The sequence below is a fragment of the Genypterus blacodes genome, unplaced genomic scaffold (genome assembly GCF_046128005.1).
Source record: "Genypterus blacodes isolate CSIRO-AG114 ecotype Tasmania unplaced genomic scaffold, CSIRO-AGI_Gbla_v1 ptg000040l_1, whole genome shotgun sequence".
Classification (NCBI taxonomy): Eukaryota; Metazoa; Chordata; class Actinopteri; order Ophidiiformes; family Ophidiidae; genus Genypterus; species Genypterus blacodes.
Genome location: NW_027466853.1, coordinates 3,059,873 through 3,204,051, shown reverse-complemented (window position 1 = coordinate 3,204,051; position 144,179 = coordinate 3,059,873). Strand labels below are relative to the sequence as shown.

At 43.7% G+C, this 144,179-nt stretch overlaps 5 protein-coding genes and 3 pseudogenes across 6 annotated transcripts; 4 read left to right on the top strand and 4 right to left on the bottom strand.

Annotated features, from left to right (window-relative positions):
- Positions 1-50,207: 50,207 nt before the first annotated feature.
- Positions 50,208-52,000, bottom strand: LOC142999054 (oxysterol-binding protein-related protein 3-like; annotated as a pseudogene).
- A 3-nt stretch (positions 52,001-52,003) lies between these two features.
- On the bottom strand, positions 52,004-59,581 carry LOC142999053 (oxysterol-binding protein-related protein 3-like; annotated as a pseudogene).
- Positions 59,582-72,475: 12,894 nt separating this feature from the next.
- LOC142999052 (uncharacterized) lies at positions 72,476-76,528 on the top strand (annotated as a pseudogene).
- A 2,154-nt stretch (positions 76,529-78,682) lies between these two features.
- pde11al (phosphodiesterase 11a, like) lies at positions 78,683-94,694 on the top strand. Its single transcript, XM_076148441.1, has 21 exons — positions 78,683-79,441; positions 79,675-79,833; positions 81,354-81,443; positions 81,651-81,791; positions 82,072-82,136; positions 82,271-82,391; positions 82,602-82,677; positions 82,886-82,953; positions 83,044-83,136; positions 83,411-83,461; positions 83,598-83,744; positions 83,831-83,938; positions 89,150-89,259; positions 89,372-89,462; positions 90,476-90,576; positions 90,730-90,807; positions 90,905-90,968; positions 91,843-91,917; positions 92,059-92,142; positions 92,251-92,383; positions 94,681-94,694. Exons 1-21 carry the CDS (start codon positions 78,683-78,685, stop codon positions 94,692-94,694), a joined length of 2,628 nt encoding a protein of 875 aa, XP_076004556.1.
- Positions 94,695-104,083: 9,389 nt separating this feature from the next.
- cbx3b (chromobox homolog 3b) lies at positions 104,084-108,012 on the top strand. Of its 2 annotated transcripts, none has more exons than XM_076148586.1 (5): positions 104,084-104,215; positions 104,980-105,120; positions 105,228-105,369; positions 105,951-106,114; positions 106,472-108,012. In XM_076148586.1, exons 2-5 carry the CDS (start codon positions 104,981-104,983, stop codon positions 106,590-106,592), a joined length of 567 nt encoding a protein of 188 aa, XP_076004701.1. In that variant the 5' UTR covers positions 104,084-104,215; position 104,980; the 3' UTR covers positions 106,593-108,012. The 2 variants fall into 2 exon arrangements, with proteins under 2 accessions (XP_076004701.1, XP_076004700.1); XM_076148585.1 differs by having other exon boundaries at positions 104,160-104,219.
- A 573-nt stretch (positions 108,013-108,585) lies between these two features.
- snx10b (sorting nexin 10b) lies at positions 108,586-110,056 on the top strand. Its single transcript, XM_076148509.1, has 5 exons — positions 108,586-108,707; positions 108,807-108,907; positions 109,005-109,106; positions 109,188-109,406; positions 109,515-110,056. The coding sequence occupies exons 1-5, from the start codon at positions 108,615-108,617 to the stop codon at positions 109,645-109,647; spliced, it is 648 nt and encodes a 215-aa protein (XP_076004624.1). The 5' UTR covers positions 108,586-108,614; the 3' UTR covers positions 109,648-110,056.
- Positions 110,057-120,008: 9,952 nt separating this feature from the next.
- Positions 120,009-128,532, bottom strand: skap2 (src kinase associated phosphoprotein 2). The gene is made up of 13 exons (XM_076148584.1): positions 128,385-128,532; positions 128,037-128,142; positions 127,927-127,952; positions 127,720-127,818; positions 126,303-126,383; positions 126,135-126,218; positions 125,934-126,058; positions 125,570-125,633; positions 125,275-125,379; positions 125,049-125,120; positions 124,262-124,374; positions 120,319-120,422; positions 120,009-120,199 (listed from the first exon to the last, which is right to left on the bottom strand). The coding sequence occupies exons 1-12, from the start codon at positions 128,422-128,424 to the stop codon at positions 120,330-120,332; spliced, it is 1,008 nt and encodes a 335-aa protein (XP_076004699.1). The 5' UTR covers positions 128,425-128,532; the 3' UTR covers positions 120,009-120,199; positions 120,319-120,329.
- Positions 128,533-132,927: 4,395 nt separating this feature from the next.
- On the bottom strand, positions 132,928-134,708 carry hoxa2b (homeobox A2b). Its single transcript, XM_076148540.1, is given in 5 exon segments — positions 132,928-133,543; positions 133,545-133,645; positions 133,648-133,707; positions 134,195-134,363; positions 134,365-134,708. Coding segments are annotated over 5 exon segments (1,026 nt in total). The 5' UTR covers positions 134,572-134,708; the 3' UTR covers positions 132,928-133,054.
- Positions 134,709-144,179: the final 9,471 nt, after the last annotated feature.

The window sequence follows — 144,179 nt, the reverse complement described above, 5'->3', positions numbered from 1 at the left end:
TTTGAAACTGGAGAAAACTTGAAAAGCCCATATCTGTGACAAGGAAGGAGATAAGAGCTTAAATTTCAGACGCAGCATCCAGGCAGAAATGCCATCAATTTGTGTGAATTTGGGGCAAATTGGGGAATATTGAACATTTTTGAAAAACGTTGACCCGCGGGTCATCGATTCCTGAAACTAGAGCAAACTTGAAAAGCCCATATCTGTGACAAGGAAGGAGATAGAGAGCTCAAATTTCAGACCCAGCATCCAAGCAGAAATGGCATCGATTTGTGTGAATTTGGGGCAAATTGGGGAATATTGAAAATTTTTGAAAAACGTTGACCGGCAGGTCATCGAATTTGTAACTGGAGAAAACTTGAAAAGCCCATATCTGTGACAAGGAAGGAGATAGAGACCTAAAATTTCAGACGCAGCATCCAGGCAAGGATGGCATCAATTTGTGTGAATTTGGGGCAAATTGGGGAATATTGAAAATTTTCGAAAAAGGTTGACCCGCGCGGTCATTGATTCTTGAAACTAGAGAAAACTTGAAAAGCCCATATCTGTGACAAGGAAGGATGTAGAGAGCTAAAATTTCAGACGCAGCATCCAGGCAGAAATGCTACTAATTTGTGTGAATTTGGGGCATATTGGGGAATATTGAAAATTTGGGAAAAACTTTGACCCGCGGGTCATTGATTTTTGAAACTGGAGAAAAACTTGAAAAGCCCATATCTGTGACAAGGAAGGAGATAGAGAGCTAACATTTCAGACGCAGCATCCAGGCAGGAATGGCATCAATTTGTGTGAATTTGGGGCAAATTGGGGAATATTGAAAATTTGGTAAAAACGTTGACCCGTGGGTCATTGATTTTTGAAACTGGAGAAAACTTGAAAAGCCCATATCTGTGACAAGGAAGGAGATAAGAGCTTAAATTTCAGACGCAGCATCCAGGCAGAAATGCCATCAATTTGTGTGAATTTGGGGCAAATTGGGGAATATTGAAAATTTTTGAAAAATGTTGACCCGCAGGTCATCGATTCCTGAAACTAAACAAACTTGAAAAGCCCATATCTGTGACAAGGAAGGAGATAGAGAGCTCAAATTTCAGACCCAGCATCCAAGCAGAAATGGCATCGATTTGTGTGAATTTGGGGCAAATTGGGGAATATTGAAAATTTTTGAAAAACGTTGACCGGCAGGTCATCGAATTTGTAACTGGAGAAAACTTGAAAAGCCCATATCTGTGACAAGGAAGGAGATAGAGAGCTAATATTTCAGACGCAGCATCCAGGCAAGGATGGCATCAATTTGTGTGAATTTGGGGCAAATTGGGGAATATTGAAAATTTTCGAAAAACTGTGACCTGCGCGGTCATTGATTCTTGAAACTGGAGAAAACTTGAAAAGCCCATATCTGTGACAAGGAATGATGTAGAGAGCTAAAATTTCAGACGCAGCATCCAGGCAGAAATGCTACTAATTTGTGTGAATTTGGGGCATATTGGGGAATATTGAAAATTTGGGAAAAACGTTGACCCACGGGTCATTGATTTTTGAAACTGGAGAAAAACTTGAAAAGCCCATATCTGTGACAAGGAAGGAGATAGAGAGCTAACATTTCAGACCCAGCATCCAAGCAGGAATGGCATCAATTTGTGTGAATTTGGGGCAAATTGGGGAATATTGCAAATTTTCGGAAAAAACGTTGAGCCGCGGGTCATCGATTCTTTAATCTAGTGAAAACTTGAAAAGTCCATATCTTTGACAAGAAAGGAGATAGAGAGCTAAAATTTCAGACGCAGCACCCAGTTAAAACTCGCATCAATTTGTGTGAATTTGGGGCAAATTGGGGAATACTGAAAATTTTCGAATAACGTTGACCCGCGGGTCATTGATTTTTGAAACTGGAGAAAACTTGAAAAGCCCATATCTGTGACAAGGAAGGAGATAGAGAGCTCAAATTTCAGACCCAGCATCCAAGCAGAAATGGCATCAATTTGTGTGAATTTGGGGCAAATTGGGGAATATTGAAAATTTTTGAAAAACGTTGACCGGCAGGTCATCAAATTTGTAACTGGAGAAAACTTGAAAAGCCCATATCTGTGACAAGGAAGGAGATAGAGAGCTAATATTTCAGACGCAGCATCCAGGCAAGGATGGCATCAATTTGTGTGAATTTGGGGCAAATTGGGGAATATTGAAAATTTTCGAAAAACTGTGACCTGCGCGGTCATTGATTCTTGAAACTGGAGAAAACTTGAAAAGCCCATATCTGTGACAAGGAAGGATGTAGAGAGCTAAAATTTCAGACGCAGCATCCAGGCAGAAATGCTACTAATTTGTGTGAATTTGGGGCATATTGGGGAATATTGAAAATTTGGGAAAAACGTTGACCCACGGGTCATCGATTCCTGAAACTGGAGAAAAACTTGAAAAGCCCATATCTGTGACAAGGAAGGAGATAGAGAGCTAACATTTCAGACGCAGCATCCAGGCAGGAATGGCATCAATTTGTGTGAATTTGGGGCATATTGGGGAATATTGAAAATTTTCGAAAAACGTTGACCTGCGGGTCATCGATTTTTGTAACTTGAGAATGCTTGAAAAGCCCATATCTGTGACAAGGAAGGAGATAGAGAGCTAACATTTCAGACGCAGCATCCAGGCAGAAACCATCAATTTGTGTGAATTTGGGGCAAATTGGGGAATATTGAAAATTTGGTAAAAACGTTGACCCGTGGGTCATTGATTTTTGAAACTGGAGAAAAACTGGAAAAGCCCATATCTGTGACAAGGAAGGAGATAGAGAGCTAACATTTCAGATGCAGCATCCAGGCAGAAACCATCAATTTGTGTGAATTTGGGGCAAATTGGGGAATATTGAACATTTTTGAAAAACGTTGACCGGCAGGTCATCGAATTTGTAACTGGAGAAAACCTGAAAAGCCCATATCTGTGACAAGGAAGGAGATAGAGACCTAAAATTTCAGACGCAGTATCCAGGCAAGGATGGCATCAATTTGTGTGAATTTGGGGCAAATTGGGGAATATTGAAAAGTTTCGAAAAACGTTGACCCGCGGGTCATCGATTTTTGAAACTGGAGAAAACTTGAAAAGCCCATATCTGTGACAAGGAAGGAGAAAGAGAGCTCAAATTTCAGACGCAGCATCCAGACAGGAATGGCATCAATTTGTGTAAATTAGGGGCAAATTGGGGAATATTGAAACTTTTGGAAAAACGTTGACCCGCAGGTCATCGATTCTTTAATCTAGAGAAAAATTGAAAAGCCCATATCTTGGACAATGAAGGAGATACAGAGCTAAAATTTCAGACCCAGCATCCAAGCAGAAATGGCATCAATTTGTGTGAATTTTGGGCAAATTGGGGAATACTGAAAATTTTTGAAAAACGTTGACCCGCGGGGTCATTGATTCTTGAAACTAGAGAAAACTTGAAAAGCCCATATCTTGGACAAGGAAGGAGATAGAGAGCTTAAATTTCAGACGCAGCATCCAGACAGGAATGGCATCAATTTGTGTGAATTTGGGGCAAATTGGGGAATATTGAAACTTTTCTAAAAACGTTGACCTGCGTGTCATCGATTCTTGAAACTGGAGAAAACTTGAAAAGCCCATATCTGTGACAAGGAAGGAGATAGAGAGCTAACATTTCAGACGCAGCATCCATTCAGAAACCATCAATTTGTGTGAATTTCGGGCAAATTGGGGAATATTGAACATTTTTGAAAAACGTTGACCCGCGTGTCATCGATTCTTGAAACTAGAGAAAACTTGAAAAGCCCATATCTTGGACAAGGAAGGAGATAGAGAGCTAAAATTTCAGACGCAGCATCCAGACAGGAATGGCATCAATTTGTGTGAATTAGGGGCAAATTGGGGAATATTGAAAATTTTGGAAAAACGTTGACCCGCAGGTCATCGATTCTTTAATCTAGAGAAAACTTGAAAAGCCCATATCTTGGACAATGAAGGAGATACAGAGCTAAAATTTCAGACCCAGCATCCAAGCAGAAATGGCATCAATTTGTGTGAATTTTGGGCAAATTGGGGAATATTGAAAATTTTCGGAAAACGTTGAGCCGCGGGTCATCGATTCTTTAATCTAGTGAAAACTTGAAAAGTCCATATCTTTGACAAGAAAGGAGATAGAGAGCTAAAATTTCAGACGCAGCACCCAGTTAAAACTCGCATCAATTTGTGTGAATTTGGGGCAAATTGGGGAATACTGAAAATTTTCGAATAACGTTGACCCGCGGGTCATTGATTTTTGAAACTGGAGAAAACTTGAAAAGCCCATATCTGTGACAAGGAAGGAGATAGAGAGCTTAAATTTCAGACGCAGCATCCATGCAGGAATGGCATCAATTTGTGTGAATTTGGGGCAAATTGGGGAATATTGCAAATTTTCGGAAAATGTTGACCGGCAGGTCATCGATTCCTGAAACTAGAGCAAACTTGAAAAGCCCATATCTGTGACAAGGAAGGAGATAGAGAGCTCAAATTTCAGACCAAGCAGAAATGGCATCGATTTGTGTGAATTTGGGGCAAATTGGGGAATATTGAACATTTTTGAAAAACGTTGACCGGCAGGTCATCGAATTTGTAACTGGAGAAAACCTGAAAAGCCCATATCTGTGACAAGGAAGGAGATAGAGACCTAAAATTTCAGACGCAGCATCCAGGCAAGGAATGGCATCAATTTGCGTGAATTTGGGGCAAATTGGGAAATATTGAAAATTTTCGAAAAACGTTGACCCGCGGGGTCATTTATTCTTGAAACTAGAGAAAACTTGAAAAGCCCATATCTTGGACAAGGAAGGAGATAGAGAGCTTAAATTTCAGACGCAGCATCCAGGCAGAAATGCCATCAATGTGTGTAAATTTAAGGCAAATTGGGGAATATTGAAAATTCTCGAAAAATGTTAGACCGCGGGTCATTCATTTTTGAAACTGGAGAAAACTTGAAAAGCCCATATCTGTGACAAGGAAGGAAATAGAGAGCTAAAATTTCAGACGCATCATCCAGGCAGGAATGGCATCAATTTGTGTGAATTTTGGGCATATTGGGGAATATTGAAAATTTTCTAAAAACGTTGACCCACAGGTCATCGATTTTTGAAACTGGAGAAAACTTGAAAAGCCCATATCTGTGACAAGGAAGGAGATAGAGAGCAAAAATTTCAGACCCAGCATCCAAGCAGAAATGGCATCAATTTGTGTGAATTTGGGGCAAATTGGGGAATATTGAAAATTTTCGAAAAACGTTGACCCGCGGGTCATCGATTTTTGAAACTAGAGAAAACTTGAAAAGCCCATATCTGTGACAAGGAAGGAGATAGAGAGCTAAAATTTCAGACGCAGCATCCAGGCAGGAATGGCATCAATTTGTGTGAATTTGGGGCAAATGAAGGAATATTGAAAATTTTGGAAAAACGTTTACCCACGGGTAATCGATTCTTTAATCTAGAATCGATTAGAACCACCTGGCGGGGGTTCTGTCCGTAGAAGTATGTGAGCCTCCTTTTAGGTCCTTCAACTGTTGACTTATGCATTCCAGGTCGTGCAAGTGTATTGTTGCGGTTCAGGTTCAAGGCTAAATTCATATTTTGAGTTGGGAAAGAAGTAAAAAATGCAATCATGGACCTTCTGTAAAACTGACAAGACAATAGTATGTTATACCTTTGCAAATACCTCAGCCACACAGGAACATGAAAATATGAGAAATAATAAACAAGACACTTATCTTTGTGTGTGTAAACAAAGATAAGTGATAATTGTCTTCACCTTACCATACATCACCAGAATATGATTTCATACCTGACTGAAAAGCATCCTGCTTGGAATCTTTCTGACTTGAATTGGACGTAAAAGGTCTGTCATGTTGTCTTCCTTCACATAAACCGGGCCTACCACAGCTAATAAGATTTTCGGTAAGTTTGTTTTGCATCTCTGTAGGAAGACTGGGTACAGTTGCCAGGATCATTGTGCGCATATCCTCTCTAAATGTAGGGCTTACTCTACAGAGAGGACTGATGAAGAGCATTTAAACTTGAGCCCCATACATTGTAGTCAGGCAAGGGATAGTAGTCCAGTAGTCTCAATTGATCAATACAGAAGTATTGCTTCTCCATAAACTCAACACAATGAACACCTTGGTCAACAAGGTATACAGATTGACATTTTTTTGTGATAAAATAGACAACAGAAGCCCTGTGAATGACAATCAAATGGATTTTTCCAAATATCAGCCCTTCCTCATGTTTGCCAATCACAACAAACATGTTCTTTCGATACAGGGTGCCGTTCGCTGTTGCCACATGGGTAATGAAAGTGTCCTGACTCAAAATTGTAATGTGCAACTGATTGTACAATTTCTTTATTGATCACTAGTATAGAGTGGCAACCCCTTTTCAGCAATAACATCAGGTGGGAAGAAGTTGCCAGCACTTAGAAAAGATTGGAGAAGCTGATGTCTTTCGGCAAGGGTGGAACACAGGTTTTCAAAGTTGTGCAATTTTCTTGCACATTGTCTTAAATAGGTGTGTTTGCTTTCAAATCTGAGCGTCCACAACCAAATAAGTGGACCAAAGCAGACAATTAGCTCTGGTTAGTGTATGAGATAATGATGTTTGGGCTTGACCTTGTTGTGTGGAAAAGCTTGTACTCTAAAATTCAGATATTCTTCGATTAGAACCTGCAAAAGGGCACCTGACCAGAGGAAATTACTGGTGCACAAATCAGGTCAACAATTTCCCTAAGTTGCAACACTAGCTGCCATACCTCATTGTCAGGGTTTTGAATTTGATCTCCAATCAACAATGGTAGCAGTCGAAGGAAAACCCAGTTCTGAACAGGATGCCCACTTAGCTTTCCCCTACCTGGGTTTACTTCACATGGCTTGTCCTTTGCATCATTCCCTATATTTGAACTGGTTGATACGCCAATTTAGATGAATTTAAGTAAAGTGTTTCTTCGATACAAGATGATGTATGTACAAAGCTAGATAAAAGGAGACAACACCTTTGAAGAGATCATGGCCAAGGCAAGGTGGTAACCCAGGATGACAGACATGAAAGAAATCAAGTTTATTATAACAGAGGGTCAAACTTGACACCTACGTTGGCAATGGTATCAAAATCCATATTCTCTAAGTCATGTTTGTTTGGCTGCTTTGACCTAGTTACACCCTTAGACAATGGGTCATACTGAAAAGTGGGCCAATCAATTTCGCAATATCTGAAAAAAATGGGGACCACGCACGCATGCACGCATGCACGCACGCACAAGGGCATGTGTACCCACATATATGCACAAACACACGGACACCACATACAAACTATGTGAAGTAGTCTCTCCTTGTGTAAAATTAAGAGAGTGGAGGGAAGACAGTACAGAGAGGAAATCCTCTGTTTAAAGGCCAAGCTGTGCATGCCATTCTCTCTCTCTCTCTCTCTCTCTCTCTCTCTCTCTCTCTCTCTCTCTCTCTCTCTCTCTTTCCTCTTGTTCTTTCTTGCTAACTCGTCGTTCTTCTTCCGTGCCAGCCGGTGGCTCACGTTCACAATCTGTGCACCGGAGATAATATGGCATGGACCTCTTCTTTTCTTCCTGTGCTGGGATGAGAGCAGGGATGGGTAAGACGTCACTTCAATTGGACAAACACAGCAGCTGCACAGTTTCCAAACATTTCTAAGGAACATGTAAAACGTCTCAAAAGCTGCTACAGGACGATGAAGGTCAGGTGCTCAAGTGAATTTTTATCAAAATGAATAGTGCATGTCAGAATCATGTGTGTGAGTGTGTGTGTGTGTGTGTGTGTGTGTGTGTGTGTGCATGTTTATGTGAGTGTGTATGTGTTTGTGCAAGTGTGTCTGTGTGTGTATTTGTGTGTGAGCGTGTGCTTGGCTGTACAGTAGCCCCTTGCAGACCCAGCATTTCTTCAAGAACTCAGGGTTTTGTGTGTGTGTGTGTTCATTTTTGTGAAAAGCCTGTATCTTGGTCAATGATGGAGCTAGAGCGCCAGAATACAAACACAGCATCTAAACATCGAACAAAAAGTTCGGAAATTGTGTTTGATAGATTACTGCTCTGTTGAAACAATTCTTGTTGGTAATACATTTTATACCATTGGAAAGCCTGTTTAGTTCCCTTTTAAATTGGTGCCCCATTTGTAAGGAACATGCATTTGTGGGATGGGCAGCACAGCTGAATAACAACCAGCACAGCACAGCACACAACCAGCACAGCTTGTGCTCATGAAAAATGTGCCAAATCTTCTCTGCCAATGCCAAACAGCTTAATCTGCTGTTGCTATGACTCTTGTTTGGTGTTGTTTGGTGGTGACGTGTCTAAAAGCTCCAGAATTAGGAGTGCTATTGTAGTGTCTGTAAAGTTCCATATTAGGTGTCGTTTTGTTGAAGGTGTAGGAGAAGAGACCTCTGAGTCAAATTTAGAGGTCCATAGACAATGGGGTCAAGGTTTAGGGCTCCATATAGAATGGGCTACAGTGCACCTACTCCTGCACCAAGTCGACAAATACAGTGAGCGTTTCTCACATAATGGTGCGCTAGTTCGTTTGTTGAGGCTGTTGTGTGTTTGCTGTCTGGTTGCACCATGAAGGATCAGTTGTGTGGGTGAGCCTTGTTGTGTTGATGGTGTAGTGACTCTCCATTCTAAATTTCTAAATTGGGGTTTTTATTGCATTGTAAATACGCAAAGTGGGGGGGTATAATAGAGAAAATAGAAAAGGAAAAAAGAAGTAAGAATTAAATAAAGACTTGAAGGAAAAGTGTGGAATAGTCTAAATTAGTAACGATAAGGTGAGCTAAATAACATCATGCAAGATCAATGAAGACTGGGCCCTCATCTTCTTAAAAAGTAAAACGTGTTTTGGTCACTGCATGAAAATTGACTTCGAAAAATAAAATAAAGAAGATATGAGTAAAGAATAAAAGTGTTAAAAAAGCATTAAAAGAGAAAAAAGAGAATAAAAGTTAAAAGAGAAAGCTGCAAATTCGAACAAAAACCCTTACCAGTGAGGAGTAAACTGGCCGAGGTGGTTGGAAGCATGACAAAGAGTGTTTATACGGATCATATAGCCCATCAAGTGGAGCTACATAGGAAAAAGGAACATGACCAGAAAGAGCAGGACCAAGAAACCCTCAGAAAACTCAATCAAGTACAACTGGTGGGTAACAAGAAGGAGAAGAAGCAGGCTCTTGTTATGCAGAATCAGTCTCCGCTAAATCAACCATTACAACAACTGCAACCGGACCAAGTTCAGTTTCAATCATCCCAGCCATCATCGGTGGTTCCAGTTGTTTCCTGCCCACAGCCTGTTTTTAGTCAAGCGCAGACCTGGAGAGGAAGAGGTCGAGGAGATTAAGGAAGAGGAAGAGGAGGAAGATTTGATCCATATTTTCAACAGTCTTCAGAAGTATGCTATAATTGTGGACAGTGTGGCCACTTTGCCTGTGAGTGCAACAGGTCAGGAGGAAACTTCAGAGGAAACCCCAGTGGAAACGTCAGAGGAGGATTCAGGGGCCAACCAAGGCCATCCGGGGGACCGGTGAACCCATGTAGGGGCCCGGAACCAGGATTTTAGAGGTGCCCAGAAGACTCGAAAGGGGGATGTCAGCTGGTAGTATCAGGGCCGGAGAGAGATCCAACAATAGAGGTGAAAGTAAATAATCGACCATTAGAAGTTATGGCTGATAGCGGAGCTGCCTTTACCTGTATTCGGCCTGAAGATATTATACATCTCCCCATGTCTGGTCAATTGATTCGGACAATCGGGTTTGAGGGAGTGAAACAGCTGATTCCTCTCACGAAAACAATTGAGCTTTGCTATTAAAACCGGAAGACTACAATACCCATACTGGTATCAGAACATACACCTATTGCACTTTTGGGAAGAGATGCTTTGTGTAGGTTGAATTGTACAATAAAGTGTACACCGGACGGCCGTCTGGTGGAAGTGCCAAACGATGTTGTTGAACAATTTTTGATGACAGCGGAAACTGAAGCGTCTTCAGTATGTTGGATTGGAAATCTTAATTCAGAGTTTTTGGAACTAGGTAAGTTGTGGGAGAAGTTCATTGTAACAAACATGCAGAGTGAGGGAATGATGCACAGGAAGTGGCGGAGTTATAACACGCCCACTAGTAGGACCTGGGTCAAACTAAGATGGCGGCTTCACTTCTAGCTTAGCCTGCAAGGTAACATGTGGCTGTGTTTTATCACCACAGGGGGTTTGTCACCCAGGAGTTGCAGAGAGAGAGCGAGAGAGAGAGAGAGAGAGAGAGAGAAAGAGAGAGAGATAGAGAGAGAGAGAGAGAGTGAAATCATGCAGCATGCAGGAATCAGTGCCTGAAAGCACAGTTAGAATACTTAAAGAACATAATAGCAAAAATATTCAACAAAGATAATACAGTATTGCATACAGTGTATTTATCTACTTAGATCTAAATCTGACTTAATCTAAACTGCCCAAACATCAAAGCCTTAGTTTAACAGAATCACGTCCGTTCTGTGATTCTCTGTAGAGCATCTACACTGAGTCGATGGTTTGTCCGTTTTAGTGAGCTTTGCTCCAAGTCTTCAGTTCTGGGCTTGAAGAAGTTGGAAAGTTGTCTTCGTGGTGTAGGAGGAAAAGGGGCAAAGTGAATCGCTGCTTGGCCCAGTTGAGTCACGGTCAGATACTTTTGAAAGCAAACGGGGGTGCCTTTGAGCTTGTGGGTTCTGAATTGGATAATTCAGGGGCAGATTCTTGAGTTTCTTACTCTTCCTTGTTGCTTGGTTGGGCTAAAGAGGGTTCTGGGTTCACTGGATTGGAGCATCCAGGGCAAGTTCTTAGGTCTCCTTCCTCCCTTGAGTTGGTACAGGGAGCCTTTCTGGAGAGGAGCCGTTTCTGTAGAGCGTTTCTGGGGAAGGGCTTCTGGGGAAGGGTTGTGTGGAAGGGAATTCTTGGTGGACCTGCTGGGCTTTTATACTGCAAATGACCTCACAGGCAAGAGTTAACATTCTGGCCAATGTTGTGGTAGCTGATTCTCTGACATCTTCACATCATTGGTGAAAAGGGGGTTGATCAACTACAACACTAGGTTGTCTCCTTGTTTTGTGGACAAAAGGGTGCATGTCTAAGCCATGTGGCGCAGGATTTTAAACTGTATTTAGGCTGAACATTTTTCAAGTCTTAGAACTGGTATTTGCCCCTACAGCCTGAAGCTTGTCCAACTAAGCGGAAGGTTAGTTAAGGTAGTCAGTTGCCAAGTTTTTGTGTAGAGAGGTCATAAGCAGGTGGGGACTTCCAGATCGGATATCCTCAGACAATGGGAAAGAGTTTGTAGATAAGACTGTGAAATAAATTTTTCGGCGGATTTGGACCGTCAATTGAAGCGCAAAGTAAAGTCATTTATTGCGTTTTCAGTTGCAATTGATGAAAGCAAGGACATTACAGATGTTGCGCAACTGGCCATATTCATCCGCGGAGTTGATCACACTTTGACTGTCACCAAGGAGTTTGTGGAGTTGGTGCCAATGATGGATACCACAACAGCAGCTGATATTTTCACCGCACTCGTCGGCGCACTGGACAGGGTTGGAGTGGACTGGTCCCGCGCTGTCAGCCTGGCTACAGATGGTGTGCCCTCAATGAGCCGAAAAAAAGCAGGTGTTGTGACAAAGTTCAGAGAGAAAGTGCAGACAGCAAATGGAGGATGTCATTTTTGGACATTTCACTGTATTTTGCATCAGGAGGCTTTGTGTTGCAAGTCATTAAAGATGGATAACGTCATGACGGTGGTCGTCCAAACTGTTAATTACATCCGATCCAGAGGCCTGAATCACCGTCAGTTTGACAGCCTTCGTAGAGAGAAAGACCACAACTATGGCCTGCCTTACCACACTGAGGTAAGATGGTTAAGCCGAGGTGCTGTGCTGAGGCGTTTCTTTGATTTACGAGAGGAAATTGAGCAGTTCATGGAAAAAAGGGCAAACCAGTGTTAGAACTTCAGTCCACAGAATTTATACAGGAACTTGCATTTATGGTGGATGTTACAGAGCACTTGAATAATTTGAACAAAATGCTACAAGGGCGCAACAAAGTTGTCACGCAGTATTATGACAGCATATGTACGTTCAAGTTGAAGCTGTCATTGTGGGAGACACAACTCGCAGGAGGTGATGCAGTTCACTTTCCTTGTCTGAAAGATGTGTGCGCGACTCAACATGCCGCAGACATGAAGCGGTTCAAAGATAAAATAAGGGGACTATTGCGGGAGTTTGAGCAACGCTTTCAGATTTTTGGTGAACTGGACAAAAGTTTTTTGCTCGCCATTCACAGTGAATGCCTCTGATCTGCCCGTCATTATCCAACTTGAAATAATAGACTTGCAGTGTGACTCAAATTTGAAGGGTAAATTTGCTGCAGCTGGCTTGGACACATTTTATCAGTATCTCTTGCCAGGTTACCCCAACTTGACAGCCCTTGCTGCAAAAAATGTTGTGCATGTTTGGAACCACATATCTTTGTGAGCAAGTTTTCTCTGTAATGAGCATCAATGAAACAAAGCTGCGCTCAAGGCTCACGCACAAGCACTTAAATAACATCCTGAAATTGGCTGCCACTCAGGATGTGACGCCTGATATTGATACACTTGTGAAAGCTAAAAGATGCCAAGTTTCAGGAGTAAAATAAACGATGGGTAACCCCACTTAAACTGCCGCATGAGACACTGCATCTGATATAGTTCTGTGAAAATGATTGTCTCCTGTGGAAATCTAAAGAAAGTGACCTGTGGGATTTACTGTAATAATGTCAGTCACTTCAGTTCATATGTTTGGTTTGTTAAAATTGTTCCTGCATTGCACAGCTTTTATTTTTCTATCAATAAATAGTGTAGCCTACAAGGCAGGGAGTAACTCAACCCTCTTGAATAATTTCTACCTCAGTTTGTATGGTTTGTTGAGTTAGCACATGTGCTTGTACTATTTTGGACCAAAGTAAAACAAAGAAAACAATCTGAAGTTTTTTACCGGTCCGGCCCACTTGGAAATAGATTTTTTCTCGATGCATTTGACCCATCAGAAGGCGCTGGATGGTCTGCAAATACTTGGTTGCAGGAGAAATTAGGACCGATGGGAGCAGTGTTGGTTCAAATTTTTGTGGCATTTCTTCTATCGCTGTGTGTGATGTTTTGTTTCTGTACAGTGTAGTTGACCTTTGCGATGGCAATGATATTGAGATGGGTTGGAGTAGTTTAGTGGAATCTTGCGTTGCGATGATGTGAAGATGAAGGAAGGAAGGATCTCCGCTGACACTGTCTTTGCTTGTACAATAAGGTTTTATTATACAAAGTACAGCATCATAACAAGCACCATGGAACGCTTGTGAGAGACTCTGCAGCCGGAATGAGTCGCTCTCGAACTCTGACTTTCTGACGTATTTATACTGTTGATTCTCACTCAAGAAAAGGCCTGTTCAGTGGGTATTGACAAAACACCTGGGACCACTGTAAACACTACGTGGCCATCCTGGGGGTAATAGATCACTTTATAATGGCCCATAAACTGTTATCTGTATACAAGCTGTTTAAGCCCAAGGCTTAAACAGCTGTTAACCTTCTGTGCCATTTACATTCCTTGTCCAGTTTAGACTGGCTTGAGGTCCACTTTTCCTTTGTCCATTGTCAGCTGTAGGCCTTCCCTAGTAGAATGAATATACTTTCTAATTGAGATGCTAGATCACAGCAAATTACACTACATATTTCCCCCCTTCGGGACTCCTTAGAGTCTCGAAAAACAAAAGGGTATAACATACATGCATACAACTATAACAGAGATACCAATTCCTCCTACATGTGTTTCTTGCAGCATAACTTCATCAATTTCATCAATTCTTAAATAATTAATTCTTAATTCTTCTTTATGTAGTGCGAGATCGAAAAACCTGTCAGGCAGCCATCTTTCTTGAAATATCCATCATACAATCTAGACAGGAGAATTCTCTCGCGGCCCCTCTGCCTAGGCGACCACATATAGTACTCCAGACCAATTAAAAGGAAATTTAACAATCTTTGTAAAGTATATCTTAGGCAAATACATATGGAAACCTCAGAAAATAAAATCAAAACAATGTCCAAATTCAGGCTGGTCGACCCGTTGAACCTTCAGATGGACCTTTCCCTGCCTAGTCCCCATTTTCCTAAACATCGAGGAAAAAACAAAAACATCTGAGGTCCCAATATATTTACCCCATAACTGAAAACATCACTCTTCAAACTAGCACCAAGAAAATAATATGCAATTTAAGTATTAATCACGCAATTTCATATAAGACAAAACCTAAAAATATATCACACTGCATTCTCTTCAGCATCGTCGACTCTTCAACGTAGTGTTGATGATGTGTTGAATCTGACCATCTGATAATAGCGTCTGCCAAATGATCGTAATGTAATGTAAATCAAATACAAATGAATACATGTAATTATTTCAGATTATTAGAGTCATTTTTTCCATTTCCCCCCTTTGCTTAATCACCCTGTCGTAGAACTTTAACACTTAAAACAATAACAGAAGTAAATGTTAAAACTATACTAGGATTTAATATTCAAAAATGGATATTCCTCCACCAGTTCACCCTCTATCACCACTTCTTCTTCAGTTTCTTTGTCCGTCATCTGTAATAATGGCATCTGAGAATGATCTCCTGGCATTACAACTCCAACCCATCTCAATATCAAAGCCTTTGCAAAGGTCAATAACAGCGTACAAAAACAAAACATCACACACAATGATATCAAAAATGCCACCAAAATTTGAGCCATCACTGCTCCCATCGGTCCTAACTTCTCCTTCAACCAAGAATTTGCTGACCATCCAGCTCCTTCTGATGGTCCAAACGCATCCCTTATATGCCTCAACGCTTCTATAACACTAGTCACATTATCCGAGTTGTCAGGAATCAAAGTATAACAGGCATCCTCTGTTAAGTTCAAAGCCACACATAGGCCACCCTGTTTGGCCAAGATATAGTCAAAAGCAATATCATGTTTCAGCAACGTCAATATGTGACTCTTTTGAGTATTTGACAAATACTTAAACCCTTTTATGGTTTCCCCAGCAAACCCCTGTAAAGTGTAAGTTAAATGGGAATTATTCATGCCTGGAGTAACCTAGCCCTGAGAGGATAGATTTTAGTTCCGTTGGTACAGCTTTTGGCTGTATGGTAGTTATCGTTGTTTTAAATTCTTTCATTTCTCCAAAAAACTTGGAGCTTCCCACTCTCATTACCATCTGTTATTACTAGAGTTACTATATTAACTCTGAGTCCCAACTCAGACTCTTCACTCACAAATCTTGGATCATGAAAAGAACATCTATAATCACCTTGATCTTCCCACTGAGGCCTATATATGTAAAGACTACAATCTCCTTCAATCTTCAGTCTTCTCTTGTCATTTAGCAACCCATACTTTCTTAATGGAAATGTCTCCTTCAGATCTAGAACTTTACCATGTTTATCTTCCCACTGGATTCTATGTTTCTCTTCACCACTACTTACTCCTGTACACTGGCATGGAAGCTGAGCTAAATCCCCTAAGGACACTTCAACCCTAGCTCTCGTAACGTTCTGGTCTGACCCTTTTCCGAACGGGTCTTGGACTCCTTTGTCCAACTGAGTCTCTGACTTCTCCTGTAGCGGATTCACAGCCCTTTGTAAACTTTGACGCTTCACACTTCTCTGAAACTGGTTCTGATGTTTCAGGGACATGCTGACAGTCGATGTCAACAAACCTTCTTTCCTGTCCTTTGACTGTATAGTCAGTTCTGGCATCATCAACAATGTGCCCAGAATCATTAACACCATCCAAAACATTGATGGTTTCCCCTTTTGGGTTTTGACTCTGAAGATTTTCACGCATCTCTTCTGTTGCATGTTCTCCCACAGATGATACCACGTTGGAGACCCTTTAACCTGAACCGCAGTTCCTGTACTGCGAACAACTTCAAATGGTCCTTCACGGCGTTCGTTATACCACTTCCTTCTAAATACCTTCACGAACACCTTGTCTCCAGTTGCACTGTGTTTCTTCTTTGCTCATCGAGTTTCTCCTGTAGTTCTTCCTTTCTTTGCCTGTCTGAAACATGTGTGGATATTCTTTTATGCAGATTAGCCATATATGTAACATACGCTCGCATCTCATCTTCCAAAAGAGACAAACTTGGACCCTTTCCACTTGTTCGCAAACAAGGTGTTGGCATCCGTCTCCCTGTAAGTAACTCATGAGGTGTCATATGTAAATCACAGCAGTTCACTTGAACATCACACCATTAACGCCAATGGAAGTGCCGCTATCCAATTAAGACCCGTGTGCTGGCAAATATTCCCAATCCGTTTATTCAGCACTCCATTCATTCTTTCACACATCCCTTGGCTTTGCAGATGATAAACTGCACCAAGACACTGTTTAATTTCTAACTTTTTCAAAATCAGATTTACAGTCTTATCCACAAACTCCTTCCCATTATCTGAGGATATCCAATCTGGAAGTCCTCACCTGCTTATGACCTCTCTACACAAAAACTTGGCAACTGACTGAGCGTCCTTCCGCTTGGTTGGGCAAGCTTCAGGCCATCGTGAAAATCTGTCCACGACAACTAGCATTTATCTCTTTCCTTCAACTGGTTTTATCATGTCAACAAAGTCTATAACTAGCTCTCGCATAGGCCCCCTCGGAGTTGGAATGTAACCCGGAGGAACCATCACACCCTTCCGAACATTATTTTTCAGACAAATAGTACATCTGCCTATGACGTAATGAATCTGTTCAAGCAAACATGGTGCCCAAAATCCATATTCCTTTGTGATCTTTCTTCTAACTTCTCCCCTCGCAACATGAGCTAATCCATGTGCTTCCTGAATCATCAGACCTAACATAATAGCACCTCGTAACCGGAGGTGCTATTATCAGCCCCTCATGATTTCTCCAAAGACCCGTAGAATCTTGTGTGGCACCTCGATCTTGCCACAACTGTTTATCCATTGCAGGAGCAGCTTCCTGCATCAAAATTACATCCCTTGCCGTAATTTTGTCTTCCAAATCCACTTCATTAGTAACCAGAAAAACTTTGCCCAATTTGTCTGCACCCGTGACTACTTTTGCAGCTTCATCAGCCGCTTTATTCCCTTGTGTGATTTTTGACGCATTCGCTTTATGTGCTGCACATTAAGCTATTGCTATTTCTCTAGGCTTCATCATAGCATTCAACAACTTCATTATTTGAGCATGACCACAAATCCAGTTCCTTATGCTTTTACTACAGCATAGCCAGCACTCAATTTATCACCCACACGATAACAGGACCCATCAGTCCAATACTCCAGATCTGCTTCACGTAGTGGGAGGGCTTGCAAATCAGATCTAAGCCTCGAGTATTTCTCTGCTTCTTGAACACAATCATGTGGCTCACCATCCTCTGGAGTTGGCAAATTTTCAGCTGGATTTACCGTGACACATCTCGCTAGGGTAACATCTTCCTGCTCTAAAAGCCTATGATAGTCTCTAAGCCTAGGCATGGTCAATGTGTATTTGCCATAGTTCAGGTGATTTCTGGGACTATGGTGGGTAAGAATTGTGACTGGATAACCCATTGTGACTGATGATGCTTTATTATACATTAGAGACACTCCCACCATTGCTCTGTAGCACAGTGGCAGCCCCAACTCTACTTCTGAATAAGCAGTTGAATAATAAGAAATAGGGTGCGGACCTGTTCCCGTACCTGTTGGTTGACAAAGAACTGCACATGCATATTTACCTCCGGTAGAAGTAGACACATACAACAAGAAATTTTTTGAATAATCTGGAAGCGCTAATGCCGGAGCTTCTTGTAATTTCTGTTTGACCGTCTTAAATGCCATAAGGCCATCCTGTGTCCAGGAAAGATTACAATGTAATTGAGCGTTCCCAGTGTCTTTTATCATAGCTCTCAAAGGCCCTGATAAACTAGCATAGTTCTCCACCCATGCTGAAGAATAGCCAGCAATACCAAGAAATGTCAGCATCTCTCTAACGGTTCTGGGCTTTGGAGCCTCGCGAATCGCTTTTATCTGACTATCAGAAATGCTTCTGCGTCCGTGCATTATTGGCAGACCCAAATAAACTACCTTCACCTGACAATACTGCAATTTCTTCTGAGAGGCTTTATGCCCCTTTTCTGCCAGTATCTGTAACAGTTTAATCGAATCCTTGTGACATACTTCTTCACTTGGCGAACAAACGATAATGTCATCCACATATTGTACAACCGTGCTGTTTAGCATCTGATATATCCCTGCCAGATCATCCTTCAATATTTTATTAAAAATGTGAGGACTATGTTTGTACCCTTGTGGCAATCTCTTGTACTCAGGATTGCCCCTTGTATGTGAACCCAAACAGACCTTGACTTTCAATATTAAGGGGAATTCTGAAAAATGCACCACATAAATCTAGCACTGTAAAATGCGTTGCATCTGGAGGAATTTGGGCTAACAAAGTAGCGGATCCGGCACTTCTGCTGGAAAATCAGTCACCACTTCGTTCACCGCTCTCAAATCATGTACCAGGCGATAGGAATTATCTGGCTTCTTCAGAGGCAACAAAGGCGTTTTGCTTTGAGGATTCTGTGTTATGTTCAAAACATCAGCTCTCAACAGTCCTTCAATTTGTGGTTCTATCCCTTGAATTGCCTCTTCTTTCAATGGATACTGGTTCTTCCAAGGAGGTATGGCTCCTGGTCGGAGTACAACTTTCACTGGTTGTACTGGTTTCACTGGTTGTACTGGTTGTACTTCACCAGTTCAATATCGGTACTATGCTGAGCCCACAAGCATTCTGGAACTTGTCGCAGCATCTCCTCTCTCATAGAGTCAGGATCCATTTTAGCGCTGTAAATTGACTCATGTGTCATCTGCACAGTTTGTGGCTGTCCCTGTCCTTGAGCAGAGATCATAATTTTAATGAATCGCTGATCCTCACTCCTCCAGATGGCAAGATTCTCTTTTATCGGTATAAAAACAGCTTCTTCTGCTTCTGTCATAATTTCTCCTATGTGCTTCTGCTCATATTCCTCTGACACCAACAAAGTCACATGTGGCACACTCTTTTCAATATCAAATTCTCCATTCAAATAATCATCTCTGACCACCTTCATGGCTACTCCTTGTGGTCCCAAAATTATGCAACATGAACTGAGTTGAACTTGGTTTGGTTGATGACTCAACCACTTCTCTGAGTTTGATTGAGCATCATTCTTAAAATACTTGAGCGTGCAGTGATACGGATACTCAGGAAGCTTCGTATTATGCATATTTGCTGCGATGAACTTCTCACACAATTTAGCTGGTTCCAAAAATTTTGCGCTAAGATTTCCAATCCAAAATACTGATGAAGCTTCAGTTTCCGCTGTCATCATAAATTGGTCAACAACATCATTTGGCACTTCCACCAGACAGCCGTCCGGTGTAAATTTTAATGTACAATTCAACCTACACAAAGCATCTCTTCCCAAAAGTGCAATAGGTGTATGTTCTGATACCAATATGGGTATTGTAGTCTTCCGGTTCTTATAGCAAAGCTCAATTGGCTTTGTGAGGGGAATCAGCTGTTTCACTCCCTCAAACCCGATTGTCCGAATCAATTGACCAGACATGGGGAGATGTATAGCATCTTCAGGCCAAATACAGGTAAAGGCAGCTCCGCTATCAGCCATCACTTCTAATGGTCGATTATTTACTTTCACCTCTATTGTTGGATCGCTTTCCAGCCCTGATACTACCAGCTGAAATCCTGGTTCCGGGCCCCCATAAGGGTTCACCGGTCCCCCGGATGGCCTTGGTTGGCCCCTGAATCCTCCTCTGAAGTTTCCTCTGAAGTTTCCTCTAAAGTTTCCTCTGAAGTTTCCTCCTGATCTGTTGCACTCACGGGCAAAATGGCCATACTGTCCACAATTATAGCATACTTCTGAAGATTGTTGATCAAATCTTCCTCCTCTTCCTCTTCCCAAATTTCCTCGACCTCTTCCTCTCCAGGTCTGCGCCTGTCTTAAAACAGGCTGTGGGTAGGAAACGACTGGAATCACCGATGATGGCTGAGATGATTGAAACTGAACCTGGTTTGGCTGTAGTTGTGATAATGGTTGATGCGGCGGAGGCTGATTCTGCATAACTACGGCCTGCTTCTTCTCCTTCTTGTTATCCACCAGTTGTACTTGATTGAGTTTCCCTGAGGGTCTCTTGGTCCTGCTCTTTCTGGTCATGTTCTTTTTTCCTATATAGCTCCACTTGATGGGTTATATGGTCTGTATATACACTCTTCGTCATGCTTCCAAGACCAACCACTTCGGCCAGTTTACTCCTCACTGGTAGAGGCAGCCCCTTCTGTATTTTGCCTCGCAAAATTCACTGCTCCATCTGGCTCAAGTCCGGGTCATTTCCTGTGATATTTCTCCACATTTGATGGGCTCTTGACACATAGGCCCTTGGGTTTTCTTCCTGTCCGAGTGGCTCTATAAGAACATTATCAGGATGTACATTTGTTGGAAATGTAACTTTCAATGCTCTCCACACTCGAGCTCTATTTGCAGAAAACAGCTCTGGATCATTCACGGCAGTTCCCACATATCGATTAAGTCCGGTTCTCTGTAGAATCTCTTCCATAGCTGGAACCCCAAGGAGGTTAGCCAGCAGTCTCTTGATATCTCCCATGGCAAATTGTGTTCCTACCATGATCTCATCCATCTTTGAAGTCCAGGGATGTGCTCCATCTTGAAGAGTAGGTAACTTCTCCATTATCTTTGACATATCTGTACTCTGACAAGGATTATACTCCAGCTTCCGTCCTCGGATGATCACTGGGCACATATTCTTGGATGACTTCTCTTTTCTTGAGCACAAAACCACGTTTGATTTTAAGGGACTTTTTTTCTTTTCATTTTTTCTTTTCTCTATTTGTAGCTCTTGTAAGCGGTCTTCCACCTCTTCTTGGCTCTCTGGTCCAGAAGATGTATCCCTTTGTGATAAGTATCGGTCGGCATTTCTTTTGGCCTCTCTTCAAGCCTCTCTTCGAGCCTCTCTTCGAGCCCTACGTTTTTGCTTTTCTGTTTCTGTATTGCATGCCTCAGGAAGAAATCTTCTGGACGTGCAAGGATCTTCTCTCTCTGGTTCATCATCACTGTCTCCATTCTCACTCTTGCTGGAGCCATCGTCTTCTGAGTCTTCTTTTCTCCGTGTCTTATCTCCTCTCCTTTCTGCTTCAGCCAGGCTCCGCCTGACTGCAGAATCATATCCACCCATGGATCCCTCTTGATCACCCTGATCGCTATCATCAGACTCCTTTCTCCTGGTCTTCCGTATACCCTTGGTTTTTCCGTTGAGTCTTTTTCTTGCTTTTGGTACTTGGATATATCTTTATAGTTGTTTCTGCTATTCCCGTTTCTATTATTTGGTCATCATCATCTTGAATATGATATCTACCCTCCTGGCTGAGCATTGGTAGCTGGGGATAGACTTCCTTGATCTTCATCATCTCCTTCTCATAAGGTGGGGGATTCTTGACTGGGTCCATATGTGAGAATGGTGTATTAATTTCCATCATCAGTTTTTTAATTTTTTCTCAATTTTTTCATATTTCTTTCGTGTCGTTGTCGTTCTTCTCCTTTGTAGCTTTAACAGCTTCTCTCCTTCAATTTCAAACAATTTGAGAATGCCAAGCTCTGTTTGTCTCTTCTCTTTACGTTGTTTCCCTTTTTTACCCTTCTTTTGCTCCGCCTTATAGGTTGACACAAGCACCTGCATTGTCTTAATTACATCTGGATTCAGGGTTCCTTCTGCTGGCCATGGTTGATCAATTGCAGGCCAACGCTTCTGCCATTTCTCAGATGTCTTTGCAATGTCTTTCATTAAAGGATTATTCTTCTGTACTAAATCAACCGGAGTAGTTACTTTTGAAATTTTGACGTTCCCTTTTGTCATTTGGATGATGATTAGTGAAACTTTAAACTTCTTAAAACTATTTAGATTACTTCTCTTAATTAATCTATTAATTAGTCAATCTGCCACAGTTTTACCACAGTCAATACAAAAGAGAATGAAAGAGAATTTGCCAACTTCAAAAGACTCCACAACTTTAACTACCACAACACCACATTCACATATAATATTGATTAAACACACTAAAAATCCACCAAATTGTAAGTAAATTCCTCAAATATCATACAATAAAAAGTTCAAACCTCTATTAAGCTCAAAAATCACACAAGGAACCAACGGTCACCAAAATATATTCCAATTTGCAGATCAAAGCAACCCATATACCAACAATAAAACACACATTTGCAACTCTCAACAGAGTTTAACTCAAATAATAACACTCCAATTTATTAACTGGTCAGTCCGTTGCCAAGCTTTTTCTAAATAATTCAGTAGGTATATGTCATAAATACAATCTTTTAAACCAAAATTGAGAGATTTTCTTTTAACATTATATGTGAAAACAAACCAATTATAGTCATAAGTATGTATTAACTATAGAAATATTTTTGGAAAGCAGGTATTTGTTGAAAGAGTTTGTGAATAAAACTATAGACTGGCCTTTATCAGACTGGATTCAGGAGCTGCACACTGTCGTCAGTGATCCTCAATCTGTGTGACGTGCTGGCCAGCCGCCCCCTGGCTATGCTTTCTCCTCCCTTTCTCCCCCTTAGGTCTCACACACCATAGGAGAACAAAGAGAGAAACAGAGTATAATGTTGGTATCCTATACAAGCCTACTAAACATTTTAAATTGCATAATAGTCAATGCAATTTATATTTATTACAAACATCTTTTCTTCTATCATATCCCAAGTTACAATCACATATAATACTCAAATAATATTCCTTAAATCCTCCAATAATATTTTATTAACCACAACTTTATTTTTTTTTGTACTTTTACTTAGTGAGTTGTTTTTCTTTATTCATGCTTATGTGTACAAATGTGCCTATCTCTCCACTTCTCTTCAAAAACACAAAACGTCCAAGATGGCTCGTTTGTTTTAACAAATTAAAAAAGTCTCCTCTGATGGAGAGAAGCTCATGATTTTATCATTAAAAATGTCCAAAGATGGCTCATTTATTTTATCAAATGAACACTGTCCTATATAGGGGCTCATATATATTTAACCAAATTAAAAACCTGTCCTCTTATTAGAGGCTCATTCTTCTATAAAGTAAAAAGTCCCCTTCATTTCTTCTGATTCATCAATAGTTTACACAAATTATCTTTCCCTATATCTATTGCTAAGTCTCCTACTCTTTATCACAACCTATGTATGTCTTTTTAACACAAAATCTCCCATATCAACATTAATCACATAAACAAACAGTTTCTTTCTCACACAGCTAACACACAGAGACACACACGCACCAGAGTGACACACACAGCAGCAGCAGAGACCAGCTCTATTTGCCCCTGAGATCAATCACTTACAGTCAAAACACAAAACACTCTTACAAAACGCATAGCAAATGCAACATCATCCAAAAATACAACCGGTATTTAATCCCAAATTCTCGAGTCTCATCCATACATTTCCCTATAGCATGCTTTATCTGCCGCTCCTGTTATCCTTTATTTACTCAGTTTAATTTGTGCTACCTTTGAAGCTGAAAATATTCAATGAGAGGCTTCTTCAGACACTTGTTCGTCAACAAGTGTTAGATTGGAACTTGCAATTGAATTTCTTTTTACAACCTCCAGTTCCCAGACTGACCTGAAATTGTCCTAGTGAGCTTTCCAGGTTTTATCGGCCCATCTAACATTGCCTCCCAGAGGGCTTTTGTCTAAATCTGCGGCTTTTTCTTTAAATCTTTTTCTCTGTTATCTCCTTATTTCGTTATTAGTTCTTATTCTTTACTTTATTTTTAACCAAAAATGACTATTCCTCAAAGTCAACTTTCACGCAGTGTCTAATCTACACATGTCTTACCGTTAAAGAGACAAGGGCCCAGACTTCCTTAATCTTGCATGATGTTATTTCGCTCACCTTTTCGTTACTAATTTAGACTATCCTACGGTTTTCCTTTAATTCTTTATACTGTATTATCCTTACTACGCTCTCTCTTTTTATTTCTCCTATTTTTTAATTCTATACTAACTCCCCCTTTTGCGCTGTTTACAACGCAAATAATCCCCAATTTGGAACGGAGTCTTACTCTTCCATCAACACATCATAGAACACCCACACATTTAATTCTTTTACGGTGTGACCAGACAGCAAACACAACAGCCTCAACGAACGAGGCAGCGCTCCGTTTAAATGACAGAATGCTCACCCGGTGTTGACTCGGTGTTGGAAGTTGTCGGCGATGCAGCTGATCACAACACGACCGGATTCGTGACGCCAAAACTTTAGTGGAATCTTGCGTTGATGTGAAGATGAAGGAAGGAAGGATCTCCGCTGACACTGTCTTTGCTTGTACAATAAGGTTTTATTATACAAAGTACAGCATCATAACAAGCACCATGGAACGCTTGTGAGAGACTCTGCAGCCGGAATGAGTCGCTCTCGAACTCTGACTTTCTGACGTATTTATACTGTTGATTCTCACTCAAGAAAAGGCCTGTTCAGTGGGTATTGACAAAACACCTGGGACCACTGTAAACACTACGTGGCCATCCTGGGGGTAATAGATCACTTTATAATGGCCCATAAACTGTTATCTGTATACAAACTGTTTAAGCCCAAGGCTTAAACAGCTGTTAACCTTCTGTGCCATTTACATAATATCCATTTTTAATATCTAATCCTATTATAGTTTTAACATTTATTTCTATCATTCCTTGTCTTTAAGTAGTTTTGGAGGAGGGGAAGAGGGTGATATGATTAAAGGGGGGAAATGGAAATTGTGACTCATAATCTGAAAATATACAATGCTGTGAAATTTAAATTGATATTTATTTGCATTTGATGTTTTAATTTGCATCTGTTGTTTTTGCAAAAGATACTGGTTGGTGTTTTTTTATGTCCTTCCAGAAGGACATTGGGGAAAGATGTGCTGAAGGGATTCAGACACTCAAACATGGACAATAAGAATGGACTTAAAGGACTCTGAACAAGGACACTATGATCAAATGTTCAGATTCAACACATCATGGACACTACGAGAGTCGACGCTGCTGAGAGGATGCATTGTGATATATTTTTATGTTTTCTCTTATATGATATTGCATGAGTAATACTTAAATTTCATAGTATTTTCTTTGTGTTAGTTTGAAGAGTGTTTTTTCTGATATGGGGTGAATATATTGGGACCTCAGATGTTTTTTGTTTTTCCTCGATGCTTAGGGATATGGGGACTAGGCAGGGAAAGGTCCATTGGAAGGTACAATGGGTCGACCAGCCTGAATTTGGACATTGTTTTTATTTTATTTTCAGAGGTTTCCATATGTATTTGCCTAAGTTGTATTCTACACAAATTATAAAAGTTCCTCCTTTGAATTGGTCTGAAGTACTATGTGTGGTCTCCTAAGGCAGAGGGGCCGCGAGAGAATTTTCCTGTCTAGATTGTTTGATGGATATTTCAGGAAAGATGGCTGCCGGACAGGTTTTTCGTTCTCACACGCCATAAAGTTGTCATATTGTTAAGGTTATGCTGTAAGAAGCACGTGCAGGAGGAATTGTTATTTCTGTTATAATTGTATGCATGTATGTTACACTATTTTGTTTTTCGAGACTCTGCGCAGTCTCGAAGGGGGGAAATATGTCGTGTCTAAAAGTTCAAATTAGGAGTGCTATTGTAGTATCTAAAAAGTTCCATATTAGGTGTGGTTTTGTGGAAGGTGTAGGAGAAGAGACCTCTGAGTCAAATTTAGAGGTCCATAGACAATGGGGTCACGGTTTAGGGCTCCATATAGAATGGGCTACAGTTGTCTTACTTTGTCTCACAAGAACAAGCATGGTATAAAAAGGTGCAAGACAAGGGGCTCGGGAGAGCTCCATATTGGCTTCGGAACCTCTCACAGGCAATCCATGATGCTTGTTTTGATGCTGTACTTCTGTGTATTAAATCTGTGTTATACAAGCAAGACAGTGTCAGCGGAGACTTCTTCTTCATCTTCACATCATCGCTATCAAATAAACAACAGTGGATTGGATGATTGCAGTCTATCAGTAACAAGGAAGAAACAAGACATACTGGCAATTTTACAATTTATTTATTTAACAAACAGTCAGGAGCCTCAGTAGCGTCTAAGAGAACCATACACAGCCACAAGAGCCTGGCACCTCCTCCTCATGCTGGTCACCAGCCTGGTCTTGGTTTTAAAAGTTTGGTGTTTTTAAGGTTTAAAGGGTTGGTGGTTTAAAAGGTTTCAAGGTTTAAAAGGTTTTAAGACCCACAGAACAGTGACCCACCCTCCCTCTATCGTGGCTCTCAGAGGGACCAGCCTGAAGCCAGCTAAGGTTCATGGGTTCAGGCTTTAAGGTTGGTGGTATTAAGGTTTAAAAGGTTGGTGGTTTTAAAAGGAGGATCCATTGGCATGAGTTTGAAGAAAATTTAAATTTTGGGGAAATTTTGAAGAGGTAAGGGAAAACCCTTATCACATTTGACATTATTTGGACCGGCCATATCTTGGCCTAGGAAACACACAAAAAGCCAGAAATTCATACACAACATCCCCGTGGCACAAGGATTCATTGGTGCAACTTTGGAGCAATTTTGACCGAATTCCAGGCCATGCCTTTAAATGACCATGTCTTGGACAAGGCAGTAGCTAGAGAGCTAACATTCCAAAAAAACAGCCTCTGGGGCGCACAAGGATCCATTGCCATGAGTTTGAAGAAAATTTTAATTTTGGGGGCATTTTGAAGAGGTAAGGGGGCACCCTTATCACATTTGACATTTTTTGGACGGGCCATATCTTGGCCTAGGAAACACACAAAACACCAGAAAATCATTCACAACATCCCCGTGGCACTAGGATTCATTGGTGCAAGTTTGGAGCAATGTTGACCAAATGCTGGGCATTCCTTTAAATGCCCATATCTTGGACAAGGAAGTAGCTAGAGAGCTAAAATTCCAACAAAAAAAACAGCCTCTGGGGTGCACGAGGATCCATTGGGATGAGTTTGAAGAAAATTTAAATTTTTGGAAAGAGTTAAGGGAGCACCCTTATCACATTTGACATTTTTTGACTATGGGGGCCCATTGTTGGGGCGCGAGCACAGGGCTGCCAAAAAAAAAAATCAGTTTTGCACCTTTGTGCCGTGATGGCTGCGAGACACTCAGTTGTTGTAGCGTCAAACAGGCTTTTAGAAATTATTTTGGGATTTTAGAAAAGACAGTGCACTTAGAGGGGAAAATCAACAAAAAAGAGGTTTGGAGATTCACAGACAAAAAAGACGATCATGGCTGATCAGCTGTTCATTCATTCATTCAACCCTATGGCGTCATAGACGCGACGTAGCGGGACCGCGGCAGGTGTGTAATCAGGCGAAATGAAATGGACACGCCTTAGAAAACACTGCGCTGGACGCTGCGAGGAACGCCGGGATATTGTGCGAAATTGTCACATCTACGAACACTTGAGAGGCAGCCGGTAAGAAGCCAGACTTTGGATCCGCGTTCTAAAGAAATGTGACGCTGCGCCTGGACTGTTGTGCAGTGGCGTTTGTTAATTATATTAGGCTGGCCACAACTAAGACCAAAGCCCGAGCAGACTAAGATCAACACTGGAGGCAACTCTGAGAGTTTGCCTTTCCTCCATTCCACCTAGACTAGAAATGATCATGTCTGAGAGGCAGGCCCAAGTGTCTCATTAAGAAGTGGACTTTATAAGGGAGTTGTGACTGTTATTTTTCATTTGTCACTGTTATGAAGTGCAAGTTTTGGCTCTGCCATGCACCTTTCAATCAATTTGCAGATTAGAAGGCTGTATTTTCATTTGCACTTTACTTTTACTTATACAGTTTATTTCGTTTTTTTAGAAATTTCTTTTGAATGTATTTATTTTATCACCCCATAATTTTAATTATCACATTTCCAGTTTTTTTTCATCACTTTTTATGAGTCCCTCCTTTTTGTTGTTAGACATGTTGTACCTGCTGGTTTATGTTTGAAAAATAGAAATACAAATCAAATCAAGAGTAAGATAACCAATTCAGTGTTAATATTTGAATGGGCCCCGGGCCCCTCTGTACTGAAAAGGTCGGGCCCGAGGTCAAAAAGATTAAGAACCCCTGGCCTAGGAAACACAAAAAGCCAGAAATTCATACACAACATCAGTATCAGAATCAGAATCAGAATAGCTTTATTCGCCAGTTATGTATAAACTGAAGAGGAATTTGCTCTGGTTCTTGGTGCGTACATGTAACATATAAAAAGACAACAAGAAACAACGTTTAAAACAACGTATAAGAACAGCAGCTCTGCGAATAATTAAATTAAAAACACACTTAATGAAATGAATTGACTAAATGAATACTGTTGAAGAGTGTTAAGAAACGTGCAGGGGTTTATTGTAATAAATTAACTAAATTGAACACTGTTAAGTAACACTCCGGCGCTGTTTGAGCGGCAGCCAGCAACAGTTCATGCTCTTACTCTTTCTAGCCTTTTAGCTTTTTTTTCTATTAATGTTATATGTTTTTTTGTTACTTATTCAGTTACGTTAGGGTTGACTAGTGATTCCCTAACATCACATCACAATGCTGTGGAAAATCGTTTCCGTTTTCATCATTTTTGGGACACTTCTTCTCAACCGTGTGGCCGTCTTTGCTCAACACTACGGAGAAGTCTTTGTCTACACGCGCAGCCAGCTGGTTTCTCTTCGGCCGACCACGTTAGCACTGGAAAAGCCTGAGATCCCCAAGGAGTTGAGAAGGAAGTACAGGGGACGTAAGGCTGGGGTGAAACATCGACAGAAGAAATGGAGATACAAACCGTGTCTCCCTTCGATCAACATGGGGAACGTGAGGTCGCTGGCTAACAAGACGGACGAGCTAGCGGTCTTGGTGAGGACGCAGCGGGTGTATCGTGAGAGCAGTGTATTGTGTTTCACGGAGACATGACTCCACGAGGACATCCCGGACTCTAACGTGAGTGTCAACGGCTTCCATATTGTTCGGGCGGACAGGATTCACAGAGAGAGCGGCAAGAGAAAAGGTGGTGGGCTTGCTATTTTCATTAACAACAAATGGTGTAATCCTGGTAATGTCACTGTGAAAGAACGGTTGTGTAGCCCTGACATTGAATTGCTCGCTGTGAGTCTTAGGCCGTATCATTTGCCGCGTGAGTTCTCACATGTTGTCCTGTTGTCTGTTTACATTCCTCCTTCGGCGAGCGCGTCGATCGCGAGTGACGTCATCCACTCATCGGTCGCAGCTTCCAAAATCCACACCCGGACGCCTTCATCGCGATATCTGGGGACTTCAACCACGTCTCTTTGGCACTTCCGACGTTCAAGCAGTTTGTGGACTGTCCAACCAGAGACAACAAAACACTGGACCTGCTGTATGCCAATGTTAAGGAGGCATACAGCTCCGTGGCCCTTCCACCACTGGGAAGGTCCGACCATAACCTGGTCCATCTGCAGCCCATGTACAAGCCTCTCGTCCAGCGTCAGCCTGTAACTACAAGGACAGTGAGGAGATGGTCACAGGAGGCTGAAGAGGCGCTGCAGGGCTGTTTTGAGGTTACCGACTAAGACGTGCTTTGTGACTCGCATGGAGAGGACATTGATGATCTTGCGGACTGTGTAACAGGGTACATCAACTTTTGTGTAGACAGTATTGTTCCAACAGAGACTGTACGCTGCTTCCCCAACAACAAACCTTGGGTGACCAGAGACATCATGGCCCTCTTGAATGAGAAGAAGAGAGCCTTCCGGGTCGGGGATAGGGAGGAGATGAAGCGCATCCAGAGGCTGCTGAAGGAGAAGATCCAACAGGGCAAGGACACCTACAGGAGGGGGCTGGAGCGAAAGCTTCAGCAAAACAACCTGAGGGAGGTGTGGAGTGGCATGAAAACCATCACTGGCTACAAGCGGACCGGTAGCCAGTCAACAGAGGGGGACCAGGTCTGGGCCAACGAGTTGAACCTATTCTTCAATAGATTTGATGAGAGGCCCATTAACAACTCCGCCAGCTCGTCAGCCATCGACACCCCTCAACCCTCCAGCCGCGCTGACTCCCCTCCCCCACCATTCCTCCACAACAACACAATACCAGCTATCCTCCCCCTGGCACCACCTCCCCCCACCAATACTGAGACCACTCAGCCCCCATCTCCCCCCACCATCATCAGCCACACCCAGCCTCCCCCCATCAGTATCAGCCACACCCAACCTCCCCCCATCAGTATCAGCCACACCCAGCCTCCCCCTACATCAAACAACACTTCTGTCTCCTCCACCACACAAGGCACACCCTTCTTCACAGCAGAGCAGGTCAGGAAAGAGCTGTGCAGACTCCGCCCCGGTAAGGCTGCAGGTCCCGACGGGTCCAAGGTTCCTGAAAGTATGCGCAGGCCAGCTGTGTGGAGTCCTGCAGTATATCTTCAACCTGAGCCTCAGCTTGGAAAAGGTCCCGGTGCCGTGGAAGACATCCTACCTGGTTCTGACGTGGCAATAGTACGTCAATAGTTCACTTCTAATCAGTCTTCAAGGTTCTGGCTAGTAAAAAACTTGACTTCAGCTATAGTCTAAGAGAAGTTGAGGAAACCAGTCTTCAGATCCAAGTAAAATGTTCATTTGCAGCAATGTACAAATGAAACAAGTGAGAGGATAACCCCGGGGTTGCTCTGGCTTGTGTCTCTTTGTCTTCCCCTTATATACTATTCTGGACCTGGGTTTTCCACGCCCCAGGCCCTTCCCCTTTATCCTAAATTTATAGGTACTTGCCACTATTATGATTACTCGTTTGATCTTAATCGTGTAAAGCAGTCTTGCAAACCCTAAAAACAGTAATGGCATCGCCTTCCTTCCCCTTGGCCCTGATTCGCCTTTCTTGGGACTCTTCCTATTGGTTGGTCTGGGGCTGAGTTTGTTAGTAATCTTCCCATCGCAGTGTTGTTGTGTGCCTACTGGAGTGTGACAGCACAACCTCGAGCTATCCGTCAGCACCCATTCATTCTCACACAACAGGTGCAGCAGGCGTCTACATGACATCAGGCCGGGTGTTCTCAACACATGTAGTTACAACTTCACCCTCTCAGTGCTACCCCACCAGGTGCATGCACTGTGCTCAGAGCAATTATTCTCAACATTCCCCCCTTTGGTCCTGAAAGGACCACCCAATGAATGATAAATGGGAAATACCTTCTGCAATCATGCAAAGTGATGGTGATAAACCTTAAAATACATGCAATGTGACAGTGACTAGTCTAAAATACATACAATGTGAATAATAAAGAAATCAAACACCTTCCGATTCTTCTAATTCCTGACAATGAGGTTCACTGCAGCAGATGACAACTCAGCTGCAAAACACAACCGACTGTCATCCCTTATCCTCCTGGACTAAATCCATGTGAGACTACGCAGTGATCGTCCTTGTCTGGCCTTCCAGCTGAATCTAGCGACATGGAGAGGGAAACATCCTTCCATTACATCTGGCCAAGGTAAAACCCTCTCCAGGTGGCCAGCCAGCATTCATTGTACACATTTCTCATAACAAAAACAAACCAGTCATAAAGAAATAAACAGAAGTAACATAAGTAACCGCAATGGTATATGTGGGCAACATATGACAAAATAACACAATGATATATCTGGGTAACATAAGTGCTCATGCGCTCTATGATTAGTGACCTACTGCTACCGATATATATATATATGTATGCAGGTATATATGGAGCTTTACCCATTCCAAAAAGCATCATCCCATATCCACTGTTGACCAGTTGACTCTGTGGGGCGTTCGGAAAGGAGTAATCCTTTCGGTGCGACTTGTGAGGAGCACTGCCTCTTTAGGATTTGTTTATAGAAGGATTTTCTTTTTGTTTTAACATAGTACAAAAAATATATCTGCCTTGGGGCAGCCATAATATGGGGTTCCTCCCAGCCTGTTCCTACTCCCCTCTCACCACAGGTCAATCTCCTATTACTTTCATGCCTTGGTTGTAGCTTAAACACATCCTGTAAGAAGATAATGCCCTTGATAAACAAGGTAAACCAACCCTGGCACCTATCAATAGGACTGGGTCCTTTTAAAGTCTTATTATTAATCTTGATCATACATTCATCTCCATCTCCGCCATTGACTGTAAGTTTCTTTCTATTCCGCCGCCTTTTCTGCCTCTACGGCAGCATAGAACTCCACCGCTCTCTGGATAAACTCCCCATTGTACGGCGCTAGCCCTTCTCCGTTGGCACAGAGCCGACGCATGGGGCCATGTGGCCTGATGACCTCTGTCACCCTTTTATCTTTGAGGGATATTAAATGCAGCCACTGACGCATTTTGTGTGTTGTGTCAGACCAAATGATTCTGTGACCTCCGTCCACAATGTTTGTTACAACTTTCTTGCTGTAGGCAGCCAGCAGATATCTGGTGTCGTTAGACCCTGGGTACACCGTAAAAGGGCTTCTGCTCTGGTCTGGATACAGGTGTTTCCACAAAAACAAGTAATATATCACAAATACATGGTATGTCAACTTCTGTACAAACAATTGTGGATGAACCGCTGTGATAGGCTGCCTTCGCTCATATCCGGTTAACACTCCAAACCCTTCATCCCAATACTGCATGTCACCCTGCTCCAATATCTGTTGAAACAGTTCGTGCAGGTGCCTTGCCCTGACATCTTTTTGTTTTTGCTCGATGCTGGGTAACGTTTCCCAGGATAGATGTGGCGTGACGGGATCTGATGCTGTTATCCATGGCGCATGCCATTCAGTCTTTACATCAGTAAGGGTTGACACTGTTCCTACCAGGGTGTTAATTACCTTGGGTCCAGGGGCCAGGGATTCAATGTCTGTATGCTCGTTTATGAACTGGATTTTGGGAGTCAAAAAATCACCATAGTCCCATCCTCCTACAGTCCTTCCAGCTAAAACATTTTGGTCACGTAGCATTTTCCATTGCTCCCATCTGCTTATGTACATTACTTCGTAGGGTATATTATCGTCTTCTATTACCATGTCTTCTTCTTCTAATTGGTCATTGCCAAAAACGGCCTGTACAGCTTCATTCAGTATGTCTTGATCTGCCATTGGCTTTATGTTCGTCCACGTCTCCAATCTTGGCCCTGCTCCCGTGCCGGTGGTGGAACACCTCCAATCGTGTTTCCCCTCATTTGGACTTCCAGTCCACTGAGAGCTGCTGTCTGACCTCGCAGCCGCCCTTGACAGAAGTGGATCAGTAAAGCATTGGCACGGCGCAGTTGTGATACTGTATACTGCATCAGGTCATTCTCGTCTTGCAGATGGTTCGCTTGTTCTTGTAATACATGACTCTGCCGTTCGATCTGCCTCAGTCAGCTTCTAGTTGTCTAACCCGCTGACTTTTCCGACGAGCGTATAGAGCCCTTCTGGTGGCGCACAATAATCTTTGTGCTCTGTCAGACAGGCCTGCTTGCAGCTGGGTGAACACATCTTTACTCATACTCAAAATGTCCTCCCGGAGGTCACCTGGGGTGGTAAGCAGGCTGAGCGGGCGTGACACAAACCTAGTTATGTGTCTGAGATCGTCAATCGTGAAATCCGGTAGTTGAGGCGTGAAGTTGGGAAGTTGAGGGGTGGCGTCGGGAGGTGGAGGTGCGGCAGGATGTTGTCGGACCTCGGGCGTTACCCTTGCGGTGCGTAGATTCTGAGTGGGTATCAGCGGGATGCCTCTGCTCGATTGTCCTGGACTTGGTGAGAGGCCTTGATCGTCTGGGTCCTCAGGGCTCTCTGGGCTGAAGCGTTGTTCCGGTTCCATGATGGGCGATGACCATGGATTCGGAGAAGGTCCCATCGATGGTGTCACTGGTGGGGGCATCAGGTACTGGACTCTCCTGGGGTTCTCCAGCACCTGGATGGGAAAATCATGTTGCTCCTCCTGCCACGGACTCACTCCGTCTTGGCCTGGTTGCCTAAGTGAACTATATCTATCTATCTCTGGGTGTGGTGTTCCTGTATATATTGGTGTGTTGTTTGGTCCAGTTGGCCTGTGGCTCTGCCCTGGGTCCATATCTGGAGGTGCCTGCTGGCTGGCATAGAATGCCTCCGCCATTTTTGGGGCACCGTCTGTGATGAAAATATTTACAGTTACTATGTACAGTTTATATGATTATAAACTGCTTATATTTCTAAAACTACTTTATCTACTTTTCTACATACCGTTTGGGAGAGTGGATGGTGATTCACTTTAAGCGTAGCATTTTTCATCGGGCACACCCCCTGCCATCAGTTCAGTGGGCTCATACCCTGTCATGTGTATGTGTTCTACCTGATCGGCGTCTACCTGTATCTGGATTACTGGAAATTGTCCCGTTACTCCTTTAATCATGCAGAGGATTAGGACGCGCAGCAATGGTATAACACACCCAATTATAACTAGTACTATCAGCACTATTCCTCCTAGTGCTATTCCAATTGTCTTCAGCCATTTCAGCCATCCCAATTTTCCCAGCCAATCCCAGAAACCTTTCAACTGTGTATTCCAATTAGAATTTTTAACGTGTTCATGTCGCATGCGTTTCATTTCTGACAGGACCCGCGTCAAATTGCCTTTTGGTCCTGTATGTAACGGGATCAGGGTACAACATTCTTCTCCGATAATATCACAAACGCCTTGGTCTGCAGCCATTCTTGCTTCCAGGATAAATCTGTTCTGTAGGGTCATAATGGATGTAGCATGCAGTTGTTCTCTTATCAGACCTATCCCTACTATAGTGAAGTTGATAAATCTCTGTTGATTATACCATAGGTAATTCACCCATCGGCTATTCCGTGCTATGTACTGGGCATTGTTGATGGGTCCTACAAATGGAACTGATCCTACTGCTCGTCCACTTTTTACCCATTCTGTTCCTATAGCAGTGTGTTCTTCAGGGATCCCGTATGGGACTTGGTCCCAACTAATGTACACTTCATCTGTATTTTTCCAGTCCCAGCCATGCTCCTGACTGTCGTCCATATAGGTTTTGCCATTGGAGTTCTCGGTATCTCTCCTATTTCTGGGATGGTCCTGAGTGTCTTGTTGCGTTATTAAAGATAACTGACCTGTTAACATTAATGGTGCACACATACCTGTCCAATTGGGTGGTAATTTAGACAATAGTGTAGTATTGTGCTCACATATCCAGAAGATATCTCCTAGTGGCTCTGTACCCTGTCCAAAATCTGCCAGGCGGTATTGAGTCATGTAGGAGGAGTTCTGTTCGTAAGTTACACGACCTCCATTGGGTATCACCTGCTTGCATTGAATGCGGGCTTTTGGCCTGGTGGTACATGACTTGGTGGTAGTTGTGGTGTTCCCTGTCTCTATTATCGGATACCATGTTTCCATGCCGCATTGTATCAGTCCTGCTGCATCTGTCATTGCCCCTGTTTTTGCATTAGCGACGTTTTCTAGTTCTCTCCCTCTTACTATGCAGAAAGGAAAAATCAATCCATCTGGTTTGTGAACTACTGGGGGAATTACGTGGTAACATCATATCCTGTATATTGGAGCCGGTGTGGGCAAATTTCATCATCTTTGCTCCATCCCTTTGTTTTCCCTGCCATATGCATTGCACACTGAGCGAAACACCTGCCCTCGTTAAAATATGGGCAGCTTCCTATTGCGCTTCCCGGCAGTATTTTGAACTGTGGAATTCTTTTCGCATTATAGCAGGCAATGCATTCCCGTTTCTCTTTCTTGGCTGCAGCCATTTCCTCCGCTGAGAATCTAAGCCATGTCTGAAACATGTTACTACTCCATTGTGTAGATCGTAGTTTTTCCAGATCCCTCTTGTGTCGTTTGTTTGCTAATTGTATTTTATCTCTTGCTTCCCCTATTGTCATTTCCTGTCCTGTTCCCTGATGTTGCCATGCGATGTTTGTGCATTTTACCTGAATGATCACCATCCCTTCTCCCCGGCATTCTGCGTTGAGCGGATAACCCAGCCATTCCTTCCCTACTGGTTCGGCTGTGGCATAGGCTATTGCCCACACATGTTCATAGATGTCCGCTTTTATATACACTGTTGGTGTGACTACCCCTTTATCCACTATGCCCTTGTTAGTTGCTAACGTAATCATGGCCATGGCACATCCATCTAGTGGGTGCTGAGTGTTTGATTGGTGTGTGTTGGTTAATATAACTTCCCCCCTTGCTAACCCTCCCAAGGTTAGCACTATAAAGGCAAACCAACTAATCTGAATCAGACCAATCGTGGCCCGGCGTTGGCGGGTAGTCTGGAGTCGATGGGCCCACCTCCCCTGTGGGTGAGGCGGGTGGCGGCGACCCGGCAGACGTCTGAATTCCTGATGGCCCTGCTTGCACATCAGGAGCGTCAGCAGTACGTGACACAGCATGGTCCTCAACTGCTTTTTCACCGCTGCCTGTAGGCACTTCCCCTGCTGCAGGATCAGGCGACACCTGTCCATCAGTCGAGCCAGAACTACTAGTAGAACCGCTCGAACTACGTTGTTGACGGTGAGCCCATAGTCTGGCCGACCGTCGCTGTGCGTGAGAGGAGCTTGAGTCACTTGAGCTACTATGGGCAGGGCTAGTGTTAGCGGGCGTGGTCTGGGGGCCGCGTTGCGCGTCCCCTTCAGCATGCTGCCGTGAGTCAGTGGTGCCTAGTTGGTCAGGAAAGTGACCAGGCGGGTCAGGCGGTCGATGGCGGGTGCAGTGATTGCGATGGAACCAAAATGGCTTACCTTCAACTTTCAAAGCAGTGGGCGTAGTGAGCACCACTTTAAAAGGCCCGTCTCTACGAGGCTCGTTCCACTGACGTCTAAAAACCCGTATATACACTTGGTCTCCCACCTGGATGTCACGGACATCTACTGGGATGTGTGTGTCGTCTTTGCTGTTGGCCTCTTTCACCTGTTGAAACACAAGCCTGTGAATTTGAGACAAAGCTTTCAGATAATCGCCCAGCTCTCGTTCCAGCTGCTGCAATGGAGGCCCCTCCGTCGGCCCTCTGTGTTGTGGAAGGGGCATCGGGCGACCTGTAAGCATTTCATGGGGAGTTAGATGTGTTAGTCGGTTAGTTTGGGAGCGCATGGCCATTAAAGCAATTGGTAAAGCATCCACCCACGTGAGCTTATGGTTGCTATCGGCAGCAATCTTAGCGATTTTAGTTTTCAAAACCCCATTTGCTCGTTCCACCGAGCCTTGTGATTGCGGATGGTAGACACAGCCAAATTTCTGTTTGATGCCCAATCTACTGAACATCTCTTTGATTACCCGCGAGATAAAATGTGGTCCACTATCTGATGAGATAGTGTCTGGTATTCCAAACCTGGGGAAAACCTCCATACACAAAAACTTAGCTACTACTCTATGGTCATTTCTAGCTGTCGCACAAGCTTCAACCCACCTACTAAACCGACACACAACCACCAATAGGTATCTTTTTCCCTGTACCCTATCAATCATGTCCACAAAATCCATCATCAGGTGCTTAAACGGACCTTCAGGCACTGGAATATGTGCCAATGGATGAGTAAACATTTTTCTAACATTATACTTTGGACAATGTTGGCATATGGATAGTTCTCTGTCAACCATCGCAGCCATGTATGGTGACCACCATACAGCCTGCAACTTTCTCAACACTTGAACTCTGGAACAGTGGTCAGGTTCATGTACTGTCTTGATTGCAATTACCAATAACGATAAAGGCAACACAAAATGCCCATGGCTACTCCTCCACAACCCATTGTGTGGAGTGGCCGTTCGTGTGGCCCCCCTTTGGAGCCATAACCTTTGTTCTGCTTCAGAAACCCTGTTCTGCGCCTGTATCAATGAAGCCATGTTGGTTATGGGGGCACAATCCTGTTCAAACAGTATGGGCCCCTGAGTGGCCTGTCCCGTTGCCGCTTTTGCTGCAGCATCTGCATGATTATTACCTCTAGCCACCGATGAATCATTCAGCTGATGTGCTGCACATTTGACTATAGCCAATTGGGTGGGAAGCTGCATGGCCTGTATTAATTCTATCACTGCTTGCCCATGCGCCACCGGCGTGCCATCTGCACGAATAAATCCTCGTTATTTCCAAATGCTGGCATTAATATGGCATACGCCATACCCATAGGCACTGTCTGTATAAATGGTGGCACGTTTGCCCGAAGCCAGTTTGCATGCTGCTGTTAAAGCTTTAATTTCTGCCAATTGTGCAGAACACGGTTGGTCGAGGCTCACTGATTGTATTTGGGTAAATGTGTCGTCAATATTGAGCTGAACTATGCCATAGCCAGCTTTTGTTCCTGTGTCTCCTCGTACACAAGATCCATCTACAAACAAAACTATGTCCGACGGAATCGGCTGGTTGTACAGGTTGTCGCGTACTTGCATAAAACTATCTGTTTCTTTAAGGCAGTCATGAGGCTCCCCTTCAGTAGGCAAAACCATTCGTGTTGCTGGATTTATCGTGGTGCATCGCTGTATTGTTAGCTCTGACCCTGACAACAGGACCTCATAGCCTGTTCGCCTGGCCTGGGTTATTACAAAACGTGGGCCGGTAAGCATTGCATGCAGTTGGTGAGACGTATATAGTATTACAGGGTGTCCCATGGTTAACACTGACGCCTTTTTGTAGGCAAATGCAGCCGCCGCTAATCCCTGGTAGCAGGGTGGCAGCCCTTCCTCTACCCTATCTAATTTGGTGCTATAGTACGCTATTGGTTGCTTACCGGTAGGAGACACCTGCATCAATACCGCACATGCATGTCCCTGTCTTTCAGCTATGTACAGGTGAAACGGCTTGCGATAGTCGAGATTGGCTAAAACTGGGGCAGTCTGCATAGCTTTCTTAAGGAGTTGAAACGCTCCTTCTGCTTCCTCAGTCCATTGGAGTTGCGCTGACTGTGGGGTTTGTCCAGCTGCTCGTATCAAAGCTCTCAATGGAGCTGTTTTAATGGCATAGTCACATATCCATGGTCTGCTATATCCTGTCATTCCCAGGAAAGATAACATCTGGCCTACTGTTTGCGGCTTAGGGGCTTGACTTATGGCCATCAGCTGGGAGGGGGCAATATGCCTTCCTTCCTCACTCAACTGTCTGCCCAAATATTCTACAGATGTTTGACAAAACTGTAGTTTACTTTTGCTCACTTTGTGTCCTCCTTCAGCTAAAACTGTTAGGACTGTGAGTGAATCTTTTTCACACTGTTCTTTGCTGCTAGAGCATATCAAAATGTCATCCACATACATTAAGGTGGTAGACTGTATGTCCAGATGGCTGAGATCATTCGCTAAAACTCGGTTAAATATTGACGGGGAGTGAACAAAACCCTGAGGGAGACGTGTATAAGTATACTGTTCCCCCTCATAGGTAAACGCAAATAGGAACTGCGACTGTGGATGAACTGGAACACTGAAGAAGGCAGAGCACAAATCAATCACTGTGTACCACTTTGTTCCTGGAGGTATGTTAGACAGTAAAGTATGTGGGTCTGGAACAACAGGTATTTCTTCTGCAACAACAGCATTAACTGCCCTTAAATCATGCACCAATCTATAGTTATTTCCATTTGGCTTTCGTATTGGAAAAATAGGTGTGTTGCATGCACTGTTAGTTTTCACTAAAACTCCTGCTTCTACCAGTCCTGAGATGATGGGCCTTATCCCTGCAACAGCTTCTTGTTTTAAAGGATACTGTTTTTGCCTCGGTAACCTAACTTCTGGTTTTATGTGAACATATAGGGGCTCCGCTGATTTTACGAGACCTACATCTGTCTTGTGTGCTGACCATACTTGTGGCGGAACTTGCTCCAACAAAGCTTCATGCTCCTTTGCAACCATCATCTGTTTCCTATCATGTCTGGGTAACTGCACCTCTTCTGCTATGGCCTCGTCTGCTTTTGTTATGCTGATCTTGAGGAACTGCCCGTCAGAGGAAATGCAAATGGCTTTACAGTCTGTAGGTGTCCATTCCTGTACTAGTTGTGCCTTCTTCATCATTGGTCCTAAATCATGTGACTCAAAGTTTTCTGCTATCAGCAAGGTGATGTGTGGCGATGATCCCGGTACTTGGAACCATTCTTTTACCTCCTCCGTACCTATCACCTCAGCAGCTACTCCTTGGGGTCCCACAATGATGGCATCATACTGGAGGACTGTCGTATGGTTATTCATTGCTTCAAACCAGCACGTCTCATAGTCATCGTGGTCTTGATCTCCGTCATACAGCATCGTACAATGTAGAGGAAGACTTGGCTCTCGTGCCTTCTCAAACTGATGGATTATCAACGGCTTCCATGTTTCCCATACATGTGATAGAAACGCATCTGGTGAGGTTAGCCTGATCCAAAACACTCGTGCTTCTTTCCTTTGGCCTGTATTTTGTGAAAAGTCTGTCGTTGCCACTTGGGACATCATGGGGCTTGTGTGAGGGCTGACCTTATTTGGGACATCAAAGTATATGCCATTAGGTGAACACATTATTGTGGCATTTAACTGGCACAGTATATCACGCCCTAGTAAATTGATTGGTGTGTCTGCTGAATATAGCATAGGTGCACATACTACTTTGTCTCCTATTTTCATTGGAACCGGTTCAGTCAGGGGTATTATTTGTGTTTTCCCAGAGAAACCAACTGTTCGTATTTTCGATGCCGAAAGGGGAAGTCCGGCTCCATCTCTGCCTATGCATGAGTATGTGGCACCTGTATCTACCATAAATTTATGCTGCCGATTTTGTATTATAACGTCTATGGTAGGTTCACTTTGTGGCTGTTGCGTGAGTACAGGCGTTATCACTTCCCCTTCTTGTTTCTCTGGGCTCCCCTATTGCCACTGGGCTGCAGGTCCCATCCACAGGCCCTGATTTGATGCTCCAGGCCATGGGTTGGTAGGACAGTCTCTCTGTACGTGTCCTGTCACTCCACATCCCCAGCACTGTAGCTGTTGTCGACCTACCGGTGTTGGTGGACCATTTTGGGAGTATTGTGTCTGCTGTTGGTCGTGCAACGTCTGGTCAGGTCCTCGTTGATATCGTGTTGGCGGAGGTCCTCTCCATCTTCCACGCTGGGGTGGTCCTATATTCTGCATTGGCCTCCCTCTTCCGGGCGGCGGATAGTTGCCTTGTCCCCCCGAATTGAGGTGCACATGAATTGGAGGGGCCTGCTGCATGGGTGCGTGGACAGGCTGTTGTCCTGTAGGATAACCTGCTGGGTTAGTGGGGATCATTTGCTGTCCTTGGGCAGGGGCCAGTGTAGTTGTGTACACTGGAGCTTGTGTCACCTGTACTTCCGTTTGTTTTTCTGTAGCCCCCTCAGGCTTGAATTCAGGAGCAGCCACCGTCACTGGCGCCTGGTTTTTCGCCTTTTCACGGTCCTTCTTTTGTTTCGTCAGTTCTCCTATCTGCAGCTGGGTTAGCTTACCAGCCAGCATTCTGTTCTGCTCCTCAGTAGCCCGCTTCTCATTTCTGTAGACATCCACGTAGTGTACGAGGTGTTCAGTGAACACAGGCCAGTCCAATTTCATCAGCCCAACAACTCCGTTCAGCTTATGTTGTATCTCCTTTGGCATGGCATTCTTTACATACAACTTAAACAGAGCCTTTGATGATTCATTCACATTCCATTCACTGCCTGTCTCTGTCTTCCATTTCCGTTGGAACTGATGCAGGAACTGTAGAGGGCTGTCTTCATCCTTCAAGCTTTCCCTTTCTAATTTCGAAGGATCCATTTTAGAAGGATATTTGTCTCTCAAAGTTTTCCATACCTGTCCTCGCACAGCGTTAAAAGGGGTGTGGTCATAATTGTGGCTCTTTGTCAGTCCTACCACCCCTGCTTCTTCAAAGATCTCACATGTTGACCCGTGATCTTCATCAGTAGTGCTTTGATGTCTCCAGCAGCCAGTTTTATCCCGCCCGTGTTGTCTTCAAATGCTGCTATCCATCTATCAGCTCCTTCTGTTAGTGCGGGAAGACGGTTTATTAATCCTGTGATGTCCATAAATCCCCATGGCACATACCTCTCTGTGTTACCTGGTCCTTTTACCAGCAGTGGACCCATGGCATGTCCGTGGCTCCCGTCATCATCTCTTGTTTCACCCTTTGATTGGCATTCTGCTACAGGTGCTTTCCTGTCTGCCCTACTTTGTGGACAGAGTGTTGTTCTCGTGGGCCCTTTGTGTACATAGGGTTTTTTCCTTGTGGTCTGATTGCGCGCATAGGGTATTTTTCCGCTCCTCAGGTCCATTTCCCCTGTTCCAGTGGCTTCTTCCGTTAACTCTACATCCACTGTAAACCGTTGTTCAGTTATTTCGCTTTCCTCTCTGTTATTATAATCATCCAAACCGTCTATGCGACGTGCTTCATTGAACTCACGTTCCCTGTCGAGCTCTTCCCGCAGGAATGATTCGCTTAACTCACGTGTTCTGTTCATCTGATTCACTACTGTTCGCTCCATCTTGTCTATCAATTCCTGTAATTTTTCCGCCTCTTGTGCCGAATCCCCTGCACATCTTATGTCTGGTGACCCCCAGGCTCTGTAGGGTGACTGTTCCCTTTGTACCTGGCGCGTGTCTTGTTCCACCCTTACTTGTCCTGTCCTGCATCTTTCCGCCTCCTTCGTCAGGCTTGTAGCCTCTCTGACCTTCTGCTGTTCCATACGGCTCCATTCTATTAACATGTCCCGATTGCATCTGTCTAAATATTCTTGTGGCCTGTCTCCTGTTTCCGGGATTTGCCTATAGGCTAACTCTTCTGGCAGACTACTCCTTCTAGTGGTCCTATGGTGTATCCCTTGGGGTGTTAGGTATGTTCCTGCCTCTCTATCCCTAGCTCTTCTTGAGGGTGCTCCTCCTCTTGAGCTATCTCTTCCGATTGGCAGCTGTATCTCAGATGTAGCATGACACATGCCACGCGGTATTGGCTCTGGATCTGGTTCTTTACTGGAGTGTATGCCTGCCTTCAGGCTGCTTGCTCCCAACACCTCACTGGACCCGGAATCACTAGAGTCTGAGTTCAGTGACCTGTTGTCTTGCTCTTCTGTTTCTTCATCATACCTTAGTTCCCTTTTTTCCCTGGGGACCTTTCTTTTTCCACCTGAATGTTTTCCTGATTTCATTGTTACCACTAATGTCCCTGTTACTTTACCATCTACTCCGCCAGTCCTTAGTGGGTACTGTCCTGCATGTTCTTTTCCATACGGGGGAGGAGGGGCTGACGCTTCCTGCATTAACATCTGCCTATGTGTACCCTCCATCTTAAAGTACTGCAGAATATCCTTCTGTTCCGCGTTCTTCAGTCTCTCCTTCTGATGTTTTTGGTCGTTTCTTTTATCTTTACGCCTTAGCTCCTCTTCCACATTGTCACAATTTTTTAGATCAAAGGTTCCCTGTACGGGCCACTTATTATGGCCTGCTGTGATCCTGTTCCATCTGCCCATACACTTTTGAATTTTCCTTTTCTGTGTAGGATGACGCAGCATGATAAGCTCAGCGGGTGTCAATTCTTCAGATTGTTTACTCAGCTTGACCCCCATGACCTTGCACTTTGGTCTGTTTACTTTATTTTAAACGCACTCCCTTCTTGTGCCAACTATCCTCCAGCTCCAGCCAATTCCGACTTCACTTTGCTCACCAACTCACCTCTGGGTATTTGTATGTATCCCTACACCACCTTCTATGATGATCTGCCCACTCTACTCTCTCTACTCTGAGTCCGGGGTATTTTGGTCGGTTATCATACAAAATGTCCTGTCCCAATATTATCTTTTGCCATTCAACAAATCCTCTATACTCTGGAAATGGGGAACCTTCTCTGTGTGTTGCGTCCACTGATATACAATCAATCCCACTTACACATGTTATAGCTCCCACGTTTTCTGTGTGTGACTCACTGTTTAGCAGTTGGGTAGGATCTACTCCTTCTTCCCACCACTCTCCGTTTCTCCACCTTTCCCTGTGGTGTTCGTTGGTGCCTACACACACAACTTCAGTGTCCCACAGAGCATTTAAATACTGTAAAGCGGGGTGAGGGGGTGTCTTCGTGAGACGATTACTCTTCCTCAGGTGTTGACATAAATCTTCATATGTTAAAACAAATGCCCACCACGGAGACAGGCTCGCAGCCCTTATTTTAAACCTATACGCGGAGTAACTTTTGCTAAATGGATCAATTTCTAGATTATTACTCATACACTTTTCCAAATATTAAACTACTTGCACACCGTATGCAAGATTGCTATCTAAACTGACCTTCTAAAATCAGAACACAGCGACATTATTCACAATTCCAAACATAGCAACTTATTCAAACTTCATTTCCACTTCTATTTACATTAAAAAATAATATGCATGCATAAATGTAGCGTATACTGTTTATAGTTCTATCCACTTTTTTCTTTCTCCACTACTCCTTCCTTATCCTCTATTTACACATATATACACAAGGCCTTTTAAAACAAAATGCTCTGGCTTCCTGCCAGTTACTACCCCTGGCTCTCTGCCCGGAGAGGGCACGGCGACTTTCTTCAGATTTCTTTTTTCCCTGCTTGTGTCGCCCCAGAGAGGGCACGGCGACAGACGTCTTCAAGCGGTACTTCTACGTTAAATAACTTATTCTCTTATCTGAGTCGCCCCTGAGAGGGCACGGCGACGTTCTTCAGATTTTCTAGCTTCGGTCGCCCCTGAGAGGGCACGGCGACATTGCTTTTTCCCTGCTTGGAGTCGCCCCTGAGAGGGCACGGCGACAGACGTCTTCCAGCGGTACTTTTACTCTTATCTCATACCATCCCTGTGGTATAGATTTTTCCCTTAAATAACTTCACAACAATAAATAATTTTCTACTTAAATTCCATTCACACTCATATTCATACTCCTTCTTACTGATTCTTTTGAGAGTTTCTCTGCATATTTCACGAACGCATAGATCATACCAGCCCCACAGACCAATGACAAACAAAGCCACATACAGATCAAACAATTAAATATCACTCTTTGACATTTATCCATCATCCCATCGTGTCAGAATCAGTCATTCTTAATCTTGGATCTGACGACAGTTTTCAACTCTTATTTGTTAGTCAATACTTATCTTATTAATTCTAAATCTAGGTCTTTTTGGGAGAGGTGACAATACCTTGTGACCGTGGGATCAGACAAAGGCCAGGGACGCCACCCAATAAATTTGGAAAAAGAAAAAAGGAATTGTTTCTCACCTTTCTGGTGGATTTTGGGCCCTTGGGTTGGTCCCACCTCCTCTGACGACCCCATTGGTCCCTCGGCCACACCGTCCCTCCTGGCTGTTAGCTCGCCAAATGACGTGGCAATAGTACGTCAATAGTTCACTTCTAATCAGTCTTCAAGGTTCTGGCTAGTAAAAAACTTGACTTCAGCTATAGTCTAAGAGAAGTTGAGGAAACCAGTCTTCAGATCCAAGTAAAATGTTTATTTGCAGCAATGTACAAATGAAACAAGTGAGAGGATAACCCCGGGGTTGCTCTGGCTTGTGTCTCTTTGTCTTCCCCTTATATACTATTCTGGACCTGGGTTTTCCACGCCCCAGGCCCTTCCCCTTTATCCTAAATTTATAGGTACTTGCCACTATTATGATTACTCGTTTGATCTTAATCGTGTAAAGCAGTCTTGCAAACCCTAAAAACAGTAATGGCATCGCCTTCCTTCCCCTTGGCCCTGATTCGCCTTTCTTGGGACTCTTCCTATTGGTTGGTCTGGGGCTGAGTTTGTTTGTAATCTTCCCATCGCAGTGTTGTTGTGTGCCTACTGGAGTGTGACAGCACAACCTCGAGCTATCCGTCAGCACCCATTCATTCTCACACAACAGGTGCAGCAGGCGTCTACATGACATCAGGCCGGGTGTTCTCAACACATGTAGTTACAACTTCACCCTCTCAGTGCTACCCCACCAGGTGCATGCACTGTGCTCAGAGCAATTATTCTCAACAGTTCCAGTCCCGAAGAAGTCACGTCCCAGCACCCTCAACGACTACAGACCGGTGGCGCTGACGTCCCACCTGATGAAGTCACTGGAGAGACTGGTACTGTCATTTCTTCGGCCCCTGTTCAAACCATCACTTGACCCTCTCCAGTTTGCCTATCAGCCGAAACTGGGAGTACAGGATGCCGTCATCTTCCTGCTTCACCGTGCCTACGCCCATCTGGACAGACCCGGCAGCACTGTGAGAGTCATGTTCTTTGACTTTTCCAGCATTCAACACCGTTTGGCCTGCCCTGCTCGGGAGTAAGCTGTCGGCGATGCAGGTAGACTCTCCCCTGGTTTCCTGGATAGTTGAATATCTGACTGGTCGGCCACAGTTTGTCAGACTGCAGGGATGTGTGTCTGACACTGTGGTGTGCAACATCGGGGCCCCTCAGGGTACAGTCCTATCACCATTCCTGTTCACCCTGTACACATCCGACTTCCAATTCTGCTCGGAGTCCTGCCATCTGCAGAAGTTCTCAGAGGACTCTGCGATAGTAGGCTGCATCACCGAGGGGAAGGATGAGGAGTACAGGGGTGTCATGGACTCCTTCGTCGAGTGGTGTGAGCTGAATCACCTGCAGCTCAACACTGACAAATCCAAGGAGCTGGTGGTGGACATTCCGAAAGAAGAACTCACCCCCCACACCTGTGGCCATCAATGGGGTGACTGTGGACTCTGTGCAGGTATACAAATACCTGGGAGTCCATTTGGACAACAAACTGGACTGGTGTAAGAACGCTGAGGCTGTTTACAAGAAGGGACAGAGTCGACTCTACTTCCTGAGGAGGCTTCGAACCTTCAATGTCTAACACCATGCTGAGGATGTTCTACCAGTCTGTGGTTGCCAGTGCCATCTTCTTCGCGGTCGTGTGCTGGGGCAGTAGGGTGAGGTCAGCTGACGCCAACAGGATCAACAAGATCGTCAGGAAGGCTGGCTCCATCCTGGGGACTGAACTTGATTCGTTGGAGCATGTGTCGGAGAGGAGAATGCTGCGCAAGCCACGGAGAATCATGAACAATGACTCTCACCCTCTCCACCAGATGCTGGCCTCATACAAGAGCACCTTCAGTAACAGACTCATTCCCCCCAGGTGTACTACTGAGTGCCATAGGAAATCCTTTCTTCCTGTGGCCACTGGACTCTGTTTGTACATATCTTGTACTTATTATCTATTTGCATTCTTGCACTTTTTCATTATTGCACTAGTTGGGTGATTTCTGGGTCTTGTTTTTTCATGCTGTACTGTAACTGTTGCACAGTAATTTCCCTCGGGATAATAAAATTTCATCTTATCTTATCTTAAAGTGAACATGCAGTTTATTGTTAAGTCAGTGGAAGACCCGGGCCATGATGAGGCCCACTGCAGAGGGAAAGAAGCTGGATTTGTGGCGTGAGGTTTTGGTCCTGATGGACCTCAGCCTCCTGCCAGAGGGGAGGCTTAAAAACAGTTTGTGTACAGGGTGGGAGGGGTCGGCCAGAATCTTGCCTGCCCGGGAGGCGTACAGGTCCTGGAGGGATGGCAGGTTGCAGCCGATAACCTTCTCTGCACAGCGTATGATACGCTGCCATGTCCATGGCAGTGGCTGCAGTGAACCAGACGGTGATGGAGGAGGTGAGGATTGACGCAATGATGGCAGAGTGGAAGTGCACCATCATTGTCTTTGGCAGGCTGAACTTCTTCAGCTGCCTTCTTCCTCTGCTGGGGCTTTTTGGTGAGGGAGCTGATGTTGAGCTCCCACTTGTGGTCCTGGGATATGATGGATTCCAGGAAACGAAAGGACTCCACAGTGTCAACTGGGGAGTCACACAGAGTGATGGGGGCGGGTGGGGCTGCGTTCAGTTGGAAATCCACAACCATCTCCTTTGTTTTCAGAGCATTAAGCTCCAGAATGTTCTGCCTGCACCAATTCACCAGACGGTCAATCTCCTGCCTGTAGGCGGACTCGTCCCCATCAGAGATGAGTCCAATGAGGGTGGTGTCGTCTGCGAACTTCAGGAGCTGGACTGACTGATGACTGGAGGTGCAGTCATTGGTATATAAGGAGTAGAGCAGAGGGGAAAGAACGCAGCCTTGAGGGGAACCGGTGCTGATGGAGCGTGAATCAGAGACGTGTTTCCTCAGCTTCACGTGCTGCTTCCCATCAGTCAGGAAGTCTGTGGAGTCGGGCACATGGAGCTGGGAGAGCTTGTCCTGCAGCAGTGAGGGGATGATGGTGTTGAAGGCAGAGCTGAAGTCCACAAACAGGATCTGGGGGTAGGTTCCTGCAGAGTCCAGGTGCTGGAGGGTGAAGTGAAGGGCCATGTTGACAGCATCGTCTACAGACCTGTAGAGCTTCTTTCCCTCTGCAGTGGGCCTCATCAACAATGCTTCATAATAAACCCCTGCAAGTTGACTTTACTTAACAGTGTTCAATTTAGCTTAGATCAGTAACTGCCCAGCCACTGATGGCGCGGAAAACATCCCTCCCATTGTGGGTTAGGGTTAGAGATTGAATTGTTATGGGTCTGTATGTAATATATCTTACATTGAGATGACATGGGTTAGAGCAGGGGTGGGCAAACTTTTCAACTCGCGCGCCACAATGGGTTCTAAAATTTGACAGAGGGGCCGAGCCAGTCAAGGATGGATGGAGTGTTTGTGTGAACTAATATAAATGACATGTAAAAGCTATTATATGAAAGTATTTGGCCTTTAAGCAAAGCATGAATATGCAAGCAAAAACTTGTATTCGGAGAAAGGCTTGCTAGCCTTTGCTAATTTGAATGCCAGCAAAAAACTTGCCTTGGTAGTTGAGTCTTGAATCACAGTTTGTCGGTGAAAAAAGTCTGTAAATTTTCCGCCAACCTCTGAGCCGTAGCCGCCCATTCTTGCATTGACTGCTTGCTAGCGTAGTTAGCATGCTTCGTAGCAAAGTGACAGCTGATATTGTTTTGTACTTAAACTGAAAACCGCAACAGTTTCTTGGCATATCAGACATACACCCTTTGATCGGACTTCAGTGAACAAATATTTTGTTGTCCACTCTGTATTTAATACTCGGCACTCACTGTCCACTTTTCTTTTCTTCGATCCGCTCAATTTTACAGAAGGGCTCATAGGGTAAAACAAAAAAGTGAAGGGCATATACACCGCACTCCAACAAAGGTAATTGTCTGTGAAGTGCGCTCTATTGGGGAAACGTAAAACAAACATGTTTCATTAAAATATTTAATTTAATAATAATAAAATTTGGAGTTCGGCAGGCCGTATTAAAAAGCCCAACGGGCCGTATATGGCCCGCGGGCTGTAGTTTGCCCGATTCTGGGTTAGAGTCATCAGGTTAAAATACAATCAAAGTTCGTATCTGATGTAAAAGGAAGTCATAACAAAGGGTCTAGTTTGGACATTTCCATTAGTGTTGTGCACTAGCAGTAGAAAAAATACTCCAGAAAAGAGATCAGAGGTTTTATTAGAGTTCATGATGTGTGTGCAATAGTATTGCAAAAAAAAAATCTAAATCTATCAGCAGATAGACAGCATCAGCATCTGTGACAAAGCAATAGCTTTTTGTAGACGTAAAGGAAAATGTTCATTAAGGATTTAAACAATGTCATCCTTACAGAGCAGTAATTTCTCCACACTTCTGTGATGCACCAGAAGTACATAACACAATGAGTCCCAACAGTAAGGCTTAACACGGGTGCAGAATAAATATTGGATTTGTAGACCTAATCAATGGCATACCAAGGTTAGTTCATCTCACAGGTAGAGAAGGTACATTGTAGGACAGCTAAAGTGAATGGTTGTGTATATATATATATATATATATATATATATATATATATATATATATATATATATATATATATATATATATCTTTATAATGTATTTTATTTTCTCAGTGTAACATAAGGGAAGAATGGTAATGTTCCTATTTATTATCATTCTTATACACTTCCATACACAGTTTACATAAATTAGATGAGCACCCACTATTAAGGAGACCAGTGCTGAATGTGACATACAATACATACAATACAGGCGTTGCCAGAACCAGCCAGAATCACAGTTGCGGCTGCAAGTCAAAGTGTGTGTGCAGGGGTCACCACAGCATGGGACAATCTACGTGGGCAAAGCCCGGGTCCTTCCTCAGCTCCCAGTAAGTGTTGTTGCTAACCCAGGTGTCATCCTTTGACTTGCGGACGAGACAAAATGCCGGAGCCTAATAAATAACCTTTAAACTATGAGAATGTCCAGAAGTAAGACTATTACCTCAGCGTTATGGGTGAAGACATGTTGGCTGTGTAATAACTCATCTTCTGCATGAGAAACTAATAAAGCTGGATATTTAGCTTACCTGAAGAATCTTGGATGATGTATTAAGTTGTTCTCTTTTTGGACCATCCGTCTCTCTCTGCTGTAGTTCAATCCTCCGTTTCTGCTTCCCAGCAGCCTGGAAGTCCCCTTCCTCCAACAGTCTCAGCGAGACACAAAAGAAACTTGACAGTCAGAAATCAAAGATGACCCCCACTTACTAACCCTAACCCATCTTGAGAGGATTTAATGATCTAATTTAAATCTCTTTTACTCTGATGAGACAGTTTGTGTTGGAAGTTTGGAGACTTCAAACATCGAAATTGTGAGATAAGATTTGTTAAAAAAAAATCTGACAGTATGAAAAAAGTGGAGTCATGTCTCATCTGCTTTGATAGTATTGGCAATTCTGGTGCACAAAACCCACTGGCTGACTCGATACATGTTGGTTTAAAAATATTCTCACCTTTGGTTCAAGCATAGCCTGGTGTCTGTTGGTGGTAGCAGCAGTTTTGAGGCAAGGTGCAGGTCATTTAGCTCAATCGCAAATTTAGTGAAGCCTTAGTACTGCTTGTGGTCTACTGGCATTGCACCTGCATTACATACAGACAGCAATCTGGCATTTCAATGAGGACATATTCCTGAGCTTCAATGAATTCCTATCACAAGCTAGTCATACTTGCTTTCCAAATGCAGGTGGCTGAGGGCAGATCAACGCTTCATGCCAGAATGACACCTGGGAAAAGCTCAGGATGCATAATGAGACCTGACCTGACATGTTTCAACTTGCTCTCCTGCACACCTTCAGGAGGTCTTTTACACGGTCACATACTGCACCAATTAACCCTCTCAGCCCGGTGAAAGTTTCCACATCAAATATGTTAAAACATCAAGTGGTATTACAGCTGAAGTATCTCTTTCTTGCATCGACTGTTGGAATACCAATCTTAAGTAGGTGGCATAGAGGTTGGAAAGTAAAATGTAACAAAGGTGATCTTGCACTGGCAGACGTCACTGTTAGAGTTTTTGATTGAGATCTCCCCGTAGTGCTCAATCCAGCGCTGCTCATTCAGGATGTTGTGGATGCAGCAGGTCACCTTATTCCACTCGTAGTGGTCCCCAAACCTGCAGTGACGCAAACAGGCGAGTTGGTTTGTATGTATGTGTCTATTTCACGGGTAAACATAGCAGTAGAAACCCACTCAGGCAGTGTTGGAATATAACAAATAATGTCAAACATATATAAATAAATGCAGTAACTGAGGTTAATATAATTACAGTAACCAAATGGCTGGCTCAATGGTGGAGCAATAAAACCGAGAGCTCCACAGCTTCTCTCTCCAGGAGGGCTAGATAACGCATATCTGCCAAAAGGTGAAGAGTGCAGCTTTGGGTCACTCCATCACCTTATCAAAGCCTCAACATCTGTGGACAGTAAGAAAGAAAGAGGGGGGGTCCTCATTGACGGGAAGTCAGGGGGAGCTTCTTCAGATCAAAGGAGGTTACTGAAGGACTAATTACACTGTACTGTTCTTTAATTTACACAGAGTATTCCACTTTCCCCCACAGACAGCTGTTCATCCCTCAGATTTGAATCTTAGCGCCGCCTCTTTCCGAAGCTGGCTGACCAATAAATAACGGTTAAAACGCATTGTCATCAGTGAATTAGAATATTATGGAACGCCTTGTATTAGCGGGATAAATAGGGATGCACAGGAATATTTGATTGTCCTTCTTTGACGCATGAGAGAGTCGGAAACTAGCGTGCAAAACGAGCAGACTTTATTTTATAATGGCCCAATAGTGTACCTGAGTTGGTCTCTCACTTTGCGTTCCATTGCTGAAGTTGTCAATGGAAATGTTGTCACTGATGTCACTGATGTACGAGACATCTTCTGATACCTGAAAAATTTCAAATCAAACGTAACAGATAAAACATAAGATTTCAAGACTTCATGGCGTCGTATCAGCAGGCACCTGTGGAGACGACTGTGAGGAAGTGGTGACAAATTTGCACCTCAGCTGTATTTTTAGATGAATTAAAACCCATTTTCGCAAAGAGAGGAAGAGGACCTTCAAACGGGGTGTTCACTAGAACAGAAAGTTTCTAAATCACCAAAACCGATTTGCTTAAAGGTTGAACACTGTTACTAAAGTGTTAATGTCTGGCTTTTGTCTACCAGGTTATAAGTCAATTTAGAGCCTTTGGTGGTAATTTGGTTTAAAAGGCAACTGTCTTCATTAACTGTTCTTAACCGTCTGGTCAAGCAGTAGATTTGTTAAGGTTTTGGTGCACCTAAACAAGACAAATTACTGCCATGAACAATAATGATAATTCCATTATGTAGTCATAAACAACTTTGAGAGTTTTTTGCCACAGGCCAGCTAAGAGTTAAGTTAAGTTTACAACAGCTTTAGTGCTGATGCGCTCACCTCATTTTGAGAGGAACTAGCAGACAGCAAAACTTCCTGCGCATCAAAAATTCAGTCGACGACTCTGAAGCTCCGCTCTCATTGGATGCTAGATGCAACAGGGGATGGGATTCATCAATAGAGGGTTGTTTCTAGGAGACACAACGCACACATGCAATAAGTAAGAAGAAGAAAAGGACGGTATTTTCATCGCCAGCAGGGGTAGAAATATCAATCATGATCTGACAGAAACAATAATGACATCATCACAGTGCAGCAACCTTTGATTGTTGTTCAATAAACTGACAGACATTCAAGCATTACAAAATCAGAAGAGGAACCAGAAAGAGGAAAACAACCTCTGAAATAATAAGAGAACTGAGAGGAAACAAAGCATAATCTGCAAAGAGCTTTGCGCAATATCGCCGATTCGGCCTGCTATTGGGCTGCTGCCCTCTTGTTCGTGGGTTCACTCACTCCCTATATAGTAAAATACAACTTGCAAACATGCCAGCAAGCCCAAATGTAAGGAATATCTCACAGAAACACATAAGGTAGTGAGAAAGCTTATTGATGGTTAATATTGGTTTGTTCCCACTGACAGTAATAAAGTTAGTTTTGTCAAAAGTGTTGCACTAATCTCCTAGGAAATTTTTTACTAGATCCGCTCCACAGTGTAGCAAAAAAGATCTGATTAATCATGGAAACAATAATCTGCCTGCTAGTTAGAATTATTGCTCTCTGTGAGACAGCACAAATTCATATTTACTGTGTATGTGAGTGGGATGAAAATAAAGGATGCATGTAAAAATACCGGTGATTGTGGGAAAGGGAGCAGAGTGACTGCATTCCTGCACCCACCTGTATCAGGGCAGTGTGATATATTAGTGTGTGCTCTACGATTTGAGACTCAGTGTGAATCTTGCACAGGCAATCTTTCATCTCAGTTTTCTGGGCTAAAGCCTAGAAAACCAGCATAAAACACCAAACCAGTAATGCAGTAAACATGAAAAAGCCAAAGCGGAAAAGCAGCTCATTATTCACTAATAATGTACTGTATCCTCTCTTTTACTGACCATGTGCTTTATTCCCACTCTCTCCTCTAAGCGACCACGCAGACACTGGGTCACACCCAGAGACCGTGACCCCACTAATCTTATCTATCCTTCTCTCTCCACTCATATTAAGCAGGTGGTGGCAGGAGGGCTGTGGAACTGCCAATCTGCTGTACAGAAGGCTGAGTTTATCTCAGGCTATGCATCCGTGCTCTCCCTTAACTTTCTTGCTTTAACAGAGACTTGGATCACCCCAGAAAACACTGCCACGCCCGCAGCTCTGTCTGATGCATACTCTTTCTCTCACACTCCCAGAGCTGCGAGGCGGGGCGGTGGTACGAGCAAGCTAATTTCCAAAGACTTGACATATTCTCTTTGTTCCCTGTCACAATTCTCTCCCTGCTCCTTTGAATTTCATGCTATCACTCACTCTTCTTGCCTCCTTTGACTTAGCTCTCTCCCCATCTCCTCCTACACACAAGGCTGGCAACCAACTGGACCTTATCTTCACCAGGCACTGTTCTAGTGCCGACCTCTCTGTCACTCCTCTACATCTCTCTGACCACTACCTCATGTCCTACACTTTCTCCCTCTCCTCTCTTCCCACCGACCTCCCCCCACCCGCATGATATCTTCTCATCCCAATCTATGCTCTCTCGCCCCCACGATCTCTCCTCTTCTGTTCTCTCTGCACTCCCTGCCCCTGAATCTTTTTCTCTTATATCCCCTGACACTGCCACTGATCTTCTTCTCTCCACCCTGTCCGCCTCTCTGGACAATCTCTGCCCTCTCATCTCCAGGCCTGCACGCCCAACTCCACTGGTCCCTTGGTTGTCGGACTCAGTGCGTACTCAGAGCTTGAGAGCGGCTGAGCGCTAATGGAGGAATGGCAAACTCCTGGAGGACCTTCATGCCTTCCAATCACTGCTTTCCACTGTTTCCTCCTCTCTCTCTGCTGCTAAAGCTGCCTTCTTCTGCACGAAAAATTCAAACCTCTGCTTCCAACCCCAAAAAAACTCTTTGCAACTTTCTCGTCCCTTCTCCAACCCCCACCCCCTCCTCCCTCCTCCTCCCTCACGATTTCGCCAACTTCTTCGACAAGAAGGTTAACGATATCCGACCTTCCTTCCCTGTCCTGTCTCTACCACCCTCTCCACCTTCTCCCTCCCCACCTCCCTCTCTGTCTGTCCCAATTTTGGCCCCTCTCTGCAAAGGAGGTCCTTCACCTTGTCACATCTAGCCGCCCCACCACCTGCTCCCTTGACCCTGTCCTCTCCCCTCTCCTTCAGTCTGCTGCACCTGATCTTCTTCCCTACCTGACCCACCTCATTAACATGTCTTTGGCTTCTGGCTCTTTCCCCTCTGCTTTCAAGACTGCCCTTCTAAAGAAACCAACTCTTGACCCTTCAGACATCAAGAACTACAGACCGGTATCCCTTCTACCCTTCCTATCTAAAACTCTTGAATGTGCTGTCTTCAATCAACTGTCCCTGTACCGCCACCAGAACAACCTCTTGGACCCCCACCAGTCCGGCTTCAAAGTGGGCCACTCAACTGAGACTGCCCTCCTGGCAGTGACCAAGTCACTCCAAACTGCTAGAGCGAACTCTCCCTTCTCTGTCCTGATTCTCCTGGACCTGTCTGCAGCATTCGACACGGTGAACCACCAGATCCTTCCCTCTACCCTGGAGGGAATGGGTGTCTCGGGCTCTGCACTCTCCATGTTCGCGTCCTCTCCGACAGGTCGCTCCTACCAGGTAACACTGAGAGGTTCTGTTTCGAAGCCACGTAGGCTCACCACTGGGGTTCCGCAAGGTTTGGGCCCTCTTCTTTTCTCCCTCTACACAAGATCTCTTGGTTCTGTTATCCACTCCCATAACTTCTCCTACCACTGATACCCAGCTGATTCTGTCATTTCCCCCTTCTGACACCCAAGTGGAGACGTGCACTGCTGCATGCCTGGCAGACATCTCAGGGTGGATGTCGAAGCACCACCTGAAGCTCAACCTGGACAAGACCGAGATGGTGTTTCTCCCGGGGAAGGGCTGCCCGCACCGAGACCTGGCCATCACCATAGATGACTCCGTGATGACGTCTACTCAGACTGCGAGGAATCTGGGTGTGACCCTCGACGACCAACTGTCGTTCTCGGCAAACATCGCATCAGTGACGCGTTCCTGCAGATTCCTCCTCTACAACATCCGGAGGATTCGTCCCTTCCTCACCAACAAGGCAGCGCAGGTTTTGATCCAGGCTCTTGTCATCTCCCGCATGGACTACTGCAACTCCCTCCTTGCTGGCACCCCGGCTTCCGCCATCAGACCTCTGGAGCTCGTCCAGAAAGCTGCTGCTCGTCTGGTGTTCAACCTCCCCAAGTTCTCCCACACGACTATCCTTCTCCGTCCTCTACACTGGCTCCCTGTAGCTGCTCGCACCCTGTTTAAGACTCTGGTTCTAGCCTACAGGGCAGTGAAAGGAACAGCTCCTTCGTACCTCCAGGCTATGGTCAAGCCCTACACCCCTGCCCGACCACTTCGCTCTGCTGCCTCCAGGCAGCTGGCTGCCCCGTCGCTCAGCAGCCCCTGCGCCCGATCGACACGGTCACGGCTTTTCACTGTTCTGGCACCTCAGTGGTGGAATGATCTCCCGACTGATGTCAGGACAGTTGAGTCGCTGCCCATCTTTCGCCGCAGGCTGAAAACCCATCTCTTCAAGAGACACTACCCGGATCCGCCCTCTTAGGACATCACCTATTTTGGCCTAGCTCTTCTGATGCACTTATTTGTTCTCTAATATGTTTTCTTATTTGTCCTTTCTTCTCATTCATCTTGGTACCTAATTTATTGCACTTCTACTCTAGCTCTAGTTATGCTCTTAGCTGTTGGTTTTGGAAGGAAATGCACTTTCTTGACCTGAAGTTCTTTTAGCTACCTATGTTGAACGCACTTATTGGAAGTCGCTTTGGATAAAACCGTCTGCCAAAGACGATTTAGCGGCTAAATGACCCTAATGTTATGTAATGTAATGTATTATTTTACTTGCTGATGCAAACATCTTTTTAAACAAAAAATGCCTCAGAAATGTGGTCCTGTGTAAGCCGTGTGACCAGAAAAACACAGGGCTTAATTTTATGCATACAAATGAGACTTGAATGTGCTGTGGCCTGCAGACCTCAGTCAAGACACAGCAGGAGGTCAAAACAACACCCATCACCGAGTAAGTGTGAGGCAGAGTAGGTAGAGCGCAAATAATAAGGATCAACTGGCACCGAGGCTAGTCAAAGTCAAATTGTTGGTGCAGAGAGCACGAGGAGATGGCAGAAGTCGCCATGACAATGAATGTGTGTGTGATCAAAGACAGAGGGGGAGAAACGGGCACTGGGCAGAAGGCAGACGCAGTGGAGCATGTCACACCAACAAGTGCTGTGGGCAGCATGCCGAAGAACCTCAGCTTCCTTGAGAAAAGAAGAACGCCTTTACTTTTGTACCTGATCAATGACATTTCTGTGTGTGTGGTGTTTCACTTACCGCTGCCAGTGCGTTCTTCAAACCGACAACCTGTGGGAAGGTGGGAAGACAGGCTTCCTGGTCCATGTATTGTTTTAATCGCTCTCGCTCTGATGTTAGAGAACTCAAGGTTGATTTCAGGGTGTTATGCACTATAAAGAGGAGAGAAAGAGGGGGAGTTAGTCTTGTTCTAATACCACAAAGAATGACTTAAAGATGATATTTAATTACAATAATGTATGAAATGTTGCATGTTTCTCTTCTTCGGTGTTAGGGTTAGGTTAGGGTTAGTTGCTGTTCCATAAAGATCCAGACACTTATCCAGTTTCATAGAAAAAAAAATTAGTTAAGTGTAAAGTTTTCTCATAATGTAGCAACATTTAATGAAAGCTCATTAACAGACACAAAACAAAGAGAAGTCACATTAGATTTATCTATGTTCATTCAACCCTTTTTAATATTTACAAATCCAAAATCTTAGCAACAGCTGGACAAAAAGGTTGAATGTTACCAAAGCACATCCTCAGAATATGAGCATGGACTGTGAGAGGGCAGCAGTAATTAACACTTCCTTTCATTATTCAGCACCACTGACTTACTGAACTGGAGCAGGCTGAGAGTCATCTTCACAAATAAAGTGTCAAAATCGGAATTGTCAACGAAACGGTATTTCAACACATTTGACTCACAGCTGTTGGCAACACGGCAGAACTCCTCCTGCAGCTTGGCCATGTCAAAGCAGGAGTCCTTCCCCGATTCAGCGTCTGCTCTGTCATTGCCCATGGCAGCGGTGGAGAGGTTGGGGTAAGAGGCATGGAGTCGGACCAAGCAAATGGGAACCTACAGTGGCGTAGGAGTGAGACAAGTTTGGAGGGAAATACTAACAGACAAGGAAATATGATCACACTTGACTACGATCACTCTTTCTACCTGCAGAGTTGTATTGACATCTTTGCTAAAGTGCTTCGAACACAATTTTCTTTAGAAGTATCTTCTCCTTCTTGGGGTTGTCAAACGTAGATGCCTGGTGAGTACATTGGCACATGCACTTGGATGACATTTTGTTCACATTTCTTCCAAGGCTTCATCAAAGCAGGAAACATGTTTCACAAGAAGTGGCAGAAAAGATATTGTTCTATAAAGTAACAAGGCTCGAGGGCAAGGAAAAATGTGGATGGAGAGATATGATGAAAAGCAAATGACAGCTACAGTTAAAATGATGAGACAATAAAGACGCTGACCTGCAGGGCTTGGATAGATGGAGCGGAGTAGGTACGATGGAAGACTTCCATGCTCTGAAGCAGCTGGCTGTGCTCGAGCAGCTAGGCCTCACACACTGACAGATCTGTGGAGAGGAGAGAAAGGGGAAGAGAAAACAACTATTGAGCCAAACAGAGCGCTCACCTCTGCCAAGGCCATATAATTCTCTCCAATTAACCCAAACAAGCATGAGGCTATTGAAGAGACTTCAAACATGTTCATGCTTTCGCTCCGTCTCCACTAGATGATGGATTGTATACATTTGTTTAGGGCTGCACTAACAATTAATTTTTAAACGATTGAGCTACAGATAATTTTTTGGATTAGTCGTATAATCTATCGTATAATCTATAGTGTCATTTTCTTTCCTCTGCCTCTTCCACGGAACCTCGTTGCCCCGCTAATCTTCATGGCGTTATGTTCTCCTACATTCACGTCACTCCCATATCCTTCATTACTCTCATAACTTCGCAGTTTTGTTTTAAACTCGCCGAACGTTACATCATTTGTCTGGGTGACGTGCATGACGAATGGCTTGTATAAACCAGGTAGCCCCTTTACTACCATGGCTATCTGAAGCCCATCGCTAATATACTCTACTGCTCTTTTCAATGAAGTGAATATAGTCTCTGCTCGAATAATATAGTCAGTGACCGTTTCATTACTAGCCTTATGGAGTGAGGAAAGTTCACAATACAAACTCACAACACAGGGATTGCCCTTTCCCGCATAGTGATCGTGAAGAATCTCCATTGCTTTTCTTCCGTCGCGTCCCTCATTATCAATGACAAACTTTTGTTGTCTAGACATTGCACTAGCTCTGCATATGCCCCGACATTTATCGCCTCGGCTTTCGCGTAAGCCTCTTCGTCGGCTCGGTCTATCTGGGAGTCTTCCAAGATAACTTCACTGAGGCCGCGTGTCTCCATGTGCGCGAGGAACCTCGTTTCCCAGAGTTCGTAATTTTTCTCATCACCGTCGAATACTGGTCTAAACCCTCTTTGTCCTGCATGACTGGGCCCATAACCTGTAGCTTTTGACATCTCCGCAGCAGTCTATCGTTACAGCAGTCAACAAGACGGTTAGCACACACCCTCTTGGTTAATATTCCCGGGAGAACAAACAGACCGCCACCGTCTGGTAACTTACGAAGACTCTTTATTAGCGCATACACAGCATAAATAGAGCACGTCACAACATAACATAACGCCACTGTGTATGCCACTCAACATGGCTTTGCCACTCATACTATCAGATATGTTTAACAGTATTTATTACGCAAATTAACAATTATTTCCCCCAAATAAATATCAAACTTATCTCATTAATATTTCAATAATTTCTTCAATATTTTTCTCTTGAAAACAAACAAATGTAACAAAGATTTGCAATGCATTATTCCACAACTAGCCACCTTTTGACCGATATCTCCGTTTTACAATCCAACATGTTGCTTATTCAACGTACTCCGCGATGCTTTCACTTTAGACTATGGCTTTAAGTTTTTTGCTGCAGCTTGTTCTCCGTTGGCGTGCATGCTTCCACCTGGCACAGCCATCCAACGTCATTATGACTCGTCTGAGAACTGCCTTTGTACACGCACGCACACACACAAAAGTAGTAATACAGCAAAGGAAACTACTCTATCATGAGTACTGTGTTCCAGATTGTACTAAAACTACACACCTTTCGCACAGAGGCGCTGTCAGACATGCTGGGCGAGGGGAATTGAGGGTAGTAGTAAGGCTTCTTAATCTCTTTCTGCCGATAGAGCCGTTGGTGACGCAGCTTGGACACGCATTCATCAAATGAGAGAGGGAGCCACTAGGAATGAGATACAACTTCCCTGACAGCAGCTGTTTGTGATCACTGTGATGAACACAACTGTGACAGATTCAGGCTGGTGTTAATATTTTTGATTCCTGCATCTGCCCATCCACATTACTCTACCGCTCACATTGCTCTGTAGTCTTTCACCACTAGTGCATCTCAAGCCCTTACATCAACATCAAACAGATGCCTGAGAGAAGAAATACTGTAAGTCAATCCAAAATGTATATACCAGCAGGCTATCAGCTAATCATTGTTCCTCTTGGATGCATTAGCTGCTGATGCATCTGAGAGGAACACCAAGACATCTAGGCAGTGTCATCAAAACCTTTTAGAAAGACCAGAAGCAAAAGCACAGAGGCCGATCACATGTAGCCACTCTGTGAGGGAAGCCACCCCTCATCTGCTTCAATTTATTCAAAGCGAGTTCAAAGATTAGTAATGACAGCAGATTTACATACAGAGAAAAAAAAGTGTCTGCCTGATAATAGAAATGCCTTGTAGTTGTTTGGAACGATAACAATTATGTGTTGCAAGAGTAAATCTAAAATCACTTAGATAAATGATGTAACACTATGCACCCTTTGGAGTACAAATGCTTTGTTGCTGAGACAGGACCAAACACTTGTACATTATGGTGCTTTCAAGTCACTGCTGCTACCATCATCATTGGCAGTGGGGTCTGCTGTTTGTTTGGATCTGGTCTAATGATCCTAAGGTCTGTTTTGAACCATTCCGTCTGTCCTCAGGTTGTTTTCTTAAGACTGAAAGCAACAGATAAGATGAACCAATTATTGGCACTATCAGCTTCAACTCTCGTATCTGCTCCGGCAGGTTTATGCTTCAAACTATGACAAACTACCTAACGTTTACGGTGTCCAAAAGGCCGGTGATTATACCTTATGCCAGCCCTTCATCGGCCACTTCCCGCTCTTCAGCATGTAGCCCTCCTGCTTCTGGAGCTTCACGATGTTGCTGAAGCCTCCGCACAAACCCTCCACAATTTCCCAGCTGTCCTGTGGGAGCTTTATAAGAAAGATAAAAAACAGCAGATTTACCCACACACCTGAAGAGGAAAGTTGCTGCTATGCGCAGGAGGTTTCACAAAACACATTGAATTAGTAGTTTGAAACAGTCAGAGTAAAGGTTAAATGCATATTGTACATTGTAATTAATGGAAGCTTATAAGGTTTAGATTTCTTATTTAGCCAGGCAGTGGTGTAATGCTTTATCGCCGGCGTGTCTGTGTTCGGTAATGGAAGCTTGAATGAGAAAAGCCAATTGGGATTATAGATCCCAAATGGTACCATTATAACATCATTATCCAAGAAAAACCACAAAATGAAGCACACATTCAAATTGTTTTCAGGTTTGAGGCAAAGGTTTGAGGCATGTGTTCTCAGTGTGTCCCTGCCGCAAACTCAACACAACGAGCCCTTACAAAACAGTACCATCAAAAGAAGCCAAGACTTATGAAGATAACATTTGCTGTAAATGTATGAGAGTCACAAAAGCTGCATGATTCACCCATTTACTCTATAACAGCAATAATATACTGTGCCATAGATGTTGGCAGTGTGACTCACGCACACTTTGGTGCACGCACATTAATTTCACTTAATTATTTGTATTAGTAGTTAGCTAGTATGGGTGTTTTGAAGAGTTTGCGATGAATTTATAACTGCAAAAAAAGCAATAGCTATCTTTACTGAGCTAATTATTGTATTTTTAAAAAGCAAATCCAAATGACTGAAGATCAGCAGTCCCTGATTTTTAGAGCAGCAATTCAAACGTTATATTCATTAGTTGATTCTTGATTCTTGTTGTTTGTTTGTTCAGATGTTATTTGCTAATAAAGCATTACTGATGTGTTTTGCTGTGGGCAGGGCTGAATTCATACTTATGAAATTACCCTATGGCTTTCATTTCCAAGTTCAAAATCTGTTCCAGGGAATGAAAATTTCACTCAGGGCAACTACAAGAACAGATGTAATTCATGGAGCCACTAATGTACTGCCCTGGCAGCGGGTGTTCTCTTTGCATAGCTAGACAGCCAGCTAACAAACCAAAGGTTTCTCTTCAATAATCAAACAAGGCTTGACTTTTCTTGTATATTTACTGAAGATATTGTTTGGTATTGAAAAACTGTAACATTACAAAGAAAAAACACTTTAGTATATAAAAACATACATACTGTAACATTTAACACTCATCAGCTTACTAACAGACAAATAGTCTTCAAGGTAGTGATGTGTCATTTTGTGTCGAGGCTTCGAAGCGTGACTGTGACTGGAGTAATCCAGGAAGATCTTGGCGAAGCGCGTATCGAGGCGCGTGTGGTGACGTTCGAAGCCTCGGTTTGGCGCGCGATTCGAGATATGAGGGGCAGCGAAATGGCTGACGTGCGGCTCAGCTCGAGTGCTCACTGATTTTTCTCTGGTGTACAAGATTTTCATATTGTAAAATAAACTTTAAAATGCATAGGTCTATGTTTGGCAATACAGAAAAAAAGCGGTTCGATTTCAATGTAATATTTCTTCACATATAATTTGTCATTACGCGATCTTGACGGATGTCTCTAAGTTATGTTAATGTTCCAAACATGAAACATTCTAATGTGTGCGCGCAGTCTCAGAGTGTAATTGACAGAAGCACCATGGATGCAGGAAAATAAACAAAAATGTGAAGATGAACACCAGAGGTTTTGCGTGTTGGTGACGTATGCGGTGGCGTTCGAAGCCTCGCGAACCTGCAGTACCACGTGACTGATTCACGAAGCTGGGGATCAGGTGCATTGCCACTGCCCCTTTTGTTTCGAATCGCACGCCAAACTCGCGAACCAGCTGTTCTTGAATCAGTCACGTGGTACTGCAGGTTCGCAAGGCTTCGAACATCACCAAAACACAACACGACACAAGATAATGATGATGATAACCCATGGGTAAAGTGCTCAAAGATCAACTAATACAGAATGTACAGTAAACAAAGAGACCGACCCATCCCATAATCAGACGGCCGCTGGAGACAGAGAGACAGCAGCGCAGCAGCGCAAAACCTCCGGTGTTCATTTTCATATTTTTGTTTAGTATTACGCTTTCCTGCATCCATGGTGCTTCTGTCAGTAACACTCAGACTGCGCACGCACATTAGAATGTTTCTTGTTTGGAACATTAACGTTACTTAGAGACATCAGTCTAGATCGCGTGATGACAAATTAAATTTATATGTGAAGAAATATTACATTGAAATCGGACCGCTTATTGTCTGTATTGCCAAATATAGACCTATGCATTTTACATGTTTAGTTTACAATATGAAAATCTTGTACACAACTGAAAAATCAGTGCGCACTCGAGCCGAGCCGCACGTCAGGGATCGATTGCGCATTGCTGCCCCTCATATCTCGAATCGCATGCCAAACCAGCTCCTGAATCAGTCACGTGGTACGGCAGGTTCGCGAGGCTTCAAATGTCACCACATACATCACCAACACACGCCTCGATACGCGCTTCACAAAAATCTTCCTGCATTATTCAACACACGCTTCGAACCATTGATAGGAAGGATAAGTAAATGTTATTAATAAGCATCACAAACATCAATTAATTCAATTCAAAGCTTGAAACACCATATCCATGGTGTCAATACAATCACTGCCTTTTTTACATATATTGTCCACTTGATGGCACAGTAGAGCAAATGAAGCGCTGTGAAGCTTCGGCCCGTGTGTCGAGCAATTGGATGGAAAGATTCAACGCTTCATGAAGCTTCATCTCGCCATCACTACTCCAAGGCAGAAGTGTTTTGAAATACCTTTCAGCAGCAACATGCACGACTCCTCCTTTCCTCAGTCTAAGCTCCACTGAGCAATGCACCACACAGGTGCTTTTGATTGTTCTGGCTGATTAGACCTCTGCTCAGGTGATGTTGATTGACTGTGAGAAACCAAGAACGTTACCCCTCCTCGTCAGCAGAGGGCGCCATTAGCATAAACTAATGTGCACTAAATAAACGTTTTTAATGTTATAACTTTAACTTATATCAAAGGCAGCACAACTACCTTCACTTATGTATGTTTGTCTGTCTGTGCATGTCTACTCTGTGTGTGTACTATCTCTGTGGGAACAACTATACAGTGCAATTCAGAGTCTACTCCTGCCTTAACATGTGGTTGACACATCTACCCAAGTCATTCACTCCCCATAAACAAATGCATAGTAAATCCTGAGATGTCATGTACAATGTCAACATCTTACACTCAAAATGAGGCCAATATCTGGCATGGGGGGGTATATATACACCCCTTAAACGCCATCTTCAAACGAAACACCCGTCACTTCAAAGCAAAAACACAACTATTTTGTTCGCCTGTGAAAAAACACTTAACAGGCAACTTTTATGAGAAAAACTACAACGCTGTTAGCGAGAGCTCTCAAACCTAGCTACTTAGTATCTGAACTCGCAGCCAGACGAGTGAGAGCTGTTGAGGAAGGGCTTTGTGTGTGTAATTTTGTAACACTTTTGGTTGGTGGTGTGACGCAGGATCTTTGTAATTAAAACAATGCGCCTTGGCTCAAAAAAGGTTGAAAAACACTGATGTACAGCACAAGTCATCACAGCTCAAAAGCTGAAACTAAAACTTGAAATGATTGAAAAGTTTCATTTCTGATGTCTTATTCTGACATTTGGAACATTTGCTTTTACTTTCATTGATGTTAATTCCTGTTTTTACCTCTTGAATGCCACATAAAGTCAACATGTCACTATAGCAGTTTTAGAAGTATACAGTATAACAGTATAAAAGTTTTAATTTTTTAAGTTTTAGATTGACATCACTGGCAAAAACACCTTAAAATTCTGTATCAAATTAGCTGTTAGTGTATTGTTTCTGCAATATTCCAAACATCCCTGAGGACCTGCACAGGAAGAAGTCACACAGCAACAGTGAAAAAGTGTACATGATGGATGGTTAAAATGCTATGAAAGCTGTGCCCATTACTCAAAAGTTGTGAATGTGAAATAAGTTATCAGCCTATAAACACATCCAGCATTGTTTCCTGTTTACACAACCAGAAGATTCACATGAAACACAACTCACGGCTTGTTTTTCATCATATTGTTTGTACAATAACAAACAGACTGATGTGCAAGATATTTCCAGATAGTAAGGAGGGCCACAATTTGCGCTGCGATCACCTGGGATTGTAATCACGGTATAATTATTTATTATTTGTTAATCGTGTTAAACGATGTCAGATCAGAAGTTCAAATATACAGGGAGCCTCTGCAGAAGGGCTGAAGAGCCGGAGCTCCAGAGCCGCGGGTTGCCGACCCCTGAATTAGACCAACTGATTGTCAGGATTCTTGCAGCCTTGTGAGGATGCCATCATTTATTTCCTAACTCTAACCCTAACCTTAACCCTAACCCTAGGAAGGCCGTAGAGACCTGCAATAGAGACATAACTAAATAAAAGCATTTCTATAACATAGGCTGCATCCCATGAAACAAGAAACAGCTCATGTTTCTGATACCGATATGGTTGACAGCTCATCATACAATCAAATAAATATTAAGAAAATTCAGCAAACACAAATAATGAATTCATGCACAAGCAGCTTCACCCAATTGTAAGGTAAAAATACAGATTGCCTTGAATAAATTATTCATTTGCTTCCCGCACAGACAGATGCTGCACCTGCCACCGTGCATCAGGTCCCCAAAACACCTTTGCTGCCCCTGTTTATCCACACTTCCTGCATTATTCACACACTGTTTAGCAGATACGGCAAGAAAAAAAAGAGTACATACAGAAGAGCGGAAGCAAAGAAATGTCTAAACTTTGTGCAGTTACCCAGGTGTAGGCAGGTAATTACATGATAGATCCAGTGTTTGATTGCATGCATGTTCTCTGTCCTTCCCTCTGCATTCCACAGAACCTCCTGATTCCTCACATTCATGACATCCCCACGTCCAACTGGCTAGCAAATCTGAACACATCTGGGAGCCACATAAATCACACACACACATTCTTTTAAAGAATGCGCATGTTCCAACACACAAAGCCCGAGCAAGCAGCGACCTGAAAACAATGCTCCACTGTTGCAGTGTGTTGACACACCACCCAAAGGGCCTGAGATAGCAGTGTGTTAACTGGGGAAAGTACAGGTAGGCACAATGATGACATTACTTTAAAAGGACCAAGGTTATAGGCAAACATTTGACTGCAAACCCCCGGAATCACCCAGCTGAGGATGTCAGGCTCAGGCTTGTATAAGAAAGACGTCACAGCACTCAAACTAACACACCTGTAAATCGCACAGAGAGAGAGAGAAAGGTACAGTTTTGGATTTTGAGTGGGCTCCATTTTCCTCATTGCTTCTTTTATCGTTGTGGCACAGTGCAGAACCAGCAGACTTTTCTCTCACACGTTTGCTTTAAGAGGAAATGCTCCATGCGTTACTATGGAGACTGAATGGATCTCTTTGTGTTTGCAGAAGTAATGTCAATCACATGTCAGTGAATGTTTGCAGCAACATCAAATTCATTGCCAGGTTCAGGCATTTACAAGAAATTGCAAAAGAAATCACATGCAACCAAGTCCATTCAGCACACATACACACACAAACACACACACACAATACAGTGAGATGTTATGTAAACTTTGGAACAAACTGAACTTATTTCCAGGGTTTATTGTCGTTAGGGAAAATAGATGAAAGACTCTACATAGTTTTACTCGTCAAATAAATAAGGCACTCACCTTCAAGCAAAATCCAGGTGATGATGAAGGGCAGAGAATTAAGGATGATGAATGTCTAGTTTGAAGGGGAGGATGAGGAGGATGAGGAGGACAAGGAGGAGGAAGCGCCTGGTCCTTACGAGTTTGACTCCGCTGAGTGGGAAAGCATCGGCCTTTCAGTCACTAGGTGAGTGTGATCCCCATCGGCGGCTTTCTGTGCAATGCAGCAGCAGGAGATCCCGAAAGCGAGGACGCCACAGGGCGACTCGTTAGATTATGTTTACTTCACGTACCTAGGCTATGTAAATTATATGTGAAATTATATGCGATGTGACCAACTAGCGCGAAAAAAGGAGGAAAGAATAGAAAAGAAAAGCGTGGCAGGAAAGTTGATTGATCTACTGCCTCCTGCTGGCCAAAAACCGGAGTCGCAATCTCGCTGCACAGAATGCTCAGCGCTGACACGAGGTGAGAGAGTGAAAGCAGTACAAATAGTTAAATAATTATAGCACTGCGAGTCTTGATGAGTCTCACTGTGAGTCTATCTGAGCAGTGAGAATGCAGCAAGGACGTGCTTTCATAAGAGTGCGGCGAATGCAAACAATAGCAGGAAGGAACATTCCTTTTAGAGATCAACTCTTAAGAAATGCAGCTTTAAACTGCCTGCAGTCGCCTATTCAGCCTTGTTGGAATAAAACAAATAATGTCAAACATATATAAGTAAATGCAGTAACTGAGGTTAATATAGTTACAGTAACCAAATGGCTTATTCCAGCAAGTCTGTTTATGAAGCAATAAAACAGACAGATCCACACCTTCTCTCTCCAGGAGGGCTAGATAACACATATCTGCCAAAAGGGGAAGAGTGCAGCTGTGGGTCACTCCATCACCTTATCAAAGCCAAAGGAAAGAGCCTCTCGGTTTGGGGGAGCTACTCTAGATCAAAGGAGGTTACCGAAGGGCTAATTACACTGTAGAGTTGTTCTTTAATTTACACAAAGAGTATTCCACTTTCCCCCACAGACAGCTGTTCATTCTTCAGATTCAGATCTCAGGGCCGCCTCTCTTAAAGCTCGCTAAAACCAATCAACAGCGGTTCAGCCACATTGTCATCAGTGAATTACCATACTATGTAAATGCCTTGTATTAGTGGGATGAATAGGGATGCACAGGAATATTTGATGGTCCTTCTTTGATGCATGAGAGAGTCGGAACCAGCGCTGTCCAAAAGTCTTATTCCAGTAAAACCCATCTGAAGATCCAGCCCGGCTTTTCCTCATTTCTCGCCAAATCAACCAACTCGCAGAGGAATCTCTGTTCAATCCTCAATAGCCTTAAAGTCATACTGGGCCACATTGCTGTGTGAGATGTTTTTTAGGGATAAGGAGCTTCTCAGGTCCACAGGCCTTCCGCTCAAGGCCTGGCTGTCACAAAAAGCCCTTTCACAGGGAGTCAGCCCAAGCGCAGCGGCATACGTGTGAAAAGGCACTTTCTCCTTTCAAACTGGCCCGGCTAGAAGGTTACTGCAGACGCTCCAAATATAAAAGAGGCAAATTCCACAACACAGAACAATTCTCTGCAGAAAAGTCTGTAGGGCCAGTCTGTGGGTACGCAGCACCAGCCTCATACGTTCTCTCCAAACGTCGACAAGCAGAAGTAAAAACACACACAAGGCAAGCTGAAGGTTGTGCCGCTCCCTCTTGTTTCCCTCTTCATCCTTTTGTTCAGCTGAAACGTGTGCTGCTTCCTCTTGTTTCCCTCTTCATCCTTTTGTTCAGCTGAAGCTTGTGTAACTCATTCTGAGCCCTGATGAGAACTTGAAATGAAACGCTAAGACAGTGTTTTTTAACCGGGTATAATTCAGAATTTCGAGGCGTGATCTGCCGGTCTGTCTGATCGGCGTGCGCAAATTTCGAAGTGCGCCCCGGTCAACAAAAGTGTTGGGTTCAATCGCCCTCAGTGGTGTGCCTCAGGATTTTATTCATGTAAAAAAAGGTGCCTGGCCTCAAAAAAGGTTGAAAAACACTCCACTAAGAAACAAATCTAGTCTGTTTACAATGTAATTAAAAAGGAGCAGGTGCTTGTCTCATGCTCTTACACACTGCAGCTTTACCCGTGCAGATAGTAGCAGTTGACCCCGTAGAAGTCGTGTTTCCTCCCTGCAAACACGTTGTCCCTGAGGTTCACCGCTGCGCCTGCAACCGAGCTGTTGAAGTTACATTGAGCCTCTGACTTACTGAAGGAATTCTGAAGTTCCACCTGGGAAGAGAAGCAAGAGACGTCCTTACCCACAGTCCAGTCTCTGTCTACTGAGGGTGCTGCAGGAGGCTGTGGCAGGATTGCAGGGTTGTGGTGGAGGCGTGGCAGCGCTCTGCACAGTTCCTCCTCTTCTAAACTTGCCTTTTGGCTGCTCTGCCACGTGGACGTGTGTTTCGGATTTTTACTAAAACTAAACTGGACTGTGCAGTTTCTCAGTTTCTTTAAACTTTGAGCCCTGGCTTGGGAAATCTCAGTGATGACTTCTGCAGGACTGCCACCCTTTAGACCCATTGTCCCGTTGTGTTCATCATTGATGTCCTCAGACCAGTTTTCTGGTGCTGAAGATAGATTTGGGAGGTCAGCAATGGTGCTCCTCTCAGCGACGCTCCCCAGCTGCTTCCTTCCCCTGCGTCCTTCTCTCGGTTTTGAGGGAACAAACCCAGGATGGGATATTTCTCTCTGGGAGTGAAAGGGAAATTGGGAGGATGGGTGTGGGTGTGCGTGCCTTGTTAGACGCTGCAAAAATCACCATAACATAACACAACATAAATGATGGAAGCTTCTTGATTCTGTTTTACCAGTGAAGCAGTGAGTGAGGTCGTCTCAGCGAGGGTGCAGCTGCTCATTTTTTCCCTCAAGTCATCCCTCTTCAGAGGGTTTGCTGGCCCAGATCCTTCAGAATCAAACATCAGATCAAATACTAACTACAGCAATGACTGTAAAGTTCTGCACACTGGTTTTGCCTCCTGAATTTACCTCTGTAGTCCATCTGGTAGGAGGTGATCCAGTGTGTCCTCTCGAGCAGCGACAGATCCCAGTCGTGAAGTCTTTGTTTGGGTAGCACCGTCTTCGAGGGGCTGAGGTAGAACATCTGGCTGTCCCCCGTCAGTGGTATGGCGTGCTGAAAGGAAGACGTCGATCTCCAACGTGACGATTTACTTATTTGAGTATATAAATGAGAGAAGACATCACAGTGTAGCACTCACGTCAGAGAAACCGTGTTCTCCTATCCACAGAACAGCCTTCTTACTGGTTGTCATGGGTGCCTTCAAGATTTCATGTCTGTATGGAGCACCTGTGCGTCGACATAAAAAATACACTGAGGTCACTTCTGGAGAGTTGATTTGCAAAAACATGTTTATTGTGCCTTGTTTATATTTCATTTTGCATTTAAACCCAACATCACTTCAATTAATGGAACAGGAACGCACATTGAAGAAATATGACTTTTTTTTTTACCATTTTATAAAAGCCTGGTGTGTGTTTTTACATACAAACTCTCTGTCATCCTCTTACCTATGCTCTTTTTGAGCACTGTGACCTCCGGTGCGGGAGCGGGGACCAGGGGCCCCAGGGTGGTGGGGGAAGCCGCTCTGGCTACTGTGTCCAGGGAGTGGAAAGATGGGAACATGGAAAACCGGGAGATGTGGGATGAGTAAGGATGTTCTCTTGGAGTTGCCCCCCGGATTATTTTTTCCCTGTCAGATAGAATTTGGTGAAGTTCGAGGAGGGAGGGCAGGACAAAGTGCAAGTGGTCAACATTGCAGTGGTCAATTTACAGCTATACTCACTGTATGTTTACATCTGTAGGTTTGGGTATTCTGAAAATAAGAAGCATAACAAATAGAGACATAAAACAAATTTCTCGTGAAATAACGTTGCTGACCGCTGTCTTTCCTGTGTCTTTCCTGTGAAGGTGGAATAAATTAAAATTAGGCAACAAATTATCATTATTTACCTGCAGGTCAGTTCACATGTTTGTGTTTCATGTTTCTTCACTTACTGGGCCGTGACAGCTCCTCTGTAACCAGTCTGGTGGTGTCTCTGTGACACTGCCTGGACCCTGGTGTTCATGCTGCTCCTGAAAAATTTAAGTGAGTGAAGGCCTGGAAAATGTTTGAATGGTGTCTCTGTCTGGAAGTATGAAGAAGTTAGAAGGGCCTGAAGCCATGAAGTGCCTGAAGACAAAGTCATAGCAATAATGTCCCGAATGTTCTGAACAGTTTAATGTTTGAATCATGTCTGTAGGTATATGTATATGGAAGCAGTTAACTGCCAAAAAAAAACCTACAGAAGAAAACAGATGAACAATACCTGTGACTGAACTGTTGGAAGTGGTTTCCAATCCCTCAGCAGGGATTGGAAACCAGGGCAAAGGTAACATTAACTACAAAGACACATAGAAATTCCTGATATCCTGCATGAGGTGAATATAAGACAGGGCAACTAAGAGTTGAGAAGGCACATCTGCTTTTCAGATCCTTCCACGTAACTCGCTGATTAACACGTGTCATAGCCTGAGGTATGTTATATTGATTGTGGTGTTCCTTATATTGCGAAGTTCATGTATTGTTCTATGTTTTTAGAAGTAGTGATAGTGTTAGATAAATCAGAATTTTTTAAATGCTAAATGTTAGATAAATTGATGATTGCTACACTTTAAAATACCTCTGATGATCTTTTATGGGATTGTTTTAGTATTCTCTACGGCAGGGGTTCTCAAACTTTTTGGGACCCCTTACGGGAGAGAAAATTTTCAGACCCCCTTATAATCCTACCACTGATTTTTTTTATTTTTATTTTTTTACTGCCATTGGAAACATTTACATTTTAAACAATTCAAATTAAATACTGCAAACCTGTTTCATAGAAATGAATTTGAACACATTACATTTGAACAACTTTAACACAGAGGTATTTTTATTAAATTATATTTCAACTCAAACATATTGCCTCTTATTCAAATTTTGGTCAGATAACTGAATGTTAATTAAGCCTTATCCTAAATATTTGCTTTTGGCTTTATCACACTGATATCCCACACAGGTCAATTCACTCATTTCTCACATTAGTGACTCACTAAATAAGTGAGAAGGATGGACCTGTCTCTCACAACACAGTTTCTGTATTCTTGGAGGGATTGATGACAAACAGACTCTAAGATCATCTTCCACTTGTAAGCGAGTTCTGTGCTTATTCTTCATTGCAGTCAAAATGGAAAATGATGACTCACAGAGGTAAGTGGTAGGGAAGGGGAGCAATATTTGCATGGCCTCGGCAGTGAGTTCGGGATACTCCTGTGAGAGTGGGGGCCAAAACTTTGCATGATGCACCTGTTGGAATCGAGACTTCAGTGTCCTATCACAGGATAATTCCAACAGCTGTTCTTCTGCCTTACCGGACAGGCCATTTTCTGTTGCAGCTGGTGCAAAGGGATCACGCACCCAGTCCCAGGCATCAATATTCACATCAAAGAAGTACGAGCTGAAGTGCTCACACAGTGATGTGAGGTGTGAAGTGGCAACCTTCCTCACAACAGCCACAGACAAGTACGCAGTCTGTCCAGTAGCTTTGTCTCAATGTCCGCTGATAGTTCTTGAATTCTTCTCCTCACCGTGTCATTTGAAAGTGGTACAGCTTTCAGTTTATTAGCTGCTTCTGAGCCGAGCATCACTTCACACATTTCCACCGCTGCTGGAAGTACAAGTTCCTGTCCAATTGAGTGTGGTTTCTTACTTTTAGCGATACGCTGAGACACTAAATACGAAGCCCTCTGCGCTTTTTCTGAAGTTGTGGCCAGGTTCACCATTCGTGTTTTCTGGCGCATGTATTCCTCACACTTTCGCTGTAAAAAATCTTTCGTTTTGTCTTTAAACTCCGGGTGTTTTGTGGTGAGATGCCGCTTTAGCTTGGCTGGCTTCATTGCTTCATTAGCTAGCACCTGCAGACACATGACACATTTTGGTCTTCCATCGTTGTTCTCAATGAAACCAAACTCCAGATAACTGTTACTTTCTAAGCTTAGCAGGTTTGGCCTTTGCATCGGTTGATGAAGTGGACGGAGTTAGATATGCAACCATATGCATACATAAGTGGCTTGCCTCCGAAAGAATGAAAAACATAAATTATTTTTGAACTTCTCAATACGCTCATGTTAAACACAGGAAACAAATGTACCGAATGTATTGGTTTCTTTGCCTCTCTCCCATTAATCCACCCAGATCAAGTATTTCCAAACTCTACAACTGTCCAATTGGAGTAATAGTGCAAGATCAGATTATTAAATGGGACGACTTGATGGGCTACATGACATTAAAGCAGGGGTCGCTTAAGAGCTACCGGTAGCTCGCCGAAAGGTTCAAAGAATACCTACATTTGACAACACATCGTCACTGTTTAAATTTCTATCCAATCAAATTCAGACATCCCGCCCCCATTTGTCATAAAACGATTTTAAACCAATCAGCTGTCAGTCCAACAAATGCCGGCACCATAACATTTGGCTAGCAAGCACACGCCGGATTTGAGGATGACCGCCGCGAACACAGCCCCAACAAAAGGCAACATATATACTATTTTCATGAGGAATTTAAAAAAAAATTACGAATGGGAATGACAAGTGTGTGCGTGTGGAGCGCCACCTTACCAAAGTCCACAGCAACTTTTCACAGGACTTTCAGGCTAGGCTAGTGCGCTTGCTAGTACTGTCAGTGCTTCTACAATCGTTGGGATTTAGAAGCTCCACCCAGGCTCTCAATCCAGTGCATGTTCTTCCAAACAGGAAAACACTCCAAACTGTACGACAGAAAGTGTGCTTCACTGCAAGAACATTCCAATACTATTTTGAATTCCTCATGAAAACAGTACCACACTCTGTCATCTCACTAACATCAGAACCGACTGAATGCATGTGAAGTACAGATGATATGGGAACTACAGGGAATTCCCTGAATTACAGGGAATGTGAAGGGAAGTTGTGACAGTGATATGTGGACAGACAAATGTGAAATATGAAATGTATAGTATTGGTATAAGTAATAACATTGTTTGGTTTTTTACGCGATTAATATGATGTGAATTCATTCGTTTGAGTTTGACATTGAAAATGTATACAGAAGCAGCATGTATACAGAGCAGCCCCATCTGAGCCCTGAATATCTTATTCTGGGCACAGACCGGACAGGCCGCCACGTACTCGGATACCTCCAACGGCCACCAAAACCGCTGCTTCAGCACAAACATGGTCCGCTTAACCCCAGGATGGCATGGTAGCAAGGACATGTGAGCCCAGTGAATTACCTTGGCTCACAGTGCTACTGGGACAAACAAACGGTTGCCTGGACAACCACTACGTACTGGACTGACATTAGCCTGCTTAACATCTTCCTCTATCTGCCATGACACCGCTCCAACCACATGGTTAAGTGGAAGCACTGACTTGGGTTCACTGGCACTAGGTTCAGCTTCAAACAGGCGTGACAATGCATCTGGCTTGGCCTTTTGTGATCCCGGTTGATACGATATCGTGAAGTTGAACCTGTTAAAAAACAAGGTCCACCTAGCTTGGAGTGAATTAAGTCTCTTGGCTTTCCTTATATATTGTTCTTGTGGTCGGTCCACACAAGGAATGGTTGGTCAGCCCCCTCCAACCAATGTCTCCACTCTTCCAAAGCGACATTGACCGCTAGCAGTTCTTTATTGCCTACATCATAGTTCTTTTCTGCAGGGGTCAACTTACACGACAGGTAGGCGCATGGGTGCATTAGGTTGTCCTTGGCGGACCTCTGGGACAGAATCGTCCCAATGCCCTCGTTTGAGGCATCCACCTCAAGCACGAATTGACGTTGGGGGTCCGGAACGGTAAGCACTGGTGCCATGGTATATTGTGCAATGACCTTGGCAGGGTCCATCTGTGTTTTGTTTGCTGTGATAATAAAACCCAGGAAGGAGACGGAGGTAGCATGGAAATCACATCTCTCGGCTTTGACATAGAGCTGATTGGCTAACAGTTTGTTAAGCACCTGGCGAACATGGTACATGGGACTGAATGTCTAGAGAAAAAAATCAAAATGTCATCAAGATACACAACAACATTACGCAGTAATGACAGTTGGCTCATCAGCGACCTCCTCTGGGCTGGGTCCTTCCCAGCTGCAATTGTTCGTTCGATGCCTGGGAAGACGCTGGTCTCTCGGGGGCTGATGGTCTCGGGGGCGAGGGCGTCCACGGCGGTCGATACACCAGAGGGCGTCCCTGGTAACTGGGAGGGCGAAACGCGGGCCTTTGTCGTTCCCTGTCCCACTCTCTCAGTCGGTGGTCCACACTAATTGCCATGGCAACGATGGTCTCCAGATCTTCGGGTAATTCTCGGGGCGCCAGATGGTCTTTGATCGTATCCAACAATCCGTTCATGAAGGCATTGATTAGAGCTTGGGTGTTCCAACCACATCAGCGGCTATGGTGCGGAACTCAATAACAGTAATCAATTACCTGCTGCTGGCATTGCCTGATTTGCATGAGTATGCGTGACGCCTCTTTTGCCAGGGAAATGATCAAAAATCTTAATGATCAAATCAATGATGGACAAATCTCTGAGTCTTGTGACCACTCGGCGGTGGCCCAAGCGGCGGCTCTGCCGGTTAAGTGGGACAGAATAAAGGCAACTTAGCTTGATCCGGACAAAAGGTGGCGGAATTGTATTTAAAATGCAAATCGCATTGCACCAAAAAAGTCCTACAATCACCTGCCCTGCCGGAATACTTTTCCAGGGAAGCCAGACGCAGGGGCTGAGAGGTCATCTGCTTTGTGTTCTGAACGATGGCATGGAGCAGATGGAACCTCCACAGCCAACGAGACATTAAACACTGAACATGAACTAGACCACATGGCGTGACTATGGTCTAAGGACAGAACGTTACACAATCCGGCAGGACATGACAGATATGATGAACTTGGTGCAAGAAACTGTTATGGACATAAGTTATCACCTCACTAAAGCACAAGTACAAGTAAACAAAGAAGACCGCAGAAATATTGGGAAGCTCATTCACTAGATCTGCGCAGTATGCCTATACTTAGTGGGACTGGATATTTATAGGATGTGTAGCAGTCAGTGTTTTCATCCTCATCTTCACATCAATTCAATGTTGCTATTTGAAATACCTCATCCGCTCACTCCACACCGCCACAGACACCACTTTAGCATTAAGTCCACTTCAATTACCAGCCATACAATACACCTATGTGTGCCTGATATTACATGAATGACATAATCAAAGATTCATCAAAGACATCACAAAAAACAAACCATCATATTGCTCAAGATCCAAATCACAATCATATAGATGATAAAGTTCAAGATGTTTGTACCTGGAGTAGGCACTAAGCTCAATGGCATGACGGCGTGAAGTCCTCTTAGCCCAGAAGGAGAAGAGGAGTGATCGATGAAGATTAAGACTAGAGGATGACGCCTCCTCCCCCTTCCGCTTGTGTCCAGTGAAGTGGGCTTACAGGTGATGGGCAGGGTGACGGTGCAACAATATTGCAATAGGATCAGGGTGAGTGACACCCAATACACCAGGGTGCAGCCTGCGTGAGCAGAAACGCTGCTTTAAGTGCTTGTGTCAGGCAGAAAAAGGAAACACTACAACATCACATGATGGTTTAACTAACAACAATAAAGAGCTTTGATCATTTCTTTTTCTGGAGTTAGTTATTTGTGTAAATGATGTTGATATGTCCTGGTATTTGCACTGATCCGATGGTCTCGAGGGGTCAATCACTGCTCAGGACGCCCGTCATCCACTCATCAACTCTGGATCTGATAAAAAATTACATGTTCACAGGGTGCAATGTCAATCAAGCTGTGTGCACACTGATACCAGATACAAAAAGTGTGTGTGTGTGTGTGTGTGTGTGTGTGTGTGTGTGTGTGTGTGTGTGTTGTGTGTGTGTGTGTGTGTGTGTGTGTGTGTGTGTGTGTGTGTGTGTGTGGAGTTGGTTACAGGAGTCTTGTTTCAGCCCAGCATGGAAACGGCCGAGCATCCCAGGTCATGTGACAACTTAGGCAAGAAAAGAAAGGACAATGTAAAAGCACAATACCAACCTTCTCATCAACAATCTATCTGAGCAACATTGAGCAAAGAAGAAAGTTCACTTGACATAGTTAGCAACAGGAAGTTGAAAACCACACCTGAATACAGTTTTCAACCCAGCACACTTCCGTGCCCCCTAATTGATGCCTCTCTTTGGTTGGACGCGGCCTGCTTCCCAAGCAGCCAGTCGTTGTGCATTCGTGTTTTTATTGGGATTCCCAGGAGCTTCTGTCTAAAGTCTCAGCAAAACACCAAAGACCTATTAAGGAGCCCGAGCTAAGTCCACTAACCAATTACTAATTACCCAGTTCTGCCCCAGCAAAGCAGCCTGCCGGATTACATTTCCTGCCACTGCATTATAAATGTGCCACAGCCTGCAGTGATTTCCCTAATATTCAGTTACTGTGCTGAGGCAAGTTTATTACCTCACAGGTGTCAGACTGAGAGATTAATACACAGACGTGGTTGTAAACACAAACCAGAAGTGAAATAATTCTGCAATGCTTTTTGCTACTTCACAATTCCACTCAGAAAGACACTTGTGAGCACATAGAGACACACCCATGTGTTTCTATAGGAGCCACCTGCAGATTAAGGAGACATGAGCAGCATGCCACATGGTCATACATTTCATGTTTCAAACCACAACAGAGCTACACCCAGGAGTCTCTCTCTCTCTCTCTCTCTCTGTGTGAGAGAGTTCGCTTCCAGATAGAGATGCATAACAATGATGTCATATGTGACACACACACACACACACACTCACACTCACACAGATGCGACCAAAGATTGATTGATTGCTATGTATAATCTGCCTTTTAGTAGTGTGCATTTCTTTATAAAAGACTAATTTAATGTGTCTCACTTTATAAATTCTCACTGTGTCTTGGGGTAGCACACTGTAAATGTAAATGAAACATCAAATTCGTATTGGCATTTGATTGTAGCCTTGCGTTCGCACACACACACACGCACGCAAGCACAGTGTCTGGTGGTGTATAAAGGGAGCGAGTGAACAGACCTGCAGTGCTTTCCTCTTCCGTTTCTGAGAGAATAAGTAGTCGCCGCGCATTTCTACACCTCGGCACAGTGTTCTCCACACACACACACACACACACACACACACACACTCGTCATCAGTCCGGTGTCAGATGAACAGACTCCCTGATCCATTTGTGCTGTGGCCGGTCTCCAGTGTGGAGAGATGGAGTGAATGTTCTCCGTTCATCAGGCTCACCCTCCTATAGCAGCAGCAGCCCCACCCCGTCACACTCCTGGAACTCTTCTTCTTCCACAACACCTGAGTTCCCCATTTGGTGCTTTCACCATGACAGCGTATGACTTTTCGGACATAGAGGCATTTCTGGACTGCCACCCGGATCTCTTCGAGGAGTATCTCCTCCGCAAAGCCAAATGCGCGCAGGTGAGCAGGTGGCTGAAGGACCACCACCCGTCCGAGGACAGACGCGGCGACGCCAGGGACCCGCCGTGGCCGTCGAACCCGGACGGACTCCGGCGCAGATCGTCCCACATGGAGCTGCGGCGGAACTTCGCCAGGTCCAAAGCCACGACGGCGCACAGGACCTACGACGAGCACGCCAGCCTGAGCGAACACGAGTCGCAGTCTAGCATGAGACGCCGTGCGCTGCTGCGCAAAGCCAGCTCCCTACCCCCGACCACCGCACACATCCTCAGCGCACTGCTTGAGTCCAGGGTCAACGTGCCCCAGTACGCGTCCAGTGCCATCGACTACAAATACAGGCTGAAGGAGACGAACGAGAGGGAGTTCTTCCTGGAGTTAGTGAAGGACATCTCCAACGACTTGGACCTGACCAATCTGAGCTACAAGATCCTGATTAACGCGTGTATCCTGGTGGACGCAGACAGGTGTTCGCTGTTCTTGGTCGAGGGACCCGCGCACAAGAGGACGCTGGTGTCCAAGTTCTTCGACGTCCACTCGGGCACCACGGTCCGGCCATCCTCTAGCACCCTGAACTCCAACGAGGTGCAGGTGCCGTGGGGCAAGGGTATCATCGGGTATGTGGCGGAGCACGGAGAGACTGTCAACATCTCCAACGCATATGAGGTAAACAAGAGCCCAACGTGTATGTTTTCCTCTTATTGTTACATGCAAACAACCGGCTGATGGAGCAGAGAGTAATCAGATGAGGGAACATTTCAAGTATTTACATGTGTGTGTGTGTGTGTGTGTGTGTGTGTGTGTGTGTGTGTGTGTGTGTGTGTGTGTGTGTGTGTGTGTGTGTGTGTGTGTGTGTGTGCGCGCGTGCGTGTGTTTGTGATGTGTCTCTCCTGTCCCAGGACCATCACTTCAGTGACGAGATAGACAAGTTAACAGGCTACAAGACTCAGTCTATTCTGTGCATGTCCATCTGCAACAGTGATGGAGAGGTCATAGGCGTTGTGCAGGCAATCAACAAAAACCCCATGGGCTCTCCCTTCACTGAGGATGATGAGAAGGTGAGGAAAAGCCTGTTTATTGATGTCATCTGGAGATTTATAACATATGATTATCATTTTCAAATATGACTGTGATATGTATTTTGCTCCCACAGCAATCAACTTTGAAATGGACTCACTAGAATCTGTGTGTATTATGCATCATTCCACAGCTGATGTGTGCATTATTCTGGGAGTTTTGTTGTTGAGCAAACAGTGTAGGGGAGTAAAATGTGCAGCTTGTTTAACTGCTGAATGTGGCAATAAAAAAAAATCAACGCTGCTTGTTTGACTAATTAAATAAGGAAAGCAAATGCAGAAATTAGATGATATAAAGGATATGTGACGATTCTCTGCATATGATCTTGCACCATTACCTTAGAGCACAGGTGTCAAACCCAATGCCTGCGGGCTGAATCCGGACCGCCACGTCATTTTATGTGGCCCGTGAGAGCAAAATAAACATCTATGCCGCTTTAGCGTAAATTTTCCATAAACTACATTCCCACCACGCATGTCGATTTTGTGACCCCCAAAGTGACAGCATCCCGCCATTAAAATGCAGCGTTTCCACATCAGCGCTTAACAAAGGTGATTTTCCAAGGATAGATTCTCTGACATTTTAGTAAATGATTCTTTCATGTAATCCCCGTCTGTGAACGGCTTTCCTGACGAGAATCGGTCTTCTTGATCGATATTCTCTCCTTAGCCCACAGCAGTATCGAAATCGCTCTTTTACGTTCATTCCCTGCTTTGTACTTTTCAGTAAATGCTGCGTGTTTGTTCTGGAAATGTCTTTGAACATTTTGCCGTTTTCTTCTCTTATTTATTATTATTTGTCTTTTATTTCTCTCCATTTCTCTCCTGTATTGTTGTCAGTGAAAGCAAATTGTAACTGTCCAGGCAGAATTAAAGTCTCTGTTCCTCCAAGACTTTTAGTAATCCAGCCCACTCTAGTTTTAATTGGGCTGACTCTGGCCCCAAACTAAAATTAGTTTGACACCCCTGCCTTAGAGACTTTTGGTATTGAAGGAGGCACAATTTGTCCACAAGGTGGCAGAATAAAATAGTGGATTATCATTTGTCATTCTTTCGATCTGTTGGACAAATCAGCTACAATCAACATTTATGGGTACGGAGTAATTATATGTCTTATAATGTGATATCATTTTATTAATTCTGTGTAGTACAACAAGCCATAAAAAAGCCCAACGTAGCAACTTAAACTGCTGCTTTTGAGCAACAAACTAATTGAAATAATGATCTCTCAGTTCATCCAGACATCTCAGAGCCTCTGATGTTGAACTAAATGCATTCACTCACTAAATCAATACTTCATTAACAGAAAATCTCGTGGAATTTGTAAGAGGAAGCGCCTCCAGCCTCACCTCCACACAACACACACACACACACACACACACACACACACACACTCACACTCACACTCACACACACACACACACACACACACACACACACACACACACACACACACACACACACACACAGAGGAATCACTCACCACTGCTCTGCACTTCCAGGTGCTGCAGATGTATCTGCCGTTCTGTGGGATTTCCATCTCAAATGCCAAACTGTTTTCAGAGTCTCGGAAGGAGTATGACAGGAGCAGGGTGAGAAGTCATCTCAGGCATTACACAATGATACAGACATAAAGTAAGCTGTGTATGGAATAAACTGTATATGGCCACGAGTCAGCTTTCCTGTAAACGCATCAAAATGTACATTATTCATTTTAATCAATATGGATGTGCCAGTTTTCTCTATTGAACTTCTCCCATGACACCTCTGTCAAGACGTGTGCCTTTGACATCCTACAGGCTTTGCTGGAGGTGGTCAATGACCTGTTTGAGGAGCAGACTGATCTGGAGAAGATCGTGAGGAAGATCATGCAGCGAGCGCTGACCCTGCTGCAGTGCGAACGCTGCTCCGTGCTTCTGCTTGAAGACATCGACTCACCCGTGAGACTGCGGCATCCTCGACATTTAGCCATTTTTCCCTGTTTAACGCATTCTTTTGCTATTTCCAGTCACTTCTCTGCAGCACAGCTAATGACTGAATCGACTGTTGCATCATTAAATCTCCCATTTTGTCCATTACTTGATTCAATAAGATTCTTCCAAAATGCTCAGTAGGGAACACAAACACATACACTGTCCAAATTAATGTAAGCAGAGATTTCAATGTATTTCTGAGCTGAGTGAACATTATCCTCCGTCGCTCTCACTGTCTTTGCTTCAGGTGGTGAAGTTCTCCAAGACATTTGAGCTCATGTCTCCCTTATGTAACCTGGACCGTGACATCAGGTGAAACTCACACAGAGCTCTCTTGTGAACACGAGTGAAAACTAATCTCTACTCAGCACAACATGGAGTTTAGTAGACAACCTGATTGAAGATTTGCTGTTGTGTGTTTTTCCTTGTCTTTGTGCCTTCTGCAGCATGGAGAAGCTGTCGTGTTCCGACTGGCTGATCAATAACAGCATCGCTGAGCTGGTGGCGTCCACTGGGCTGCCTGTGAACATCAGCGATGTGTGTCAGGACCCTCGCTTTGATGCTGAGGTGTGGATCTGTAAGAGACGCACAGGCGTTGTACGTTTGATCAGGCTGGCGGCTCATGTTTGTGGATCATTTTGCCCGCCAAGTGTCTGTCTGTTTCTCAATCTGCCTGTCTCTGTCTTTCTCTCTGTCTCTCTAATCTTTGTGGTTGTGATATGTATTTGTGCCCTTTTCCCTCATCTCCTCGTCTCACTGTCCCCCGTCTCCTCACAGGCAGACCAGGCCTCTGGGTTTCATATCAGATCAGTGTTATGTGTCCCTATCTGGAATCAAACTCATCAGATAATTGGTTAGTTGACAAACAAAAATCATTTGTTCTGATCGGAATTTCATTTTCTTGGTACAGTTAATCACCAGAGCTACCATTGATGTGTGTGCGTGTGTATGTGGGGGGGTGTGCGTGAATGCGCGCGTGTGTGTGTGTGTGTGTGTGTGTGTGTGTGTGTGTGTGTGTGTGTGCATGTGCGTGTGCGTGTGTGTGTGTGCATCCCTTGTAGGAGTCGCACAAATTTTAAATCGCCTGGACAGGAAGACATTCAATGATGCAGATCAGAGACTATTTGAGGTGATTTCTAATAACTTAAAGTGTAAAATGAACGCCTGAAGCCAGAACACCTCAGGTTCTAAATAGATTTCTTTCCATCGCCTTTTCCAGGCATTTGTGATATTCTGCGGCCTTGGAATCAACAACACCATGATGTACAACCAAGTGAAGAAGACGTGGGCCAAGCAGTCCGTCGCACTGGACGTGAGCACAGCAGCAAGTCACGTCAACACTAATCTGTAGCTTCGCTGCTCAGAATCTAACTTGAGTAATACCAGTTCAGCAAACACCTCCATCAATATTTCAGACGCTCTCAATAATTCAGAATAAATACATGAACGTAGCCTGCTCTCTTCAGGGCAAATCACACACTCACACACACGCTCCTGTTCTAAATGTGTGTGTGTGTATGTGTGTGTAAAGTAGTTTGCTCTACCAGGCCGCAGCGTCATTTGTTAAAGTGTTTTCTGCTTTTCAGATGTTGTCTTATCACGCGACCTGCTCCAAAGTAGAAGTAGACAGACTGAAGGTATTTAAACATTCATACATTCACATTTTATAATGAATTTTAAATTCTAAAAAGCTCATTCAGCTGCCCATTGGTGGTTACAATCACTTTGATTTTGGACTGTCTTCTTTTCTCTGTACTCTGTCGCCCACTGCAGGCAGCTAGGATCCCCCTAAGCAGCGAGTTGGGTATCGACGAGTTTCACTTCAACGACTTCTCCCTGGACAACGACGCCATGATCACCGCGTCACTCCGCATGTTCCTGGAACTGGGTGTTGTACAAAAATTCAAAATCGATTATGAGGTAAAGGTAGTCGACATTTCCGAAACAAATATAGAACTTGGTCAAATACATGTGTCCTCAGTGTGTGGGTGTCACCCGTCTCTTAGGTTTTGTGTCGCTGGCTGCTGACTGTGAGGAAAAACTATCGAACAGTGGCGTATCATAACTGGAGACACGCCTTCAACGTGTCCCAGTGCATGTTCCTCATGATTACAGTAGGTTTCTAAACAAGTCATATTTAGTTTGCCATCAATTTCTGGTTGATGGCAAACTAAATATGACTTGTATTTCGCACACGAAATGAAGAAGACGTCCACAGCCTCCCGCTGAGAATGAGGATTTATAAAACCCTTCACGAGTGAAGTTTCTGTGGCTTTCATGGAGAAATAGCCCACACAGTTGAAAAATCAGTGACAAATCAGTGACAAAACATCATTAGTGGAAAACATCAGAGAAACCTCATTAAAAGGAAAATCAAAGGAGTACTCGGGGAAGGGTCTCACAGAGAGGATCAATCTTCCAAGCATGAGCAGGCGTGGGTGCTGAGAGCGCACAGATAAGGGGGGCAGCCGCAGATATCCAAGTACTTTCAGCAACATGGCTTTATCAAAGCCCACTAACCAGAAGCATAATGAGCTTAAGATCTGCCACTGAGCCAAAGAGCAAAAGCATCAAATAGCGTCATCAAGTGCTCCAAACTGAAACATAAAAAGCTCTTTTGCAGTCCGATCAAAAAGGAGAAAAACAATCTGTCAGGGATCGATTGATAAACAGTTTGATGAATAGAACAGCTGCAGCAGACAAAGTGCGATGACTTTCATGGCTGGAGTTACAGTCTGAGCATCAAGTCCATCCTCCTGCTGTGGAGAGCTGATTCACTGAACACATTTATCAGCTTTAGTCCCAGCAGTTGTTTGGTCTCTGTCAAAAGAAATGTCCAACAATCTTTTTTTTTGCAATTTGTTTTTATTGAAGCAGATATTGTACATGACATTGTACATACAGGTTAAAGGGAATTTTGGAGATCATTTTTTATATAGAAAGAGGGGAAAGAGGAGAGAGAGAGAGATAGAGAGAAGGGAGGCAGGTTGTGATATCCCTACTATTGTTGTTGAACTTAATACATACATAGACCCTGAGGTAAAATACAAGTGGGCTGCATTTGCAATGAAGTCATAGGGTACATACAGAACTTACAGGATGATGTCAAACAGCAATGTAGGTTAGAACAAATCGCATCATAGGTTGCTATAGAGAGAGAGATAGAGAGAGAGAGAGATAGGGGAGAAACAAACAGGAAATGAAAAAAACCAAAGAGATGGCATCCCGCCCCGAAACCCCACCAAACCCCACATTCATTCCAACCCCGCATTCACACACCCCCGTCCTGGACTGCCTGAAATGCATAATTCAAAATGATAAAATAAAATAAAATAAAAAGGATCTGATCTGTGTTCTTGTAATCAGTCACTGGTCTGGCATAGCCTGTAGATCTGTGAAATAGGAGAGAAAAGGTTGCCATCTCTGATAGAATTTATCAGTGTGGTTCCTCATAGTGCATTTGATTTTCTTGAGTCTAAGAAAGTACATCGTATCCTTCCATTGCGAAATAGAGGGAGGGGTGAGGGATTTCCAATGTAGGAGCAGGCGTCGCCTGGCAAGCAAAGAGGTGAACATGATGATTTCCTTTTTTGGGGTGTTAAAACGGTGTAGGTCATACGGAGTACCGAAGATGGCAATGTAAGGGGAGGGTAGAATTTGTATTCCCAATATGGTGGACAGTGTGTTGAAGTAACCCGCCCAGTAGTTGAGGAGCCTGGGGCAAAGAAAAAACATGTGGCTTAAGTTACAGTGAGGCATCGAACATCTATTACAATTGTCATCTACGTCTGTATGCATTTCGGCCAATCTGAATTTGGAGAAGTGGACCCTGTGCACGACCTTGAACTGGATAAGAGCGAGACGGGCACAGGATGAGGCAGTATGCAGGTTGCGTATGATATCGTCCCACCAGTCTATGTCCAGATGGAGTTCGAGTTCAGTCTCCCAAGCAGCCTGTGTTTTCGAATAAGATAGGTCCCCGAGGTCGAGAATACGGCTGTAAATCTCAGATATAGTCCCACTTGGGGGAGTCCTGAACGATAGCAGGTCTTCCCACATGAGTTGAGGGGGAGGGGAGGGGAAGTTTTGGAATTGGCTGCAGGCAAAGTGTCTGATTTGCAAGTACCTAAATAATTGGTTAGCAGGTAGTCTGAGTAGAGTTGACAGCTTGGAGAAGCTGTTGAAACTGCCATCAGAGTACAGGTCAAGGAAACATTGTATGCCTTGGTGGTGCCATGCTGAGAAGGAAGAGTCCAAGAAAGAAGGCGGGAACAGGTGGTTGTTGCGTATTGGACCCAGGGGGGAGGCGTTTACGAATTTAAAGTGTTTCCTGAATTGGCACCAAATCATTAGAGAATAACGAACAACGGGGTTCTTAGTGAATTGGGAGATCTTGGTTGGGAGGGACGAGTAGATCAGGGCAGTGGCGGAGGAGGGGAAGGAGCACGATTGGGCTTCGAGCCTGCACCAAGGTAGCTCAGGGGAATTCACCCAGTAGCGGAGTTTGTCAATATGGAATGCCCAATAATAGGATTGGAGATTTGGAAGGGCGAAACCCCCACTGAATTTACATCTTTGTAGTAGTGTTTTGCGGATCCTTGGAGGCGTCGCACCCCAGATGAAGGCGCTGATCATTTTGTCTAACAAGTCAAAGAAGAGTTTTGGAAGGAATAGAGGAAGAGATTGAAAAAGGTAGAGGAATCTCGGCAGAACGTTCATTTTGATCACGTTTATTTTCCCAATTAAGGAGAGCGGTAAACTGTTCCATCTAAGAAAGTCAGTTTTCAGGGTTGAAGTGAGCGCGGTGAATTTGGCGGGCAGGAGGTCAGAGAACGAACGGGTCACATTGATGCCGAGATACTTAAACCCCGAGCAACTGAGGTTAAAGGGGAGGTCAGTTTGGTGGAGTTGCAAACTTAAAGTGTTAATGGGGTAACACTCGCTGTTAGCAATGTTGATTTTGTAGCCAGAGAAACTGCTGAATGTGTCAAGGATGGACAGGACAGCTGGAAGACTAGATATGGGGTTAGGTAGAGCAACAAATCATCCGCATATAGCGATGGTCTTTGTTCGATGCCATTACGGATAACGCCTTTAAAGAGAGTGGAAGATTGTAACGAGATGGCCAATGGTTCGATGGCCAGGGCAAAGAGGAGTGGTGATAGGTGGCAGCCCTGGCGGGTCCCCCGTTGTAGCGTGAAGTAGTCTGAACGAATATTGTTTGTGTGGACACTAGCCTGTGGTGATGAGTATAATAATCCGATCCAGCTGCAGAATTTGTCTCCGAAGCCAAAATGCTTCAGTACTGCGAATAAGTATTCCCATTCTACCCTGTCGAAGGCTTTTTCAGCGTCCAGGGAGATTACAATCTCTGGTGAGGATACAGAGTGAAAGGAGTGGATAATATTGAGAAGGGTGCGAGTGTTAAAAAATAATTGTCGCCCTTTAATAAAGCCATTTTGTTCTTTCGAAATAATAGTGGGGACGACTCTTTCCAGGCGAAGAGCGATCGTTTTGGCCAAGATCTTAACATCAGCGTTTAAAAGGGATAGGGGTCTGTAGGAGCCACAGGCGGTGGGGTCTTTGTCTTTTTTGAGGAGGAGTGCTATTGAAGTTTGACGCAGCGTGGGCGGGAGTGTACCTTTCTCTAGTGATTCATTAAAAATGGCCAGGAGTAGGGGTGCGAGTTTAGTGCTGAATTTCTTGAAAAACTCTATGGGAAATCCGTCGGGGCCAGGTGCTTTATTGGATTGCATGGCTCTGATTGCAGAGAGTAGTTCTTCAACGGAAATTGAAGAATCCAGAGCTATCACAGTGTCGGAGTTGATCATTGGGAAATTGAGGTTGGCAAGGAACTGAGTCATCTCTGTATTGTCTGAGGGAAACTCAGACTTGTAAAGGGAGCGGTAGAATGATTTAAATGTGGCGTTTATTTCCATGGGGTCAGTAGTGGGGGTGTTTGATACGGTGCAGATCTTGGGTATCAGACGGGAGGTGGATTTCCTTTTCAACTGGTGTGCTAGCAGAAGACTGGACTTGTCGCCATGTTCATAGTGAGTAGCGCGCGATTGTAGTAGTAGGCATTGGTATCCTTGGTGGATATGAGATCAAATTCGGTCTGAAGGTTAAGACGTTTCTTGAGAAGTTCTGGGGAGGGGTCGGATGCGCACTGCTGGTCAAGGGAGGAGATGGCAGCGGAGAGATTTTTAACCTTGGTGTTGTATTTTTCCTGGAGTGAGAGGAGTAGGAAATAATTTGGCCTCTAAGGACTGCTTTCAGCAACTCCCAGAGCAATGAGTGTGAGGTACAGTCATTTTTGTTAAACGAGAGAAAGTCGTCAATGGAATTAGAGATCTTGTTGCAGAATGTGTTATCTGCCAGTAGTAATGAGTTAAACCTCCACAGGCGAGGGGAGGATTTGTATGTAGCCAATTCAATGTCTAATAATAGGGGTGCATGGTCAGAGATTACGATGCCTAGGTAATCAGAGGAAGCGACACAGGATTTGAGAGAGTTGTCTATGAGAAAGTAATCTATCCTAGAGTATGAATTGTGTACCTGGGAAAAGAATGAGAACTTTTTGAGCGAGGGGTTGCGAAGTCTCCAAGGGTCGATCAGGCCGTTCTGGGAAGCAAAGTCAGAGAACGCTTTGGCCATTGTTGACAGAGAAAAAGTGCGGGGGTGTGAGCGGTCTAGTGCTGGGTCCAATACGCAATTGAAGTCGCCACCAAGTATTAACTGATGGGTGTTTAGGTGAGGAATGATACTGAGTAATCTGTTGGGGAACTCAACGCTATCAAAGTTTGGCGCGTAGATATTCACCAGTAACACCTTGGTTTGCATCAATGTGCCTGCAACTATAATAAATCTGCCGTCTTTATCAGCAACACTGTCTGTACATGAGAAGGGGGTAGTCTTGTTGATTAGGATGGCAACCCCTCTGGATTTTGAATTGAAGTTGGAGTGGTCAACTTGGCCAATCCAGGGGGGTTGCAGCCTATGATGGTCTTTAAGCTTGAGGTGGGTTTCTTGGAGAAATATTACGTCAGAGTTGAGCCGCTTCAGGTGACAGAAGACCCTGGATCTTTTAACAGGGTTGCCCATGCCGCGAATGTTCCAGGAGATTAAACGTACAGGCATGTCAGAGCAGGAGCTGGTATTCAGGTAGGCAGAACACATTTATATGAGAGGAACGGATTAAAATACACGAAGCAGAGACCAGGACACCACACACACACACACACATACACACATGTCCAACAATCTTAACCAGAAGTCAATGGCAGCTTTGTTACATTTCTTGTGGTTGGCTTGACTTTTGGCAGACAGCCAGCTTCCAGGACATCCTCTCAGATGCAGAGACTTTGGCTCTGATGGTCGGCTGTCTGTGCCACGACTTGGACCACCGAGGCACCAACAACGCATTTCAGGCCAAGTGAGTCGCAAGAGAATAAATATCATATTATTATGATTTATTATAGTTATTATAAATGAGGCCTCAGGTGTGTTTCGTGAGTGAAGTCCATGCTCTGTATCTCTCCCTGCAGGACAGGTTCTGCTCTGGCTTTGCTGTACGGAACGTCAGCCACACTGGAGCATCATCACTTTAACCATGCAGTTATGATCCTACAAAGTGAGGTGATGTATTGACCCACTGCACTGTGTAAAGGCAACGTGAATCATATATAAACAAAAGGGATTGCTGACAACAATGACAATGAGGAGAACAAGGAGGCACTGAGGAGTTATACATCTGTCTGAATTTGTGTGTGTCTGTGTGTGTGTGCGTGTGCGTGTCTGTGCGCGCGTGCTTCCGTGTGTGTGTCTATTAGCCCTGTAAAGCCTGACACATCAAATAATAGTCAGAAAATTCAAATTTTTTGAAATTGAAGTGTTTAACTTGCTCTGTCAGGTTTCCCATGTTAGGGTGTGATCAATGCCATCCTTTCTCACATCATGGATTCCTCTCTTTTGCAGGTGTTTGACCAGTGGAACTGATGTGAAATGATGTGAAAAATATTTTAACAATGACATTTTAATCTTTAATTAGTTTAAATAATCTAAACAGTGTCTTTGGCATTGTGGTAAGCATAATGCTGATTGTATCATGAAATGCAATACAATGACTTTTTTTACTGTAAAATTGTTACGCTAATATCTGCTGTATTATATTTGATACACACATTTACAACACAATCTTTCTATGAAATAAGCTACAAAATATAAACTAATTAGAAGTTGCTTCAATAAAGCAAATATTCATATTGAAATATCAGTAACAATATAAACGTTTTCTTACCGTAACTTTAATATTATCTAATATTAATTATTAATATTAGCAAAGATGTCCCTGCGAAAAACATCTAGCAACAACGTTTAGTGTTATGAGGCTAAGGGACGAAGTGTCCACTGATAACATCATACAATTTTGCTTTGTCTGAGGTGCAGATCACGTTGATCGTGAGGATCTATGTTAACTATTGATTTCTTTTAACAAAGGACAGAGAATGTCTATACAGCAATGGTAATTGTGGTCAGCTGACAGTGATCGATCACTTTCCCGATGTGTCTTACTAGGACACTTTGTTTGCACTCTTACTTATACTCTTACACTGCTTTTGTAGATGTTGCTTTGTCCTGTTTACACATAGGGCCACAACATCTTCGCCAACCTGAGCTCCAAAGAGTACAGCAGCATGATGCAGCTCCTGAAGCAGGCCATCCTCTCCACCGACCTCACACTGCACTTTGAGTAACCTTTGTTATCATTTAATCTGAAGGAGCTGATCAAATCATTGACTACAGATTAACTTGTTTTTATGTTTTGTTTTAGAACAATTTTGAGGTCAAGTCTGTCTTCCATCTCAGTGGGTTTGTATTGTTGTCTGTCTCTTTGCATTGTGAGGCGTAGGACCAACTTCTTTCAGTGTGTCCTGTCTGGAGAGTTCAGCTGGACAGAAGAAGGACACAGAGAATTTATAAGGTTCCTGCTTTTGTGCAAACTTACATTTCCCTTCACATTGCTGTGACTGTGAAGAGCAAAATAAGAGTCTAGAAAGGAGCTTTGATGCCGTCTGCAGGTCTATGCTGATGACAGCGTGCGATCTGGGTGCTGTCACTCGTCCTTGGAAGATCTCGAAACAGGTTTGAGTTTTCACCACTTGGAGAAGAATGACCAAGGTGTACTGCACTGAGAACAGTTAGATCCACTTAGTTAGTGTGTGTTAACTAAGTGTTCGAGATGTACAGAATGACACCTCAATGTGGACAAAAGGCTCACGCCTTTACTTGAAAGTTTATGAAATTTAATGGGAACGGTGTCACAGCTGTTTTCGGATTCAACTGTCTTATTAATGTCTTATTAATCTCTTTTAGAAAAAGATTGAGACTCTCTCTGGTGCCACTTTTTCCTTCAGTATGATAGCATTTGATAGCATCTCCCATTGACAGAGAAAATCAATAACTTTGCTTTCATTAAACGCTTTGCTGCCCCATCAGAACTCAAATGCACGGTGGTGGAGACCAAAGCAAGGTTTGTTTGGAAACTTCATGCATGAAGTTTCCATGTTTTTCCCATATGTTAACAGACACTTTCAGACTTTGCATGTTTTTCATACAAGGTGGGTTTGCTTCTCCTTGGTCATTCTTCTTTGTGCATGTCCTCCAATTTAACGTGACATATCTGCGAGGTGCAGAAAGAAAGAAGAAGAAGTGATACAGACAAGAACAACAACAGCAGTACAATGCAGGAATGTTTTGAGGAAAAACTCTGAGTACCACTACGTTGATCAAAATCAGAAATTCAGAAGGAGGACATCAATGAGGATTCGCTCACATATGCAGGCAGTTATGTGAACAATGATGCTCAATGACACGCGCACTTTCCATGCATGTGAGGCTTCGAAACTGAAGTGTTTTGGGGCCCCAAGCTTGTCTGTGTAATTGGATTGTCAATTGCTCTGTGCCTGTTATCAAAAACAGTGTTTCTTGTTTATTTGGCGATTTCCTTCTGTGTCAGGTTGCTGAGCTGGTGACCAGTGAATTCTTTGAACAAGGCGACAGGGAGCGGTCTGAACTCAAGCTGACACCAGCAGTAAGCGCAACATCACATCCCCCCACACACATGCAGTATACAGAACCAGTGAAGGCGAACTCACATTCATTTGGCTGTTAGCATGTGTCTATTTTTTGATAATGGATGAAGGAGATGATGGAACCTATTACCTCCGTGTAGGCCATATTTGATCGCAATCGCAAAGATGAACTACCTGCCTTACAGATGGAGTGGATTGATGGGATCTGTAAACCCCTTTACCAGGTAGATATGATGCATAAACTTATTTCGGTACAAAATCATTGTCTTACAATTGTTAATTCACCCTCAAACAAATCTGAGTTCAGCTGTTCCGTATTGTGTCTCTCCCAGTCACTACTGAAGCTAAACAGGAAGTTGAAGCCGATGTTGGATGAGATTGACGCCAACAGACTGAAGTGGGAGGAGCTGTGCTCGTCCCATCACAGAACACACAAAGCATTAGCCAGTCAGATAGCAGAACCAAGTCAGAGTTTGGGGTCTTGTGAGCACGCAAAAACAAACGAGTGGATGAAGTGCAGAGATAGAGTGACGCCTGGCGAACAGAGCGAGTTTGATTCCCCTGATGATCAAGCATCAGTCAATCTAGTTAGTAACTAGTAACAAGAGATAAGCAGGACTGAGAGCAAAGTTGATCCTCCTCTACCATGCGATGCTCTTACACAAGTACTGCAATTATAATTAGGATAAGTGAAGTGTAGTTGTTGAACATTTTCATCAATCTTTTTCTGTCTGAATGGTAGGCCACTGCTGAAACCAACGAGGGCCACTTCTATGTGAGTTCCTTCACAGACAGAGGAGAGGGAGTCACTGTGCATATCCAACCTGAATGTAGACCGGAGCATGATCATTACTGAATGTCTCTCACCAGCTTTCTTACCTCAGTTGCAAATATTCTGGGTGCAAGCTGCTATTTTTGGACACCAGAGCCTCTTGCTGATCATGTGTTCTGCACACTGCATGTATGTACCATAATAATGTGCACTGTTATGTTGATGATATGTTTGTATTTGTCAGTTATCTCAGAATAAGCTTTAAGACATGAAAAGTCATCAAGGCTGTCAGTTCAGTGGGGGTTGTTTTCCACAGATTTGGCGAGGGAACATTTTCACATCAGCAAAAGCTCTATTCCATATTCATTCTATATGGAAGGTTGGAATACGAATTATTTTTTTGAATTGTTTCATGTTAATAAAGGAAAGATTATTTTTTAACTTTTTTTTATTATTGGTCTACTTCAAAAAAAACTAAACAAAGAGATACTATATAATGTTTGTCCACAACCAGGATTTAGTTTGTTCTTGGGTTCACCCGGCTGATTAGTAAAAACTGCTGAGTTGAGCTCTAAAGCTAAGTTACTGTAGTTCTTCAGTATTTTGTAAAACTGCATGAAATTCCCCCCAAATGAAGATCTTTATATTTGTAAAGCAAGTTTCAAAAAATGCAAGTAATAATGTTATTAATCAAAAACTGTATGCACTGTATGTATCAACTTGTTTCTCACTTGTTTGAAATTGATCATCACTGTGTTTTGAACAGCATGCTGATTACGTTGACTTTTGATATTTTTATTATATTGATCAAATGCAGTGACATGTTACTGCCTCGACGTCTCGGGACGCCTTGTGGGATTTGATTTGCATCACAGGGAAAAATTCCCAACATGTTGACCTTGATTCTTTCTGCATCACAGTCTGCACATATGCAGGCCTGTGTTTTTATGCAAGATGAACAGTTGGCATTTTTGCCTACGCGTTATTCACAGACAGCTAAATACAATCTTAGTAGAGGACAAGAAGTGTGTCAGTTCAGTTCCAATCTGGTTTTGTGAATAAACTGCTTTTGCATGAAAACAAATGATTTCTTGTGTTTCTTCATGTAACGAATGAGGGAGACTATAGCTCAAAATCATTTGTTACTCACACTTACTTACTTTCTTACTGTTATTTAATATTTTGGCAGAAAGGATAGGACACTGCAGATAACAGAGAGACAGGGAGCTGTTCCACAGTCTGCACTTCGTTCTCTAAATCATGCATTGTGTTTATTCCCTCACTATGGATCACTTACTGACTTTAACTTTGCTATAAACTCAACAGCATAATTGCACCAAACTTTAAAAAACCCAATGAATTCTTTCAAGGGCTGAGTGCTGCCGTTCAGTCCTGCAACTTACCAACCAACCAATAGTTTAAAATGTAAATAATTACAGCAGTTGCCTCTCTTATGTCTTTTCTCTATTTGTAGTTTGTTTGGGTATGACTGAGAGAATCTAAGGATTTCTGTTGTATTAATAAACAATACCTACAAAAATCCAAATGCCTTCACTGCATCTACCAGAGACAAACAATACATATAAACACCCTCAGAGTTTACATATTCATACAGTCTCTTTTAAGCCCTGTTCTTCATCCGTGGTGCGTGTTTGATGTTGATAGAAATAAAGCAGTGAGATGAGTAGCCACAGCAGACGCGTGTAGCTACAACACACAGCCAGAGTTGGGCCTTAATCTATAATTTAGCTTGGATGGGTTTATTCTCCTCAGGGTCAACGATCAGGGGAGAGTCGAATGGAGAGAGGAGGGGGAGGGGGGCCTTTCAAGCAAATTTTGGTACATTTTGGCCTGTCTCTCTCTCTGTCTTTGATGTCTCTCCCTCCCTCTCTTCCTCTGCTCTGCCTCTCTCTCTCTCTATCTTTCTTTCTGTCTCATGCACAGACACAGTATCTCTTGTCCCTGTTCAACTTGACATATGTGCACACAGATGTGGAGCTGTGAATGGCCACAGAAAAGAGGCTCCACGTGAGCTTTAATAACCTTTAAGCCAGTGGTTCCCAAAGTGGGGGGGCGATATGAATATGTTTTACCTCAGGTAAATGAATGAGGCGATACTGTCGGAGAATGAGCGTCCATATAACATTATTGCTCAATGTATTTGTATCCTCTGTTATCAGGTTTGTCTGTTTTTACCACAACTCTTTGGCTTGGTTGTTGATTATTTATATCGTCCGACCCGGGGGGGGGGCGCGATATAACGATAACATTCTGATCTCTAAAAGGGGAGCCCTGCAGAAAAAGTTTGGGAACCACTGCTCTGAGCTATTAAGTAAGACGTCTATAACACTGTTTGTGTAAACTCCTTTGTAAATCTAAGGGAAATACATAGTCCTATATCCAATTTTAGAAAGTAGATTATGCCAAACAAAGCTATGCAAATGTCATAGTGTGAAGCAGACCATAAATATAAATACATATCCTCAATACTAATGAAAAAGTACCACGAATAGCTTTCTGCGCTTCATGATTATTTATTAAATTATGTGCATATATTTTTTATGACACAACATCAGAACGCCATTATGAGTTTTGATCAGTGCTACCACATCATCATCATCCTCATCATCTTGGTTACAGCAGTGGTAAAAGAAAACATCAAAATAGTCACCAGAATGGAAAGAAAACAACCTGAAATACATTAATTAATTAATAATTACATTTCGGAATGAATGAAATGTAACATTTGATTGATTAATAAGAAATTGGAAAGTTGGACATTACAAGTTTGTTAAGACATGGTGTATTCTCATCAGTACTCAGCCTAGCTCTTCACAGGTACGATCAAAATCACAGATCTCTTCCCCTTCTGATCATAAGAAGGGGAAGAGATCTGTGATTATGCTCCAGGGGCGCCGCGGTGAAAGGAGAATTAATTATTATATCCTCACCTCATGGTTTTCCACAGATAGCAGATTGATCAGACAAAGTACAGAAGAGATGAGATTAAGTATGGGGTTTTTAACCCCATGACTCACTGATGGCATGAATAAAGAAAGAGGGTAGTTCTTGAGTGAGGACAGAAAGTCACTGCCTTAAAAATGAAAAAACCTTTGAAGCTTCACAGCATGTCATTATTTCCTTCATTTTGTGACTGTGCGTCACAGATAAATAGTTTGGAGTGTCAAGAACAAATGCTGATTAACTGATTAGATTACTACTATTCTGTTTAACGTTTATACCCATTGGTCAGCGCGATGAGAGAGGGACGGCTGATGTTCTCTTCATGAATCCACAGAGCCAAGTTCCACGCTGGGAGGAGTCCTGCGTGCGGAACAGGCTTGTGTTGATTCCCACACTGCCAGAGGCAGGGTTTTATAACTGAGAGGAGAGGTGTGTCTGAAAGTACCACAGACTCAGGAGGTAGTGTTCCCTTTGCCATATACTGCACTACCTTGTCTTGGCTGTCTGTCATCATCAAAGCATTCTCAATGTTATGACACCAAGATGAATAATTGATTCATATAGGCAGCTCGATGGTTATGTAATAGCAGAGCTGAGCGAAGCATGAGACAACACGAGGCTGCAAGTAAAAACAGTAATGTTGTGTTTGTGTTTTCTGATGACATATCAGACTAGTATGATTAAGCTTGAGGTGTTAAATTAGTATGTTTAGCTCCTGACAAAGTAGTCAGTCAGTTAGTACAGCCATCACAGCAGTCTCTCTCTCTCTCTCTCTCTCTCTCTCTCTCTCTCTCTCTCTCTCTCTCACACACACACACACACACACACACACATTCATGTGCACATTCAGGGCCCATAGATCACACTAAAAGTGTTCCAGAGTCTTCATCCTTCTGAGGAAGATTTTCCTCACACACCTCACAGAGAAAGAAAATCTGCAACAACATGACTTATTATACAAATATTTTCTTTCCCTTAACTGAAAGTGTTGATTTCATGCTTGGCCTCATCAGAATCCTCTCAAATGTAACATTTACTTTCATCATCATCATCTGTCCTCTGTCATCTGCCTTCACCCGCACTTCCTCCCATGTCCTCCAGCCCTCTCTCTTTCTCCACCATCCTTTTCCATGTTGTTTTCGGCCTTAATCGTTTCCTCCTTCCTTCTGGTGCCCAGGTCATCGCTTACAACTCACTCTCTCGATCTTTCCTCAACACGTGCCCAATCATTCGCGGGGTTCTTCTTCTTCGAGTACTTGGTTACTATTTCTCAAAGTGATCTTAAATGCATTCCTCACATCTTCATCCTTCAATTTGGATGTGTCATACTTGACTCTGTTGGTACTCCTCTGTGTTGGTGCTCTCCTTACCCTGCGCTTTATCGTTGTGCATGCCAAATAGTGGTCACTTCCGATGTCTGCTGACCTGTAGACCCTTGTGTCTTCCACCGAACTTCTAAACCGCTTGCTAACCAAAACATGGTCTATCTGGTTCCTCGTCCTGCCATCTGGTGAAATTCATGTTGCTTTGTGGATGGTCTTGTGTGGGAGCAATGTTCCTGTTATCACCAGTTCGTTGATGTCACACATCTCACATAATCGTTCTCCATTATCGTTTCGCACTCCCAGTCCATGCTTGCCCATAACTCTTTCAAAGTCCCAGTTTTGATCTCCAACCTTTGCATTCATGTCTGCAGTGACGATTAACATACCATGCTGATTCCTAGTATCCACTACATCCTACAGTCTTGTGTAGAACTCATCTTTCACCTGCTCATCTGCTTCTTCTGTGGGTGCATAAATGTGTGTGATGGTCAATTTTACGTGCCTGGAGTACAATCTGGCCTGAATCATTCTCTCACTAACTGGAGTCCATTCCATGAGAGCCGCCACTGCATTTTTCGAAATAAATATCCCTACCTCCTCTCTTAGAATGTTGTCATCCCTTCCAGAATAAACCATGGTCTCGCCATCTTCCAGCTGCATCTTTCCCTGACCTGTCCAGTGAGTTTCACTGATGCCCATGATGTCAATATCTCTCTTGCTCATTTCCTTTGCTGCTTGGGCAATATTGCCACTGCTATACAGCGTTCTTACATTCCAATTACCAATTCGCATAGCATGTTTTGGGTGGACCAATGGCCTTAACGGCCGGGGGGCGTCCTGATGGCTTTGGCCCCCGTGCTTCATAAAATCTCTACCATGAGATGCGGCCACGGCATCCTCTTTATATAGTGGCTTTACTCTGCTTCTGGTTTCTGTAATAAGCTGTTTTTTACAGGAGAGGGTTATCCGGCCTCAGCCCAACCCCCAACCTGGAAGACTAGGGGGATCACTCTTCGTCTGGCCCCTATCTTTCGACCTGTTCGGCATGGGTGACCCTACCAGGAGCTCAAAACTCCAGCCGACATAGCTCCAGAGGTCATTGGGACACACAAACCGCCTCACCACGATAAGGTGATGATCCCGCGAGACAGAAACATTTACTTTACTGGAGCCAATTTATCTTCATGTGACAGCTTCACTTGTTGTAGTGTCCAAGATTTTAATAAATAACTTAGGGCAGATCAAATGAGAACGTTTTGTCTTTTGGAGCATAGAACATCTGACTTTGAATTTAAAAGCCTTCAAATTTATTTTATCTTCATTCTGGCTGAATGTTTTAGAACTTGTTATTCCTTTGAATGTACGTTAACATTTCAGAATATCTTTTTTTCTTTGACCTTGACAAATTATTTAATTTTGCTCCCTCCAGTGGCAAATAATAGTGCTGACATCACTGAGGAGCGAGAGAGACAGAGAAAGGGGGGCGGGGGAGAAAGAGAGAGAGAGAGAGAGAGAGAGAGAGAGGGAGAGAGAGGGGGGGAGAGAGAGGGAGAGAGAGAGAGAACATGAGAGAGAACATGAGAGAGACAGACAGACAGAAAAAGAGGGAGGGAAAGAGAGAAGAGAGAGAGAGAGAGCGCAATCTCAGTCAGCTCCTAACCTCTCCTCAAGCAGATGGAATCAACCTCAACAAAGACCAAGAAGGATAACTAATTGACCAAAAGTCAGACATGAATTATTACTTATTCAAGAAACAATGAGCCTTGCTCAGGCTCCAGTTTTATTGAAACATTCTTTCCTTACAATAAAAACTGAGTTAATCTTTCATCCTTCGGAACATTGTGATTGAAGTGTGCAATGAACATGTCACTGGATCAAACTGGATAAACCCAAATCAGACACATTCATCACAATATCATGTATCATCTGCACAGTCTCCATAATTCAACAAGGCTGAGATATGGTATATGGTTTATATTTTATCTCTCTACCCTTAGGAAATGAATACATAATTATTTCATTTAAATGATAGCGGCTGTGTACAATAAGGCTATCAGGAACAGTTGCAAAGTGAAGCAGGGTTTCACCACCTGTTATCAGTATGTGCAACGCCACTGTGCAGAAGCTCAAAATCAGATCAGCAGACGACCTCTTCGCTCTGAGTAATCGGTATCCGCGAGAAGAAATCATTGATATTGCAAATGTGTACACGGAGCTCCAACCTCAGGTCAGGGCTTTCTGTTTCTCTCTCCATCCATCTCTACCTCACATACACAGGCATAAAATACATCGGGTCAACTGTAACTGTTTATATTGACTTCAATTTAGCCCCGAGCTCCATGCCATGAATCACTTCTAGGCATCGCCATAGCAGACCCTCAGACCAAGGTGGTCCTCTACTTTATACCATGTGAACACACAGTCAGATTAATCACATGAAGCCTTTCTTGGTAATAAATTGGGTTTATATGTTACATTTCAGATATTTCTTCTATTACGCTAACATAAGTGGACACAAAATAGTGAAAAGAATTTTGACAATGGCCGCTGCTTGCCACTAAGAGCCTGTGTCCAGTGCATCAGCCTGAACATGGCATCTCACCGAAAGAACTTAGCAATTGGCTCCCCCTCCTCCACTCTCGACTTAGGCCAAATTAGGGCTCAGCTGCAAATAATTTATTGTAAAGCCAAGTCGACTAACAGTTTCCAGATTAGACCTTAATAGGATTTTAATTAAAATGGACATTTTTGGAGGATGGACAACGTAAATCAGCTTGGTATGTGGGGCCCAAGCCCAAGCAGCGGTTCTAGCACAGGCTGTGGTTGCGTTTTTTCCACGTTGGACGTGTGTGTGTGAAAAGCAAGTTATGGAAACACACTTTCATGCCCGGCAACTATTCCATGAAGTATCAGACTGTCTGCTAAACGATCCATGGTGTCTTTGAATGATGTTAATGCTACAAAAAGATGACAAACGTTTATTTTTTGTTTTGTTTTATTCACAAGGCTCCAGAATGTGATTACCTTACTCTTTTGGTTAATTGGCAGCCCTCCCATTGTAGTGCCATGTTCCAAATACACAAGTGTCCATCACAGCTTTCCCAACATCTGACATCCACGCTTGCTATGGTTCCTCTTTAAGACCAAATTCAAATTCTTGAAACAGAGTTTGGAGTGCTCAGCCAACAATCGGACCGTTGACATCTGTTGCTCGGTTGCTGTGGCCTGTCACTGTCAATTATCTGGATTTCACCAAACATGTGTTCCTGTCTCTTTGTATGGAGTTAAAGGGTAATTACTGGCAGGACCTGCTTAGACTGCCTTCTACCAGATGGCAGGCAGGCAAGACTCAAGTGTTGCTTAGTTCCACCATGTTCTGGCTCTGGAGCCCTGCAGCCAGTAGATTGGCTTCAGAGGGTTGACAAGCAGACAGACAAGATACTATTCAGTTCAGCTGCTTCATGATTTATCTGAGCATTGTTCATTCAACATTCATACAGCTTTTACAAGGAAATATAGATCTGATGTAAATGCTTTGCGCTGGTCACAGAGACACAAATCTGCAACCTCTTGGTCCATGACGTATTACTGACTTTGTTGCTTTTAACAATTTGTGGCGAGGACTCAGCTGAAGCCTCATCTGTTTTGACTTAAACTCTGTCATCGGGTCTGTCATCTGTTTGGTTTCATTAGACAGTGACTGGCAGCTGTGAAAGAGAACACTTCATGGTCAGAGGAAACCAAGATGGAACGGGATGTGTGACAAAAAGCAGGCTGCAAAGGAAGCAAACGAGCTCAGACAGCTCTATCATCACTCAGTGAGTAATCGGTAGAGCCCAATCCATCGAAAGACCCCCGTATAATGGGAGGACTTCACTCACACCAAAATCAGTGCGTTTACTTCGGCACTTGACTGTTCTTGGATGAAAGCCTGGTGTCCCTGTAAACAACCAAGCAATTTCGATCTTACATACAAAGCTGAAAACAACTGTATCAACTAAATCAAATTCAAAAGAGTTCCATTAAACTTTATCACGTTTATATCCCTGCGGCTGGTTTCCCTCAAAGCTCCAGACAAAAACAGGCAAAACCCTCTCCAGTATCGGCAAAGAGCTGAAGTCTGAAACTTCAGCCTGAATCATCTGGAGCTTCATTTTTCACTTTTTTCACAAAACATGCTTTCTACATCTTTCTGTTACATATGAAATTGTTGTTGAAAATTGATGTTAATCTGTTTATTAGTTTATGAGTTGTAGTTCTGACAATCAGCTCAGTTATACCTCAATAACATTTCCTTGGAAACAGCATTATATATAGTGTATATATTGTGCTGATTTTGGTGAAAACATATGGATGATATGGATCCCCATAAGGGATTCTGTTGGCATTTTGATACTTTTACCACATTGGAATCCAACTTGAATTCAAGCTGCCGCATTGGAGTGGTATTTTGCTGGTGAATTTAATGAAATGAGCTTGGAATGTCACAAAATGTTGACAGAAAGACCCTCAGATACTCCCCTGGTGCCTGGACAGTATGGTTTACGGACAGTATATGATGAGACATATAAAAAGGTCAGATTCTGTTACTTTACAGACTTGTAAAATGTCCTTGTCCCACAATGTGAATATCAACACATTTGTGGTGGAATGAAGCTTGTGACTCAATCAAAACTCAGTGAATTAAATCCTCTGAAGACACATTCCAACCATACTGTGTTGCATCAACTACAGAGACAGGGCACAGCAATAATGCCCCCAAACCCCCCAGCCTCAAGCTCTCCACGCCAGAACAAAGTATAGAACAACAGAAACAGATCTAGGTGGTCTGGTATCTCATGACCCCATGACAGCATGACAGTTGCTGAATTCACACGACTTGAACTTGATCTGTATTGGGACAGATTGTAACAGTATGTGACTTTGAATTTGATCTGAGCAGCTCGGGGAGTTGATGAAGGTGCTGAGGGCTCATGCAGTGGTGATGGCGTTGGTTCCAGTTGCTGGATTATGTGAGTGTATGTGTTCGCATTTGTTATAGTCTTGCATCTGCTGAATAGCTTCTAAGCAAGTATCAATTTAAGCTAAATCTTAGGTTCGGTGGTTTGGTAATAGTGTCAAAAATCACTTTGCGAGTTATTACTCACTTCTTCTATCCTAAAAGTCCAGCTGTCACCTGTCAGTGTATTCACAGAGCACCCTTATTGTACCAGTTTTCCATAGTGACTGGGTTGTGAAACACAAACTTTAGGACTTAGCTTGCAGCTGTGAATGGAAAAATAACAATGTGAAAATTGAATGAAACTGAATCCCCTGCAGTCTACCTGGGTCACAGAGGATTTGGTTAACAGAAACACAAAAGTATAAATACTGTAGCAGAGAAGTAAATCCAGACGGGACCTCGCTGCATGCATTACTGCCATTCCTGTGCCTACAGCGACAGCTCAACCCTATTAGCTGTCCTGTTACTATGGTAACTGTTACGAAAATCCCAAAAGGGGCAGCATGGAGGGGTCATAGTTCATCAGTAAGTCATATGGCAGATAACAAACACGTCTTGCTTTGGATTTGGTTCTACCGAAGGGGGAAGGCCACTGACTCAGGCAGATAAAGATATAACGTTGTGCTGACATGGTCCTCTGTGGCCGTATTCTTGCTGATAATTTAAAATGTAAACTTGAAAAGAATAGCAAAAGGAGCAGCTCTCCTGGGTTTAAGACTTAAAAATTCTGCAGAACTGCGCTTCAGGATTATGGGTCTGAATAGTTTCATAAATATCAATCTTAGTTGGATTTGATATTAAAACTGCAGACTGCAACTGAAAGACAGAACTGGGCAGGAAAAGCTTTTGTTCAGGAATTTATTTCAAAAATCATCACAAATGTCAGTTATTTTCTCCCTCATTCTTCCTGGTGTGGAGAGAGGCTTGTGTTAGGAAGAGCTGCTGTGAGAGAAGAACATGTTTTTATTCATTGAAAATAGCTTCTGTTTGGCGTTAATAATAAATCACTGAAGAAAACAACAGCTCACATCAATTGGTTTATCAATAATAAATCAATTTCTTATGAACAAATGTGGTAGGGAAATAAAAGTGAGGCATTCGTACAGTGGAGCGCTTCTAGAGCATGCACAAGTAAATTCCATATACATATGTGCCAAGGGCTTCATGATGGTTTCAGTGACTCACATGTAAACACTTTATGAATCCACCCTCCAACAAAGCTTTTGTTCTGCTGCATTTTGCTAAATCCATTCTGTTAAACTGAGTTTGGTGAAACACAAGTGGATAGATGCACGCAGCGCCATCTAGTGGTACATTATAGAACATAGTGGAATTGAAGTAAAATGGAAAATTCACAAGGCCTGTCTATCCGTGGTAGTAAATTTACCCTATCAGTAGCCGCGGATCTTGTGATTGGCTCAGAGGGAGCCGTGAATCAAACCGGCTAGGGGTCGTAAGATCCCCTCAGTGCAGTTTGAGAGGCTGAAAAGTGAAAATATATAAAGTAAAATAATTCAAAGTCATAATTAATTAGTGGGACAATCATTTTCGAATAGGTTTATAATTATTTTTGACTTAATTTCACATATTAGGTACAGGTGGGAGGTGTTGAAATTTGCATATTTTGGAAAGGCATATATTAATATACTATACTATACTATACTAATATACTTTTCTGGATATTGTAAGACACATATTTTATTTATTTGTTTACTATATCTATTATATATTCATAAAGTAAATGGCACAGCTCGTTTCTCTCAGGACGATTTGTTTTTATCTATAATTATTATTTATTACTGTTTTTTATTTTATTTATTTTATTTAATCAAAGATCGGGACTAAGTGCTGTCTAAATATATATTTGATGTCCCCTGCTATCCCCTGTCGTACCCGGCTGACGCCCATGGGTGGCAGGCCTGTTCCGGACCACCAGGCGGCTCGGTCGAGCGGACTCCTCTGCGATTGGTCGGCCGGCGTGCGAGTCCCCGTCGTCTCCTCCCGGTTTTCTTGGCATGACCTTTTCCCTTGGCAACCACTTCCTCCGAGCATTCACGGCCATCTTTAATTTTCAACTCATTCATGAAAAGTTATTGTTTATTAGCTCGTGCAAACACGATTCGCGGGCACGTTTGTGCACGGAGCGGCGTCGTGAGCGGCCGTGTGCAGACACTTCGCCCCGACGCACCGCGAGCCAAAGTGGAAGCTGCCGGCCGGGACTGAAGACCGACCGCGTATGTAAACGTTTCTCTCCACACGGGCTCGAGCTCATGTTTACCGACTTGGATACGCGCCGCGTGTTTGTATTCCGAGTGGACTGACGCACAGACGAATATACGTGTACATACTGACGCCTTGTTTAATCTAACGAGTGTGTGCTCGCCGCGTCCCCACAGAGACAGCAGGTGGAGCGCAGTAATAAGTGTGTGTGTGTGTGTGTGTGTGTGTGTGTGAGAGAGAGAGAGAGTGTGTGAGACAGAGAGAGAGAGAGAGATGTAAATACCACAGCAGCAGACGAAGTGACTTTTTGAGCTTGAACACAGAAACAGACGCACCACTTTGTCCGTTTATTTTTTATAGTAACATGTATTAGGATATCGTTTATTAGACTCAACTTTGTTATTGTACAGAGTATAACTATAAACGTATACCAGTATGCACTATACAGTAGATGTACAGTTGAAGTTACATTTTACCGCAGCAGCCATAAATCATTATCATTAGTAAACATCAGCATCATCATAGTTTCTACATGCACTTGAAGTTGGGGTTTAATCTTGTGCGTTCAGTATGATGTATAGAGATTGTAGCTCAGTTATTGTATCTATGTTTCCCTCATGGCTCCTATTGTGCAGTCAAGCAACAAGAATTTAGATTTATTACACTATTTCCCTCATGTTCAGGCTTTTCAGGCAGTTTTTGCTCGTATTCTTAGAGTTTTGTGTCTGACCATGAACATCAGGAGCCTTCATTTACTTTGCTTTTCCCCTGATGGCAGGATGAGAAAGAAACAGACTGCTAAACAGAGGAAGACTGAGGAGCCCATGGTCGTTCAGGAGTTTGTGGTGGAAAAAATAATCAGCCAGAGGATCTCCAATGGAAGAGTGGAGTATTACCTCAAGTGGAAAGGCTTCACTGAGTAAGAGAGACAAGCTGTGACAACATTGGTCAAATGACATTGGTCAAATGACAGACAGATGTATTGTCTCATCTATCCTGCTTTTGTGGGCTTTGATGTCTTCGCAGTGCTGAGAACACCTGGGAGCCTGAGGACAACCTAGACTGTCCTGAACTCATTGAAGAGTTTCTGAAGAACCTCCAGCTGTCTGACGAGAATGAGGAAGAGTTCATCCCCAAAGAAGAAATGACTGAGCAAGAGACGGAAATTGTGAGTGTGTGTGTGTGTGTGTGAGTGTGTGCAGCAATTTCCATGTTATTTACTGCACTTCCACTTCTAAATGTGTAAATGGCAGAAAATATGTGACTTTTTCCCTTTCAAATCTCTTTTTATCTATCTATCTATCTATCTATCTATTTATCTATCTATCTATCTATTTATTTGAGTAAAATGATGCTTAAGTGAGTAAAATGTCGAGGTTGTTATGGCTGCAAAATTGAAGATGTCTCATGCATGTTTTTACATTTCCCCAAATTCAGCCTAATATATTTCATCTTTTTGGATTGATTAGAATTCCAAAATACAATTATCTGGGTTTGAACAAATGTGATCCAGGCAGTAAGAGTTTGTAGTGATGTATCCACCGGATATATCACAAGTCAAGTCAATTTTATTGACTTGAACTAGGGCGGATTATGAAACCACATGGTGTGTGAAGATGGTCATGTTTTTGCTCTGTGCCTGAAAGTGAAAGAGATGCTGCTCACTATGGGTGTGCGTGTGCGTGTGCGTGTGCGTGTGCGTGTGTGTGTGTGTGTGTGTGTGTGTGTGTGTGTGTGTGTGTGTGTCAGTCTTGCATGCAACAGTCTCGCACCCTAAGGGGCGACGGCGACACGCTGGAGCCGGATGACGAATGGCAGCTGGAGAGCCCTGCTAACCTCGACGCTTACCCTGAGCCTGAGTGCATCATCGGCTCCACAGACAGACAGGGAGAGCTCATGTTCTTAGTCAAATGGTAACTCCGGGAGGGGGGGTTCCTCTTTTCTCTGTCAATATGAAACAAAATCCTGCATCTGGTTCCAGATCGGCCTCGAAAACTAGTCCACCGCTTCTCTAAACTCTGAGTTCACTAACCAGTTTGATGACGTTAACTGCCGAGCTATTCAGCTTTACACTGGAATTAGCATCATTGTATATTTTATACTGTAGCTGCAAACATAAGGGAGCAAGTGCTAAAATTGCTAATTGGCTCCTCTCGAGTCCTGCAAAACAACATTCTGCCCCAGGGTTGGAGTGTATTTTTGCTGTTAAAAGACATAAAAAATCTGCTGTCTTGGTGTGTTCAGCTCATTTGTGCGTTTTCCCCACGCAGGAAGAACTCTGACGACGTGGCCCTGCTGTCGGCCTATGAAGCCAGCGCCAGGTGTCCCCAGGTGGTCATCGACTTCTACGAGCAGAAGCTGACCTGGCACTGTGGAGACGAGGAGCAGTGACGTGTGTGTGTGTGTGTGTGTGTGTGTGTGTGTGTGTGTGTGTGTGTGTGTGTGTGTGTGTGTGTGTGTGTGTGTGTGTGTGTGTGTGTGTGTGTGTGTGTGTGTGTGTGTGTGTGTGTGTGTGTGTGTGTGTGTGTGTGTGTGTGTGTGTGTGTGTGTGTGTGTGTGTGTGTGTGTGTGTGTGTGTGTGTTGTACAAGAGCATGGAGGTGATCTGCTAAACAGCCATGTCGAAAAACCTCAAGCTTAGTTGAACCTCCGCCGGGCAGTCCTCCTCCAGCTGACTGTACAGGCGCGCTGTGTGAAATTGTGACCCGTTGCAGATGGTATGCATCCTGGCAGGTGCGAGAACTGCAGCGGGGACCAAACTTTTTAGGGGCTTCAGTCCTGTGGCGCTCCATGAGGTCACTGGGCCCTTGTGGAGGTGGCAGCAGAAACAAAAACTAAAGCTTTGTGCGGAGTCGACGAGGCCCCAGACTGAACCTGTAGCAGCTTTTGGTCGTCGTGCCATCATGTAGCAGACTAGATCACTGTGGACCTGTGCTTTATTTAATTGAATTTGTTCTTATCCCATAACATAGATGTAGGATCTTCCTCTGAGATCTGGCCTCGGTCTCTTGTTGTTGTCGCTTTGTATCTTCCATAGGCAGCGAGAGTCGACCGCTGCACCTCCAGTCTTGATTAGTGTTCGATTAGCAATGAAGATTGTAGAGATTGTAGAGTTTGTCGTTCTGTTATGTGAGGTGTTCTTAGCCGTACCTTTTTACTGTGCTCCATGTTATGATGGCAGGTGTCTTATGTGTTCTGCCGGCATTCCAGCAAGAAGGATGCGGATAGGTCCATTGGTGTCGCGTAACGCAGTAATGTCACCAGGCTACAAAATCTTCCCAAACCCTAAACATGTTCAGACTTTCAGTATTCGGAGGTTTCTCTCATGTTCTTCTGTATTGGCCACTCACTTCCTGAACTGCCCGCCTTCTTGTCAGAATAGGACGAGTGCCCTCTCTGTTTCTGATTGTGTGAAGAAGCTGCCAGTAATTTCTCTCACATTCTCCAAACAGCTATTTACCAAATGACCTCTGCTCCCTCATATAGTTTTGATTGACTTGCTGAAATAAAATTCGATCTTGTACCTTTTACTCAAAGTGACGCTTCGACAGAATTAGGTAATAAAGATGTGATATTTCTGACTGAAATTGATCGAGACTTTAAGAATTATCAGAAAACTGTTTTGTGCACCTTCAGTGGCTAATAATGTGGTTAATTGTAGCACTTTAAAATGAGACTTAAATGTTTCAGACCTGTGTAATGACCCTGATGGCACTGTCCTCACTCTACATATCTGCCACGACCTGCTACTGAATTACTGTAACTGTTGACCATCAATCTGTGAAGAAATAATAAAAACCCTTGTGACCCTCTTGCTGCTCTTGACGTTTTTCCTTTCACTTTAGTCACATGACAAAAATCATGATGCCGGTATCATAATTACAGTACAATGTGTCTCAAAGATCCCAAACACAAGTCAAGAATATGACAGTATAAGTTTTGCAGCTGTTTTGTTTATCACATTGGATCTGTTATTCAGTAATCGGATTGGATTTTTTTTGGTGGACTCAGCAGCAGCGGATCGGTCTTGTGACTTTTTCTTCTCACCTTTGCCCCTGAACAAGACAGTGAAATAAAAGGCTGCGACACAAAGTGAAGGGCAGCAGTGCTGAGGCAACATTGGAATTTAAACTCCACTGAACTTGAAACTATGAGAGCAACTAATCACTTGGTGACTCCGGTAGGTCTGATTACCTTTTAATAAGCGTTACAGCTGTTTAAATGAGATGATCCTAGTCCAGTCAAAGGGATCTGCATGTGTTCTATCTGAAGCAATAGAGGATATTTAGCAGGGGGTTTCCTGCTCTGCACTTTAGGTCTTGGTCATCCACACTTCCTCATTTTGGCAATAAAAACTTCCCCTTTTTCATTAGTTGTGTGTTCAGTTCATTGCAGCGTCTTCCCTGCCTTCTCCATGCAGCAGGGGATCAGTATCTGGGTGCGGGACCCACGGATACAAAAAAACGACTTCTGGCACGCCTATATAGACTATGAGATCTGTTTACATGTAAGTAGAGTGATTAAAGGAAGCTGTTCTGATCACATATACAGTATATATATTCATGTAAAGGATTGTTAACACTGTCTTGTTTGTGTCCTCTTGTAGACCAACAGCTTGTGTTTCACCAAGAAGATCTCGTGCGTGAGGAGAAGATTCAGTGAGTTTGTATGGCTACGACAGAAACTGCAAGGAAATTCAATGCTAATGTAAGTCCATTCACAGTGTATTCAGAATAAGAGAACATGAAATGACCACTTTCTGTTTCAAGTGTCATTTCTTGGGGCATGTCCCTTTGTTTTGTAGGGTTCAGCTACCAGAGCTTCCCCCAAAGAACCCCTTCTTCAGCCTGAATAATGCCAGACAAATCTCTGAAAGGATGCAGGGGCTTCAGAAATTCTTGGAACAGTAAGGATGGTTTTCACACAGCTCAAGCTATATAACAATATACCAACCTCAATCTTCTAAATCCCTCTCCTAAATCTGCAGGATCCTTCAGAGCCCCCTGCTGCTGTCCGACAGCTGCCTCCATCTTTTCCTGCAGTCACAGCTCAGCACATCTAAAATGGAGGCCTGTGCTGCCGGGAGGACACATTTCTCTGTGGCCCAGGCTGTTCAGTGTTACAGCTGTGGCCCTAGACGCCGCTTCCACTCTGAGGAGGACCTGCAGAAGGACCTCAGCATGTCCTGTGACTCTGACTCAGACAGGTACAGTTTCATAACGATTCTCTACACTGTCCCAAAATTCCAGGTGCTTGATCGAGTGTGTATAACTGATACATATGTGGGGGTCTTCATTATTCTGGTTTCCTCTAGCTGCCTGGAGCTTAGAGACACAGAGCCCCGTGTTAAAGATTTGGTGCTAAAAAAGGCAAAGTCTGTCCCTTTGCTCCATCTTATGGGAATCAGCGGGGACGAAACTCTCAGCTGCTCCTCTGGTTCTACATGACATCACCATAATCATCATCATCATCATCATCATCATCATCATCATATCATTGTTACTTGTGTTTGCATCCATAAACTTTCAGAACTGTTACACTGTCGTGCTGCACTTAGGGCTTTTGAGTGGTGAAGTTTAATTTTTAGGACAATAAAGCTTTGTCGTTTACCAGTACGTGCTGCTGTCTTTTGCCACAAGGTGGCAGTGTTGTTACATCCAGCAACTGTATGTAGTCTGGTTCCATACATCCCAATTACTTACATTTACTTCACTAAAATCTGTTATTGATTTTGCACCAGATTTTGCATTTTATGTGTAAATAATGGTGCAATATCCTTGTGGAAACCTCATATATGCAATGTATCTTATGTGTGGATGAATTCATCCTCTCATTAAAGCACAAGCTACGGCAGGTTTGTCATCTGCTGCTGCCGTCGTGCTTTGCATTATGACAAGTATAATAGGGTCTCTACTGAGATTTCAGACAGTCCCTGTGTCAGGTGTGAGGCTGGTGGGACGTCGAAGTGGACTTGCTTCTGTCTTAGCGGGACAACCAGGTAGACAGGGACACTGCTCCCTGCTGGACCACATGTCAGCTGCACTGACAAACCTCTCCTCCCTCTGGGTGCCTTTGTATGTATATGAGCCTTATATTGTGTGCAGTCACATCCCGCTTTGTGTCTGTATGTATGTGGGTGATGAACACACACACACACACACACACACACACACACACACACACACACACAACCACACACACATGCATTCCCATAGTGAGCATCAGTGTGCTTATGCAGTGTTAATGGCCACTAAACAGAGAGATGGCAGATGGTCATATCTGCACAACTAATTAGATTAGTGCTGTCTGGCAGTGATGCTCATTATACATGTGGAATGTGAGCAGATGACAGGCTGGAGGTGCAGAAAGGCCTGGACAGAAAGAAAGGCCATAAGCTCTAATGGGTATAATATGTGTGTGTGTGTGTGTGTGTGTGTGTGTGTGTGTGTGTGTGTGTGTGTGTGTGTGTGTGTATGTATCATTAGTGTGTTTAATATATGCACGTCTTGGTCATTGTGTGCATTACCCTGCACACTCACACATTGAGGCTGTCAGTGCGGCACATGTTGGACATTCAAAGCAGACATGAGACTCTAATATAGCCAGAAAACACACATAAAGTGGTAAATAAGGTCTGAAGAAACTGAAGATTATAGGCTTCAGAAATGTAGGATGCACTGCAGGCAGTATTGTATGCTAAAACTGCAGCCTCAGTGTGTTTTGTAATGTTGACATTCTCACTGTGTTGTGCTTTGAAACCTAATTTGTGAGTGTGTGTGTGTGTGTGTGTGTGCGTGTGTGTGTGTGTGTGTGTGTGTGTGTGTGTGTGTGTGTGTGTGTGTGTGTGTGTGTGTGTGTGTGTATGTATCATTAGTGTGTTTAACCCTGAGGGCTTTTCTCTCTGACAATAACACTCTGCCTTTTCCTCACATTTTCATGGCTGGTTTTAGTTTTAACCTGTCCAGGGGCAATGACCCCTCTTTAATGGTCTGCGACTCGCGTCTGCTGGCTGTTAACCTTGAGCCACTGTAGCCTATCTCCGTCAGTGCTGTCATGACAACACTGACACATTTGAACCCATCAGGCCGCCGGCTATCGATTGCCTTACAGCTCCCTGCTCTGCGCTGCCTGACCCCGAGGAGCTCAGACGGGAGGAAAACACGTGGAGTGAAAAAGCCCTTCCAGTCTTAAGCAGGCGGTGTCCCCAATTATTTAGAAAGTATACCAGATAAAATCCTGTTGTCATTATTACCACAAAATGTTGACCTCTGTTTAGTTTGATTAGTATGCTTATTGTTTGACTCGTAAAAAATAGAAGATAAGAGAAAGGAGATTGGCCCCGTAGGGAGGAGCCCATCTGCTTCAGACCAAGTCAGCATTTCTTTCAGCCACAACAGCTCGAACAACTTACAACCTCAGAACTGTGATCTCATGCATGACTTGTTTTCCCTCCATTTTGTAATTGTTATAGAATCGCAAAAGCAAAACTTGGTTTTATGTGATTGAAAGATCCAAATAGTCCAACTTCAGAGTAACAATATGAAATCCCAATCTCCTGCTGAGCAGACTGCACAGAGCCAAAACAAATGGGAGTATTTAGGCAGATATGCTCCACTAGAGGCAAATTACAGATAAATCAGGGGCTGCTCATGCATTTTAAGTGCCACATTATACAGAATCCATTAGTAGCAATAGGAGTTCAGCACCACTTGAGATATTAAATCTCTGTGACTGCAACTCTGTGGAATCAGGAGGAGCCGATAACAGAGAGGCCCAGCTGCACTGCCAACAGATAGAGGATGAGACTCAACGGATCAATACACACCAACAACAGTCATACAATAATGATGCAGGGTTGGTGGTTCTGATGTGAAGTTTGTTATACAGGAAGGCAAATTAGGGGAGCAGATGAAGTCATGGTGAATGTTCCGAAAGTCTGGAATTAATTGAATTATTAATAACTTACAGCACGGCTCTGAACATTTTTCAAGGTCTCCCACTCTGCTGCCAATACTGAGCGCTGATTTACTGAGTGCCACAAAAATTGAGAGAGGAGGTTTCTTGATGCCTCCACATCTGTCCTTGTAGCTCGCCTGTATGTGCTTGTGTGTATCTGTGTCTGTTCGTGTGTTTTCCAAGCCAAGCCAATCCCAACACCTGCCTCAATCTGTGCACTGTGTGGGAGGGATCACTCACGTTTCCATTGTTTCTCAAGGCTGCAACATTTTTCTCTGTCACTCAATTGTCAGGGATGACTTAAGAGCCATCCATCATTCACAAAGGCCAACAGCCCACGTAGCTTGCCTCAGTTCTGCATGGCTATGCCTCCTATTTCCCCTACGCATGCCGTCGCCTCTTGGTGCATAGATGTAGCAATTACCGGGGAAGGGCGTGAGCACTGTACCAAGACAATATTCTCATCTCCTGAATTCGGGGGTTGATCAGCACAGAAGCTGCTCCTCTGCTTCCTACACTTTGCCAGAGGTGGAGAGTGAGGTTGAGATCACTGCGTCATAGTTTCCTGAAACGATAACTTGTTAAATCAGTGCCCAAGCAGATGAATGTGGGCAAAGATCCTTGAGTAGGGATGGGATGGATCTTGTGTGTTCCTATTTTTATTCAGAAATGAATCTATGCGATCATTCTTCTTAGAAATTCTTAACTGCGAGTGTGTATATCAGGGGTCGCCAACACGTTGCTCGCGAGCTACCGGTAGCTCGCAAAGCGTTTCTGAGTAGCTCGCCGAAAGGTTCAAAGAATACCTACATTTGACAACACATTGTCACTTGGTAAAGCTGTTTAAATTTCTATCCAATCAAATTCAGACATCCCGCCCCCTTTCATCATAAAACGATTATAAACCAATCAGCAGTCAGTCACACAAATGTCACTGTCAAGTTTCGTTACGTGACCAATACATTCGGCTAGCAAGCGCACGCCGGATTTGTGGATGACTGCCCGGAAAACAGCCCCGATAAAAAGCAATGAATATACCTTTTTCATGAGGAATTAAAAAAAAAATTACGAATGGGAATGACAAGTGTGTGCGTGTCTCATTTGCGCTGCGAACGCGTCAGTGGAGCGCCACTTCACCAAAGTCCACAGCAACTTTTCACAGGACTTTCCGGCTGCTAGCAGGGCGTCATGTGTCGTTGGCGAACAAGCCGGCTCAACGACCTGCTCTTAGGTGAACGATTGGAGCCAGCTCCCGTCCAAGAGCCGTTTTTATTTTTTCTGCAACTTGATACAAGACAGAATGATAGGATGGTCTCGGTCTGCAGTGCGTGAAAAGATGAGAAAAGAAAAAAAAAAAAAAGCAGCATTTGGATGCATTTTAACAATTGTGACAACATAAAGGCAGAATGCAGAATTTGCAGAATTAAGCTGTCATGTCGAGCAGGGTCCACAAAAAACCTTCACAGACATGAGAACTGTGCATCCAACTGTCCAGTTGGAAGAAAAAAAGGCAGGCTTGCGTGCTTGCTAGTACTGTCAGTGCTTCTACAACCGTTGGGATTTAGAAGCTCCACCCAGGCTCTCAATCCAGTGTATGTTCTTCCAAACAGGAAAACACTCCAAACTGTACGACAGAGAACTTGCTTCACTGCAAGAACATTCCAAAACTATTTTAATTCCTCGTGAAAACAGTACCACACTCAGTCATCTCACTAACATCAGAACAGACTGAATGCATGTGAAGTATAGATGATATGGGAACTACAGGGAATTTCCTGAATTACAGGGAATGTGAAAGGAAGTTGTGACAGTGATATGTGGACAGACAAATGTGAAATATGAAAGGTATAGTATTGGTAAAATAAGTAATAACATTGTTTTGTTTTTTACGAGATTAATATGATGTGAATTCATTCAAGTTTGACATTGAAAATGTATACAGAAAAAAACAAGCTCATGTTGCTGAATTGAAGTGCATTTTGATACAAACTTTTTGTAAATGTTCACACAGAAGACGCTTATTCAGCTGGTTTGCGTGGAGAATCAGCCATGTGGATAAATGATACGAATAATATAAAACATGAGTAGCTCTCGGACACTTTCATTTTGTCAAAGTAGCTCCCAGAGACAAAAAGGTTTGAGATCCCTGGTGTATATTGTACAGACACAGGTACTAAATGACTGTAATGAGCTCATGCAATATAAGAGTAAAGTTCTGGGGTGAAATGTGAGTATTTGAGGGAACATTGGGTCTGGCTGGATGCGTTGTCGCTCGTCTTGGTGTAAATTTGTGTCTTTGCACAGGGGAGCAACTTGGTGAGTCACGTGTGAATAACAACGCTGGCAGACCAATGTCTTGAGATGAGAAAGGAGCGACGGGTACACATTGCTCTTTGGTCCGAGCCAGCTCCGCAAGAGGACGACAGAGGGTGGAGAATTGAAGGGGAGAAAATGGAGGGGTAGAGGGCACCGTCTCGGGAGGCCTCTGTGCTTTGCTGCCAGTGTGTGTAAATCAGAAGGCAGCTCACGGCTGCAATGAGGTAGAAAATAAAAAAAGCATAAAAATGTCCACATGAAATAAGAGGCAAGGAGAAATCTTTTATGATGAGCCTAAATTCTCCTTACTCCGCTGTAGATCTACTGGCCAGCTTAGCTTGTCTTCTCCAGACACCGTCCATCATCCCGGTGTCCGCATTTAGCCACAAATTACTCAAATTACCCCACCTGCTATTCATGTGATACATATGTAATGAGTATCCTACATTCACATGATTATCACTCATGGTATCTTAATAGGCCCATGTCACGTTCATTAATATGCATGCATAAATGCGCTCTGACGTGCTTCGCACCACAACTCCTCACTTTTGCACATGTGGTTTCATCTACATAAAGTTTACCAAGGCCCTTAAACTTTGGGCATTGGACATACTCGATCATATTAATGTTTTCAGAGAACATCTGGTCTTTTAAAAATGGAAAAGTAAGATTTTCTCACTCTTAGCCGTTTTGGTGTATCAGTGACGATCCCGACTGCAACTCCAGCCTTCTTAGATATAAAGTACAAACTAATGAACAAAATAATGGAGACACCTCACATAAAACGTAATCACAATCAAAGCACGACCACAGCAACAAAAACGGGTGACACATAACCAACAGCTCTCCAACAAGCATTGCCAAATTCTAAGTAAATGCTCAAAACAGGCTTAGAAATATTTCACAAATGAAAGGGAACAGGCTTAAATATCACGACACCGGCCAAATGCAAAGTGCAACACTGCGGAACTCTGCACTGGTGGGCAGTAAATTAGCTCAGATCAGCTTGGCGAGGCATGTGGACACATACCAAAGCCACCACTGACACTAAAGGAGAGTGATGGCAACAATCTCTTATCCAGCAACTCAGTCAGCTCTGCAAGCCCAAAGTAACTCAACCCCTTGGGCCTCTACTCCCCGTGTCAGAGGCAAAATAGCTGCTATATTAAGACATCTGACATTGAGCCCAAGCTTGCCGAGCCACTATTACAAACATGGGCATCTAAAGCATCTCGCACTATGGGGGTCAGAGGAGACAGAGACGAACAGAGACAGGAATGATAAGCTTGCAAAGTGACTGGCAGGTGAGCAGCTACTGTGAAGTGGAAGTATGCTGGTGTGGAGAGAGCTGGAATTACAGTGAAGCGCGTTAAAAACTCCAGCCGTGCCCCCAGACCCAGGTCATTACTCACTTTTCTAACTAGTCGAGTAAATCAGTGGCAGAGCGCTGACCTGATATTAGAGCTATAGTCCTGTGCAGCCAGAGTCTAAAAAGTGCCAGACAAAAGAGACCGTAGCCCAGTAAATAATGTGTGAGCGGCGGCGAGGGGCAAAGCGAGGGAGATGTTTATAGCAGGTGGACAAACACCTGTCACTTTGATAAGCCTGATTTATCCAAAGTGAAATGTCAGCACATAGCTCTCCCCAGCACTGACAGCATTCACCGCCCAGCCACCGGTGTGTGTGTTTGTGTGTGTGGCCGGTGTGTACAATAAAGCGGCGGAAATGGCAAAGGATCATATTGGCTGGGACACGATGGTGTAGAGGGCCTAACTTAGGACTCCCCAGAGGTCCATCATATTATTTTTTCAAGACCAGAAATTGAAGTCTTTAAACCCACCACGCCCAAGAAGTCGATACATTTTAATCCAGACGCCGACTGAACAACAACACAGCTTTATCCTGAACAAGAACAGAAGTTTCACAACAATCTGCTCCAGATTTTCTAACTGCCTGTAACAGTGTAGTTTGTAAGTGTGTGGGTGGTCGCAGGTATGAGATAAGCTAGTTGAAGCAAAGTCAAGACATGTTGACAGTGGAAACCTCAACCAAATGTAAAACTGTCTGCATATTTCTTGTTCATTCGAGACATCAAGAGACAGGAACACATCTGGAACATTCACAGCAAAATACTCTGCACATGGTGCACAGACTGACTGTAGAGAGAGAAGGGAGACTGAAGACTGAATCATACCTTCACACCTACAGAGCTGTTGCTCTCTGGTGGTCTACTCTGTCCATGCCGGCTGTGAAGCTCTATTCTGTGATGCTCTATTTCTATCTCTGCTAAAGGCTTTATGGAGCTATATACCATAAAACGGGCAGCAGCATTCATGGCTGCGGGGAGGCTGGGTGAGGACAGTAACTATCCGCCTTCCTGTCCCTTCTATTTAAGATGAGATAAGATTGTTTATTATTTGTCATGTGGCATGCAATTCATGCAGAAATGACATGCAATTGAAATTTTTCTTGCAACCCCTCTTACATATCACACACACAAACACATGCATTACAGAGGGGGTGCAGGGCAGCCATTTTTCGGCGCCCATGGAGCATGTGGGGGTTCGGTGCCTTGCTCATGTGCACCTCGGCAGTGCTCTGGAGGCAAACTGGCAACTCACCAGCTACCAGTCTGCTTACTTGGTCCACACAGGGGACTTGAACCAGTGACCCTCCAGTTCCCAGCTGTCGACCCAGCAGACTGAGCTACTGCCGCCCCAAAAATGTGGAACGCTTCACGAATTTTCATCCAAGCGCAGGGGAAATTTTCACAGCACTACAGCGCCACTCTGTAGACAATCTGGGTTATGGTCTTTATTCAGGGAACCTGGAATACCACTTAATGTTTTCATTTGTTTCAGTTCAAAACTGTCTTTGTTGAAAAGCTCCATTGCTATGCATCCATCACTCAAAGACAGAGGGGGGTGCATCGCTTACTCCAGCCTTCCTGCACTGGTGAGGCTGAGGGAATGGACCTGTGGGAACACTGAGACTTATATTTGATAAATTCCTGTATATAATCTTTGTCCTCAGACAGCGAAGACATTTGAGTCTCCACATTCACTGTTTGCTGCTCTCAAAAGGGGAATTAACAAGAAGAAAGGGTGTGGTGCTTGTAACAAATGACCCTTCTAATACACTGTATTTACAAGCCTGCCACTAACCCCATTCTGATGCTCATACTATGACACACTGGGTATTGAAAAGACAATGAAAGCAATTCAATCTTGCCTGAAATCAGTTTTTTTTCTCTCTCCTCAGCTTCAATAATAATAAAATGTAATATCACCGGGCCCCAAAATCAGTTATCTTAGCTTGCTTTCACTTTAAACACACCTCAATGCTCTTGCAATGTCAAAAAGCCATTTGAGGACGTTTTAATTTATCAGCTGTGTGCCAGTTGTAATGGCAACTGACCTCAATTAGGAGCGACTTCAATTTAAAAAGTGTCCATATCAGAGGGGCTTTAATGGAATGCTGACAGAGGGCCAGTTGGAGAGGTAATACATTTCCCGCAAAATGCCAGGGGATCCCACATAAATAAGCCTGTGTTATTCCCGACAGAAACTCTCTATGATGATATGCAGTGATCTACGACTGAATAACCTGGTTAAAGTGCAGCAGAACGACGGCGTATAGATCAAGTCTTTAGCCGTCTCACTGCTCCCACGGCTGAATGTGTGAAACAGTGATGCTATGTTGTCATCTCCCATATAGATTATCTGGTATTACCGCGATTGAAGGGATATTAATATTTTTGATTTTGGAATACTTTTTACCGAGGAGGCATGTAAATAAGGAAGAAGTACATCAAAAGCCTTGTTAGGGTAATATGTATATACTAGTAAAAATATGTGTATATATAGGATATATCAGAAACAACCATTAGCTCTCAGTATTCAGTAATAACCAGGAATGTAATCTGTCCTGAAGAGAGATTTGTTTTACATTTCCATCATCTTCCTCAGGAAAAATTATTTTTTATTTATTATCAGGCAGCAGCTCAATCTATATATATTTGGCCAGTAAAAAGTGTATCTTTATGGTTGCAAGTATTAATTAGTGAATTAGTGATATTCTGGTATCATTAGTGTAATTTACTGCCAAGTAAATTAACTGCACAGTGGCATTTATCTATGAGACATTATATCTTGATGTTAAATTGCAATAAAAAGCCCTCTATATTCTGAGGATATGGCTGTCCAAATCTAGGGGTGCAGTTGACATCCATTAAGGAAATCCTTTATTGGCACATAAAAATGAGAGGCAATATTTAGCCTTATGCGCCTTTGGCAACCTAGCCCAACATCTAAAGGAGGATTCTGAGGGGAAATTGCAAGCTTTGTCAGCAGCAAGAAATATTTGCGCATTAAGACCACAACTCAAAATCCACAGGAAGCACGTTCATCAGTTTCATAATCTCCCTGAATTATTGAATAAAGCAGCTGGAGTAGGTGCAGTCAATAATGAATTGTAGGAACGTCTCCACTGAATGCGCATCACATAGTTTGACTGTATCTCTGTCCTCCCCTAAAACAAAGCGTCTCTCTATATCCAATGTAGTATATTCAATAACTAATTATGGTAATTCATTACATCTCCAATTAGCAGAGAGGCTTTATCGCTGCACTGTGCCATAAAGAGCAGGATTTATGGTGGCTTTGAATGTCACCCAGAGGACAGAGGACTAGCAAATCCCTCAAGAGGAACACAACAGAGAGACAACAGCAACGGATTAAGAAGAGTGAGATAAAGATATAGTCATCTTTGTTTGGTTTCATTTTCTCACAACCTTGAGAAAACCTTCACACGGCCTGAAATGAAAATCGTCTATTACCACAACAGATCAAACAGTAGAAGTTTTGGCATTTGAGACAGGAGATAGTGAAGACAAGTATAGTGCGTGTGTGTGTGTGCGTGTGCCTGCGTGTGCGTGCGCATGTATCCTCGACGAGATGTGGCCGGCTCACGCCTCCTCGCCTGCTGTCAAACAGCTCCTCAGAGGCCGATAAGCGGCCCTGCTCTCGGTGTGGGTGGATGTCTTATTATTGCACCTGACCGTTTCAGTCAGGCACACAGCACAGGCAGCCATCTGCCACACTGAGCTGCTTTGCAATGCTGACCACATGAAACAGATCAGATCCTTCTGCTTAAACTAAAAACATCATGCATGCATTTACTGTGTGCATACAGTAAGTCATACCGAGAGTACTCACAGGGGTAAATTAGATAAGTACTGTAGATAAGGATATAAATGATAACCATGTTTATTTCTAATGCCTCCATCATGGTGCCAAGAAGATATGACTACAAGCATTCAGCACAGATCCTGAAAGTAATTTGTCTCTGCTGTTTACTGTCGTAGCTTGTTGCCATCTCAGTTTGTGACCATTTGTGATTTGCATACCAGGGGAAGAAAGAAACAGTTGTCTGTAGCATCACTGTAATCTGTGACCTTTGCAGACACTCTATTGCCACCTTGTGGCTTTCCATGCAGGTTCAGTATCTTTAAAACAAATGCTGACACAACAGATGTGTTTAAATCTTTATTCACATCTTGCCTGTTACAAATAATGTCCATGCCTGAAGCAGAGCTGGAATGTAGCAAAGAAATTTAAATACAAATACGCAATGAAAAAACATTTAGAGAAATGTTTTTAAGCAGTCAAAAGGAAATAGTTTGATGCAGATAGTCCTTCACACTGGGCGCGCTAGGAAATGTGCCTGTAAAATGACAAAAACACAAATTAATGTATTCAATGTTTCCATTTGTATGTAATTCAGTTTGAACAGTATTAACTATATTAATTATAGTATTTGCTTATGAGGTCTGAGAAACTTACACAGGATGCCTTTATACAGCATAGAGCTCCATCAGGAAATCTTTGGGGACGATCCCTATAGCGCCCTTCATCTCTCCAACCCACCAGCCAAAGTTCTGGTATTCCTGTGAAGCACAAGACTATGTCACGATGAAGAAGATATGAATATGATATAAACATTTATTTGAGACAAATTGTGCAAAGTACATTTGTGTTGTTGAAGTGGTCGTATTTAAATGCTTGGTCACGCTGCAGACATGCACAACACTGCCTTGTTAGCCAACAAACTCAATTAGATTTAAAGATAATCCAGAGAACAAATGTCCCTCCACCTCCACCCGTTTGCTTACCGGGGCGATTGATAAAACTGAATTCCCCTAATCAACAGCTTTATTTCTCTCTTTCTCTTTCAGCGTGTCACGGTTTTAAGTCTGTGGAAACTTTCTTCCAATCTGCACTAAATCCTCAATGTGTGCAGAGCAGAATGCCTATAAATCTGTCACGCGTGACATGTAATAACTCCAAATGGCTGTCAGCATGCTGAGATGTGAGGCCGACACTGTGAGGAGCGATCTGAGAGTGGAGGAGAGAATATCCCTCTCTCTCTCTCTTTGGCCAAGAGCCTGACCTCACATCAAAGTCTTCCTGGGACATGAATCAGGCTGGGAATCGCATACTGCCAAGGCTAAAGGGAGAGAGACCTGTAGAATGTTTCAAACCCCCACCAAATACATTAAAGAGCAAAGCATCACGCCCATTTATTCCCAGGATAGGGAAACGGATGCAAGCAGTCTCTACAGTATAAAGACATGGAGACGACATCAGGAGTAACAACAGCCAACATTGACAGCTGGCCCGTGTCACTGTCATTTCATTTTTGTTGCAGGAGCCTGGATGATAATCCAACAGATTTAAGAGAGTGAGGGGGAGTGACGTCCTGCAGCTCACCTCTGAAAATGGCAACCCCTCCTTGTGCCCTTCGTCTACTCAGTGGCACCTCCAGTAATTTTTTATAGGGGGGCCCAGATGGGGCCACTGAAAATCTTGGGGTGGCCCACCAAAAGCCATAACTGAATTTTAGGATTTCTATGACGCTGTTGTAGTACAAAGGCTAGTTAAAAACTCAGGAATCACCTACTCTTATGTTACGTTTAATGTTACTAATTATCTTATATGCATAGACTAATAACAGTACAGTTAACATTATGAGTTCCACAACAACCCTGTTTTAATGTGTTTTGTATGTGTATGTGTTAGTCGATTCATTGATTTTCAATTAAAAAGACAAATATAAAGCTTAATGCGAAGGAGTACTGTACATTAATGGTACTGAACTAAACATTTACTGGGAACAAGACTACTCAAGTTTAAAAACACCACACTGACCTGCAATTGTGTTTGTAAACGAAAACCTATATATATTACATACAGTTTACCTACAAATCGAAATCAAATTATCTTAATGGCCAGCAGGCAGATGCAGACAGAAACGCAGAACTACAAAAACACTTTTTTATACAGTTAAATACTGTTTCTATGTTTTTTGGCCGACCACACCCACAAAATCCTCCAGGTCTATGGCCGGAGCCCTTCATGACTCTATGCTTAACGCCCCCAAATTGCTCAGTCGCTCGTAAGACATGGCACTTCTCGAGACAGCTTTGATCAGCTTTAACTCTGAAAAACTGCGCTCTCAAGATGCGGTGCTTATGCAAGAGCAATTTCGCACATTTAAAACATTTTGAGGAACACCTCTTTAACGCTGTCGGTGTTTGTGCATCATCCTCCCCCTCCTCCTCCTCACTAATCCTCTGCTGCCGGTCCACTGTCGGCTCGGTTTCTCCTTTCTTCTTAAAATAAGAAGAGATTTCTGAGGACTTTCTCTTCATTGTCTGCACATTGACAAAACGCAGCACAATGACTCCTGTTTGCTTCAATAAAAACAAATAGTAAAAAAAGAAAATAAAAAGGGAGTAAATACTTATACTTTTACTCCGTTTTAAAAGCAGGCCTGGCCTGCTGCTGAAAGTTGAGGTGTTGCTGTCCTTGATTTCCATCGGCAAGTGCGATGGAAGCGCCCCTCCCGCCCTCACCTACGCAACTGCGGAACTGCGCGCACCGTCACGCGCAATGCCACTGTGACTGCGAGACTCCGACTCCGCAGTGTGAGTGATGGAAGAGGTGAAGTGGCCAGTGGGGGCGGGGGCGGGGGGCCTGGTGGCGCCACTGGTTCTACTCCGCCATAGCTGACTAATATTCGAAGTGTCGCCCAAGTGAATGTGGGGACGCGGCGGCAGACAGAGCTCGTACGCCGACCTGCGGTAGACTAATGCGAGGCGGAGGAAGGCAGCGCAAACCCCACGCCGGGACAACACACACACGCCATACATCAGGAAGGCTAATAACCCAAAGCGCACCTTTATTACGTCTGAATGAATTGCCGGCTTTACATGCACAAATTGTGCAAACGCGTTAAAGTGAAAGATGTGCAGCCACCATAGCACGAGCAGCATTACTGTAGTTTGGATTGTGTTTGCATTTTCATCATCAACCCGTTGAGCCACTAAAGTTAAGTGAGCTCTAATATCTCTCAATTACTTTTTATGTGCTGTGGGATACACTCGTGGGAGTGGGGGAGTGGGGAGGGACGTGGCTGCGTATCTGGCCAACACACACTCTCAAGGTAGGCCCTTACAATCAACGCCCGGGCCTGACTGGGGGGTCTCTCTGGGCTGTAACTCTACAGCCATTTCTGGCCCGGGGAATGGGGGAGGGAGAGGGAGAAAGGAGGGATGGTGGAGGATGGAGTGGAGGCTGGCCCTTCAGCTGCAGCTGGCTGCTGCAGTCCAGACAGGTTTTATGGTCATTGCCCTCCCAGCAGGACACAACCCCCAACACCAAGGTTTCAGCTAATAGCACTGATAGTCTAAGTGAAAAGGCAACTTGATTCTCGGTTCGTTTCCACACACATAAAGAAAGAGTCATAAACAGGCCAGCAGCCCACAGTGCATTCATGTCCGTCTGCTCTGTGCAGTCGTACCACCACCAAGCACAGTTTTCCTCTCATAACATAGTTACACTTTATCTATAATTCCGCATCAGTGTTACTCTGAATGGCAGAAATGTTTCCATGGGCATGCAGGTTTGCAGGCGCAGTATTTAGATTTTTGACCTTCACTGCTTTCATGCTCCACTAGATGGCAGGCTTGGATTTGTAAAGAACCAAGCCAGTTCTCGAAACACTCCACAGAAACCAGTCCAGCGTGGACAAATAACATTTCACAAAATTTAAATAATCCGCACAGGTGACATTCATCTGCAAAAGTATATCATTCTTTGACTTATTTGCCATATATTATTATTTCTAATGCCTCCATCATGGTGCCAAGAAGATATGACTACAAGCATTCAGCACAGATCCTGAAAGTAATTTGTCTCTGCTGTTTACTGTCATAGCTTGTTGCCATCTCAGTTTGTGACCATTTGTGATTTGCATACAATATTTGCTATATTCAACGCAAAGGGGCTCCTGTTTGTTAGATAATAAAGGTGAAGAACAGCCTCTTAGTTCTCCACACCTGGAAAGCAGGTCGCGTCGACAAGCTTCGGAAATTGTGTGTCCAGCTACACGTCCTCACCTGCTCTGAATAGAGTGTTGGGACTTAGCCCTGGTTTCCTGAGAACAAAACTGCGGCACGGAGAGGTGAGTGAGACATCTGAGAGGTGTGTGCAGGCTGAGGGCCGGCTCGCCACTTCGCATGGCAGAAGTGGCAGCACGCTGAAGCAGTCCAGATGGGAGTGATAGAATGAAGTGGCGTGCCAGTGAGACCCTAACCTAATAAGTCACTTTATGTGCAGTGCTAAAAGAACTGCGGTTGGGTTTGTCCTAAATGTGTCCTCACCACTGCAGCAAGACACCACTAATCTAGGGAGCAATACACCAGGAGGGCTTTGCTCATCATACCTTGCTGAGGATGTAGACGGCATCTCCACGTTTGAAGGACAGCTCATCAGGGTGGTCTCCTGTGCAGTCCCATAATCCCTGGTAGTAGTTCAGGTAGTCTGTGCTTTTGTCAACTGGGTGGAAATGAGCAAGAAGAGGAGGACACGTTATCAATTTAACATTTTCTACTGGCTTCAACTGCTCATCAAGGCTGCAGGTCTGACATAATGGTGAATGCAAGTCTGCAGCATAACCAACGAACGCCAAAACAAAAGAAGGGCAGCTTCCGGTCTCAAACTGCAACAATTTATTAATCACATTGCAAAACGCATGAAAGTGTACAACTGTGTCTCTTATTACTGACAAATAGATCTCACATGTATGCATGTAGCTTCTTCTTACATTTGGGTTTGTAAACGTTTGTAAACATATTTATATATTACACACACATATCTGCTCTATATTTTGCACCTGCTATGTGCCATAAAGGAAGTTGGCTGAAAGTTTTTCCCAGCATTGTGTAAACTTTCAGTTGCATGTTGAAACTTTCTCCATGTAAAGTTAACTTCTTCACTGAAGCAGAAGAGGTTAAGTTTGCTCATTTGCAGAATGAGTACTTATATCCTGTACTGTAAGTATCAGATTCCAAAAATGTGCCATTACAAGTTACAGTCTTGTAATGCAGTTTCGCCAAACAGTGTGACAACAATAAAGTACTTATACTTGGAGATTGGAGATGGAGATTTTGGAATGACAGACAAAAAGGCCCAAACATCTAAACCCAGGGACACATTTCATTGTTGTTTACCTACTGCAGCAGGAGCGGGTTTGCTCGGCAGCTCCACCTTTGGAGGAGGCTTTGGTGTTGAAGGCTCATCGTCTGGAGAAACAAAGCAACATTAGTGCACCGGTCTGATCTGACTATTCCTTGTAGGAAATCAGAACCAACCATATATCAGGATGAAATGCTCTGGTCCCATTGGTCCAACAGAGACTGTTGCGGTGATAAAGGAGAGGAAGCTTAAAGGTCTCACCTGGGAGTTCTTCATAGATCTCGTCGTCAGGCTCAGGTTGAGGGCCAACGTCGTCATACATTTCCTGATCCTCCTCCTCATCCACTGGGATAATGCCTGACATATCTACATATAAGGAAGCAAAATATGTAGATTTATCCGCACGTATAATATGTTGACTTGCGGAGTGGCGAATGGAAATATTTACAGGGTTCCGTTCGTATTTCCATTCATATTGGAATAAATGCATGTGTTCATCACACATGGATACATACTGTTCATGATCATTTCATGACATTATAGAAACAATTCAAACCTTTCAGAACAAAGTCTATCTCTTTCACCCATTTGTCCGCCTCGTCCTGAGATGACGCACAAAACTGTGATAAAAGAGGCGAGAAATGAAAACTGCACTCAATGCAATAGGCAGTTCTACATATATTAATTAACAGAAACCAATAATACCACATTGATGCAAAGTAAAATAGTCTGCATGGACAAGCATGAAGGTAAAAACACAAATTTGGACTTGGGGTTTCGGGCGTTGCAAAGGCGGCAGTGTCAAATGAATGCATAGGTTTGACAAATAAAGATTTAATGAAGTGCATGTACACATATAGGCTGCCAAGTTTTTTTACACAGCACAGCTCAAGGAGACGCATTTAGCAGCGCAGCCGTACCTGATACACCCGCTTGTCTGGAGCTGAAATCTCAAAGCAGCAGTCTTTTTTTGAGTCCTTTCGTAAGGTGTTGTTACTTTTGACGCCGTAGCCATCGATGCTGAACTCACCCTTCTGCTGCTTGTCTGTTCACACAAAGCAACTGTAACACTTCAGATAAAACAATGACCCTCAACTGATATAGAAGGAGGGAATATGTACCTTTCTCACTGCCATAATAGTAGAAGGCATGGTGGCTGAGAGCGCACCACCTCTTCTGCCACTCGGTGCCAAAGAAGCTGTGATCTGCCAGAGGAAAGAGACGATTTAGGCTTTCTTTCACAGCAGGATCCATGTGCGTTGCACAAGCAGAACAAAAAGCCCCCAAACCCTTTCTGCGTTTCTCCAGGTATCCTGTTTTCACACAGTCCTGCAGGTCCTGAGCTGCCACAGGCGGGAAGTGATGAGAACCTGGAGAGGAGTTCAGAGGAGATGGTCAAGACACAGCCTGAAACATTTGTCACAGAAGGTTATGTTGGAATTCGCATCTGTCGGTTTGTCTGATTGTTAGCAGGACTGCTCAAAAAGACCCATTTTCACTCATCCCCATCACAGGTTGGTGCAGTTTTGAACACAGGAGTGGATCTTGAATATTTTCCTCTAAAGAAATTCACCAATCTCAATGAAAAAAAGGCTCATTGATCCCATGGTAGACTAATTTGTTGCTATTTCCCATGACAAGCTAAATAACTAAGTTCTATTTATTATCATCGCTTTTTTCACCGTATGCCTGTTAATCAGTGGTTCCCAAACTTTTTCTTTCGCGCCCCTCCCTTACATAGATCAGAAGTTTAATAAATAAAACAATATGGGACGGCTGATCGGTCTGACGGGGGGAGATAGGATATAAAACAATACGGGGCGGCTGATGGGGGGGTGGGGCGCTCTGGATGCTCATTCTCCTGCAGCCCCCCCTGCAGTAGCTCTGCGCGCCCCCCACTTTGGGAACCACTGCTGTAAATCATTAGAACACAAATTTTGTTTTGTTCTCTTTCACCTTGGTGGAGGTATGAGTGCCCCTCAAGTTTCAGCACATCTGCAGCGGATCGCGTGACAAATACCAACATTGTCAAACCCTCTTCCGCTTCTAGTATAGATACTTAACAAGACAAACGTTGCTGTGGTTGTCAACATCATGTGCATTTTGGTCTTCCATTGTTCACACGTCTACTCCAAAACGCTGTGCATCTCGCTGGAGATTCCCAACTCAGGGTACAACTTTAATGCAAATGTTCAACTGCTGTGTCAAAGGTGCTTTGTGTGGATGAGTGGCCATAAAAGTGGCAGCTGCTTACAGCCCATAAACCCTGCAGCCCTCATCACCGTCTCACAGGGCTGTTCCCTTATATACACTCATTTATAAGAAAATAACTTAAATACAAAAGCGTGGATAGATTACAGCGTTGGAACACACAGGGTTATGGCTACTGTACAGGGAAGAATGTGTTTTCTCAAACTGAGTCCAGGGTAGTAATTTTCAGGTCCCCAGGCTGTGACTGGGAGTAATAAAGCATGCTCTGGCTGTCAGGGGGGTAGGGTGTAAGTGGGGGGAGGGAAGGAGTGGGAGTAGCAGTTGTGCCCCCCAAATTGCTTCCCAAGTATGTTGCCAAGTTACACTTGGAATGTCTGCCTCATTGTGTCACTCCATATCACTTTCTCCACCCAGCAGGATGAAGGTTTGTGTATTTTTACGCCAGGTTCGGACTTTTTCAGCACTTTAATCCACAGCGGTGGTTTGGGATCATACCTTCGCTCGCCTCATCGTCCTTGTCTGCACGCTCGGACTGCAGTGACCCTCCATCCACGTTGCTGTCCAATTCTTCGTCCGAGTCCGAGTCCGAGCCGCCTTTGAGGGAACACACACACACACCAACACACAGGAGCTGCTGAGTGTCAACAGAACAGGGTTAGGGTGGCACAGGCCTGAGAGATGTCGTGTAAGAAACACACTCACTTTTCTCCTTGAAATCCTGAGGGAAACTGTTTGGGGAGGCAACAGCTGGATTTAACAGATCTCACATTGATTATTGTGTGTGTGTGCGTGTGTGCACAGGCTTACTGTACCCCAGTTTGACCTCTCTGATCCTCTTGATGAAGGCTTCCCTCTTCTCCTTCGCTTTCCTGCTCAGACTTTCCCCTTTTAGCCCATCACACAAGAAAGCTTCAAGGTCTACAAACAAACAAATACAAACATATATATTATTTCCTCAGGGCTTTAGTCATTTATCAACTAACTTTCTGCATAAGGGGTCGTGTTGCATTTATGGCACCAAAACAAATACCAAACACTCGGACATCCATGTTTGTGTGCGCTTCCTCTTTCAACAACCCACCTCAGAAGCACCAAAAAGCTCTCAAAAGACGCAAGAAAACTTTGTGTGCATGTAAACAACCGCTGCGGAGCTTCTGTACCTGAAATAAGCGTCGTTAACTCTTCAGGAATCGGCCGCATGATGAATGTTCGCCGGCTGTGGCGGATTAGTGTGGAAACTTCACACGATACGGAAGCGATGGTGGGTGGGTCGGGTGGACGGGCGGCTCTCTCTCTCTCTCCGCACACACGCGGAAGTTAAACCGTTAATGATTAGTGACCGCATTGTTCTGCTGCAATACCAACACGCCGCTGACTCGCCGCCAATATCCACGCGAGACGTTCTGTGGCTCCGTTAGCTTTGATGTTGTCATTGTTGTTGAATGCTTTCGTGCCACAACAGGCTAATCAAGTTTTTGATTGCAGGTAATGTTAGTGACATTACAGGCTGACAGGGGCGGACGTGAGGGTAACAATGGAAGTCATTTGCACCCAGTGAAGATGAATACAATTATGACTAATTATTAAAAACATTACTTTGGTCTAATAATGTATACGGGGCGGGGCGTATAACGGGGCGGCAGTAGCTCAGTCCATAGGGATTCATCTTGGGAACCGGAGGGTCGCCCGTTCAAGTTTCAAGTTTCAAGTTTATTTGCCATCTGCACGGTAAAACACAGATCAAACTGAGCATTGAAATTCTTTATGACGTGACAATAACAGCAGCATATTGAAATTGAATTGAATGTGCAATAAAAACATTGGGAAAAGTACTAAGTATAAGAGAAAATGGAATAAAGTGCAGACCAGTCTATACACAACAGAATAAGAATATATATAAAAAACAGAATATTACTAATTAATAAATCTATAAATAAATCTAAAGTGGCATGAGTGCCGATGGAACAGAGTGCAGGGGGAAAAGTCATTGGTTCAGGAGCCTGATGGCCTGGGGGTAGAAGCTGTTTTTGTAGTCCGAGCCCGGATGCTCCAGTAGCGTCTACCAGATGGCAGAAGGGTTAACAGTCCATGTGAGGGGTGGCTGAGGTCTTTGGTGATTTTCCATGCATTTCTAAGGCGCCTTAGGTTCGAGTCCCGTATGGACCAAGTAAGCAGACTGGTAGCTGGTGAGTTGCCAGTTTGCCTCCAGAGCACTGCCGAGGTGCGCGTGAGCAAGGCACCGAACCCCCAACTGCTCCATGGGTGCCGTATAATGACTGTCCTGCACCCCCTCTGTAATGCATGTGTTTGTGTGTGTGTGTGATATGAGGGGGTGTAAGATAAATTTCAATTGCATTTGATTTGCCTTGAAGTGCATGCAAAATGACGAGTAATAAAGTATCTTAAATCTTAAATACATTTTCCTGGTTCATTTTTTAATATCCAGATCATGGATTTGTGCTCGCACATTAAAACTTCCATAATACCTATGATAATGACAATAAAGTGATTCTGTTCAAATATTGTGAGCAAAAAACTGAATCAACATCTGCTTACTGTCAGTTACAGCCCCTTTAAATATGTTAATATCGTTATTTTGAACATAAGTGAAGGATCCTGTTGTCAAATTGTTAACAAATATGTCCGTCATTCATTAGTCATCTTTTGACAAGCAGTATCATCCAATCCAGGCTAAAAGACTGGGCCTTTGAACTGCAGAGGCCCATTGGAGAAGAGACAGACGTCTCAGTGGAGCTGTGGGGCTGTGAGCAGCTTCAGCCTGGAGCTGCAGGTGGTAGATGTGTGTTGGCGGTGCAGACCAGCAGAGAGAGAGAGAGAGAGAGAGAGAGATCCCTTGTTGACTTCTTATGTCACACCGGAGCATCAAAACACATCTCTCAATGAAGAATTGAGTAATACTTTACTGGATAAAATTTATGCATACTGATGAGTGTGATCATATTCATTTCCATTTAACTGTGCTTGTCAGTAAGAATTGTCTATGTGTAAACTATGATGCTAAATTTACTTTGATCCTATGTTCACAGAGAGGGAGGGCTGAGAGCAGAGTTCAGTGAGGGGCTCCAACTGGGGTAATGTACTATATAACTGACATGATCAGATTCTTCGTCTGTCACACAGCGGGGAGGTTCAAAGTTCACCTGTTGCAGTGGCAGAGTGGTAGGTGCAAAGCGATAAAGAGCATTGTGGTGGGATAGGAGCCTGGCAAAGTACAAAGTCTGTCTAGAGTACAGCTGTAGCAAGTACAAAGGTTTTCAGGGTCAACGAGTAAATCAAAGGACTGGATGCATTACATGTTGCACACAGGGATATTGCACAATGTGATCATTGGACCAGTTTTACTGGGAGAGTTGGTGATTGAATAATCAATATGGGGAAGATGCCACTTCCATATCATCTGCAATGCACAGGATGCGAAAAAGGACTCGCCTGTGCACCAACCAGAAACCAACTCAAAGGAGGAGACACACTCACAGTGAGCAGTATATATGGTATGAAAATCCTGAGTTCAGGGCTCATGTGTGGACGTGTAGATAGCTAACTCGTTGCAGTCTGTACACCACATTACATTACATTACGAGCATTTGGCAGACGCTTTTATCCAAAGTGACTTACATTACATTACCACCCTTCGCAGAGGGGGGAGCAATTGAGGGTTCGGCGCCTTGCCCAGGGGCGCCTCGGCAGGGGCTTGAACCAGCAACCCTCCGGTTCCCAAGCAGAAGCTCTACCCACTGAGCCACTGCCTCCCTACTGAAGCACATGAGACCTCGGCTGAGACCATGAGATCTCAGCTGAGTCAGTCAACATTCTGTACCACAGCTTTAACCTCAAATGCTAATCAAACAAGTGTGACCTCTCTCAACTTGAAGTCCTTCTTGCCGGCCTGATGAAGATCCAGAACACGACAATACACACGCTGTGATGTCACATCCTGTTCAGCTCCAAAGCCAGTCACCAATGAAATCTTTAGGAGCCACTGTGGTCATTCAAAACCTGACCCCCTCCTGACCTAGCAGTAGTTCCTCCCTGTATGGTGAGAAGAGGAGAGCCAGCTTGACATTTGACCTTTGCGTGCCTGTGTGTGTGTGTGTGTGTGTGTGTGTGTGTGTGTGTGTGTGTGTGTGTGTGTGTGTGTGTGTGTACGAAGAGAGAGAGGGGTTGAGACAGAGAGGGAGCGAGGGAGAGAGGGAGGTATCTACTGGCACAATGCTGTATCTAGTTTCCCATAAAGGTTGATCTACTCTCCTGTCATCTGACAGATCTATAATCAATTTAATGTGTTCAAGGTGCAATACACACACCTAATAATCAAATGAGAGATATAAAAGAGGGGAAAGATAGAGAGATAACTAGAGAAAAAACCAGGGCATGTAAACAAATAAATGGGCCAGAGTTACATTACATTACATTACATTAGTCATTTAGCAGACGCTTTTATCCAAAGCGACTTCCAATAAGTGCATTCAACATAGGTAGGTAAAAGAACTTCCGTTCACAAGAAATCGTGAGTGCATTTCCTTCCGGTTGAATATGGGGATTAAAATGGGGATTATTCTCTGGATTTAACATAACTGATTATGACTTTAATGGCAGCTCACCAAACTAAAACTGCTGTCTGCCTGCTTTCTACAATCATTCAGGGTTTTCATACTGCGCCCAATTAGCCAGCACAGCCTCCCATATGCTGGAGAGGCAGCACAGTACCTCAGATCACCTCCACTGTTTTCCAGGCACAGGAGCTCAGAGCATCCTGCCATTAATCTGTTTTATACAAATGAGTCTGGAACTGTCAGCTGCCTTTTGTATCAATCTGTGGGATTCTTAGTTGTTGTCATTATGAGTGCAGAGTGCAGACTGTGACCTTTGTCTCCACACAGAGTCCAGGACAAAGACACAAGCTCACTGCACAATACATTTTACTCATCAGTGTAAAAAAAAAAACATACGTGAGATTATTTCATCTGACCCAGAGCTAAATGTTGGCAAGAGCGCTGTTCTTAATTCTAAGAGTTTGTATTAAAGTGTGGCTCAGGCTATAAACAAGCACCCACGGTTCTGTGAGTTTTACTGACAATAAAATGTACTTGTAGAGAGCCAACAGAGTCGCACCTCTTGGCCCAGCGAACAGCGCAAACTGGAGGGAGCTTTATTTAAACATGCACCCAGATGATTTATCTCCTATTTCTGCAGCCGCAATGCATTTAGCAGCACTGTAACACAATAAAAAGTTTCTTTAAACAAATACTCGAAACTGGTTAGCGTATTATATTGAACATTATTTGTAATTCCTTTGTATTTAAATGAGGAAAAACGCTAACGGTTTGATATGAGAAAAAAGATCCAAGCTATTAAACAGAAATCCCCCCAAAAAATCCAGGCTATTAAATTGAAAACTGAGAATATTAAGAGAAACAATTTAGATTCGTCCACAATCCATTTATTCTCCGTTATTCTATTTTTTTTTTAAATACAACCTAATTTAGATTCGTCCACAATCCATTTATTCTCCGTTATTCTATTTCTGTTTAAATACAAGCCTAAAACTCATATCTCCAGGCCTAATTATAGTGAAATAAAACAGAATAGCGCAGCTGATTCCAATCAATCAAACATTTTATTCAAGAAAATATTCTGCTTACATTCGAAATCCATGTAAAAAATAAACTGTAAGGTCCCTTTGCAGCAGCATCGAAAACATGAACTATTAGGTTTTGATAAACTTACCTTAATTATGGGGGTGTATTAATCATTTCCACCTAACACTGACAACACAGACCGAACTGGAATAATAGAAAACAAAACGTGCCTAAATACTTCTGTAGCTCAGGTTCTGCAGGTCGAGAGTCTCCGAGAAAAGGTCAAACGTGTCTCCCGACAGAGGCAGAGGGCTGTGAGCGGAGTGTGACAGGGGCGGGGAGAAAGGAGAGGACGAGAAGCCCTGGAACTCATGCAAAGACGCGGGGTCCAGGTCCGCATTGTCCGGGCCTATTGTGGACACGCGCATGGGCCGAACACTGGGCGCTGTCGGGTGAGTCAGATTCTTCACATGTTTGTCATTGCTGCTTTGGTTCTCTCCATTGTATCCATTTTGGCACTGGTGTGAAATCAAAGTATTCTGCAGGAAGTACCGTTCCCTCTCCCGTTCTCTCCCAAGCTGCGCCACGGACAAGCTACCTTCCGCTGCCGCCGCCGGCTCGTACTCGTCCTCCGGCCCGCCATCGTACTCTCCCTCGCTGTCCTAGTTCTCCTTGCTGTGCGTTTGCCTCTTGTGCTTCATCCTCCTGTTCTGGAAACAACACTTTCACCTGCTTCTCCGTCAGGTCCAGCAGAGCCGCGATCTCCACCCGCCTCGTCTGGCACAGGTACTTGTCAAAATGAAACTCCTTCTCCAGCTCGTGTTGGTGTACGCGGTCCTCCGGGATGAGCCTCCGCCGCCGCTGTCGGGAGTCTCCGGTGAGTCTAAACAAAATAAATCAAAAGGACAGATTTTTTCCGTCAAACAGAAACCATTGATTAATAGTGTGTGTGTGTGTGTGTGTGTGTGTGTGTGTGTGTGTGTGTGTGTGTGTGTGTGGTGGGGGAACCGGGCTGCTTGGGGTGAAATTTGTGGTGGACAAGCACCAGGAAGGAGAAGATTTATGGGCCCAAGGCAGAATATGATGGGCCTGCGTGGACAGCACGGGACGCGGGGTGAAGATTAATGAACATGCCAGCTGCTGGCTCGTGTAAGAATAATATATCACCCTCCATTACTGTCAAACATTAACACTCTTACACTGCATCACAAGTCAGCGCGCTACTTGATGAGATTAAGCATGCTTAGATCAAAATCACACACTGGTTGCAGGGTACCCTGCATCAGGCCCGGGACGCGGCTCTGTAACGCGGGGGAATCCTCAGACAATGAGTAGCCTTTACATGGAGGTTATTAATCATCGTGTCTTGCCTTGGGGGGAGAAGTAGGCGGGTGAGGAGTCAGTCGTGGTCGCAGCAGCAGCAGCAGCCGTTTGGCTTCTCTTGATGCTCTTCTTCTCCTTCATCCACGAGTGTTCCGTGGACAGCGAGGCAGTCTGCACCGCGCGGCCGTGGCGCCGGTGACCGCCAGCGGTCGCCAGCGGACAGGCCGGCTACGGTTTGCGGGAAAGAATGAGGAGGAGGAATCAGTGTCGATGGTGAAAGCGCCGAGCTCTTGATTGATGACCTCTGAAACGCATCACCGACAGGGTTAGGGAGAGATGTCAGGCACACTCGTTGAGTGCCGCACTCAACGAGCGAAGGCTGGCTGTTGATAACACCCCTTTCTTGCCCAAATTCGTAATTCATTTCCTCCTCCGTGTGTCGACACCTCGCTGCTTATTAGCGGTAAGCCTCTGTGGGTGAAACAAATATAATTATTGATCGTGGTATTTTTAAAGTTGTTAAGTTGACATAGTCTCATGGAGACTCTGTGCCATGTTCTACAGCTTTGAGGAGGACATGGTTGCAATCAGACGGGCTCCTTGTCACGTGATTGCATCTGTCCAATGACAATATGGGGTTTCTTCAGAAGAAGCCACTGTCCTCTGTGATTGACCGGGGGAGCCTGTGGGGTATCGCCTCGTTTCAGGGCTCCGGGCGGCTTTTTTGCCCCCGGCCACGCCACCCGACCCAGAACGCGCTGCTCGTATGAGCACTGCAGTGGAGCTGTAGCTTACATGCGCGTGTGTGTGCTTTTTCCCATGACGGCCTTTAAATCATTTCAGCAGCGTCACATTTGCGTCTCATAATACAGCGACGCCCACAGTTATCAGCGCCAACGCGTTAATCTTCAGACTTCACCAGAGCCGGAGAGAGAAAAGCGGAACTAGACATCCAACACTGTGTGTTTGTGTTTGTCTACCCTTCCCCCTCCCCCAGAGAGACACAGAGAGAGAGCGATTTACGTATATGTGTGTGAACAATAGAGGACAGATAAAGCATGAGAGAAACGGAGTGAACGAGGGACAGTTAGATAGAACACACACAAAGAGTGAGAGTTAATAATCCATCCAAACGTTGTTCATGTGCAGTGATAAATGTGCTAAACCAAGAAATGATCCACACCGGCTCACTTTGTTGTCAAAGCACAAATCTGCTCGACACCAAAGACCATGTATGAGGTTGTGTGTCGCCATCATGGTTTTGTTTATTCCCGACTACCTCTCTTACGTCCAATTCCATTTACACTCAGCCGTGATCCATACATTCAGGTGTTATTAGCTGTAATGTACACCAGGGAGAGAGAGGGAGAGAGAGTGTGTGTGTGCGCGCTGCGGCGTGAGGAAAGGTAGGGTGGATGATGCCTGTTTATTGCCCCGCACAGTCTCTAAACAAAGAACCCTTTGCGTTATCAGTCTTACTCTGCCCAAAACTCTGACAGCTCGCTGCCTAAGAGTTCATTTAGAAGATTTAACTGCTCCCTGTCATTTCAAAAGGTTCTGTCGTGATTTACAGCTGGAATTTGCACCTGAATTCCATTAAATACCTTGAAGTTCATTGAATCTCTTGTCAATGTTTGTGATTCTGTGTGTGGCTAAATTCCCTGTTTATTTTCTTTCAACTATTTGAAATTCATGTATTCCCAGGCCTGCCTGCTGGGATCTCAAAGTTTGGGAGGAAGCGTACCTGGAAATAAGGTAAGACAGATACACAGGGGTTAAGTTATGCAGTATTTTATAAGTAAGAAGTAATACCTTAACGTCAGCCCTGGCACTGACGGGAAGCCAGTGTAGCGACGGTAGAACCAGTGTAATATGGTCAAATCTCCTGGTTCTCGTTGGTAGTCTTGCTGCAGTGTTTTGAACAAGCTGCAATTTCTTAAGGGCAGAGAGTTCAAACCTGAGAAGAGGACATTACAGTAATCCAGACTGGAGGCGTGAATTAGGGTTTCAGCATCCGCTTTGCTAAGAAATAGTCTGATTCTGGCTATATTACGGATATGGAAGTAAGCAACCCCTGTAACATTGTAAATATGGCTGCTGAGAGTTAGATCCTCGTCAAATGTTACACCTAGGTTTAAGCCTGGAGATGTGGCTGTCTGTCACTGAAACCGCCATGGAGCTGAAATACAGCTGACCCGTGGACCCCACACTCAAGGGTGCAGGAAGTGCGTTCCAGAGCAAAGGAGCGCGATACATAAATGCTCTGCTACCAAAGGTTTTTGTCTTGACCTTCGGAATAACAAGCAGGCCTGCCTGCTGGGATCTCAAAGTTTGGGAGGAAGCGTACCTGGAAATAAGGTAAGACAGATACACAGGGGTTAAGTTATGCAGTATTTTATAAGTAAGAAGTAATACCTTAACGTCAGCCCTGGCACTGACGGGAAGCTAGTGTAGCGACGGTAGAACCAGTGTAATATGGTCAAATCTCCTGGTTCTCGTTGGTAGTCTTGCTGCAGTGTTTTGAACAAGCTGCAGTTTCTTAAGGGCAGAGAGTTCAAACCTGAGAAGAGGACATTACAGTAATCCAGACTGGAGGCGTGAATTAGGGTTTCAGCATCCGCTTTGCTAAGAAATAGTCTGATTCTGGCTATATTACGGATATGGAAGTAAGCAACCCCTGTAACATTGTAAATATGGCTGCTGAGAGTTAGATCCTCGTCAAATGTTACACCTAGGTTTAAGCCATTGCGGAGTGACAGATTGGACCATTGTCAAATTTAACAAATAAATTCTGAAGTTTCCTCTTCTGTTTCTTTGGTCCCAGGATCAGCATTTCTGTCTTATCAACGTTAAGAAGTAAAACGTTGTTTGTCATCCAGCCTTTAACAGCTAGAAGACAGGACTCCAAATTGGAGATCCCAGAGTGATCATTAGGATTTATGGAGACATACAGTTGGGTGTCATCCGCATAGGAGTGAAAATCTATACCAAACTGGCGAATTATGTTCCTGAGAGTAAGCATATAGATATAGAACAATAATGGGCCGAGTACAGAACCCTGTGGAACACCACATTTTACAGGGTGGTAGGATGAGTTGATATTGTTTAATGAAACAAAATGAGATCTATCTGTTAAGTAGAATCTGAACCCACAAATTCTAATGTGGGTCTCAAGACGATCAAGTAGGATTTTATGATCGACAGTGTTGAAGGCTGCACTTAGATCTAGGAGAATTAGTACCAAAGAGGCGCCAGAGTCAGCAGTGAGAAGTAGGTCTTTTGAGACCTTTGTTAACGCAGTTTCTGTGCTATGTAGTGGTCTAAAGCCAGATTGGTGCGGCTCCAGTAAGTTATTTGCGTCAAGGTAGTCGGTAAGCTGGTTTGCTACCAGACGCTCAAGAATTTTAGAGAGAAAAGGGAGATTTGAGATAGGTCTATAGTTATGTAAGCCAACTGGGTTTATGGTAGGCTAGGAGGACGTTCATGTTGTCTGTTAGAGTATCTAAAGAGGCCTTATTAGGTTTTAATACCTCTAGGGCTTGCGGTAGTTCTACAGTCAGCTGGTTAATGACACTAGGACCTATAGTGCGGCTAAAGAAGGCATTCGGCTTGCCTTTGTCACAGGTTAGTGCCTCGACACGGAAGATGATAAGAGAATGGTCCGATAGTGTGGGCAGAATCGGAAATATTTTTACACTGGTCACGCCTAACCCATGTGCCAGAACTGGATTGAGCGTGTGGCCACCTCTGTGGGTTGGCTCTTGGTCGTATTGGGAGAATCCCACTGAGTCGATGAGGGTGGTAAAAGCTTTACAAAACGAATTGTTTCTATTTTCGAAGTGGATATTAAAATCTCCCAGAACTATGATATTGTCGACATGAGTTGCCATGTCTGTAATAAAAGCGGAGAATTCATCTAAGAACTTAGTATAAGGGCCGGGATGGCGGTAGTCAAGGGTATGCTCTTGGATCAGATCATTACCTAAGAGTGAGTTGCTGGCTAGGGATCTGATGTTAATCAGGCCCATATTAATGCCAGTCACTTTCACAGGGGGGCACAGCAAATCCTGTGCACATATATTTATCAGGTTGTAAGTGTCAGAGTAGCGAGCACCTCTGTAACGAGTGTGCCGTACTGACAATAAACAGTCAATTTTTTGTGGTCTGTTAGTAGGAAACCTTATATGCAAAATATTAGAGCGAGAAGGCACAGTCTCAATGGAGTGAGTTAAACTATTGAGAGAGTCTCCAACCACAGCAGACGAGTGCCTACTATTACTACATTATCAAAGTTTGTTACGCTCTGGGAGCTATGTGTGTGCGAGTGTGTATTAACAACATTAGCCCTAGCCCTAGCCCTAGTGTCTACCAGCACTCTAAGGGTCGCTTCTAATGTCAGGAGCTCTGGCTCCCAGTAAGCAGTAAACCTTGGCCGGCCTAGCTAGTTTAATGCTGCGGCTGATTGAATCCCCAATGTCTAGCTTCAGGAGAGCCGCTTGGTCACCGGCTGGGGGGGGGTTGAGACACGGCGGAGCGGAGGGCTAGCAAGTGCCATGACCGTAGCAAGCGCCCGGTGGATGGGGACGGGCTACCTGAGCTCTTCCTAGCAGCTGCGTTCTTACCTACGTTGCCGGCTAACTTAGCAGGACCCGCTGCGGCTAGCAATTGACTATTCAGGTTACTCTGTTTCTCCTCTGGCAGACGGATCCGTCTGTCTAACTCAGAAGGCTTAGAGCAGCAAGAGCAAGATTTAGAGCAGGAGGGAGAGGAAGGAATGGCCATACTTATGAGTGGGTGGGCGAAATAGAAGATTAACGCTGATCGATTAACGGTGAAATAGAAGATTAACGCAGTTACTGCTGTTCAACGCCACCCTTGTCAGCCACTTCTCAGAAACTGGAAGTCACCAAGGACAATGGTGTGTGTGATAGTGTGTGTGTGTGTGTGTGTGTGTGTGTGTATGTGTGTATGTGTGTACGTGTGTGTGTCAAGTCAAGTCAATGTAATTTCTATCGCCCAATATCACATTCAATGTCTCAAAGGGCGCAAAAAATTTCCGATCTATATAAGGGTGGCACAAAAGAAAAGTTTGGGAACCACTGCCTTAATGGATAAGGAAAAAAGGAAGAAACATCGGGAGAGGCAAATCCATGAGAGATTCCCTCTCCACGAATGGCTGGGTGTGCAATAGAAACTTCCAGTGCGATTATACAGAGGTACAAAAAGGCTTGCAGGGTAAAGGAGGGGTGTGTGGATTTCTCATTTGTTAAATGACGGTTAAATTATGTTTATATTACTTCTGATCAGCTGAAACAAAGGACATTTATTCATTAATATGGTTAATATTCAACCCTAGCACTGAATATTTTTGCTGAGCTCCTTTCTCTGTGTGTGTGTGTGTGTGGTTGTGTGTGTGTGTGTGTGTTTTGTGGCGGGATATTCAAATTACATTTATTTATTGCGCCCTTTTGATTCATTGGAACATTTGACAGCTACTTCAGCCCCGTTATGAGCCACCTATTATCCACCTGTAATAATGAACCGGAGCCTCAGTGACTGCATCTGACTCACACACACGCACGCACACTACTGTGACTCTTTTTGGTGATATTTTATTTTTATTTTGTGATGACATAATACGTTTTGTTATATTATGTGCATTCATTCCTTTCACACACAAATAAAGGGCGGGTCTGTCCTTATATATCTATATATATATATCATTATATCTATATATTAGGTACTTCAATAGTTAGACTGAATGCCAAGTTTGCTGCCTTAACTGGAGGTGTCTCACTTTCAAGAAAGCATATACGGAAGTATTACACTATAATCTTACCAGAATCAGTCTCATCCGATCCACTTTGGAAGCCAGACTAATGGTGAGCCAGTGAGTTAAAGCACTCAGGACTTGCACCCTGAGCTGAGTTGTGTCCTCTTGTGTCTGCTGGTGTCATGAGGTTTGATGTATAGGGGTCACAGGAGGGCACCACAAACAGAATCCAGGCAACTCTCTGTTTTCCTGCAGCTAGACTCAAAGGGCTTCTTCCTCCATGACAGAGCAGATTAACTACCCAGAAAGGAATGCTGTATGGACATTGTTCCACCGACGGCAATATGACGCGAAACATACAAAGATTTATGTTAAAACCGAAATGTCATGGTTTGTATGTAGTAAAGTGACAACTTCCAATATCAGGGGTCTACAAAGTCTTAGACGTATAATACTACGTCAGATTTCCTCCATGTCAAAGGTTGTGAATGGTGCATTAAGTGGCTGATATCAAGTTCCTAAAACAATGAAACAACTGAGACGAACGTATTAATGCATTCATGGCAGAGAAGTGGTGCATTCGTTGTGTGTTGGCATGAAAGGTGAACATCTGTGTTCTCTTCCTGATGAGCCCTTACAACTCACAGAGCTGCTGGCAGCTGAAAGACAGATGAGGGAGAGAACGTTACCATGAGGCAAAGCAAGAATTTTCCCAAGGGCCCCCACCCAAGAGAACAGTCAATAAAAACATATGAAAATGTGTTTGGATGTAACATAATGGACCCATCCACTGTGTTCAACATGATCGGAAACCTGCAATGTAACTTAAACTCTAGATATGTAGCTGCTATGTAGCTAGCCTGTAGCTTTGACTCTGCTGCCATTGTTTACATAGCGGCACAGTTGTGCAGCATGAAGCCAAAAAGGACTAATTCCTCTCAGCAGAAGCTTGTTAAATAAATGTACTGTGTGAAATGATGCATTTCTTTGGTGAATAGCCATATACTGAGCACATAATGTCAGACAGTCCATTACTTTTATACAATTACTGGACTTTGATTCAGAGATTTGATCTAAAACCCAAAGTTCTGCCTGTAGCTTTGGACAGTTTGAACAACAGTCTGTCAACAGTCATGGCCATGCCCAATCTGTATTACCACCAACTACAGCGTTTCGTGGACAATATACCATCCAAAAATAAACACAGCAGGAAAACCCCAAGCTTCTCAGTCTGCTCCCTGGGGGGTAGTGGTCAAACTTTGGGCCCAGTCCAGATTCTGCCTGATGAGAATGAGGGTAGAACACTTACATCCATCTGTCCATTCTCTTTTTTTACACATTGACACAGTTCATGATCGTCCACTACCTTCCCTTGAAGCCAGAAATCAGAGAATATCCTCGAGCACATACAGTAACGTGAAGTCTGACTTTGTCAACCCACAAGACCTGTGGGAGCAATTATACATTTGTGATCATCAAATGTACCTCATATTCCATAGGAATCCATCAGAATGTAAGTCTCAAATAAATGCAAGAGCTCACACAAATATTTATTTAGGTAATTTTTATCAACAAAGTCAATGACCCAGTCTTTTTTGTTCAGGAAGAAAATACAAACCCATAATCCATAATAATATAACCATAATATTAAAACAACCGGTGGATATTCGATTGAGCTGAGGCAGAATAACATATGAGAGGACACAAAGCCTTGAGAAGTGTGGTTTAGTTTCAGTTTGAAGAGGGAAATGTTGTGAATCCCCGTGTCAGTACTAACTGATTGGCCTGCAATTTAATGTCAGAAGGTAAATGTTTCAATGTTAAATTCAACAACACACACATTTCAAATAACAGGCCAAGTTACATGATATTTGTTATCCTTTTACATCTATAACTGTCCATATGAGTAAGAGAACTCCCTTAAGTGCATATCTCCAAATCCTCCTGTTGAAATTGGTACCAAATGTGAAAAGATGGTAGTGGTCAAACCTCTTCAAAAAGGATACATGTGTGTTTTTATTCACATTTGTGCAGAATAACATCACAAACCAGCACAACCAGCATTTTAACTTATGTTTATCAAAGTGAAATAGGCATGTAGGCTGGTGTAGGCCCAAAGCCTCCAAGTCCCATGAAATCTCTGCTTATGATCAGTTGATGAAGTCACGGCTGGGCCAAAAAGCTGATAGGTGCATGTGATGGCGGGAAAGCTTACAAGCTTTGCTATTGGATGAAAAACAATTCAGTCCTTGCTGTTTGTGGTCTCACACTAAACATTATTATCATTTGCATCATGCTCTGACTTCTGCCTTCCTTTTTGCTTTACATTTCAGTTCATCAGCATTTTTATATGCTTAAGATTAAAAATATTTTTTCTGCAAGACTGTTGGCTCCTTCTTAGTGTTTGATCGTGAATCTCACACACTGGACAGGTCAGTCGTCCATCACAGGACACTCATGCATTCGAGGGAGAGAGAGAAGCAGACAAACTCATTCACACTTGCATTCACATCTACAGGCAACTTCAAAGATTCAATTCAACCTTATAAGCTTCAAAGAAGAGCTTGTAGAATTCTGTTATTTAATTTCTTGTGCGTTTACTTTTGACACTAATTTTGTATTTATACAATATAGCCTATTTGATAAACCGTCTCCTGCGTTTCTTATTCGAGTCCCTGCTCAGACAGAACGATTAAGCAACATTAACGCTAATTTAAGCCAAAATTGATCATAAAATGCAACATAACATGTCACATTTTATGCTGCGATCGCGCAGGCCAGAGTGAAGAATTAAGCTCTGGCGCCCCTTGCTGGAGGAGAGACGGCAGCAGCACTCAGCACATCGCCACTGGATGGAAAAACAACTTGATCTTATTTTGATGGCATTTCTGTTTTTAAGTTTTATTCGTGTTTTATATTTGAGTTTGTTTTCCGCAGCCGAGGGTTTAATTTAGAAACTATGCGAAACACGGCGTGTGTGTGTACGCGTGCGCGCGTGCGTGTGTATGTTGGATTCAAAGCCCAGAGTGTGACAAAAAAACAAACGGATGTTTCCGCACCGAGACAGTCTAATTGTGGTTAGACGGTTGTAAAGTAATTAGACGTTTTAAGGCAGACAGACACATCTGCCCCCCGTGTGTGTGTGCGTGCGCGCGTGCGTGTGTGTGTGTGTGTGTATCACTATCTCAGATAGTCTGTATTTGCCTGATGGTGTGAGTGTAGCTGCTGTCTCGTTTGGTTTCAGCTCTCTGGCACCTTATAAACAGTGGAGGCTTTATTGAGGAGGGTCATCCAGGGCCTTCAGGAGTCCACAGGCCTCTGACACACTATATACACGCTCCTGTAACCATACTAATGTTAAAATAGCTGGTAACTTCTCCCTCTTTACATTGTTTTCATTCCGTTATGTTGATTGTATTTGCAGTGTTCATGTGTTTTTGCAGAGGAAATGGTTCATTTGAATTTCAAACATTGCAAAAATAATTAAAAGTAATTGCAGGATTTAATTTCAAAAGAAAGAAACGGTGACGTGCGCAATTTGTATTATTGAAGAGTAAATTTAACAAAATTCTCCCAAAAAATATATTCTGGCTCGTCTGCTTTGTTTGTGCCACAAAATCCAAATGTTAGAAAGCTAGAAAACATAATTAAAATGTGATACAATTCTGTGGTTTAAAACAGAGGCAAAGTAGTTATTTTATAGAAGTTAAAAATATGAGCATGGACAAATACATTCATCTATAAATTAAGAAGGAAATTGTTGTGACATTGCATATTATTCTAGCTAAGTATTTACATTTTTAAATCTTTACATCAAAACACAATGATTTTCATGAGTGGAGTTTCCAAATAAAGGAAACGAGGTATTTAACGTGTGCACAGTGATTTCTTTTTCTTTTTTTCTCCACAAATCGATTTAAATCTTAAAAATCGAAAGCATCGCCATAGCAACAAAAAAAGAAGAGAAAAACCAACAAACATAAGCCGATAAGTTAGGTGAAGCACATAGGTAGTAGAGACATTCAGGTAGTCGAGGAGGATTCATGCAAAGAACCAAACTCACCTCCAGGTTCCACTAAGACTCTTGTAAGCCAAATACAACAAACACCACACACCACACACACACACACACACACACACACACACACACTCACTCACTCGAGACGACACGACGTGAAACACCGACACATGATATAAAAACAAACTCGGCGTCGTTAGAACAACACGAAGGTAAACATGAACAGTGTGAGTGGCGGCAC

Coding starts and splice junctions, on each gene's coding strand:
- skap2 (XM_076148584.1), bottom strand. CDS start 128,424: ATGCGGCCGATTCCTGAAGAGTTAACGACGCTTATTTCAG. Junction 126,219..126,302: donor CCTGGAGAAACGCAGAAAGG/GTTTGGGGGCTT, acceptor TTCCTCTGGCAG/ATCACAGCTTCTTTGGCACC. Junction 120,423..124,261: donor CCGTCTACATCCTCAGCAAG/GTATGATGAGCA, acceptor TGTGCTTCACAG/GAATACCAGAACTTTGGCTG.
- snx10b (XM_076148509.1), top strand. CDS start 108,615: ATGCAGCAGGGGATCAGTATCTGGGTGCGGGACCCACGGATACAAAAA. Junction 108,908..109,004: donor CAAGGAAATTCAATGCTAAT/GTAAGTCCATTC, acceptor TTTGTTTTGTAG/GGTTCAGCTACCAGAGCTTC. Junction 109,407..109,514: donor TGTGACTCTGACTCAGACAG/GTACAGTTTCAT, acceptor GGTTTCCTCTAG/CTGCCTGGAGCTTAGAGACA.
- cbx3b (XM_076148585.1), top strand. Junction 105,121..105,227: donor AAGTGGAAAGGCTTCACTGA/GTAAGAGAGACA, acceptor ATGTCTTCGCAG/TGCTGAGAACACCTGGGAGC. Junction 105,370..105,950: donor CTGAGCAAGAGACGGAAATT/GTGAGTGTGTGT, acceptor TGTGTGTGTCAG/TCTTGCATGCAACAGTCTCG.
- pde11al (XM_076148441.1), top strand. CDS start 78,683: ATGACAGCGTATGACTTTTCGGACATAGAGGCATTTCTGGACTGCCAC. Junction 82,678..82,885: donor TCAAACTCATCAGATAATTG/GTTAGTTGACAA, acceptor CATCCCTTGTAG/GAGTCGCACAAATTTTAAAT. Junction 83,137..83,410: donor AGCAGTCCGTCGCACTGGAC/GTGAGCACAGCA, acceptor TCTGCTTTTCAG/ATGTTGTCTTATCACGCGAC.